The sequence below is a fragment of the Anabas testudineus genome, chromosome 2, assembly GCF_900324465.2.
Source record: "Anabas testudineus chromosome 2, fAnaTes1.2, whole genome shotgun sequence".
NCBI lineage: Eukaryota > Metazoa > Chordata > Actinopteri > Anabantiformes > Anabantidae > Anabas > Anabas testudineus.
The window spans coordinates 31387832-31532010 of NC_046611.1; the positions used below are offsets into that span (position 1 = coordinate 31387832).

Sequence of the window (144179 nt, forward strand, 5' to 3'; positions counted from 1 at the left end):
CTGCTGAATCAATTCCTTTCTACTACTGCTCGAGAAAAAAGACAAGCTTTAAAATTCAACTGCAACTGTTCAGGTGGATGTAACTGCAACTGCAGCAATCATGTGGTTTCAATTGATGTATTTCTTGAATAAGAGTATGGAAAGTAATCAATGCAGATTTAATTCAATATAAATGTTTGACAAACTGATTTACAACATTCAAGGCACTCTTCTTCTGGGATACCCATGTACAGAGGCTCAGTTGTTTGTGGTTGTGGAGATGATCATGAGTGTGTGTGTCTTTCACTCGTAAGTCACTTTAAAGAAGACTGCAGACTTATTGCATTAGCCTAGTCAAGACAAGAGATGATGAGTGCCTGTATGGGGAGCTGGGTAGATTGCTCAGCAAGTTAGAGTTTTGCCAAATGCAACTCTGCATGCCCACGAGAAGGAGGAGATGTGCTCAGTAAAGCTTAGTTGGTAAATGCTTAACCCCAAATATCTGGTAAACTTTGTTGAGACAGTCAGTGAAAATCCTACACTTACACTGATCAGGTTGAAGGTCTGGCTGGAAAGGAATTGTGCCCTGGAGAAATATTTAGCAGCCAAGTGGACATGTCAAAGAGACATGCATACTGAGACAATAGAGTCATCCAGACGAATGGACAGAAAGCGTTAGGGGGTCATCAGCACAGAATGATAGTCCCAGTGAGAAGGTATACATGGAGAAGAGAAAGAGGACTGACAACAGAGCCTGGGACATTCTGATGGAGAAGCAATAATAGCTGGATACTTGCCTCTGTCAAGACATTTACCCAGATGTTAGGACTTTAGCCAACTAAGAGTTATACAAGAAACTTCCAGATCAAAGGGTGAAGACAGGAGGACCTGGACGTTTGTGGTATGAAATGCTGTAGACAGTTCAAGCAGAATTAAAACAAAGCACATTTGCACAGTTTTTCATCTAAAAGGACGCTTAACTGTCAAGAGGGTCATTCTGGTACAATTACCTCTGCTAAAGGCAGATACATGTATGTTGACACGGTATGTATGTGTTTGTCTAGAGGTTGTTGAACTCTTCCTGGTGTCTGTTGTGTGGCTGTTACCATTGCACTATGCAGTTTTAGCATTAGTGATGCTGTGATAACCTTGAACATATTCAGCCGAGCACACATTCATCAAAATAATCTATGGGAGTTCAGTGTCCAGAATGTGCTGGCTGATCTAAAACACAAGTGCATTTCTGTGGTAAAGCATATACTGTATAAAGGCAAATCCCACTGAATAGCTCCATATAGGCCAAGAAATAAATAAAAAAAAATGTCAGAAGATATTTCCTGAAAAGAGACTTGTTGCTGATATAATCAAGCACACATGTTGCGCATATTGTACCAGATACCAAAAACTACCAGATGTATAACTATCACACAGAGCTCTAACATTTGGGTCAGATGTTCTGTTTTTGATGATCAGTGGACAGGTTGGGATCACTGAGTAGAGGACATAGTTCACCCACGCACCTGGTCTTCTGTATGATTCTTTGGCTCATCTTTTGTGGCCAGCATACATTTTTATTATAGGCCGGCCCATTGGGCCCAGACTGCACTAACAGATGGAAAAAAACAAAAACCTTTCAAACTGGGAAAGAAAAATCACATTTTCTTGTTGGTGAGATAAGAGGCAAGAAGTTTTGACAAATCTTTAGCTTCTTTTTACCAAATGGCTATTTATGCAACCATCCTCGCTGATCATAAAAGTAAAAATAATAGGATGAATTATTTACAGTCAGAACATGAAGTGACTCTACAAACATGATTTAATGATAAAAGCATGCACAAATCCTGGAGGTGCTTGTTAGTGAGATGAGTAAATAGGTCAATAAGATAAAATTGTCCTGTTCATGTGGGCAAATCACTGAATATGTGCTCTGTCTTATTGTCCACACATGCACAACACTAAAATACTGTACACCTGGTCGAGTTATCTATTTTTCTATTTGTTCTAATGTGTCATATACTATACACACCTACAGTAACATGTGGGGAAGATTCTTGTTAGCTCTATTAGGTATTTATCTCTGCTAGCAGTGTTTGCTAATATTATAGGTTCATAGAAGGAAAAATTAAAAAACAGCTAAATGCAGCCACAATTGCATTAAGCACTGTACTGTAGTAATGAAGACATCTAAATGTCCAATCATCAAAAGTAATATTACAGTAATGGTATTTAACATTTCAGCCCATGTGTACCCTGTGAATTAAGTTATTCCATGATTTGGCCATATGGACACACCTGTGCATATAGTCCACAACACCTAAGAAATAAGGGGGTCTTTTTTTTTAAAAAGTACAATATTTTCACTGTTGTATCTGTCTGCCAAGCAAGACAAACTGTTTGCCCAGAGCAAAACCTCAAATTCATTTAAATTCTGTATTTCCACAGACTACAGACACAACATCTGCTCCAGCAAAGAAGAGCAGAACTGAGCGGAGCGGTCCATGGAAACATTGGTTTTGCCCCAAGGCAGACAGCTCTCATTTACAGGCAAAATGGAAACATTTAAGAGATTACAAAAATGTGTTTAACCCACTGCTGGATCACAGGTGAATATGACAGGATTTTGTGTTTGAGCCTACAGTTCGGCAACTCTATGTGACTAAGTCAGGAAGTAATAAAGAACCTTTGATCATGAAAACTAGATTGAAATGTGAAAAGTTTTATTAACTATCTCTAGACCAAAACTCACCAATCAAAGTACTAAAATCTGAATATTTTTGTCTGAAAACTAAGACTAAATGAAAAAGAGTGTCAAAATGAACAGTGCTTCTAATTTAGCATTACCATACTGCACACAATACTATAACCTCATGACACCTGACTTATGTGCAGTTCCAGTTTTATCTTTCTCTTTCTGGTTGCTTCGACAAAGAGCTATTGCCAAATTGCTGCAAGTACAGCTCTCTTGTGTGGCTTTTAAATGGATGAATAGCCCAATTTCCTCAGTGTGTCCTCCTGTTCACTGCAAGGGGCCTCTGAATAGATGGCATTCTTCAGTGTCTCATTGAACCAATCACTCATATGAAGAATAAGCAGTTTGAAGCCAGGGGTATCCTTGGGCGGCACAATTAACCTAGTGAGTCTGCAGTTATAAGCAAGGATACGTACATAGAAGCCTCAACACCCCGTTTTTTAGCTTAATGAGGCTTTTGCTTGGGGAAGGTGTCATTGGTCACCGGACACCATCAAGAAGAGGAATGAAGCATCAACAATGTGAAATCATCAGGTTTGAATTAGAGCATATGTGGTAACTGAACATTTGAAATGCTGCTTTACTCAAGTTAATGTGAATATGAGGCAGGTAGAGGACGAGAGAAAGAAAGCCACCAGGAGAGTGAGAAGAGGTGTTGATGGCAGGTCAACGACAACCTTATCAGGGGTATGGCAGAGATAAGTCAAAGGCTGTTGACAGGACTGAGCGCCCTACCCTGCTTCTCACCCCTCCCACTTAGATTTACAGCTGAGTTGCCCTTGAGACACACAGAGGACTTGAGTTTGAGTTTGTTCTGTAACATCTATGCATCTAGGCCCAACAAGACGGAAAGAAATTCTAAAACTTGGACTTTCAACCGAGTTGTAGCTCAGTGCATGTACTAAACTAAATTGTAAAGTGTCTCAGTTGACCTCCCTCTGAGACACAGAGTGGCGTTTCCTACCCAGTGAGTGCCATGCTTGTTGAATCAAATTCTACTCAATTACTTTCTCCTATAAGTGCATCATGACCCCGATGAAAATATACAGTACTGCGGGGCTCGCAGGACTGGAGAAAGATGGGACTCATTCTGACAATCTCTAGCAGAGTGTCTGAGCTTGATAACACCCATAACCCCCCAGTGTGTCCAATTTTTCAAGGTTTCACAGGGTTCAGACATAAAAACACTCCCCCAAGGCAATCATACCAGCGTGATTTTTATGCGTCTGTATACTCTGACTCTATAAAATCCTCATGTCCTCTGATAACTGGCATTGCTGGACAAGCAGCAATGTGTTAAGTTTTTATTGATGATGATTAGGTGTTTTTCTTTTCATCTAGCCAGTTTCATAGCTCCTGCCTGCAGCAAGCGATACAAACAATAGGGGATTAATGTCTTCTTATAGTGTTGGCTTCATAAGTCTTTTCTGCATATTAAGATTATGTTTATTATTATTGCTCTCATAGGTGCACTGTCCTTATAAAAGTTTCGACAATTCAGCGATGCACAAGCAGCAGTGATGGCTGCAATACAGGATTTTGGCAAGTTCTGAATGTTCACAATGAACAGTTTGCCTTAAGGGGTGATAAAAATAATTGAAACTTTGGAATTCTTTCAGCTCTTACTAATCCAATATTTTCCAACAAACGCTATTTAACAACTATTGCCGGCTACTGCCAGCAGTTTGCTGGTTCATTGGATTTAATGTCTAAGTCATGATTTTGTTGGAAGAGCTCTTCTGGTATCTTGAAACTATAAAGCAAATTGGCAGACATCCTCTCAAAAATGCACTTTTAAAAGTTTGCTTATGGCGTCAAAAAACAACGCTGACAGAAAATAACCGACTAAAAAGAAGACAGACAAATACATCTCTCCTTCTGCTTTATCAAATCTCGTCATAACTCCTCACCCAGGTACAGTAACACTGTTTAGTAGGATACGTGAGCTGATCGAGGTCAGTCCGTTCCTTTGTCTCTTTGTTGTTGCTGTAACTTTGTTGGAGTTTTGTCTGTTTGTAGTTGTCTTGTCTCTAGTTTTTGTTTTAAACTTTGTTGTTGCTCTGTGTCTCTTTGTGACTCCTTGTAGTTCATCTGTATCTGCTTGTAACTCTTTTTTTGTCTCTTTGTGGTTGTTTTTTGTTTTTGCAGTTGGTATAAAATAGTACTTCTTGTATCTTTTTTAGGTTGTTTCAAGTACCTTTGATGTTTTGTGTGTTTGTGTCTTTCCCTGGGCATTTTATCATTTTATAGTCTATTTTAAGTTGTTAAATCAATCTTCCTCTTTAAACACACTGGTAGCTTGGGACACAGCATTTGGACTCGGATGGATACGTTTCTAGTAACATTCTGTAGATAGTGATAGTGAAGCTTGAAATTCAATGTTAGATTCTTGGCCCTTCTTCTTGTTGAATGTTGATCCTATGTCCCTTGGTAGCTATAGCAAGAAGCTGTCTGTCACTGTTCCAGAAGCACTACCAAAAGACCATTGCTGATAATTGTATGTGTCAGAACGTTAAGTATTTTCTTCTCTTGAATTATGGTTGTTATTGCTTGAAAATGATCCTTCTTTGTAAGCAATACGCATCTGCAGCAATAAAAATAGCTTAGTGTTTTGGCCGCTATCTAAAGATCTAGGTCAGACATCCAGTATGTTAACTTGCCAGCAGGCTCAGTCTTGGGAGACATTGTTGTATACTAGGGATTTTCCACAATTTCTTCTTCCACTTTATCTTCATTCAGTAGACTGTTGATTCAGCAATAAATAGAACAGAATTCAGGCCAAGACTTTTTATAAAACATTTAATTGTGACCTGTCCAAACCAGGTGCTTTGCCAGAGGGTATTAACTGAATGAACTCCTAGATGTCCTTCTTGGTAAAACAAAATTTGGCCGAGCCGGTTGTTTGTATTGTCACACCTGTGTGAGACCAATTTCATGAATATCATGTAAACCTCTCTTGATCCTCTTTCACTCCAGGTTATTAAAGAAGTGAAACATGCTATTAATGATCAGAGGACCTGTCAGATGTGTTAACAGGGACTAGGCCTGCTTTCAAATCTGTGACAGCCTTATTCTGGAAAAGATAAATAGAATGCATCATTGCCCAAAATTCCCATCTTAACTTAACAATTAGTGGCACCATCATAATTCAGCTAACTAGCTAACTATTAACCATAAGCAGTGGTCCAGTCCACTTTAATATTTATTTTGTGAGCTTAAAGTAATCTTTCTATCTTTCAAGCCTTGGAAACTGAACAATCACTGGCTAGAAATGAGAAGCTGAAGGCAAGAGTCATTTGATTTAAAACATACTATGAATTTCTAGTTGTGGTGGTAGATTATGTGTGTGTATATTTTTTCTTTGGGGCGTGACTCTTCTTGTATCCACCGAACATGAATCTGTACTTGTGATAATCTATAGTTTGACTGTTATAACTTTTAATAATGACATGATTTGTATTGTTTTTTTACTGCACTCATATTCGACAGTGCAGATTGCACCTCTTCTTCTTACCAATATTTTCTCTAGATGAAATACATATTGCAGATCAAATACTCACAAGGACCTGGGGAAATGTTTTATTTCCCCAAGACTTGACAGAGTTCTGCTCCTTCAAGGTCAGGTGTTCGGACTTTCTTTAAGCTTGTATTTCAAGAAGAAAAAGTTGTAGAACTACTACTACTAGCTTTCTCCAAGAATGTGAGATGTGCAGCTGATGTCTGTACACAGTGTGAAGGAGGGTATGTTTTGAAAATGACCTGTAATCCAATCCAAGCTCCCCACTTCCTCCCTGATGGGATTCCCTCACTGGCCTATGCTACTTTCATTTTTGACACCATGCTGAAGCACATTTCACCTCCCCAGCATGAGACCTTCTCTACAGGATCATCCAGTCTATGAAATGCTGATGTTGCTGAGCCAGGTGCCTTTGTTCAAAGGACAGCATGCATTTTCAGCTAGAGCAGAGGCCTGTGGTGTGCAAACCACAAGCTTTTACAATAACAAGCTTCACTGTCTGAGCTGCCCAGGACCCTGAGCGTCCAAGGCCGGTACTCTCATTTTACTGTACCACTGTGTTTACATTTTCAGATCAATTCACAAATAAACAGAAATTCAAATGAGGCCCTGAAATTATAGTGAAATGGAAGTGGCACCGTGGGCACTGCATTATAACTGTATCATTTGCCCTTTCGTGTGACGGAATAAACTCAAACTTATGAATTATTATGCAGCATATGCTGTACTGGACAGCACTTATCTTAGTGACATAGAATGAAGCTAAACAAACACTGTAAAAACAGATCAGTTCTGACAGACAATATTTAATTCAAGTATTAAATCATTTAGTAATCAAATCTTCATATTTATGAACGCAGTGTGCATTTCTACAGCATGAAATCATTATTTTGACTGATAAATGTAACACACGAGACAACACGCTGTATAACCTTGTGCAGAGAGGAAACAGGTGAGCGACAATACACAGCATGAGGATGTAAGTAAAGGTTTAGAATGAGGCTAAATAAGTAGTTTTAACATGAAGTCTGGTAAGCATTTTCTAGGAGCAGAATTTACAAGCCACCAAACAACAAAAGCATTAAAGTCAAGGAAGTGTTTGCCAGAGTTCGTGGGCAGCAGGCATCATGAGAATGAACCTGATCTGTAGTCATGATTATATTAGGGCGAACAACTAATCAATCACCAGAGGCAAAGTCCAAACAGCACAGAGGAGCAAACAAGGCAAGGTCCAGGAAGAGGCAATGAGAAGGCTGTCCTGAAAACAGGCAAAAAAGTCCCACTGACAACCTAGAAGAGAGTGCATGTGGCTGGCTGGCTTATATATTGTGGCTGGTTATGGGCTCCAACAGTTGGCCACAATGTGAATCAGTGTAATGTGTGTATATTTACAATAAGTATCATTAACTTTTATTGTCAGCTTTAAATGTATTTGGTAACTTCCTTTTAAAGTCAGCTCTGTGCCAGCTCTCTGCTTCACACTGTTGGACACAGATTATAGCCAACGGTGTTCATTGATGGTTTTTTTCCCCTCTCTCTCGTTGCCCTGCAGCTAATTTTTGGTCAAAAAACTGGGTCCACAGCTCAAGCTTCCTTCGCCTGTAACGGCTCCATCTGGGCACCAAATGACGAGTGGGTGTAGAGAGGGAAAGGAAAAGAGAAGGGTGCAAAGTGACCAGAGCCCCTCCCCAGTGTCAGCTCTGTAACAGAGACAGATTGCAGTGGGAGGGACATGTCCCATTTCTGCATGTGAGTAACACTGAAAGCAGATGACAACATGATCTCCATTAAAGACACTGTCAGGGATGAAAGGATGGACGGAGCTAGAAACAGACAACACAACTGCAAATCGAATCTTCTGTTCTGTCCAATTACAATAAAGGCAAACTTCACTACACTTTAAGTTGAAACAATAAGCAGATGTTCTAAATGAAGCAACTACTGACTGGAGAACAAGGAGCAACTCCCATGGTTGGAGCTTAAAGTATCAAGTATCCTTGATCACAAAATCCACAGCTGCTAGAGGTGCTGGTTCTAAAACAATCCAGGTTCGCAAACAGCCAGTTTTTTGTTGTTGTTGATGAAAAACCTACAGCATTTGATCATAGTTCTCTTTTTCAAAGGGGACTATTTAGTTTTAGTTTTGTCTTCATCTTGAAAAACTGGTCAGCGTGTGTTTTTTGCCGTAGTTTTCATCTCAGACAAATTGAATGTATGTATAGCTGCTAAATATCTATTTAAAGAAATAGAAATGTTAACAAAGGGGTAAAAATATAGATGTTTTTGTTCTGTATAATTTGGCTGAGATGAAACATTATTATTCTAGTTAACAAAAAACAAAAATTCAGTGTCTGGTTTGATGGACTAACTTCTGCAACTGTGTCAGTATGAGGAACATTTGGCCTTTGCCTCAGTTATCATTACACTTGACTTGAGGACAAGACAGCCCCTGCAGTTTTTCACTTGAGATTTGTCTTCCACTGCCCAGAGGGAGGCATTTTAGAGACACTGCTGGGATGATTGTGATGAGACCTAGCTTCTATCAAGAATACACCCACTTGTCACTCAGTCCTTCAATTTACCCAGGTTGGTGACACTAGAGCTGGAAAACGTTATTATGCAAGTGATCCATGGAGAGTCTGGTGGGTGTTATGTGAGTTTTTAACTATGTCCAACCCAGACTTTTAGTGCACAGAGCAGAATGTTGAAAAATAGCTGAGCTGAGTCAGAAAAGGACAATCCTCATCAGGGTATCGTGGAACCACTCTATTCAGAGAAAACTAAAATGAATGTGAAGTTGTTAGTGTTGCACCAATGTGCTGCTCAAGTTATTATTTATTTACAGTTACATTTTGTAAGGTCTTCTGTTGTGATTTGGCACTAAATAAATAAACTGAATTAAACCAAACATAATGAATTCAAATTTTCTCTACTATGAGTCTCATCAGTATTGATACTCAAAACAAAACAATGTATTAGTAGTACCGGTACTTAAATAGATTGGCCCACCCCTATCAGGTGCTTCATGTCAAGAGCACTGAAATCCCAGCTGGTATAGGCACCAGTCAGTCCTCTTCCTACTTGGTTTTCCATCTATAAAATATGTTATCACTATTTTACACGTTTTCTAGATGGAACATTTTAGTACTCATCTGCACAGATAGTACACCAGTCAAAGTACTGACATTAGTGATATGGAACATTATGCATTAAAGAGCACTGAGCTGCTTCCATCCATCATATCAGTGACTGTGTCCAGCTCACTGTGTTCGAATGTTTGTGAGTTCTCCCAGTCAGCCATCACAGTGCCACCCATGTGAGCCAGTAACACCAGCAGAGTGATTATGTGAAACCTGCTTGGAACATCTGTCGTGCAGCTGGCTACAGACACAAAATCGTCAAAGACCCAGTTAGATAATCCTATTCCACCTGGCTGTCCAATGGATGGTTATTAGCCTATGATTACAACCCTCACACAATCTATATCATAGCTTTAGATAAAGCTTTAAGCACCTGCTCACACTGGGTCAAATGGATAATAATGCAGATGTCAGTGTAAGTTAACAAGCTGATGCCAGCGGCTGTTTGCCTGAGCAGCGGGCCACTGACGGAGGACAACGCACAATGGGGACAACTGAGCATCATTACTGTCACATATCACTGTTTGCTTCTGCAATGGGGATTAATGAAGACGATGAACTGAGCAGGACTCATAAATCAATAAAGCCAACACACAGACAACATACAACTAATAGGTGAACAGAAGCAAAACAAGATGCAACACCTTCTGAAGAACATTGTCACCATCCACACACACAAACATATACAGTACATAATCAGATTCTCTGCAGTGTGTCTGTCATTTGTATATTGTCATGTCTCATCGCCCGCCCTTATTATTTTGTGTCTGTATAAGCTACTAAATGTCAAACTGTGGCTCTCTATCTGCATGCAGACACCTATCAGCTCATTGGGTGATAATGTAATATTTGCAAATATCTTCAGTTGTATGTTTCAGACAATCCTGACCTTTCAAACGAACAGATCTTATCGTGAATACGCTTTGGATAGATTTGTTTGAACCTGTGCTGCTGTCTTGCTGAATACAAACAACAGCGCTGAATTTATTTACTGTGGCATTTAGATGTGAACCACTGTTCATCCGAGCAGCTCATGGGTGTCAACCTGCACTGTACGCTGGAGACAGCACAAACAGACAGTCTGCCAGTCTGTCACCATCCCTGGTCACATAATAAAACATTTACTTTATGGAATTTATTGTCTGTGCATTAACTCATTCTTATTCAATCCTTTAAACACTTTCACTCTCTCAGTGATTTAAAAAAACATCAAGACTTTAAATATGGACACAGACGTTAACAGACTTGAGTTATAGCACATTTGCATGAGTGAGTACTTGCACTTTTACTCAAGTATTTGTGTTCTTTTACTGCCTTGTATTTCTCCAGAGTGCAATTACTGGCCCTATCGACCTGCCCAGTGTTTTTGCTGCTTGTTGTTGTTGTCTTTATTGTCTGATGTTCTTTTCTGTCTCCTCTTTCCACTCACCCCAACCGGTCAAGGCAGATGGCCGCTGAGCCTGGTTCTGCTGGAGGTTTCTTTTTCCTCCCCACTTTTGCGTAGTGCTGCTCAAGTGGGGTTGTTGGGTTATCTGTATAATTCTGTATACAGTAATATTTTGTAAGGTCTTAAACAACAAGTGCCTTGAGATGACTTCTATTGTGATTTGGCGCTATACAAATCAAATTGAATTGAATCTCATAGCAAGAAGCTGATGTATTCAGAATGAGCCTCTGCAAAGTAATGAGTATACTATAATGAGCATTTGAAGAAGATGTTTTCCTGATGTATATGTATTAATGTTAATGGATGACTCTGACATTTCAAGTATTTTTTCTTCTTATTCCCACACCATTAAGTCAATTTAAAAAAAAAGAGCACTGGTATATTTTAACAGTGGACCCCAAGCTCCCTGCTGGTTTTACTCTCTTTTTAGAATCTGAGAGATCAATTAGTCCATGAAAATTCTTATTAAATAAAGGACTTAATATGTCTCCCTACCCAAACACTTCTCCGGCTTCTGCCCAGTGACAATTATCAGGAAAGGGTTTTTGCACAATGCAGTAATACTTCCAACATGAGCTCATTTGACCATCCACACACTGGCAAAAGATGTTCATTAATTCAGTCCACATGAGCCTCCACACATGTTGGACATAACGTGACTCATTTCTGCTTTCTTTTTAAATGATGTTATAGGTAAATACAGATTGGTGTCCTCATCTTTACTACATTAGCTCTGTACATTTAAGGGATTCAAGCTGTGTGGCACTTTATACCACTAACTGGATGTGACTTGCAATGAAAGGCCAACAAACAGTAAATACCATGGGATGTGACCTGTTATGTCCTCTATGTGGGGTCCAGGACACACAAACACGCTGTACATCATCCTCATTCTAGTTGGCAGTTTGGTTTATGAGTCAGGGTCAAAAGCAGCAGGTGAACTTCCTGTGAAGCCATTACGTGTGTGTGTATAATGGACAAGGGTGGGAGGGGGCTGCCAGGAAATGACACATTGTCTAGGTAGTGATTCTGCCAGGTTGCTCTCTGACAACATAAACACACACGCACACACATGAACACTTTGTTCATCTGTGCATGTATCTGTAAGGCTCCCATATGCTTGTACCTATTTTACTTTCAGTATATCCTCTCCATATGGACCCCATGATCTCATGCTGATCTAAGCTGAACAAGTCTATGAAGGTGCACCTTTCAAAATGAATCCTAAACATTTTTACTGGTAGGACATTTGACAGAGTCATGGACAGTAGGCAACATAGACATGATCCTACTCCCTGAAAACATTAAATATGCCATCCTTTGAGCAAGTTTGGGTTATCTAGGTCAGTCTAATACATGAGTCTTCCTTCATAATTATCAGGATTTTAATTTAAGATAAGGTTTGTGCTGATGAAGGTAAACACATTAAACAGTCAGGGGAAGCAGGGGCCTCTGGCAGTGGTAGTCTGGGTGTACAAAATGGCAGGCACCATGTTGGCGTTCTCCGCTCTGGTACAATGACCCATGGCAAAGCACAAAAATGCAATGTAACTAGAGCTCAGACCAAAAGGAGAACTAAAACTAAAAGTCAGTAAACAAGAGTAAAACAAAAGTAAAATCACTGCCTAATGGGTCAGCAAAAACTCACAGAGGCCGAGGTACAATGTCCAATTTCCAGGGGCTGATCCGCAGTCCAAGTTTGAGGTCCAAAGATTAAGGGCTGTCCAAGGTGGTCAAAAGTGTACAAGGATACATGGCTGTGTAGCACGGCTGGAAAGCTGTAAAGACTGACAGTCTGGCAGGGGGAAAGGTGAACAGGGTGTTACTTAGAAAGCGAACAACTAGACACATACTATTTAAACTTTATGATCATTTTGGAAGCGTAATGCTGAATAAATGTAAAATAAAAACTAAAGAGTACGACAGTACTGTGAACCTTGCATGAGACTTGTACTCCAGAAGCTCTTTGCTTACAAATAGTACAGAGAGGGGTGACAGGAACACACTGGATAAGAGTTACCTAGAATGTTATTATATCTATTTTTTCTGTTTGATCATTAAAACATGCTTAAAAAAGTTTAAGGGATGGGAATGTAAAACTGTAAATGTATTGTAACCCAGGCTCTATGAGTACATGCGTAGCAGTAGCATTAGAAACTAGATAGTTTCTTTGAACTGTGTTTACTTGGTATATTTCTTTGTTTACTGTAGAAAAACTTAGGTTTGGTTTAGTGTCATTTGTGGAACGCTTTATGCACCTGAAGTGTAGAAATACGCTTCAAACCCACATGCTGGCAGTCTAGACATTTAGATTGATTGAAATGGAAGCAATGTGGCTGTGTGACATGGTTGATGGTAATTTATGTCAAATATATACAGTAATATTAAAAATAAGAAGGAAGGGTTTAATTTCTCATAGCAAGAAGCTGATGGAGCTTCACGGCCTAAACTAGACTGAAAGCACAGGACTGCTTTGAGGCTTTTTGCTACAGTCAGTAGTCCACCATCATACGTTGGTTCATGTCAGTTTAATGTCTGAGCAGCAGGTGGACACTTTTAGGGAAATATTTCCAGGGCTGCACTGGTTGGTGTTAACAAGCACAGTAAGACCAGCTCATTTCTTTTTACTGCTCCCACTAGTGTTTCCCCTTGCACCATTAGAAAGTGGGCGGTGGTATTAGTAGGGAGTATATTGTATCTGTGTCACAGTGACACATAGTACCAAGCCCTCTGTGCTCTTCACCAGTGTTCCCAATTCACCTAGCTTATTAGCAAGCTGCATTTCCCTTAATAATCAAAGCCTGGAAGTCTTTGACTTTATATCAGCAGTGTAGCCTCCTTATGGACCATTTTTTTAACTGCTATAGCAATTTTGTGTTTGAAAGCCCACGGCTTTTTTTGATTACAATTAACATTTTTAAAGGTCCCTAATGTCATAACACCTTTGTTTTAATGCAATCATTCATCTGAGAAGCATCTGCAGGATAATGGGTTTCACGTGGTGCATTTTCAGCTCACGATTATTCTTGGCCAATGGCTAATTGAGCTCATTACATTTTTTTTACATCTACATTTTAGATGTGTAGCTAACACTTGTGTGTGGAGGTGCTTGGATGCACTGGATAATTTCAAAATCACTAAGGTAGTTCGTAGTACTTTTTTTGTTTTAGACAAGCAAAAGATTCTGATATAGAAAAACAGCCTGTTTAATAACTTTATAACTCAATTAAATGTAGTTAATATTTATTTTAGATTGTTTTATAAGCTTCCCTCAGTCCTTTGTTCTCTGCTGGTTCGTCACGTTGTGTTGTGTGTCATGTTGCATAGTGTCCTCAGCAACTCTGGTTCGTCCGTCAGGTTCCTCGTTTGTTTGTTGGACTGTTTCCCCACATGTGAGTTTTGTTTGCCTGCGACTGCAGTGATTTTCTGTTGTCACTTTGTATTTTTGGTTTTAGCGTTTGCTCCTGTGTTGCCTTGCCCTCGACAGTAGTTTTCTTTTGTTACTTTATATTTTTTAGTCTGTCGGTTTTGTGCCGTGTAGTCCTGTGTTAACTTAGTCAGTTATTTGTGTGTTTAGTTATTTTATATTTTTTACCTGCATTCCTGCGTTGTTTTAGGTTGCTACTTGGTCTGTCTGTTCCTGGTTTCTTATCCACCGTGGTTTTGGGTCTTTTGTGTTGATACTTTGTTAGTGTTTGTTTAGTTTCCCCGTGTCCCTTCCTCTTGTTGTTAATAAATAGTTCCTTTTGTACGTACCTGTTTACTCCGTGTCAGTCCGTCCCCTCACAATTAGATGAAAAGAGGTAACATGAAATAACAATAGGCTGTTCAGAAACCATGAGCACAGTAAATCATCAACAGTTGATCATAGGTAGGACATTCTGTATTTCCCTCAGGTGTTATTAAATATGTGATTTTACACTAATGCTAATACTCAGTGTTGAGTCCAGTGATGCTGTACGACTTAGAGACAGTAGCACTGAAGAAAAAAAAGGAGGCAGAGCTGGAGGTAGCAGAGCTGAAGATGTTGAAGTTCTCTTTGGGAGTGAGGAGGACGGGCAGGGTCAGGAATGAACACATCAGAGGAGAGATTGTGAACATACCTTTTTGCCCTTCCTTAAGTTAAACTGACAAACTTTCTCTCTGTAACATCTCACACGGCTTCACGCCACATGAACCTGGCCGACAATTCAGGGGCAATTTTTAAAAGGTCATATTAGACCCCAAGTGACCTGGAGCCTGGTCTGCTGTAGTATTCATCCTTCAAACTACAGGCTAATCTGTGTCGATTGCTGGGTTACTGCAGTCACGCTTATAGTAAGAATAAATGTGCTAGCCGTGACAGGTGTGGGCTACCCCACTTCAGTCGGGTACAGTCTGCTTTAAAATGTTCCTGCGTCAAACGGTGCTTTGCCCAAAGCCAAGAACCAATTTAGTGATTGGTGTGTGAGAGAAACGCTTCAGGGAGCCATAATCAATCATAATTGCTCAAAGTAGAGTGGTAAGTGCAGCGCTCGTCTGTCTGCTGTGGCTTTCCTCTTCACCGCTGAACCTGCACCATTCAGAATTGATTCAGCAGCGTGCTGGTGGAGACGGATAGCGGACAGCAGCCTTAATGCTGATGGTAGCTGCTTCCACACTGAGAGTGTTCCCACCTTCAGTCAGCTCCATAAAAAGATTTAAGCTACAAGTCTTGCATCATATTACTCACACAGCCCCTGTATGTTTTCACTACCAGCTTCTTATTTCCTCATCACACACACAGATGTTTGATGCTAAAGAACATGTTGCAGATATCATTAGACCCTGAGTGCTAAATTCACAAAACATTCAATGGTGCTGCTGACAATATTTCTAGATGATCTTCATTTGTATAAACAGCATCAGAATGGGGAAACTGGTAATTTCTGATGGTCTCCTACCAGCTGGATGTGCCCTGAATCTTGAACCACTAATTTGAATCAGTTGGATACAAATTGCCCTTGTACATGCTGACGGACACAGTGAATTGTAGTGAAACAAGATCACATCATCTACAAAAGCAGATTTCCAAACTTGACACTCACGTCTCCCTTGCTGCACTATGAAAATGACAAACAGGATAGATGACAAGGGGAAACCCTAGTGCTGGCAAATACCAGCTGGAGACGTGTTTGACTTCCCGCTGAGAATACAATTCTCACTTTATTTAAAAAGTGCACAAACTTTTCGAACAACACCATACTAGTGTCGTGTTTCCTCTCCAAGTTTCTCCCACTGAAGTTATTAACAGCTCTGTTATGGCATCAGGCTGCTTTTTTCCCACAAGCGCAAGATTGAAAAAAGAAACTGTTGGCTACGTTGAGCCAGGGAGAGAAGGAGAGAGAAAGAGACTTTGCCAACAGCACCAATTGGCCTACTTCCAATTTTGCGGCAAGGATTAGTTTCAGTTTTATGGCCAGTGGGTGGGTGCATGGTCAGAATGTTCACCCCATACAGGGAAAGGGTGGAAATGTTTTGGTGCAGAGCAGAGATTCTGGTTCTCGGTGCCAAGGGTACCACAACCAATCACACAGGAAAGTCTTCCCAAAGTCATTTGTCTGAGGTTGTGTGAATTAGTGAAGCTTACAGTTTCAGGTCTTACAGTGTGAGAATCATGAGGAGATACGGCACAATAACTGCAATAACCTTCGACAAGGTAAAGACAGTATGATAGATTGGCTGATACCAATATATGTTGCCAAGAATTTGACAGGTGGCAAATGTACATTCATATAATACTTAAGTATACAGTTTATAACTATGCCATAACCCCCATCCAGACCATGCTAATGTTTCAAAGATGATGTTTTGTGACTGGAATGGTAAAAAATGGATTTTATTTCAATTCATGACCAAAAACAGTAAAATCACATTTGGGCAGTGACGTATTGTATTTTACAGTATTATATTTTATTGCACTGCATCCCAAGAGTTACAATTTTGCTATTTCCCAAATCAAAATGTACCTGTTGCATTATACTGCAACTGATGCTTTGGTAATTGGAGTTATGCTTGTAGAGAGAGATTCAGGAGGTGCAGAGTCTGGTATGTTTCCTTTCTGTTTGCTTAGATGCCTCCATTTAATTCTGTACACTCCACTATGAATAAATGTGGTGGGCGATCAAAGTGAAATGACTCACAGTCCATAATCTTTCTATAATCTGCAGTAGCAGATAATTTGCCTTTTCAAGTCCAGAGCAACTGGATAGGTAATTCAGTGAGCTACTTATGGTGTTTATTTGTGGTTACATTCAGACAGACGTACTTGAATTATACATGACAGAATGTGTTTTGAAAGATATGTACACTGGGGAGAACAGATTTCCCCTGCACCAAGTGTTTCATAACAACATGTACTGTATGTTGTCTGTGACCACTCTGCTCCACCCAGCCCAACCTCTCCCTGCTCCGCTCTGCTCTGCTACACTCTGCCGCGCTCTGCCCAGCTCTTCAGATCATAGCTGATATTAAATAAGAACAAAGAAGAATGATTTGAAACTTACTAATCAAGCAGGAATTATTGAAAGTGTCTGAGTGGCCGAAGGCAAAGACTCGCTCTTAGAAGTTTTGTTTAAATGAGTATGGATGACATTAACCTTTGACCAGTGCCCCTCACATTAACATGCATTGTGAAACATAAAAAACAGGTTGCAACAATCATAGCATAACTGCTGTCCTTTCTAATCCTAACTCTGTCTATAGGGGTTTATGCTTTCACCAACATGCTTTCATCCACTGTCCTCCCCACACACTGCCAAATCAAACTGACCCATTCATACATCAGTTCTCAACAAACTAACCTGAGCTACATTGAGTTGTGGGTTTCGAGTTCAAACGAATGTGTGAACTTTGCTACATTTTTCTCTCACCATACAGATAACAGGAGCCATGCAAAGTGAATCTGGTTTCTTGCCGCTGTGAAGCTGACTACACGCTTAGGCTTATTATGTAAATATCCAGACTGTGCCTGGCGATGGCAACGTGTGGGCTGTAATCAGGTTATTTTTATACTGAGCCAACTCATTTCTGCTGTTTGTCTGTGTATCCAAAGTTTTAAAAAAGCCAGTGCCCAGCTCTGGTGAAGCTACATGGCAAGGACTTTGGCTGGGTTACTAGAGATCAGCTCTCTGCTCTATATCAAAACTTCCTAGAAGGAGGTGGAACCACGTCATCGAAGGGCTGTGATCAGAGCTGGAGATCCAGATGTGTTGATTTCCTGTGCCATTTAGTCCTGGGAGCTCAGCCAAGGTATGATTCAAAATAGTAAAATGAAAGGTTTTTACCATAGTGCACACAAAGTGTGATATTCTGTTTGGTACAACATATGTAGGATCATGCGTATGAAAACTTCTGTAAAGTTCTCTTTCAAATGTGAATGAGTCAAAACATTTAATAATTTATTGACCTGAACAATTAAATGTACACTGAAGAAGAACCAAGAGAAAGAAAAACATCACATGTCACATGAAGAACTGTACCTGTAGTCATTTTTGAGATGGAACTAAAACAGTGGCGTGATATAAACACAAAGTCAACACTTTGTGGTTTTGGATGAATTTCCATGTGAAAGAAAGCTACAGATTGTGGGTGAAAAATTCCACAAAATGATTTTGGGTTCAGACCCAAGTGAAGTGGTCCAACTATGAAAAAGGCTCTTGTTGGAATAGAGCAGTTATTGCTTACTGGAGTAGTTTTTCCTTTGAATTGGCTGCAGCTGGCCATACGATAACACAGCAATCAATCCGAGAGGGCAGCTTTTCACTGAGCTTCCAATTCGACCTCGCAGCTTCATCTGGAGAGAGAATGTGATCTGACCCAGCCTCAGGGTGACTATTAGTAGTCAGGTTTGTTTGGAGAAAATCTGGAGAAATAAAGCAAGCCTGCTCCTTGTTGCTTATTTAGTTGAACTAATTGCTATAAGACAAAAAATGATGTGCACAGCAATTACTAAATCCCAGATCAAATGTATTGTAGGAACCTGGACATATTTATTCTTTGAATTACCGACCAGTGCTCCACTGCAGATCATTGGTCTTTTCATCTTATCTTTTCTTTAGTCTTCGGCTCGGTGAGAAAGGGAGACAGACGGGAGGCTTTGGATTCATGCTGCCAGGAGATCCAGGAGGTCTGACTGGGAGCAGATGCAGCAGTTATGAGACACAGGCGTGTTTGGAAAGGGAGGCTTTGAGGATCCTGGCAGAGCTCTGCGCTGGTGGGTGGACCAGTTGGATAGGGCCAGAACCTTTCAGAAAGGCTATTCAGGATTATCGAGCACAAATGAGAGAGAGGAAATCATTAAGAAGAGCAGAAGAGAAGAGAGAATGAAGGAAGGAAAGAGGAAGTGGCGAGAAAATGAGTCAACCAGCCAACAAACTTATAAATGAGCACAAGCAGGACGGAGAAAGCAAGTCAAACTTCCACGCTGGCAAAATTAGAGCGAATCCAGAGGATGAAGAGAAGGGACACGACTTTTAAACCTGGTTCATGCAGTGTATTCAAATATTCCACCATAAGCAATTCAAATCACAACATGACATGACTAATGTGAAAGGAAAACAAATCTGCTTTTGGAGATAAATCATATGAGTAAGAAGATTTTACAAACATTACTGTCAAATGCATGTTCAAGTTTGATTATCATTTAGGCCAACACTCATCATCAGTATGACATTAATTCACATTATAATAAAATGAATGTTTTTAAATATATTTTCATAAAGTCCGATGGGTTGTCATTACAGCACTGTGTTTTACCTTCGGAATGGCAGTAAATCATCACACACTGTGTAATTTCAGCAGTGAGAGGAAATGAGAACTTGCCACACCCCTTTCAATCACTGAATTCTGGGCACTGCAAAGGTGATTTTAGTCTTCCTATTCTCATCACTTGTGAAGTGAATAACCCTTCCCTGTGTTTTCACAAATCTCTGCCTCAGCTGTGCTATGGGTACATCAACAACTAATGGCTGTGCATTTTAAATTGTACCACACAGTGTGAACTAACGTCTACGTGGGTCAGCAGACCTCCACATCCTTTATATTTACAGTACAACCCACAATGAGCTGTCCAGTATCAGGACTTGCCACTTTCTGTGTCCAGTTTCTTTAAGTGAAGTCTAACTAACGTTTCACATTTAAGAACAAATTCCTGCCAATTACAAAAAATACGGATTTTTGTGTTTCCATGTTGAGTAGAGATTCTCTGTCGAGCCACTGGCAGAAAGCATTTGATGACTTTTTATCTGGTATTGATTTCTCTCCTGCTTTTAACTTAAATTGAATCTCACATTCTGACTGACAAACTACTGCAGGTTTTTTATCTTCATGTTTTGTCAGTTGGACTGTGCACTTCTGTACTAGAAGACCTTTGAGAATGAGAGAAGACACTCCTACTAGACTTCCTAGTCATGTTACAAATAAAGTGCTGGTTAGCATTACTAGAATATTTAATGTGAAACCTTCTTCAGTTGTCTAAAGCTGTTCAACAGTTGTTATCTATTGTTCTCATAGGTAGGTGCCAGTAAATGTCTGTGTCACATGCCACCAGCCTCTGCAACATAATCTGCCACTATGTATTGGCACAAAAAATATATGCTCATGCTTATGTTTAGGAACATAAATGAGTAGGTTAGTGTTAGAGAAAGGTTGTGGTGTGGGTTAAATACAGAAACAACAATGACTGCAGTGACATCACTGAGTAGCAATATCAAATGGAAAACCACTTCCTGTGTTTTGTCTCTCAATAATCCACCCTGATCTCTTCCCTACAAGGAGTTTGTCAACTTTATATTACGTCACCACATGCCACTCTAGGGCCTGTAATATTTGCTATAGCTGTTAGATGTCACAATTTTCCCACATGCCTCACTCATAATAACTATCCCAGTAGGTCATCTACTAGTGGGCAGGATAACAACTGATAAGTGCATTCAGTGGCTTGATGTTGTTCATGTCATTTAAAAATGGAGCATACTGCAGATCTGTCCCCTGAATTTTATTATTAATTCATAATATATATAATAATCTTACTCAGAAAACTTTTATTAAAGATTTTCCAAATTCAGTAATGAACACAATACTTGCTGATTCACCTGATCAGTGTGAATTGCTCAGCAGATGGTGGTGAGGTGTGTGTCTGTGTGTGTGTCTTTCTATGATTGTGTGGACACACTATGCATTCTGATTGATTAAGTTTATTTAAAAAAATGCAAACCAATTGATTTAATTAAATATAAGGTGCCCCAAGGGCAGGTGGAATTATAAAGGTCATTGGTCCTGGCCTATCAGCTGTATGGTGTCTGTGAGGTGACAGGTTTGAATTACATCAAGGATCTTGGACTCTGCTTCTTGCTTGCAAGTCTTTTTGTGCAGACCAGAGCTAGTGTATCACTACCTCCCACATCATTGTTGCAACTTGATAGTTTTAAGTTAGCTGCTGTCAAAACAACACATAAAGTGGTTTCTTTACCCTGAAATGTAATCTTGGATCTTAACTTGATCATAATTTGTATGAAATACATATTGTTAATAATTGACTGTAGTAACAAATTAGTAAATTGAGTTAGTACACCTTTTAGAATTTACAGAGCAATATCATCACTGAGAGAACAATTTTAAGTTACAGTTAGGGGAAGGTGCTAGGAAATGCATTATGTTAATGAGTAAATGAATGTCCTTACAGATAGCTGTACATGTACATACAGCTGTGTGTGTGTGTGTGTGTGTGTGTGTGTGTGTTGCTCAAAGCTCATCAGTGGGTTAATGGCGCAGCACACCTGACACATAATTGCCCTTCATTCATCGGCCTTAGTGTAAAATGCAAAATCATCTGGCTCATTAGATCTGACTCATAATACAACAAGATTAGACAAATGCATTTTCTTTATGTGTGGTTTGTGTGTAGGAAAGTTAACTTGATGTGTAGTTCTTTTACCAGGCAACAGCACTTCAAGCATACTGTGTATCCACTGTTAATGTGTGACACAAGGCATTGTAAACCATGTAAAGAAGATCAAATGTGTTCCTGTAAAATGCGGAGAGGACCTTGAAACACATCACTTTCTCTATGGTAACTACAATCACAACCTTGATGACATCATCATCATCATCATCATCATAGTGTCCTACTGGAAGTCAGGCTGAGACAAAGAAGTGGGATCGCTGTTCTCTGAAGCTGAGCCTATCATCGCCCTCTGGTGGAGCTGAAGGATTCATAAATAAAACAACATACTGTAAGTACAGTAAATAAACCCCCCCCCACACACACACACACACACACAGGCCACACACAATGATGTGGCAAGTGGTTGTGTGCAATGAATCTGTAATAAACACATACAAAATAAAAATAAATCATATGTTTTCTTTAAAGACCTCAGTGATATAAAGGAGCAACCTGCTGAACTATGTGAGGAAAAGAACAAACTATTCTTTTATTCAGGCTGTTTCACAGCACAGCTTCACCCACATGTGATCCTGATGTAGGTCACACACACACACACACACACACACACACACTCACACACACACACACACTCACACTCACACTGCTTCACATGCCCACGACCGGCAGCTCCGCGCTTTGATGGAGCATTTCCTTAAACATGAAAAGTGCTTTTTGTTGCATGTCCTGTAAGCAGTGGCTCGGGTTCTGTCTTGGAGTTTCTTTATTTGTTGGATGAAGCCACAGCAGAGTGAGGAGGAGGAGGAGGAGGAGGAGGAGGAGGAGGAGGAGGAGGAGGATGGGAGCGCTCGCTGCGCACATGCGCACTCGGTGGGAAACACGATAGAAAACGGGCAGCTATGCCGCGCGGTGCGGAAAACGGGCTGGACGCGTCCGCTTGGAACAACGGCCGGTGTACCGGAGGACAGACCCCGGGGACTGCGGAACCGGGAGGCTGCTGACAGGCGCTGACAGCTCGCGTTTCTTTTTTCTGTTTTCCCGGGGATAACCTCCTCCTGAAGAGCCTCTCCGCCTCGCGCATCCCTTTCCTCTTCCTCTGCGCGAGAGCCAGCGACACATGAGCTATGCTGCTGCTGCTAAACGTGTAGGAGCTCCCCGCCGACCCTCCGCGCCTCCCCGCCGACCCTCCGACCGTACAGCCAGCTGTCCACCATGGTTTTCCACGGGAGCTGTTTCCGTCGCTGCTGTGTGGGGACACTATGTTTGCAGCTGGTGCTGTGGATTTTATGCGCCGTGAACGGAGAGGAGCAGCCGTTCAGCGTGGAGGTAAGAACCGGGACCGTTATTTGTTGACATGGCAGGATTTCAACAAAGGAACCAGAAACGTGCTTTTTCCTCCTCTGGCTGCTTTTTATCTCCTCTTATTTCGCGTGAATATCGTCTTTCGGACAAACACTGTTATTGTTCCAACCGCCACAACAGGCTCTTTGTGAGATGCCCAGCTGGGTAGTAGTCCCGTCCTTATCTCCTGCTGTTTTAAATGGAGTGCTGTGTGCATCACATGGGATTTGTTCATATCTGGCCGTGTCCGTGTTTATGTTCAGTCACAATAGCTGCAGCTTAATTGCACCGTAATGTCATTTGTTGTGAAATGTTAACAATACACTGTGGTTTCAATCCAGTCCACTCTTTCCCTGTTATCTCCACACATAAAACGGTGTCATCCAATACTAGGTCAACAACACAACGCAAAAAAAAAAAAAAAAGCTTCCTCAAGAGGTCAAATATTTAGAGATGGTCTGCGGCGAGATGTTTGTGGACATGAGATCCTCCTCTTGAGAGATTCTGATAGTATCACATGTTTGATTTGGGGGAAACCAAAGCAGCACATACTCTGAGTCCTGCAGAAAGGTAACAGTGTAGGCAGTTAGTGGAAGAAAAAACATTTTAAACTGATGTGATATCACAACTTAATTGACTCTTTAAGCTACAAGTGCCAATAAACTTCTAAACTCAACCAGCCTCTAAGATAATCTTTGTTCTTTCTGTCTTTCTTGCATTTTTCTGCAGAACTAACACAGGAGTAAAATTTGTTTTTTTTTTCCAAAGGCAGTTCTTTCTGTGCCTCCTTTGTTTCCCAAGCAAATCACTTTTGATTGGCCGAAGTTGAATGCATAAAGCTATCATAACGTGTAACACCGCACCCTTGCTTGTCTCTCCCACACTTGGCTGCACACACACACACACACACAAACACAGGCAACACACAGGAACATCCTGGCATGTCTGCTGACAGTCATTCACGTCCTACATCCACAAATCCACATGATTTGCAAGCTTGGCATGCTCCACTGTTCCCTTTGGAAAAGCACAAAGGCAGCAGATATAGTCCAGATGCTACAGGTTAGTCAGTCAAAACGAGTTCACATGACAGAAAGAGGAATAAAGTTAGCGAAATATGAAGAGGTTTGTTCTTTGTTATCCCAAGGTGAACAACTTAATTTGTACTGGAATATATTCAGTAAGATCTAACCTCGTTTTCTATTGCACAATGTAAATAAAAGCCTAGTACCTGTTCTGTCATCACCATGGTACGTAGAGCTTATTTTATGTTCCCGAGTTGATTTCATATTACTTTCTCCCACATCTTCCGCCTTCACTTACAAGTTCTAATCTCGTCTGTTTTTCATTGTCTGTTTGTTCTTACAAATCTAAATCTTACAACTGTAATAAGCCCAGCTGAGTTTCACACGGTGTAAATGCAAAAATGCAGTTCTTCTCATCCATGTAAAGGGTGGGAGTGTGTTTTTCTTAGGACTGGCATCACGGGGCCAATGTCGCCACTGACACGCGTTTCTGTTGTGTTGTGATTTCAGAACCATGATCTGACTCCTACACCTTAGCTAGCCTACTGCCACCCTGTTGCATACATCCCACATCTCCCATAGTTGAAGCTACAGCTCCCTGCCTATAAATTAAATACAGGAAATCTAGTAATTTGATATTTTTAGTTGTAAAAGAACCTATCACTGTCCTGTGCAGAGACTTTATACTAAGAAAGTAAAAATGTGTCCAGAGCAGTGTGAACTGACTTTGAACAGCTGCTCTGGTGCACATCATTCAGGAACAGTACAGAGTGTCAGTCATCAATGTTTTCTCCATAGATTTGGAGAACCGTTAATACCCCTTACCTGCAAGCATGCATTACTAGCTCATTATTATATATATATATATCTTGAAATCTCCATCGCCAATAATGAAATAGAAAAGCACCAAGCTTTTGGCTTCTAACGAAACAAAACACACCAGCTCCAACTGGACTTTTGAGTGTCTTTCAGCACGTGAAAGAACCCTCACCAACACAGCCCCCATGTGTTTTTTTTTCCTGCAGGTTAATTCTTTTCACACAGCCTGGAATACACTTAATGCTTCAAACTTTTTTTATTTTCTGAGTTTTACATGTGAGACCTCAGTGATTGTGTTTTAGGCACAGAGCGCTTCCCTAATGCTGATGTCCTGAACGCCTCCAGTGTGGGCACACGCAGAGCTGGTCATGCTGCATCTATGTAGGCAAGGTCTAGGTCTTTTGGCTTTAAACTATGTGGTGAGCTGGATGGATAGAGACATTGAGTAGAACAAGTCAGAGCTGTGTTTTAGAAATAAAGGCATAGAAACAAATGTCTACACTTTTCTGTGTACGTGTTTATGATGGCAGCCTCCTGCTTTGACCGTCATGTGTTTACACAGTGTCCTGCCAGGAGACAATAAGTCTGAATAATTGTTTATAATAGTTATAGTGATAGTAATACAGTGTTTCAACGTTTTCAACATGTCAACAGTGGGCTTTTCACTGTAATGCAAGACATTTTTTATGGCCCCTAATTAATCATAGTTGTTGCCCTAGTTTTCCCAGGAGTGGTAGAACTCTGTTACAGAGTGGTGACAACTGTTGAGGATGAAACTTTGAAGGTCAGTTCATCAAACCGGCTGTAAACTGATCAGTTATTTCAGTGGATGCAAATGTACTAGACTGGACTGCTGCCACGTAATCTAAACTGTGCCTTAGCAGTAATTGCAATGTTATCATTGACCAGTTGGTTGGACGACTGATGTCTGTATGTCTGAAAAACAGCTCCTGGTTTGGAAAATGTCTAGAAACTGCTTACTGGACTTGCGTGTTTGTCTCCCTGCAGTAATAATGAAGAGTGAGATGAATGGTTGCACTAAGTATAGTGGTGTGAAATGGAAGGTCACCCTATTGTAATCACTGGTCAGACTATGGTCAGAAAATGTCTGGATCTGACTTCTTGGAGGAACTCACCAAAATCCAGCTGTCCACTTTCCCCCTCTTGTTGTTTGGATGACATTTCTACAGACATGCAGCCTGTCACCAGGCGATAACACAGTAATTATTACTAACTCGTAACACCTCACTTTAACACTATAGATCTGCCACTCTGTGCTTACTGCTAAAATATTTCCTGAAAGCTCTTCAGCTTCTCTCTATCCGACTGTCTCTCCTGAAGAAGTCATTTTCTCTGCAAATTAGATGTCTTTAACAATGACTCTGCCACAAGCTAATTACGTTTATCTGCTCGTAAGTGTTTTTTTCTCTTTCAATCTGTGTAGATCTTATATGAAAAATAAATGAAGTCTGTGTAACAATGAAGTCATTTTGTAAGTCCAAACAATCTATGTGGGCAGTACCAACAGTCGAGCTGCCAAGGTATTTTTATCATTAGTTCTTATATAGTACAGTGATTTTTGTGATAATAAATGTTTATATATATATATCTTGAATGCTTTTGTTTACAGTGGTGTCCAAAAAAACACAGCCCGGTTCCACAGCATCCTCATTGTATCACTCGCAGCTGTGCTCTGTTTACCTTCTCTCAGCTGGGATTTGGGATATTTTTTTCTCACCACAGTAGCTTTCCCGAGGAACATATCAACACCGACGTGACAGTAGCAAAGCCTCCTGAGTGCGGCACTGCCGTGGTTACACTCGGAGCGAGGCATCAGGTGCAGTGCTGCACTCTGAGTTACATTAAGTGTTTGAATCATGCCACTGTGCTCACCAGAGACAAAGTCAAGTTGCTTAGTGGGAGGTAATCTGCTTTACAACAAAGAGAATGCAAAGTTTCTCAGGTGCTCTCTGTCTGTTATCACTTCCTGACTCAGATGGATGAATGGTAGCATTTGGCTAGATGCCAATGACTGTGAGTTGAAATTATTAACTCCAAATATTTTACATCTATTCCCTCTGTTCGTCTGTCATTGAGGTATCTCTGTGAAAAGCCGTGGACAGATGGAACCTCAGCCACAAAACGACAGCTGCGAATAATGATTATTTTCATTATCCAGTAATCTGCAGATTAATGTTTCTCTTAATCAGTGTTTGATCAGAAAATTTCCCAGAGCCCAACATGATGTCTTCAAATAACATTTTGTATTAGACCAACAGTCCAAAAACCCCAAAGATATTCACTTACTACAACACAAGAAAGCGTAAGATCCTCACATTGAGGAAGCTGGAACTAAATGAGCCATCAATAATCAAAATAGGGCTGATTATTTTTCTTTCAGTCCATAAAAATATTAATTTTGTTGCAAATTAATTGCAGTTGAGTTTGAGATATTCATATTGACATCACTGTCTCCTGACATGTGGTATTGTAAAATAGTGTACATGTAATATGAAGGTCACAATAATTATATCATCGTATGATATATTGATATGACTTCAGTAATTTTTGCCAACCTCAATATGCCCATCGTGTTTGTTGAGAATGATTGTCAGTTGTGTTGCTGTCCTACCTTCCCGTCTCTGTGGGTTGTATGAGTGAATGCACCAAAATGTGCACAACAAAACCACAACTTGTTATGTATAATGTGTGACAGCCTGGGCCTCTCTATCTCTGGAAACAATGTGCAAACAATGACGCAATCCAGCAGGTGGAGAACTTGTTGAACACATATGGATACAAACAATATAAGAATAAAAAGTTGGCAGTAGCGGGATTCTATTATTGAACATTCGCCCTTCTCAAGAAGAACGGCGAAGCTGTTGGCTCTCAGTCCAGAGTTTGATGCACAAAAATGATGTGTTTTGTCTTTGTGTTTGGTCTTTACATAAAAAAGTGACAGAAGGCCTAGTGTAGGCAGTGTTTCTGTGTGTGGTGTGGAGGCATTTAGGGACCATACAAAGCGTAGGCCCTTAGTGCTTCAGAACGTTCCCATCATTGGTGTAAAATTTTAATAATATTGTCTGTGACAATTTATTATCTGACAAAAGTAGAAATTACAGACACATCTGTCTGTTGTTTCATCCATACACAGAAATTGATTAGGTCTGAATGAGGCATTTACTGAACTTTTTGTTTGCATTTGTCTGTTTTTCAGGCCAATAAATAAAAAATATATACTATTCATTTCATCCATAAGTTCAATAAGTTGAACATCATTGTAGAGTGAATATTAGGATATAGTGTATGTCTGTAGGAGTTTTCAGCTCTGTGCTAATGACAGTCACCGTCCTGTCCAATGCAAACTACTCGGTGCTGTTGTCACTATGTGGGGAATAGTAGCTCTTCAGCCCTGCCACAGCTCAGGTTACCAGTTGGCGTGCTCAGCCTCTGAGTGGCATCTGACTAATGGGAGGCAACTGGTGTGAATATGAATGTGTGTAAATAGTTGAGCGCATTTTTATTCTCACTTCTGAGTCTTCTTGCATGAGTTCATTTAAGGCTGTGTGTGTGTTGTTACTGCAGTTATGTATGCCACCAGACCAAAAACTAGGCTTAAATTTAACTGCATACAAAGCCATGTTAAAACAACCTGAAAGACCTTATTTGCTATTTTTGGTGATAAGCACTGACTGGCATGGTGTTTTTGCCTCGCATTTCCCAGAAATCACTTTGGCAGTCAGACAGTGTACATGGTTCATTGGCTTGAATTTTCTCTTCATGAAGTTTGAGTATTCCTTTTCTTTCCCTGCTGGTTATAAGAACTGAAAATTACTAGTTTAAATTTATCCAGGATGGCCTCATGTTGAGAATGCATCGCATCCTTTCATAGGCTTTCCCCCAGAATTTGATAATAATGTACCTTATTGATTCCCTTAGGAATATTTGCCTACTAGATCCTCATGGTTGTTAGTCTTAGGTCTTTTAGTCATGTAATATGTGAAGATATGATTCCTTCATAACTATTTACACCCTTATCTTAATTGTTTTAGATGCAGCCATGTTTTCCTCCTACATTTATTGAATATGGGAACTTACCTTTGGTGTCTTTAAAAGTGTTTGCCCTCATTTCTCACTTTCATCATATGGCTTGCAAGTGCACATGCTTGCATGCGTGCACAGCTTTCTTGACGTCATTTGGCTTCGGTAAGATACCAGATTTCAGAGCCACTGGGGTGTCTGTGTCAGTCTGTTCACCCAATTCTAGAGAAATACAAGAACACCTTCACTGGCATAAATGAGTCACAATCACAGACACACAGACACGTGATTTTCCTTCGTAGCCTGTTTGTTATTGTCATGTATTGTTGTAAACCATTCTCCCTGACAGTCAGCCGACTGTCTTTCTCTGAGGTGTATCTGTAGTCACAGCTTACCGGGCTGTTAAATCTTTAATGTGACTGACAATGGCAACATTAGATGATGCCATGTGAGGCTTTCAATGAAGCTGTTGACAGTTTCTGTAGGTGTGCATCTTTACACAGCAGCTTTTGTGAGTCATGGCAGCTGTTACAATCTGCTTGTGTTTGTATTGACCAGCGATAGCACCTTTATGGAGGTTCTGTCCTTTAGGATTTGTGTCATATCGCCAAGGGACGTTGATGTCCAGACATGTTTTTGTGTCATATTTCAGCATCTTAAGTCCAAACGCTTTGCAAATAAACAAATAAGATCACCCAGAAAAGAGCAGCACCGTTCTGATCAGTATGTATGATCAGACTGTGACATTTTTGTGACATTTTTGTCCTAATGGGGCCACTGAGGTGGTGAACATGGCATGCATAAAGAATGTGTGTGTGTATGTGTGTAGGTGCCGAGGATGAAATATGTGGGATTGCTTTATTGTGTCTCTGCAAACATCACATTGCATCTCATGACATCTACTCATGTTTTGGTTTCATTTAAAGCATAATCTGACGCAAATTCAGATTTTACAGGATGAATTTAAGTACAGTTTTGAATTGTCTGTGCATTTGTGTGTGGGTTTGTGGTTTCTGGTGTGGGCAGGAGGGCTGCGGTTGCCTTGACAACCCTGGCACACTTGTCTGTGGTTCAGCGTGTAACCAATGAATAATTCAGGGTGGTCTGAGGCGGCAGGCTTTCCCTGGAGGCCAGGATCATGTTCCCACAAGTCACCTGGACTGAGCGCTCTGGTCTTTCTCAGCTGATCCACTTTTTACACTCATCACCTGTCATCATTCCTGTGTTTTGTTATACAATCACTAAAATCTGTGCTGGGTTGCATGGCATATTCAGTGTTTGTGTCAAAGTCATTTTACAGTCTTCATTGAATACTTAGGAATGTACACAGTGAAAATGTTAACCCACTGTGACCCCTGAAAACGGTGTGCTTACCGTGATACAATGATAAGATTTCTTTTTCAACTGTTGTCTTATTTAGTTGACCTGTTATTTGCAGTATATATAGTACTTGGGGCAAGGGCAAGGTTTTCTGCTACTGATGTTCTGTCCTAGCAGGGAGCTAATTGTATTCACTCAGCATCCCTTGGTGTAAATCATTCACTGATTGGATGAGTAGAATGAAAACCAGCAGGCTTTTAGTGTCTGTGTCCAATATTGACAGAAACTTGTCAGGCAGGGGAACTTGTTGGCCTTGTTCAGCCGCCTTATAGTATTTCTGTCCTGCTCCCACTTTACAACTCCTTTTCCACTGCAGAAACTTACAGATCTGTAACCTGGAGCTTCCTATATCCTGAACTTATAAGGCAAAGCTGGTCAGTTTTGCTTTGCTTTTAGTTTGCATTTTTCCATTATGTATGGGTAGTAATTTTCTGAAGTGAAAAAGGTCTGTATCTTTCACACAAAGTAACCCATCTGCCTAACTTAACTTATACATTTGATATTTGTGAATATTAAGAGGTGGTATAAGGCTCTTTGCTGCCACATTTACGCATTTAACAAATAAATGTGAAACGTTATCCTGGTTCCACACTGTTGATACATTGAACTACTGAATTATGAGATGAAGTTTGTAGACATGCTTCAAATCAATAGTTAGTAGTTACCAAAGAACATAACTAAAATATGTTTTATCTGAAGAAGGATAATAATACTTACCTATGAATACTCTATATAGGTGCGTATGTGTTGAGAGAGAGAGACAGAAAAGGCCTAGCAAGCTGCAAGAAAAATGTGTTACTAATGTTGCCCACTCATCTTGTATATTTCCATACAGTATGTAGAAATCTTTTTATATTTTACTTACATAACAGCAACAACAATACACAGTGTATATTATAGGCTTGGACTGAAACATAAAAGTGAGAAAAAAGGTGTGAGTTACAGTGTGTTCTCCACAGGCTATTCTAAGTGATTATAATGATTCAAATGAATTCAGTTTAAGATATGACCTCTCCCCTGACGCTACTTTGAATTTTTGGTTTTGCCTTACATTTTCAGCTAAGTCATTCAAACATCCTCATCTTCTGACTAAAACAAACTGCAATGTCCTCTTCTCTTCACTGACAGTAAACATGTGATCTGAAGCACATGCTCCTATCGGCTGATCAGTCATAAACACCCATTCACTGTGTTGCCATGCTGACAAGGCTTCCTGAGGCATAGCTCATCCATAATACAGTGGTTTTGCCGCCTCGCAGGTTGGCCTTTTGATGGCACCCATCGGCTAATTAGCCCATCTACAGCTTGTCAGGCAGTGGGCTGAGCCAGCTGGTTGAGAGGTGGTTCGGGGACATCAACGCTGCAAGTTCACCTCAGTTCAGTGCTTGTGAGGCATATGGATGAAGGCAAGGTCTCTGAGTTACTCCACAACTTGCCTACATTGGGTAAGGAAGGAGCGGGTTGCTTTTCTGATGTGCCATGTCTCTGGATGACCTCCAAAACCTGACTCTAAATTGTAACAGATTCTAAAAATTAGAGTGAAATTAGCAGATCTGAGTTCACCACATATACACGCAGCAGAGCAGAGAAACCATGGAGAGCACAATTGGAAGTATAACCATCGTTAGTGGTGTCTCTGTGTTGGGAGCACAGGCTGAGTTTACCTGAGGTGACTGTGCTGAGTCTGCACCTGAAGTCTCTTACAGCGTGTAGCTGGACAAGATTGTCAGCACAAAATGTATTTTTCTGTATATACAATTTTCTAAATAGATTGAAGAAGCCTTTTAGAGTAGCTATGAATGAAGATTTTAATCCACAAGCTGTATTTTTTCATAGTATGACAAAGGTAAAAAAAAACACACTCAGTGAAAAAGTGTGCAGCAAGGCATAAGAGAAATCTACTTCAAAGTGGAGTGAAATCAAGTGTGGAGAAACCAAAGTAGGCATGTCAGAAATGTAAGCCTTCATTGAGGGGTGCTGCTGGACTCCTTATCTTTACACTTCAAGAGTGCCTTGATTTCTGGAGAACTTTAACCTCATTATGGCTCTCAACACTTTCAGGAAGCACTTACCATTTGTCTAACTGCATTAATATCATATTGCACAAGAGACACTTGTTTGTTCATGTGTGTTCCTACTTGCTTGATTTAAATCGGTTGAATCCTAAAGTGGTGTAAAATGAATGAAATAGGATGTTCCAATGGCATTTTAGCTAGTTTAGTACAAATTGAGTTTACACTGGTACATACTGACTCTAGGAAATGGCGTCTTCATGCTGTAAGTTCCCCAGTTGCATTTTTCATGTTACTAAACTATTTCCAATTGGCATAAGTTATTGGCAGTAGTGAACTATCTGTTATTGAATGTGTAGTTTAACTACATTTTGAAGTAGCTTTTTAGTAGTTGAGCCACATTCATATTCGCTTTTATTTATAATATTCTTATTCACCTCCTCATGCTAGAGACTCCTTTCCACCAGTGGGACTTACTAATGATAGTTTTTGGGTTGTTTTGAGGTTGGTTTGGGTTTGAGTGTTACATCTGAGTGGGTAAAAGCTCAAATACACTAATATATTTTGTACTTTAAGCCACAGAACTATAGAATTGCTTGTAATGGCTTATTGTCAACAAATCATGTTGTTCTGTTCTCACACAGTTAAGATCTGACACTCTGCTAGTAATAACTAAGAGTTGTTTTTGTCTGAGCTTTTTTGGCACTTTGTGGTACTGCACACTACAGTAGCCCAACAAACCACTTATAATGAAGCACTAGATGAGGTATGGCCACCGTTATGTGGCATTATTATTATTGCACTAACAAGGAATCCAAATTACAGCTCTATTGAACAGTATCGGCCATGCTTACAAGCTCCCTCGTTATCCATTTGTGGAGAGGACAGGGAAGAATTTCTGTCTTATTGAGTAAGGAGCCTCCTGCTAAGGAATCCTTACATCGACAGAACACCGGGAACCATAGATCATGACGAGAAAGAGTGAATCAATGAGAAAGAGAAGTGGGTAGCAGGCAGAGAGGACAAAGAAAGCAGAGAGCGATAAGGACAAATAGTGAAAGAAAAAAGCAAAAAGCTCAATCTTTGTATTTTTCATCCCTTACAGTAAAAAGTCTTTAATGTATATAATGTAAAATGTTATAATGTATAATTCAATGTGCAATAATCGACAAAACAGCTTTATTACAAATAGAAAGTGTTGTGTTTGAAAGAAACGGACATTTAGCGTTTTCCTTTTTCAGTCAGGTCAAAATGTGAGCAGCTTTATTGTCATCCAGAGAGAAACTGACACTTAGTCGTGTTCATGAGATCATGGACAGAAAAGCAGATTTGGTGACATTCCCTACATAAGCTTTAAAGTTCAGTTAAAGATGACATTGAGGTTTTTGGCCTGTAAGCTCAGTGTAAGTCCTGGAGAATTCAATTTTGTGGCCAGTTTCTGTCCTTGAGCCATGGGAAACATACATTTCAGCTTTGTTGTGGATGAGCTGTGAAATGTAAAAATTAAAAAATTTAAAAATAAGTTATGGTATCTAGCATCCATCTGAGGAGAGGAGAGACAGTGAGCATAATGATTCAGTTGTTTGTAGAAAGTTTCATTCAGACTACTGGCTGCACTTTTCTGCTATGATATGATTTTTTCACTGTCTTGCTGTCTCCCTGAAGTGCTGTATATGTACAGAATCAATGTGAAATGTCCTGCCTCCATCTCTGATTCTCATCCTCTTGTGAGACAATGAACAATTCCCCACCTGCTGCACGCGCGCACACAGACACCATCCAATATCCTGCCAAACATATAACATCCGTCTCTGCTTTCTCCTCCCCTGTCCCCTCTTTTTTGAAGACTCAAATTCAGCTGTGTATCTGATCATGGCTGCATTGTGTGGGAGCATAAACACATCACACCATATCACTTAGTACTTACTGCCACCACCTTTTAAAAAGACCACACAGTTTTGTTTTCTTTGCAGCTTCTCAGTCACATAATATTCTTGAGTCTTGTGTTGAGTTGAAATGTCTACCAGCACAATCAAGTTGTATTCTCAGAGAAAAACAGTATCATCTATTTTTGTTTGGCTAAATATGCAGTGCCACGTCTAAACTACTTGGCTCTCTTTTTTTTCCTCTTTTCGCCACCAAAAGCAGCGGGGAATTCACCGGGACAGTGGTTATAGGACAGAGCCAAACGTGGTTAGAGTAAAAAGGCTCCAGTGTCAGAGAGGAGACGCAAGGGAGGGACACGGGAGAGGACAGACATGATTACAGGACAAGAAAATGGAAAGTAGACATTAAGAGAGGAAGGCTAGACAGAGAGAAGGGAAGCATTCAGAGAGAGCAAGTCAAGATTTTTAACCAGTTATCTCACAGTGTGTGAGATAACTGGTTAGTGGCTTTTGAATGAATTATAAGTTTACAGATTGTTAAGCACACCTGGAATTGAAAATATAATGTAAACGCTGCTAGAGCTACGATTGGATTTCCAGTAATAAGAGTGAAGTTTCAAAAGGTTAAACACAAGTTCAACTCTGATTTGGAAAGATAAAAATAAGATCAGAAGATTAAATGTAAGATTTCAACATTTGCAGTAACCGCTTTAATGTTTGCAGTGTTACAAAGATTTCATTAAAGTTTGTCTGCATGCCTTTGCCTGACTCAAATACACCCTTTCTGCTTTGCATGCTGGTATTTCTGAGATCTGAAACTCTTGGAGATAAAAGGCAGCTCAAAAACAAACCAAAGCAGACTTTGCAGGGTGAAACAGAGGGTCAGTCAATCATCTGTGCTTTTCATATAACATATTTATCATACAGTAGTTTATGCCTTCAGAGCTGTACTTTCAGTTTTCTAAATGCTGAATATTAGATTATACATTGTACTTCAGATTACTGCAGTATGACTAGTTTTGGACGGAGTGATGTTGATTGGTTTGTTCGCGTTACATGGCTGTATTATTATTTCTTCACTTCGGAGAATGACCCAACGTGTGGTGGTCGGTGGGTTGGCTGAGCTGTCATTGTCTGTGCATGTGTAGAGTGTGTGTGTGTGTATGTGTGTGTGTGTGTTAACATTTGTTGGGTTGTTGAGGCAGGGGTGGTGTCGCAAGTGTCTCATTCCAGACAGAATTTTAAATGTCACTAAATTTCAGGATGTGGTCTGTAATTGTGTTGAACATCCAGCAGCACAGTGGTGTAGCCCTATTACAGCTACTCTTAACAGAATTGTAGACTGTGCATATGAGTTGACGACAGATCAAAAATGTGCACACATTGTGTTGTAATTCTGGATCTGGTCTGTTCAGAAAATCTGTATTTGCTGTAAGATATTAAGCTGATGATCTTATTCTTCTTCTTCTCTTTCGGCTTTTCCCATCAGGGGTCACCACAGCTAATCAGCCCTTTTCCATCTCACTCTATCGTGGGCATCTTTTACACTCACACCAGCCAACCTCATGTCCTGTGTTATCACTGGATAGTAGGCTGATGATATTTGGACTAAACCTAACCTTTGTACAGTCACAAAATTAAATAACAAAAATGGTATTGGGAATTACATAATTTAAAAGGCTGCCAACCAGCTAACACTTTTTTTTATTAAGTAATCTATCAAATGTGTTTTTAGTAAGCTGAATAATGCTATGATTTTTTTAAAATAACAACCATAACTTCTTTCAAAAAAACTAGTTAATTTATTAGTAATGTTAACATGTAATCTATGAATGAAGGAACCACTTTAGTGATTTCAGTGTTTAAACAAACAAAAAAAAAAATATCAAGAGTGTAGAGCATCATGTAATTAGGACTCAGTTTAAAGAATTCTGCACAATGTTTGAGCTTTTTTGGATAACGACGTATTTTCAACATGCCTGGGAGTAGTACCTGCCATAGATGGAGATGAATGTACACTGAGGAATTTTACGCAAATGATTGTAGTCACATAACCGATTAAGTCAGCATGTATCCAGAAAGAAAAGGTCCCTCTGCGCCCTGGTGAGATTTGGTCTTTTAACCCTCGCTGTTGAAACTGGGTGGTTTAGAAGAAAAGTGGCTTTTTTTAGAATCTTTTCTGAATGATACAGAACATGATTTTTTTTTTGTTTTTGTTTTTTTGTAAGCTAGTAGTGTTTAGTAACAACTGATTATGTTTTCATTAGTGTGTGTCCATGTCTTTGTACATGTGTGTGTGTTTGATTATGGGGCAGTAGTTTCAGTACCTGAGCAGCCGAATGGAAATCTCACCTATGCACCTTGCTCCCCAGAGGTTTATTCAGAGCATAAAAACTTGACCCATATTATAATGTTATCAGCCACTCACTGAGCGTGAGGGGTGGAGGGGTGAGGGTGGTGGGAGTGAAGCAAAGAGGCTGTGGGTAATTCATGAGATTAATAAAAAGTGAAGGAGGAAAATAGTTTAAGCAAGAACAATGATATGAAGAGACTCATGCAGGAAGGTGTTAAGAAATGTGAGCCATGGCATTTTGGCATCTGCAAGGCTGACAAGAGTAGAAATTGATTGGCTGTATTAAAGAAATCTGATTTCTCCAGTTAAAGAGTCAGATTTCCCTGCCATGAGTAGACATAACCGGGTTTCTAATCAGCCTTTTACAAGTTCACAAGTCGAGGGCTCTGACATACGCACACACACAGCAAAAAAAGAAATGGAAAAAAAGCAATGTCTTCTGTCACTATGCAGTTAAAATCTGTGAGCCATGCTTCCAAAATATGTCTGAGGTGAAGCTGGGCAGCTGGTGTTACATGACAGCCAGGGTAGAAGTTATCAACATGGTTAAATAAACGTAAGAGCAATTTTAAGAAATAAAAGTAGTAGTAGCCTGGTAGTAGTAGCCTGGAAACCTGTTAACCAATTACCTTATCTGGTTTCTCTGTTAAACCTGGTTATTTAAGTGCATGTAAACGCAGCCATTAGGGCTTCGCTGTAGACCATGTTGACACTGCCCCAATTCCAATTATTCATTAATTTTATCTTTTTGAACGTCAGCTGAGAATTACCCTAACCTCAGTTTGACCATTGGATCCCAGAACCAAACATCACAGACGTTTTTTAACCTTCGCTGCATTAACAAGCCTCTTTTTTGTCCCATCTGGCAGCACTGTTTGAATATACATGTACAGCCTGTCCAGTCATTTTCTAAAGAGAGAATTGTTCTTGCTTGGAGCCTGACACGAGACTGTAAGAGAAGCTGTAGACTCACAATAACGGTTTGCCTTTTTATTACATTGTCCTCGCTCGCTCTCACACCGCGCTTCCCTCCCTGTTTGGTGAATTTCACTCTCAGTATGTGTGCTATCCTGAGCAGCAGGCCTCCATAATAACTGAAGTGGCTCCACAACACTATGTACGAGGACAGGGCTCAGATTTCACAGCACAGGTTTGAGGCAGCCTGGCAGCTCTGAGTTCATTGGCCTTGTGAAATACTAGTCCAGGGTTTTTTGCGTGTCGTTTCTCTACAGTTCAAACAACACAATTTAACTTTCTCTTTATGTATTTTCTATTGATTGGCTTCTTGTTGCTAAATGCAGCAGTTGGTGAATCTGTGTACCATTTTATGATGAAGTCAGAGAGAATATAGAGTGGCTGGGACAATCCAAATCCCTAAAGCCTCTTGTGTAGGAAATCCAGCCTGATCCCTTGTCTCCTGTTTAGTCCAAAGATCTAAGATGTGATTCCCTCTGGCAGTAGTTTTACAGGGACCCTGAAAACTGTCTTGCTCCAAAGCCTTTCCCTGGCACAGAGGCCTCTCTCTTGCTACTTGTGGCCTTTTCTTTACACGGCTGTCTTGAAAAAGTTATCTTTATAAATCTGTTATATGCTTATCTTTATCTTATTATTATCTCTCACACTCAAATAAAGTGGTGTCTTGATAACAGTTAAATGGTGTTAGAGGTATACCTTAATCTATTCATGGAAAGCATATCTTGCCTTTAAGTGCTTCTCATGCACAAACACATTACTCTAAATTCATGCTCATGCTGTGGTAACATTGGTTCTGAGCCACTCTCCAGGACCAGGTGTTTGATAAGGTGCCATGCTCCACCAATCAAGCTGGTGACAGCTTTTCCTCTCCAAGTATGTTTCTTGAAGGGATTTGTGTGATATGTTTATGAAAATAAGTTTAGTAGTTTAGTTTTATTTTTCTTGTTAATTTCTGCTCTGCTAATAGTTCTAGCTTTACAATTATGACACTGGTATCCATGAACTTATCTAGATCCAGACAAGGATGAAATTTATCTGGTTTATGAAGTCTCCCTCTCATGTTTGCTATCAAATCTCACCATTCCCTCTCTGTTTCACGTTTTTGTCTGTAGGCATGGCTCCAGAGGTATGGCTACCTCCCACCTGCAGACCCCAGAATGTCAGTGCTGCGTTCTGCCCGAGTCATGCAGTCTGCTATCGCTGCCATGCAGCGCCGCTACGGCCTCAATGTCACAGGGACTCTGGACAGCAACACTATAGAGTGAGTCACGCTCCTTTAAACCAAACCTTTAAAGTTACCACGCTATTAGCTTCTGCAGGTTCTGATGGGAAACATGAGTAAGGGATATAATAAATGCTGAACAGCAAGAAAGCATGAATTTAGCTAAATGCTGTGCATATATCTAAAAGTGAAATGTAGATACAAAGGAGGAAGCACTAGTAAATTTAGCATGGAAACAAATTAGCATGGAGAGCTTTGGTTAGTTTATACTATCAACTCTCAGACTAATAAAATGTTACTATGTCATCAGTATGATGAATCATTGACATATCAAAACATCAACCCAAAAAGATGAGACATGGTCTTTAGATGCAGCAACTAGTATTTTTATTTATGCTAGATGTAGGTGATTTGGTAGGACTCCAAGATAGAATTAAAATTAGCCCACACATACTATGGATAAGACGAGTCTAAAATAGATGTGAGGTAAAACGTGCATTAAACTGTGAATGACTGGTTAAATGTTATTACAGGTATTTATTGAGTTTTCTGTTTGTTTTTTTTTTTCATTGAAAGTGGAGGAAAAGCGAGCCTCAGTTTTAGTCCTTGTTTTGCATTCTAAAGGCAAGCAGAGACATTTATCCAGACACAAAGTTGCCCTGACATGGTTTAAGAGGGGCATTATAATTTGATTAAAGGGCCCTTTTAAAGAGAGAACACCACCGTTGTCAGATCAAAGGCTGCAAAATGCCAAAGTATGAAAACTCAGTGGAGGAGAAGGTAGAGCAGGGACCAGGTTTAGATTCTCCATACTTTATCAGTTAAGGTAATAGGGGAGGATAGAAGTACCTGAACTACTAAAAAAACAACCCATCTTTTATGTGAGTATACATTTTAATAAATGTATAATCAAATGGAGTTCATACAGGGGGTAATAATCAGTATATAGTTGTACTTGAAAGTTAATAAACCCAGTTGAATTTTTCTCTCTTTCTGCATAAATGTTACCTAAACATGAACTGATTTTCATTGGATTTCTAAAGCTAGACAAAGGGAACTCAATTAAGCAACACATTGCAAATTGCCCAATATTAAGTATATGTGTGTGGCAAATCTAATGTTTGTGACCCTAATTTTTAGCAATAACTTCAACTAAACATTTCTTGAAGGGGTTTTTGCCCAACAGCAGAACAGCTTCTGTTCAGAGATTTTGTTGGCTTTCCTGCATAAACTGCCTGCTTCAGGTCCTTTCTTTCCTTAGGATTAAATTCAGGACTCAGTCTTGAGCTTTAGTTCACTGATAGATACTCTTTTGGAAGTGGTGGTTTCCTCTTTGCAGCGTTGCCTGTTGCACAGTGTTCTCCCAATGGTTTCATGACACACCTTTACAAGCCTGTGCTGTCAAGATCAGACATTGATATCATATAAATGCAGATATAGAGAAATTTCAAAAGGGTTCTTAAACCTCCAAGCGCCACTGGATATAAATATACTTACTTGTGGTAAATACTGCTGAAACAACAGTTATATATTCATGTTTTTAAACCAAAAGTAGGCCAGATTTGATTACTGTCTGAACCCTGGGGCATTACCCAGACCCCTGACAACCTGCAGATTACTAAAACTGTGTTGACTGACATTTGTCCCCACAAACAGTGAAATACCATCTGTGCTACAAATAGCAGCAAGTTCAAATTGGCCAGTGAACTGTAACATGTGGTGGCCAGCAGTGTGAATGCAGACTAACAGCTGTCCAACCACAGATCTGAAATGTGATAATCTAACAGTATACCTGCTCTTTCCTGTTTTCCCCCTGCATCTCTTTGTTGATGTAGTGATAACACGATAAGGTGAGGCATCTTTTTTATGTATACATTTATGTATTTACATTCTGCATGTATATTTGTGTGCAGTAGAAAGAGTTTAAATGCTGAAATAATGTTTTCATGTGTTATTATATATGTTAGAATTTCTGTCACTATTCAGAAATGTAATTATTTATTTAGCATATCATCAGTGTATATTGCTGCTACACTGATACAGTGTGACACTCTCTTGTCTCTCCTGTAGGTGGATGAAAAAGCCCAGGTGTGGGGTTCCTGACCAGATAGGGGGTGCGTCCAAATTCAGTGTCCGGAAACGGCGGTATGCTCTCACAGGACAGAAGTGGCAACACAAACATATCACATACAGGTGGGTGCATTTAGACTTGAGTTGAGTTAGTTAACTAAATATTTCGGGAGTTCCACTTTAGCACTTAAAAATAATCCAACAATGCTCAAATCCCCATAAATACCAGAGGATCCCACCAACTCTCACTGACACCCCCATGGAGGGGGCTTTTGTCAAGTTATTAAGACATTCAATCTTTCAATTCATTCAATTCAACAAGATTAACTTGAAGTAGGCCAGCAGCCAGAATCGACACTGTCCATATTATGCTTCTTTGTTTTCATTTAGCCCTTGTTATTTTCTTCTCCATATTTACTTACTTTCTTCATCTTCATTTATTGTAGCATCTGTTCAAACTGTAAAATTCAAGAAGCAATAAGTTAACACTATCTGCCACATTTAAATTGTTAAAATGTAGAAAAAGCTACAAACACAAAGATATAAGCTATTACTTGTTGATTCTGTCTATTCAATAAGTTAGGTCAGGAAGTCAGATTTTGTATTATCGCAGACACAATACTGTGATGGTGTAATCCTTAAGAAGTGGTCTTTTTTCTTACGACTGATCTGCCTTAACAGTAAATGTATATGCAGTATTGAATGTAACCTGCTGCATCAGTGACCTTCATCTGAAGTAGGACTGTATATCACTCATGGCAGTACTGACCAGATTCAAGGCTGTGCATTTTACTTTCTAAAAATGCTACACTGGGATTTGGGTTTGGAGTCGATTCCATGAGCACTTGGTTCATCTGCAACACAAAAAAATAAAAAATTATGAGGCATTATGAGGAGTGGAGGTGTAGAGAGGTGGAAATAAGAAGTGTTTGAGATGGCAGAGCTGCAGAGAGAAAGAGATCAGTTCAGGAGGAAACCCCAGTGGTAGGCAGAGGATGCTCTCTGACAGATTAGGGTTATGTAATCGAATGTCAACCTAACAGTGGTGGTGTGTGTATGTGTGTGTGTGCATGTGTGTGTTGTACATGGATACTTATGCCTGGCTATCAGTCAGTATTTAAATGTACTGTATTTGCATCTCCTACTTTTCTTATTTCTTACTTCTCATTTCTTATTGCTGCAATGGAGTTGCAAATGTTACACATTTTATTAACACTTTATTTTACATGTAGAAACATACCTGATATTTTTCTATAAATCAGCTAATCATGGTTTTGGCTGTATTCCCAGACCTCACTAGTACTAATGCGTACTATGATATAATAACTTAGATATCATAACTAGAAATGTCAGAACCACTAAAGATAGCGTGTTTAATAAAGCATTAGCTTGTTTTCTGTGGCGTCTGACATTAATTTTATATTAGAAAAGACAATGATATTATTAACATCACACTTTTAAAGACATGACACATCAAGTAGGCGTCAATGAACTAAATGCAACTAAGACTGACTACTGTATTGCCTTGCATGGCTTAAAAAGGTGGCATTAGAATGGAACTCTCTATACCAGCAGTTGACTGTAGTCTGTATTTGTAATAAAAAAATTGGAAACAGAAGAAGACCTCGGACTGTAGTAAGACAAACTGTAAACAAAGCAGTTCATGCTTACTATTTTCTCAACACTCTTGCTCACCATAGATACTTCTAATTGAGAATATGTCTAATAAGAAGTTGTAAATGGCACAGGAGTCCACTTCTCTCTCACAGACGAGTTCACCACTGATTTAACGTGCTGAATCTGCTGAAAACCTGCTGACGAAGATCGGGCTAGTGCCAACGTTGTGAACACACCACAAAAATAAGCCAGACAAACACTGCACGGTAGCCTGTTGACCAACCATCAAACACTGAACTGCAGCCATTGGCTTTGTGTATCCCAGTAGATGTGCTGAGCAGTGCTTTGAATAGTGAATCCTTTAACTTTTATGAATGCTTTTTCTTCCAATTATAAGCTGAAAAACAACGCTGACATTTGGAAACTATAACAAATGCATGGTGTGTGGTAGATTCCATGTAGTCACATACAGTACTTGCTTTGGGGAGGTACTAATTAGCTTTGGCATCCCTACTGTTCTCCCCGCATGCAGGTACTATTATGGCACATGAATTAAATCCGGAATCATTATCACCCCCACAGCATGCAGTTTAATATTTGATATGGCCTCCAAGCAGGTTGGAGTTCTTTTTTTTTTCATTTTGCAGCTTCTCCCTGCATGTATTTTACTCTTTATCCATCTTACTCTTAAAACAGGACATGCATACATCAAGCTGGGTAATAGAGTCAAATAAAACCATCCTTTCATTCTCAAGTGGCTACAGTTGTTGGTGCTTTCAGACAGAGCAGGACAAGGACATGTATTCATTGAAGACCCTTAAGTTGTGTACAACAACTTTTCTCAGGAAAAACGTACTTACGTTTGCAGACGCTCTCTTGGTCATATGATAGTAACTTCATAGCATGATTGTTTTCTTGTGTTTATCACACTTGTTTATCTCTAGTCTACAGAACTTCAAAAGACAAAAGGACCATTTTGTGTTGATTTTATAAGTGGTCTCAATCATGCACAAACATTTTTTTTCTTGCTTAACAGCCAACCATCACATTCACAGAACAGAACTTCAGCTAGTATTCAGGATTATTTGTGTCATTTACGGCAGTACCCATCCTATTCATTCATTCATTCATTCATTCACATTTACTGTTGTTCCTCAGAATTTACCTTACATACAATAAATCTGATGGCCATCACCAATAAGCCATCAGTGTGTGCATGTTATTCCTTTCAGCTCATGGCTCTGTTGACGTTTTATGAAGTTTTAACGGATCAATTTCTTGGTGTAAAACTGCTGTTGTCTGATAAACATGCTGAGAGGATTGACTGTTAATGGCATCCCATACATATATTAAGATTTAATGTAATGTACTGTAAGTTCCTTGAGCTTGAGACAACTACTTGGATGAAAATTAACCTGCCATAGTCATTATTTGTTACATTTGCTGCCATTAGCTGCTATAGTCAACATTTGAACATTAACATTGGAGCTAAAAGCTCTCTCTCGTAGTAGCAAACCTACAGTCTCTAAACCTGTAACTCTATAGAGAATTTAGTGTGTGTACCATAACTTTACTAGTCCGTTGTTTACCCAGCAGCTATTTTCAGACAAAAACATTCCAAAAAGTAGCTGTTTAACCTGTACCATTAAAAAGCAAAGACACACAATGTATATAGTGAAACGTTTAGCAGCTAAAGAGACAGTTCCCTCAGTTGGAGTTGGAAATGACAAAAACTGAAGTAAAATGTAGGAGCTAAGATTCATTAGGTGAAGACAAACAACACCAAATGCATTACATTAGATTTCAAAAAGTGTTTAATTCAATAATAATAATAATAATAACCTGAGCTTACAATACAGTGTAAATACAATCCCCTCCCAAAGTACTAGAATGGCAAGGCCAATTAATTTGTTTTCAGTATACCGAAGACATTTAGATTACAAGACCAGATAAAGTAAAATCACTGATTTAATTCTAAACACTTTAAGCATGATAATTTTTTTGCTTTAATGCATAAACAATCTTACTAAACTGTGGATTTAGAACGGAAAACAGTTTTTCATTCATCAGTTCATCATTTCTGGAATGTTTTGGGCAGGGCAAAATGGAAGCCTGATGACGCACTGCAACCACTGAATTGAAGTGAACCCAGAGCACCTGGAGAGTACTGCTTATTTTATCATGACTTTGAAACTGAGTTTTATACACATGCAGGTTTATTTAATCATTCAAATTTGGCTGGGTGGTTAATAACACAGTTCCTCAAAACACATATTCATTACTGCTTTATCCCAACTTAAAGATGAAAAAAAAGAAAATGAGAAAGATGAAAGTTCAGAATTGTAACTTTTATTTGCTGGCATTAATACCTAGATACCATAAACAGCATAGAACAGAGCATCTTTTGTTTCAGATGACGCACAATTTTAACTAAGCAAAATTATAAGAACATTTGACTGACAGGTGCAAGTGTGTATCTAGGTGTGTCTTGTGTGATTCATTTTTCAATCAATAGCTCTATTCTATTCAATTCAGTTTTATTTTTATAGCGCCAAAACACAACAGAAGTCAGTGTTAACAGTGTAATGTTTAAGACCTGACAAAGTATAATTGTATAGAAAGTTACATAGAAAACCCAACAATCCCATTTGAGCAAGCTTTAGGCAACAGTGGAGAGGAAAAACTCTTTTTAGAGGAAGAAACCTCCAGCAGAACCAGGCTCATGGTGGGTGGTCATCTGCCTCGACCAGTTGGGGTGAGCGGAAAGAGAAGAGAGAAAAGAACAGCAGGCAATAAAGACAACAACAAGCAGCAAGAACATTGGGCAGGTCAACTGTACTCTAGAGATATACAGCTCCAAGGCCAAGGATACATTTTGAACCTGGGAAAACAGATAAATGGTAATAAATACTGGGATATGACTACTTGTCATAACCCAATATACAAACAACAATTTGAAATTTACTGAAAAAGAAATAAACTACTGGTGTACAGAGCAGCATATACAGAATGGGTTGACTAAGAAGAACAACCACTGATGACACATTTAAATGTACCTGCATGGCACGTGCGCACTGGCAGATAAGCCAGACTGAAAAACAAATTTCTGATAATATTTTTTTCTGTTATGGGAAAATGACAGAATGACTGTGAAGAAAATGAATGAGGGAGAGGGCGTGACAGAGTACACAAAAGAAACAGGATGCATAGGAGAGACAGAGGGAATTCTTGAATCAACTTGAAAGACCAAAAACAATCGAGAGAAAGTGACAAAACTGGTGCTGTACCCTTTATTTACAATACATCAAGAAAGGATTCACAGCGCTTAACCTTTTCCACATTTTGTTATGTTATAGCCTTATTCCAAAATTAATTCCATTCAATTCAATTCAAGTATAAGTATTCACAGCCTTTGCCATGACACTAAAATTGAGTTCTCATGCATTCTGCTTTCAACCAATCATCCTTGAGATGTTTCTACAACTTTATTGGAGTCCAGCTGTGGAAAATTCATTTTCGAAATTCAAGGCATGCACCTGTATATATAAAGTCCCACAGTTAACAGTGCTTGTCAGAGCACAAACCAAGCCATGAAGTCCCATGGCATCGAATTGTCTGTAGACCTCTGAGACAGCATTGAATTGAGGCACAGATGTACAGAAAAGGGAAGGGTACAGAAAAATTTCTGCAGCATTGAAAGTCCCAATGAGCACAGTGGCCTCTATCTTCTGTAAATGGAAAATGTTTGGAACCACCAGGACTCTTCCTGGAGAGGGCTTCCCAGCCAAACTGAGTGATAGAAGAGAAGGGCCTTAGTCAAGAGCCTGACCGTTACTCTGAAAGAGCTAAAGTGTTTTTTGCTACCAGCACAAAAACACATGGAGTATTGTGTCTCTTAAGTTTGATAATGTGAACTATATGTATCCATCTCTCCTCAGAGAGAAACCAGATTTTAATAGAGCGTGACACTGAGATATTTATGGAGCGAATAAAGTAGAGAGAGGCTTTTCTGATTGCCCAAACCAGACTGGGGCTCTCAGCAGGCAGTGGGCTGTTGATAATCCTTAATTAGAAATTAAATTCCAGAGGCAGGAAATTGTCCCTTCCTCTCCACACCTGCAGCAATTTAAAGCCAGCAGGGGAGGACTCATCTGTTTTCTCTCACCAATCGCTCCATTTAGCTCTGTCGGCGAGCAGGATAAGCGTGAAATGGCAGCATGCAGAGAAAACAGTGATAGTGACAGACATTTTTTTGTGTGTGTGTGAATGTGATCACATAGATTGACATGCACCATTATCATCCTTTTTCTACAGTGTTGGTTACACTAAACTAAGCATATTGTTTTTCGTTCCCCAAAATGTCATATGAAAGAAAAGTTGTACTGTGTTGACCTGATTTGATTCTATTCTTTCACATTTCCTCTGTGTGGACATCCAGCAGGAAAAGCTGCTTTTAGCTGTGTTTGTTTTACCAAATGCTTGAAGAACCCAAGTGTCTTATCAGACCAATTTATAATAGATTGGCTCATCCTGACATTTGCTTACTGTGGCATGATGAAGAAATTACCTGGATGTGTGACACACTTACAAAGACTTCTCTCTGTCTAACTTTTTCTTCTTTTATCTCGTGCAGCATAAAAAATGTGACGCCCAAAGTTGGTGCTGAGGAGACCCACGACGCCATCCGGCGAGCCTTTGATGTTTGGCAAAATGTGACGCCACTGCGCTTTGAGGCCGTGCCCTACAGCGAACTGGAGAGGACAAAGAAAGATGTGGACATCACCATCATCTTTGCTTCAGGTTTCCACGGTGATAGCTCACCGTTTGATGGCGAAGGGGGTTTCCTGGCCCACGCCTACTTTCCAGGGCCGGGGATAGGAGGTGACACACACTTTGACTCAGATGAGCCATGGACACTGGGCAACCCTCACCATGATGGTAAGTGTTGAACAATATTTTTATTAAGTTGGGTATGTTAATGAAAAAATGTCAGCTAACTCACATGGAATGGACCAATATAAAAATATATAGGCAAAATATATGGCAAGAAAAAGTATGTGTGGAATTTTATGGTTTTTGCATTAATTTGTAATTAAATGTGACATCTGATCTGATCTTCATCTAAGTCAAGAGCATTAGCAAATATAATGTGCCTAAAATAATAACAAAATGATTTTTCATGTCTTTATTGACAACAACAATAAAAACCTCATAGTGATTGTGGAAAAAGTATATGAACCCTTGAAATATAACTGGTTGAGTTAACTGGTTTTGGGTCATACATTACATACATTACAGACATTCTCACATTATCCTGAAAATGTTTTTGATACACTTGGGAATTCATCTTACCTTCTATCACTGCAATCTGGCCAGGCCCTGATGCAGCAAAGCAGGCCCAAATCACGATGTTTCCTCCACCATACTTTACAGTTGGGATGATGTTTTCATGATGACATGCTGTGCCTTTTTGTAGTGCTGGTACAAGTGTTGTCCAAATAATTCTATTTAGCTTCGTCAGTCCACAAAACATTTTGCCAATAGCGCTGTGCAGTGTCATCGTGCTCTTTGGCAAACTTCAGGAATGCAGCAATGTTCTTTGTAGTAAGCAGCAGCTTCCTTCGTGGTGTCCTGCCATAGACACCCTGCTTGTTCAATGCTTTACCTACTGTAGACTCATGAACACAGATATTAGCCAGTTCCAATGATGCCTTCAAATCTTTGGCTGTCACTCTGGGTCATTTCTGAACCTCAATAATGAGTGTTTGTTGTGCTGTTCGGGTCTTTTTGACTGGCTTCCCACTTCTTGTAACCACAGTCCCAAAGTGTCTCTTTCACTTTGACTCATCACTTTGTAACCCTTTCCAGCTTTATGTAAATCAACAATTCTTGATCGTAGAGCTTCTGAAAGCTCCTTTTGGCGCACATTTTATGACAAATGAATGCAGAAAACCATGAAATTCCTGGTTCACATACTTTTTATTGCCACTTGCTAATATTACAGTGTTGAAATTTAGCATCTAGGCTCTAAGTAGAGGTCTCCTTGGTCTTCAAAACGCTTGGATCCATTTCAGCATGGACCTGTGTGGAAAATCTTCCTAAATCTGTGGTATCGTAAATGAATACACAAAAACACAGATGTGATCCTAAGGGACCCTTGAGCACAGCTGGATGTGACCTGACTAAACCCTAGGATTATTTGATAGATGGACTTATTTGATATGTGGTCAACCTAAACAGCGAGAGCATGCAAACATCATTGCTCTGATTACACAACCAGTTCATACAGAGTAAAAACTCGACTTCAGAGTAGACAGCATTATCTACACTCAGTGAACCACTCACTTTGAGGCTCTGGTAGCAAGTGTGATGCATTACAGTGTAATGCCTGCAAGATACTGGTTTTGCTCGTCCGTTTACAGTAGACTTTTTATGTTCTGGTGTGATTTAAGTTTGATCTCAGTTGCTCAGTCTCTGTTTCTCTCCCTCTTTCTCTCTGAAAACATTCAAGCCTGCTAGCAGCTATCTCGCTTACAGTAATCATATCACTACTCACTTCAGTGTGAGCTTGTGCCCCAGCTGAGCCCTCAGAGCTCTGCAGCTTGTCAGGCTGTGTGTAAGCCTTCGGCGGGGTCTGTACGTCCTTCTGTTGTGTGGCTTGCATGTTGAGCAACTGTGTCCCTGTTTAGTGTTGAGATGAAGTTCAACAGATAATGTGCTTGTGTGTGCGTGAGTGTATATGTAAATCACTGGCAGCCAGTCGACTAAGCTCTCAGATCAGCCTCTGAACTTTGTACGGCCTTTAGTGTGGTGAAGGGCTTTATGAGAACAGATGGAGAAAAGGACGTAGGGAAGAATAGACTATGAAAGAAAAAGACATAATACAAGTAGAGTTTGGGCAGTGACACACCAAGCAGGCCGTCGAGGCTAGTCCATTGTTGCTTTTCAGCCAATTCTGCTGGTTCAATTAATGGTGGAACCGTAATTAAAAGTGACTGTTGGCTGTTCAGTTTAGCACAGGAAGACAAAATGGACTCGAGCACAATTTACAAATTCTTATGAAACATAATCTTAATTACAAGTAGCTATAAAGCTTTGCTAAGTGTTGCTTGTTGTTGTAATGTATATGTATATATGGAATCCTAGGTCTTCCTCTGCTTTACTTTTCTTGAATGAGCAATACAGACTACTGCCACCTACTGGTGTAGAGAGTTGTTTCTCAGTGCCACGATACAGGCAATGTGAGTCGACACAACAGTCAATCTAAATTACCTCTTGTTCTTTGATGTCAGCTTGGAGTGTCATGGCCTTAAATAAAAGCAAATGGATACTTGTCGCAGTAGAACAACTGATCTCTCATAGTCTTAAGGAGACGTCATTAAATAGAAGGGGCAAGCCTGCCCCATGGTCCAGAAACAACTCAATAGGAGTCATGGCTGTTACTGAGTCATGAATAAGAGCAATGACAGTGCGACTCGAGCGAAAGAGACGAGGACACGCTTCTAAGAACCAAGGACACAAATGAGAGAAACAAGAAGAGTCACTACGAGGAAGACACTAGCAGAAAGCGAGGATAAGAGAGAATGGCAGATCTCTATAGATAAATATTGGAGGTTCAAGAGCTCATAAGAGAGACAGATGGAGAGGGAAGGACTGAGAGAGCAGCATAGTGAGAAGTAAAGAAAACATTTGAAAAGGAAAGGGGAGAGAGGAGAGCAGAGGAGATGAGTGGGAGCTGTTGAGCACCATGTATTAGAAAAGAAGTGAGGAACTTGCTGTCGAAGGCTCAATTTTAAATAGGAGTGGAGGGGCCTTTGTCAGCTGGGATAATAAGTTGTGAACAGCTTTATTTAAGGCTTTTGGGAATATGTTGTTTGATCAAACTGACTCCGGCAGGTTGAGTATTGCAATAGATAACAACTTCCTCAAATAAACCAGGCATACAGTATGCCTGCTGTTTCATCCATGTGATAAACATAAATTAAGACACATATGTCCAGGTGAAGACATTCTGAACATGTGCACACACACACACACACAACCTGCATTATCATCCCTGCTGTCATGCAGTGCAGGAAGGAGAAGCAGCTGTCACCGAAGGCTATGATTCACCCCCTTCAACACACACATTCAGGCACACTCACTTCTACCCCTCAATGCAATATTAATACGGCCCTGCTGCGGCCCACACTGCTGTGAAAACATCCCATAATGCATGCTGTTCTATTACGCACTCTCCAGCTGGCTTTCCAGCCAAATACAGTATGAACGTGCACTGGCTGAGTCCTGAATGCTGGCCATGGTGGGTGAGCAGTTTGGGTTACACTGAGAGGCAGATATGACTTGAAGTATTTTGTGCAGAGATATTGAATATCTTGAAATTTAACAATTCTTAGGCCAAAGACTACTACAGATATCAAGTACTTTGTCTTCCTGCCAGATTGTTTTTTGTCTGTGTGTTTGGCACAGTAGCAAAAACCTCTGAGGCAGCATGTAGATTTTGGCAAGTAAAATCAAGTAAGATAATAGTACTGAGTATTGCTAATGTGACGACTAATAATTTCATTTTGCACAGTTGCAATTGACTTAGCATTGATTGTGTATTTATATATTTCTGAGTCAGTGATTCTTTTTCTTTCAGTGAACACCTTTAAAGACAATTAGACATTTATTTTGCCAAGTTATAGCTCTTTGACAGTAAGATGTGCTGTGTGGCCGGGCCGTGTGGGCGTATGCATTTGGTACACATTATACACTACGCTACACTCTGCTATCTGTAAAACAGGAGGCTTGTCATAATGCAGTGATAGGTTTGATTCCTGCTTTATAGAACCAAAATTGTACTGATTCTCGAATTTTAAGCTCTCCTATTAATATTGCATTATAATACAAATACAAATACAGAATTTAGATTAATACATTATCATGTTAATCTATCATTTATAATATTTTTAGGCATTAGCAAGATAATAAAATATGATCAGGAAGTCTGATTTGACTAGGTTTATAAAGTCTTATTGGATGCCACAACACTACACATATAGTGAATATAACACATAACATATTCAATTCAATTCAATTTTATTTGTATAGCGCTTTTAACAATCGTTATTTTTGCAAAGCAGCTTTACACAAGCAAAGAAACTATGGCATTTTACACGAACAGTGAATTTGTATGAATCATAATATAATAATAACATATAATAAGGCAACATCTCTGCATTATTTGGAAACTAATGGCCACACAAGACAGGACAGCATGTGTGTTGGTTCTTCGTCAGTGCAGGGTATGGGCAAACTCTATGCATAGGTCAATGTGCAGCCCAAATAACTGGAGTCTGCATATAGCACACTGACTCTGCAATCACCAGACAAGTAAAGTAGATCACGTATGTGTACATCTAAGGGCAAGAAGCTGAACAGTTAGTTTGTGGATCTTTCTATGTTGGCATGTGGTTTCATTCAAGTAAATGTGTCTCTGTCCAGAATGCTGCCTTTCTGCTACTCTAAGGAGCGATGCCTTTGATAGTAGATAGTTGATAGTAGTAATCTGCTGTGGAGTTGATAGTTAAACTTATTAATCGCTAGCAGGCTTACTGATGTGTTTGGAAGGTAAAAAGACATTATACATTTAAATTTTAAATTTTAAATATATGTCTGTGGCATTTTGACGAATACCTACATGTTTCCTTTTGATTCCATCTGGGCCTCTTCCACCTTTGCCAGCACTTTCATTCATCTTCTCTATCTCCATGTATCCTTGCTTTGTAGTGAACAACTGGGAATCATGTAATTTGTAGTCACATTGCATAATCTTTTGTCTGGGTTTTCTTTTAATTTTCTCATCTCTTTCCATTCATGTGTTTTAAAAGTTAAAACACACACATGCACACACTGTGCTTCCCGTGCCTGTCATATCTAATCCTCCTACACTGTTGTTGAGAAGGATCAGTCATTACAGTGACCATCACCAGCCCGGCACCCGTTCATGTTGTTTTTGTTTTGGATAATGACGTCACTGGTGCTAACTGGAGGTTTAATCTCTTTCTGCATGGAGACAAACATTTGGATACACATGCTGTAGTTGTCACACACATGTACTCTACATGTTTTTGTCTGCATGTTGCAGTTGCACCACAACTCAGGGTAGAGAATAAAATACACATTTTCCAGCACATGAAGCTGCATTTGCATCAGCAAATGACATTTTAAGAGAGACTTAAATATCGAGTTTACAGCTGCTTAGTGAATGTATGGGATTCTATGTTATTATTGTAGAGAGAGGAGAATGCAAAGTAGGGATGGTTGGAAGTGCAGCAACTGGTCCACCAGACCACCACAACAGTTTTCACAGAGGCTAACGTTAGCTTGTGTAGGCTAACGAAGCGACTGCTGCTAATAACATTACTACATAAGCGACAGTACAGTTCAGGTGTGTGTGCACCTGAGGAATTTCTGTATTATATATTTTCTTTTTGTTGGCTGGGAGCTTTCAAAACATGTGTGACTTAGAATCTGTCCTGTCACTGAACCAGACCTGCAGCTAACAGACAGGTCATGTTCACTTGTGGTGGTTTTGTCTTCTGGAGCTGCGACACCTGATCTGACATGAATATTTGTGTCACGGTTTTGTCCTGGTTTTAGAACCATTATACCTCTAATACAGATAGATTCATTTTCATCAGTATAAAATTAGTGATAATAATTTGATTTATTTTTTTATGCAGTCCTACTAAACCCTCTCCTCTGTGTTGTCTGTGGGAACAAGGACAGTGATTGACAGTGAACTCCATCATCAAACCACACACACCAAACCTCAGAACATTTTATGCATGGCATGTCCTACTTGAAAAGAGATCAGAGCGCCAGCGAGTGAAGAGTGTTTGACACAGACAAAATCCTTTTTTTATGAAGACTAACAGACAGATTTAGCTGTTTTCCAAGCCTCCTCCTCTCTCTTGTTTGCAACAAAGTGTGTGTCAATCTTCAGTGCTGCTTGAAAACAGTGGGGTTTACACTCAATGGAAAGGATTTGTTTAAGCAATATTTATATGAGCAGACATTTACAAAAGTGGATTAGAAATCCAGTTTGGCTAGATGATGTGTGTTTTGTTCCATCTTAATCAAACTTTGTTCATATCAGATTGATCTTTTCAATAAAGTGGGTCACATTTCCACTTGACAGAAAAATTGTACATCCAGAACCTGTCAGCTGGTAAGTGTGATGTATTTAGAGATGCTGTATATCCCTACCAACAGTTAAAAAGATAAATATCCTGGAGGATTTGTGTGTTTGATTTATATATCCATCCTTGAAGTAGGTAATAGCACCACCTCATTATAAAACCTGTTCAATGTCTTTTTCTTTCTTAGTTCAGAAAGTTCATTTTTGACTTGGTGTCTTTAAGCTTACTAATAAAGGACGAGTCAAATATTAAAAAGACACACTCTGACTGATGTCAGTGGATCATATTGTGTTTGTACGTTGCTTTCTTTGTCTCATTCTATGTCACACTGTGGAAATTCACACTTGTATGCGTTATGGATTGCACAGTGATGACTGATTATTCAGGGATAGCAAGAAGATGAAATGTGATTGAATGAAACATCATGAAAAATCTTTAAAAAAATGTGAAATCTGGTTGCAGAGGCAGCGCTAGAGGACATAAACGAGAGGATTGTGGAGGGATTTAGTGCGAACAGTACAAGGTGGAAAGGGAGATGATTAGATTGTCTTTTCATCAGCTACCAATGTACCGCAATGACTTTTGAAAGGGACTGCATCTGCAGAAGTTATTTTTTTGTTTGACAGGTTCCTATTTTTATACAACAGAAAACATGTGATGTGATGTGTGATTTATCACAAGGTCATCATTGTGGGCTGAGGCCGCTGTGTATTTCATTGTAAAAAAATTACAGTGATGCACATAGGAACAGATATAACACATTTTGACTTTCAATCACACCTAGGCTGATAAAATTTTACAAAAAAAAACAAAAACATTGTACCACCACTAAGACATACCACTACTTTACACAAACGCCTAGCCTCACCCGAGGGACAGTGACTTATAAAGCCTGGTATGCCTTCAGTGACCTCCAGCAACATAATGCAGTGTGTGAGTTAGACCTACACACAGGAAATGAGAGATTTCAGGTTTATTAATATTATGTTCTTTGCACTTCCTCCCAAAATGAAACAAAGAGTTTAAACACAACCATCACTAGTATGATGATGTATTGATGGTCATAGAAGAAAAACTTGGCTCCCTAGCATTGATCAGCATAGTGGTCTATTATCAAAGTCCAATCCTGTACCTTGATTGTACAGCCAAAGTGGCTGTCATTTTGTGCATTTTTACCAGCAGACAATGAAAGGAGATCAATCTTCTGTAATCTTTCATGCGTTAGGGAATTGTAAAGAAAGAAAACTGAATAGAAAATCAGAGATAGTAAAGGGGGTAGAGCACAAGAAAGAAAAAAGCAGGTGAGGTTGAGCAGTGGAAGTGCATACGGTGTCAGTGCCACTTTATTTTTAGGTTGCTACTCCCGCTGAGTGATGAGGCGGAAGCGTTGAACTCTCTTTCTACTCTTCTCCTTGTTTCCCTTTTTTCTGTAGTTCCTCCTGTGTCACTTTATAGGTTTGAGTTCATTGGTATTAGTTAAAGCACTGTTAAAAGTAAAATAATGAATTGGGAGCAAGGTAAGAAAAAATGACAAAGATCACACATATCACTCGTCTTCCTACAAAGACAGGTGATATCTTCTTTTACCATCTGAATCAGATGATCAATCAGAAATGATGTGGAATTCACCTAATGATTTTTTCAGATTTGTTTATATTTCCTGCTGACAGTTTCTCTTTGTTGTTCAGACATCACAGTTTATATTTTTCCAAATGTTGGAAAGAGTGCGTTTATACAGTATATTGTTTGGACAAAGTTTTTGGAAGTTTGTCCATCTGTCTTTTGTCAGACTCTAGTCACTCAGTCTGTACATTGTAATGGTCCAGGTACCAGGTTGGTACTCTGCTTCTACGTGTTAGTGTTTGGCTTTGTTGTTCCATTCCTGATGTATTTTTGTTTTTAATTTGGTCTAATTTTCCAGATTAAACGGTCAAGTAAAGTTACATCTAATCTCGTTACTTTCAGGTGCTTTGCAGTGGATGTTTGTATTTTTTTGTTTGCGCATATGTTTGTTTTTTGGCACTTTCTTTTTTCGGTCACGTGAGACTCTGAAATTCTAAAGAAACCTTGGGAAAATCCCTAAAACTAGATATTTTATGGAACATGGTTGTGGCTTAAAATTAGTGGGAAGAGTGCAAGTCATTAACTGACTAATAATCAAGTCTACACCCTACTGAACACCCTTAAAAGTACTACTGATAAAGAGTGTCATCTCAATAAAGATGGATTTTTCATAACTTAGATTAGGTATTTGTAGTTATTTGTATAATGTAAAAAAAATCCAACAACTGGAACACCGACAAGATACAAACTGGTATCTACAGTCTCTAATCTCTAGTCTTAAAGGGTATGTCAGGAATGTTAAATAATTCCTAATTGTTTTGCAGTTGCTGAGCTTGACATTTTGCAGGCTCTGTATTAGGGCTGCATGATTTGGTGAATCATATTGCGATTATTTTATGCTATAGCAGTACGATAATGGAACATGTGTCTACTTGCTTGGTTATCAAGTGAAATGAGTATTTCCCTACTCAACCATACAAAGAAACTAGCATAAACGTATAATACCGTATAAAACTCTAGACAGTTACAGCGATCATTAGGTACTGTACTGTATTATTTTTCATATATATCTGCTCTTTTTTTCTAAAGCTTTCATTGTATGTAAACAGTACAGACTGAATTGTCAGAAATAAAGTTCACACTACTAAACTTCCTCTTTCTGTCTCTCTCAGGAAGTAAATGGGGATAATCAGATGCTTTTTCTTACCACAGGTGCAGACCTTTGTCTTTTTAATGGAAGTTTAAGTATGCATGAGTTGTGGGGACAATCCAACATGGCTAGATTTGGGCAGACAGAAGGAACGGTATTGATGGTTAGCTTACTTTAAGTAGAGTTTGTGTGAGGACACGGGGTAAAACAACACAGAAAACTTACACACAGGCACACACTCTTCAAGACTGCTGGAAGAACACTGCACACTGCAGTTGACATTACATGATGTAACACTGTTATATGATGCCGAGCAGTATAATGTATGGCATGAACCATGAACCGTCTAAATATATTTGATGTAGTAAAATATTATTTAATATATTGCCCAGTGACAGCTAGGAATGGCTCCAGCACTTCTACAAGTCTTGACTGGAAAAGCAGTTAGGATAATGGATGAATGGATGAGATATGATATAAAACATACAGGTTAGTATTTTTAAGTGGCGGCAACGAGTGTACTGTTTTTCTTTTGTCTGTGCTTGCTTCTCAAGCAACATACAGACTGTCATAACCAATGTTTGGTTGAGATTGTTGGGGCTGTACATGGCCTGACAGAAAGAGCTGCAGGCACTATTCAGGCATGCCTGCAGCATTCCTAAATAAAGGTGGTACTACAGAACATTTTTTGTAAGAAAGTGGAAGTGTCTTTTGTCGGATTGACCTAATATGTATATATGCAGCTATTAGAATATAGCTTTGTTTTTGTTATTTGTATTTATTTATTTATTGGTAAACCCAACCTCTAGTGTTCTCTGCCTTTTGAAACTACACCTATAAATTGTATTATTGTTGTGCAATGACAGTGTTTATTAATAAAGGGTGTTTTAAATGCACCAGAGCTAGCCAGGAAGCTATTAACCATCTGCATTTGCTAAACGACTTACCTTAAAAATTGAATATAAAAATAAAACATTTATACAAAATATTCTAAAAACAAAGGAAAAAAAGGAGCAAGCAAATTAATGATAAATCATAAATAATCATAATAATCACTAATTAGACATTTGACATTTCAGAGCACTGATATAGTAAACAATAATGTTAATAGAAATGTGGCCTATAGAAATCAACATTACATTGATTCGATTAATTGAAACATACTAACTGGCATATAAAAGAGCAAACTGTTTCATGGTACGAACCGTTTCCAGACTTTGCAGTACTGGCAGATGGTGACAGAAGAAACACTGAAAAAATGGAGGGGTGATATTGTTTTTATGGCAGGAAGCCAGAGAGTTTATGAGAACTAAATATCTGCTAATATTAGCTGTGGCAGTAGCACGTGTGTGTCAGTCATGTGTTTTATTTAAATTGTTTTTAGATATGTCACCTGTGGGAAAATATTTGTCTCTGGTGGTTACATAACCATGGTAGTTTAATTAAACATAACAACTATGAGTGCCACTTTGGAGAAAGATAGAGGATTTAAATAATTGCTTTTACACTTTGGCAAAGAAAATGAGCTGAAGAGAAAGACAGCAGAGATATCAGCATGCGTTCCTGCCCACCAGGCTGCCACTAGAAATAGACGGCCGCCTACTGACAGCAGCATCAACTTCCACGTGGGTGACGGTACTCTCTTCCGCCCCCACACATGAACACACACGCACACACAAATTGTATACCTGGGGAGGCTTGCCCTCCCACCAGTCAGTCAGATGCTCTCATAACCTCATACCCATAATCCTTAGCAAAGAGTGTAAACAATCCTGCTGAGGGTACATCTCGTTCTGAGAATGCCCACATTTTATAAACCTTCAAGAAACACCTCTTGTGCATCTTCTTTTTCTATTTAAAGGTAGAAGTAGCCAAGTTGGCATCCCTGATATAGATATTTGGAAATTCTAGGCTGCCGTAGCATACCAACATCAATGAAATCTCACTCTTTGTTACAAATTGGACCAGGAAATCAAAGAAATTAACCCTGAATGTGCCTTGTAACCTACTTACAGTACATTAAGACCTCAGGCTAGGAACTCTGAATGCATTCACAAAGGCAGCATCTGTCAATATCTCACTTGTAGTTCAGCATCCTTCAAGAAGCCCTGCAACACAAAGCTGTAGACATTTGTCGCAGCTTCTGCCTCAATTTAGGAACTTACACACCTAACGTTTTTAGATTATTTTTAAAGGGTGGCATTGCTAAAAAACTTTATAAGATCTGTCTTACAGTATACTGTATTGAATTTGGGGGTTTGTAGCAATGTAGAAAATGTTGTGTAGTTTATTGGAACAAGCTGAGTTTTAAACGTTTTTGCCATCATTTCTGTGGTGAAATAACATTGCTGTCTGCAAACATATTATTAATGATTAATGATCACAATGAAAATGTACGCATATCCTCGCCTCCCTCACAGGTGTTGCACAGAGATAAACATGACAAGAATAAAGGATGTCCTTTTTCTTGGCAACATTTTGTTCCTCCTCTCTGCTGGTTTATTTACCTCAAGTCCACTGGAGCAGCCAATATTTGGATCCTTGGCAATGTTCCACACACAGAATTTCTGTTTGTAGCAGGCTCTGTAAATAAATAATTACTCCAGTGTACTCCAGTGTACATATGTTTTTCAGCCATGGTTTTATTCTCTGACAAGCTTGTGAGAATTAAGTGCAATTGATTCAGGTCTTGCTCAACCAATGTCAACAGCCTAGAGCGAAGGGAATAGAGAGCTGTGGCAGGCAGAGGGAGAGAAGTGATAGAAGTATAGATGAGGGACTAAAGCAAGCGAAACAACTGAGATGAGGGTACTGACACTGCACGTTTAGTGTCCGCGGTAGCCACATTAACAGTGGGTTAATCAAAGTTTCCACTGGTCATCAATCAATTTCCTGTTTGATTAATCACTTCAGCTGTAGAGTACTGGTTGATTTCTAGGTGTCTGGGGAAGCAATGAAAATGACATGTACAGGGATGCATTTTCACTCCAACATGATGATGAAAATTCTTGTAATCTGATATGTGAAAACATTGGTGTTCATACTTGTGTTGAAATGCACTCACTGTGTGTGTCTGTTTTGTCCTGGGAGAGTATGTTTGGAAGCAGACAGCATGTGAAAGAGAAGTGAGCAGAATGCAGGCATTGTACTTGGCTACTTTCTTTACAATGGTCACTCTGTCGAGTCCGGCACACAGCTCTGGTTGACAGTCAGCAGTGCTGTGTGTGCCCGGGGCCCTCTGAGCCAGGCAGTGAACCACTGGACTGAGGTCCTCTGGCAGCTCGTCAGTACAGCACAGCACTCCTGGATGCCCAACACTCTTGTTGACTCGCACTCTGCTTCGCTGTCTCTGCTGCCTGTCTCGACTTTCTCACTATAGCCAGCTTCTTTCAGGGTCAAGGTTGTTCAGATTCCTGATGACATACCAGCTCAGAGAAACAACATCCGGTGTCAGTACTGTGAACTTCATCTTGGCTGGTGGATAACAGTTGATTTCCTTTTCCTGGATTCCACAGTTGAACTCAATGCCAGTGTTAAGGGCAGTAAAATACCATACACCAGTCACACTAGTCTATTTTAGCCCATTTGCTGGACCAAGCAGGTGGTCTGTGTCATTTATTTAAAGTTACTGAGGTTCTGCGTGAACAGTATCTTTGACACAAATAATAGTAGTTTTATTGATGTCACTATAAAATAAGAATATCTTATGTACCACCCGTATTTATAAACGTCATGTTTTCATGGACTAGTGATCCACCAACCAGAGACACTGTACTATAGAAACTAACATGCAGACATGATAATTCAACTAATATGGGCAATAGGGAAAAAACTGAAAATAAATTATCTACCAGTATTGCCACAAGCTGAATGAAATGATCCAAGGTATTAAGGAAACAACTCAGTGTAAATATGTAAACACCTACAATGATAAAAGTTTCTACATTGCAAAATCAAGTATTATGTACAGTAGACAGATGATCGCTAAGCTGATGGTTAGTTTAATGTCAAATAATGATTAGTGGAACTGTTTCTAGTTTATGCTGTTTTGTACTTTAATTCTACTACATTTTGGATAAATGTACTTTTTACTCAAGAGCACCTATTCAGCAGCTGAAGTACCTTTCATTCAGATAAAGATCGTAGGTACATTTTAGCTGTATGATTCTCCACTGCTGAACAGCTGCATTCCTTTAACTCTGAGGTAGCAACTTGTTACTGTGTATAGGAGACACAGTCAGGGACAAGATGGAATCACTGACGTGCAAATAAAATGTACACAGCTGCAGCACGAGATAATGGACTGTGAACTTTATTCTGTTGCAGTCTCCCCTGGCATCAGATGTGGATCTTACCGATATCAAGTACTATCATTTCTTACACATGCCTGACAAAGGAAGTGATTGAAATATTCCCACACACAAAGAAAAATAAAGCAGACAATAACTGACAGACATGCAATACCAAGTCCTGCAAATGTCATTGGTACCACGTGTAGATAAATTAATCACATACATCAATATGTGCTGTATTTTCCATTCACATGAATTTTGGCAGAATGACTGAGAGAGACACAGAGATTACCGGTAATTGACTTTAAAGTTAAATGCCTGTTTTAGCTTTTGGCTCTCTGCTACATAATTTGTGTGAAGGTAAAGACCAGAGATCATCCCCACACACACCCCACCCTCAGTTCAGATCTCTGTCATTGTGATGATACAGAATATGTACATAATGAAATTATGAATGCAGTAATTACTCATTTTTAGCCTAGTGTTAATGAACAAACTGGCAGCACCCACACTTCCCCTGGTTATGCTCATATAGATGAGCCCCTAGCTTTCCCTGTCTTATTTGTGCTAATAACCTAGATAAAGATAGATAGATATAGATAGATATAGATGTATCTATATCTATATATCTATATCTGTATCTGATTTGTGAGTCAGTGTGTGTTTATCTGCATGTTTGTAACCCTGTATTCCCATGTCACATATGCCCTCAGCCAGCAGATGGGCTGCAGCAGCAGTGGCATGTGCAGGGAGCCTATAAATTACAGAGAAGGAGCAGGTAGAGCTTTCTGGTTTGTAATCACAACCACTTGTTTACTTTACGGCAAACACTGTGTGGAAAGCATTAGCTGCAACCTTGACCTATACTTGGACACTCAATAGGAATGGAATTGGAATTTTAACAGTAATGGGGTTTTGTGCGTAGTTGTTTAAAATTTAGCTTCTATGATTTAAATATATTGTAGTGCAGGAGATTATACAATAATTTAAGCAAACATTATTGCCAAAATTGGTGGAGGGTAGAGAAGATACTGATGAAAGTACAGGACTTGCTCTCTTCTTTTTCCTCCCTGCACAGCGGTTTGATCCCCTGTATCCAGCTGCTGAAGCATCCTGCTTTATTCTTATGTGTTTGTGGCTGAGATATGGCCTGCTGACAGGAGGCTGGTGTTACAAATGCTTGAGTCAAAGGTTACCCTGGTATAATTCATCACTTCCATGTTTTGTGATTGCAAGTACAGTGGAAGATCGTACAAGATAGCAAATAGTCTTGAGTCTTATCGTTTCCTTGCCTCAGTTTTTCCCCTACTCTTCATCATTCAGTTTTTTTCAGCTTTTCCTCTTGCACTGATCACTCCAACGTCCTTTCTCCTCTCACCTTTTATATCTCTATTTATCTGCTCTTTCAAATCTTTCCTTCCCATCTTTCCATTACCTTTTGTCTCACCTTCATCTCACTTCTTTCGTCCTCTTGTACACTTTCCCCTCGCATTATCTCTTTTGTCTCTTTCATCCTTCGCTGTCTGCCTGCTATCCTCTCCGTCTCTCTCCACACTTCACCATCTACTGTGTAGGCGCTGTATACCTTCCACCTGGTAATTAGCCAGGCAGTACACACTGCCTTGGCTGTGTTTTGGCCTCAGGGCCGACAGGACGTCCCTGTCTACCACAGAGTGACTTACATAAGGAACCAAAATAAAGTAACAACACTGACCACAAATGGCCCCAGAAGCCATAAAGGCTGACTTAAGATTGAGGGATGGAAAAAGACAGAGACAGCCGTTCCTTGTGCTCATGCAGCTGACATGACCAGAACATGTGTAGTAGCTGATATACTTGCTTTTTCTGTGAATGAAGTTTTTTTTCTCATGGCTCTGTTATGTCTGCAGCACCTTGAAAAAATATATTAAAATTTTGTACAGATGTCTTCTTGTACAGAAAGAACTGATTAGATTTTGGTTGTCAAAGGGCAAGGGTCAAATTTACTGCAGCCTCAAATCTGTCATACACTTGAATAGATGTGAATGCATTACAGAAAAGGAATATGCAGCTATACAACCACAGGGTTGTAGTTCTAGTTATAAAATACAGTTCTATGTATGTTTGCATACCACTCACAGTGTATAATTACATAGAGATATTAGTTATCTCAGTTTATAATTGCCTATCAGCTCACTTGCTATTGATATTTAAAGTAGAACAAAGAACCTGTATAAAATACAAATACAACACAATAATGAGTTATGTTACATAGTCAAATAATGTCTTAAAAAGATCAGTGCAGGTGCTCACAGGTGGTTACAAACCTCACTCAGCTGCATCTTTTCTTCTAATTTCTTTCTTCCTGTGGTTGGTTTTATTTGCTATAAACTCTTATCTCCATACACTTGGTCAACATTACAGGCATGCATATATTTCTTCACTTTGACAGTATTTTTCAACTTTCATTCACTTTTTTTTTTAATTTAAATTATTATCATAAAACATAAAGCTTTTTGCTCCAAAACCATCATTGGAGGACTTTACACCAGTCCTATAAAGAGTCTCTGACATTTATACAGGCTAATATTCTCTACAGGAACCCAATTAAGACATTTCTCTGTGGTCGGCCTGTCCATAAATTCTTCAGTATTGTACCATACCTGCTAAGAAGGGATCTGAATCACCAACTGTGCCTGCTGATGCGTTATTCATGTGACAGATTTGCAGCAGATAACTGCCTCACTTTGGTAGGAATCACAATGAATAAGTGATGCTCCTTTTTCATTTCTGTTGAGTCTTGCTGTGATAAGAAAACACAGAAAGGTAATACTGAAGAGAGGTGGAAGCAGGGAGGAGTGCAGAGGGACACCTTTAAAATGCAGAATTTGAGCTTCTGTCTTTAGCATTTGACTGGCACAATCTTAGTTTGCAGTTGAAAAAGTTATTGCCAGTGTTTAATGTCTTTAGATTTGCTAATGTTTGATGCCACAACATAGAGCACTCTGCTTCTCGTAACTTTTATTTATGATAGTGTGGAAAAACCTTCTTCTTTGAAGCACAGTCATGACATTTTGAGGTCTCATTGAAATCAGGTTAATAGCTTCCCACAGACAGCCAGTGTACTATTTTAAATAACACAAGACATAGCAGTCTAACCCTAATTGTATACCCATGTGTTTCTCAACGATGATGGCGAGCTTCTTTATGGATCCAAGTCGACATCCTGGCAAAAGATAAGAGAGAGTGTTGAGGAATGTTTTTTTTTTGTTGTTGTTTTGATTGCTGGTGATGTAAGTTGTTACTTGAATCCGTGGTTTTAAATCCCAAATATCTGTGCCTAATACAGTTGGAATTAGGTTGGGCTTTGGCTTTCAGCCACCGAGGGTTTCTCAGTCAAAAGTTCAACCCGCTGTAGTCATCGGCTTACCACACTAACTACAGAGATCAGGGCTTTCTGTGTACATGTGTGTGTGTGTGTGGGGGGGGGGGGGGGCGCCTTTGCCTATTTACACTGAATTTTAAAAAGCCGTCCTATAGGCACTCCATTGTTAATTTTCCACAGGTTCTGACCCCCTGCTAGTAGCAGTGTGGTGCTTAAAATGACATCTGACATGAAGATGATATACAGTGCCCTTTTTATGCCAGTGGTGGTGTTGTGTGTTCTTTCCAAATAGTTCAATCTTAGTTTCATTAGTCCACAAAACACATCAGTGTGCTCTTTGGCAAACGTAAGACGTGCAGCAATGTATCAAAGTAGCTCTAGTCCACACCCTCAAAATAATTTTCTTCCAGGTACTCTTAAAACATACTTTTCACATACTTTTTCCACCAACAGTATGATGTTTTTTCAGAAAGACATAAAAGATCAGAATTGTTGTTGTGTTATTATTTTAGGCACATTATATTTGTTAATACTTTTTTTAAATGCTGACTCAGATCACATTTTATGACAAATTAATACAGAAAACCATGAAAATCCAAAAGGTTCACATACTTTTGCTTGCCACTCCGTGCACATGCTGTGTGTTTGGATAAATACTGTGTAAATATACAAAGACTATTTTATTGTTTAACCATGAGCAACATGGAAAATTTCCCTGAGAAACTACCAATTTAACCAGCCAGTACAAAACTTGCAGAACTACTTTGGCACTGTCAACCAGAGCAGGTGCGGCCTGACAAGTCGCAAGGTTTCAAAGAAGGAACCTGGGGCTGACCAAGATTTGGACTCAATTTTGTATGCTTGTGACAAACATAAAATGCTGCAAACAAAGTTTCTGTGGAGCAAAACACTCACAGATCTTCTGTCTTTTCTCTCTCTTTCTATTTCAAGGTAATGATTTGTTCCTGGTAGCAGTCCACGAGCTTGGTCACGCGCTGGGCCTTGAACACTCCAACGATCCCACGGCTATAATGGCTCCTTTCTACCAGTACATGGACACAGACAACTTTAAACTGCCCATGGATGACCTGCTGGGTATCCAGAAGATTTACGGTATGGCTTCATTTAAATGCACAGGCTAGCTTTAATAAACACAACATGAACAAGGTGATTTGTTCATGTGTTTATGCGTGAAGCACTGGAAGAAGCTGTTATTGACAGTTAAACATTTTCACTGCATGAATGAATTATCTGTATCAGTTGCTTCCAGTACTGATGCATATCACTGAAACTGAACTGTAAAGTGTTTACATGTCTTGGAACTTAGAATACAAGAACGTTGCATAGTTAAATTTGTCCATGTCTTCACAAAATGTGTGGCTCCAGGATAGTTTTTGTACACTTTGTTTGTGATCCGATTTTGGGCGATCAGATCAAACGTGAACAGTTGAGACACTGCTCACAAGTGTCCATATACACAAGGGGCCAAGAAAACCATGTTTTATTAGATTTAGATTTGTCACTTTTTCCAGCAGTTATTCAAACCAGAACTAGCACAAGATAACTTTATTACCCGAGTTCTACATTTAAGATTACATCAGAGCATTTTTGAGTTGACAAACACTTAGTGCAGTGTTTCGTCTACTCACAAAGCTGACAGCTCTATTGTGGAGCTATAACACCACAGTTTTAAACAAAGCACCAGGATAGTTTCCATTCCTACACTCAGTGTTGAATTAGCAGATCATGGTGGTGAAATAAACCTCAGTCTAGACTTGCTTTTTATGTACTGTTCCCTTGTGGTTGGGTTGTTGTAAAAGAGCCATATTTTTTATATTTATTATTTAAATGTTCATGCTGTACTGTTGTCTCTAAGCAAGAAGAACTCAGGTTTGAATACACGGGCTGGGTGCCTTTCTGTGTATTTGTTCTCCCTGTGTCTGTGTGCGCTCTCTCCACGCACTCAGACTTCATCCCACCATCCAAAGATTCAAATGTGAGGTTAATTGGTAAAACTAAATGGCCCATAGGTGTGAGTGTGTATAGTTGTCTGTCTTTAGATAGTGTGTCAGCCCTGTGATAGACTGGCAACCTGTGCAGGGTGTTCACTACCTCTCAACCAGTGACAGCTGGGTTAGGCTCCAGCACTCCCGCGACCCTTGACAGGACAAGTGCTTAGGATAATGGATGGCTGTTCATGCTGTCATTTCAGTTTGACATATAAGTTAGGAAACAACTTGTTGGTAAGTGACAGCGTTGCTCCTGTCGGGCCTGTAAGTCCAGTCCAGCTCTGCTTAGACAACTCTGGTCTGTCACATGAATATGGCCACACACATACACATAACAACACACACAGAAGAATCTGCCATCTGTTAACATGGTCAAGACATGTCCCTCTGGGAGCCATAGACCTTGGCAAGTGATCAAATCTGTCCTCATCCTGTTTTACTTCTTTTCACCGCTGCCTGGACCCAGAGTTGAGCGGCAGGACAAGTGATCACAGCTCCTCACCCAGAATCTCTCTCTTTTTTTTTATTTCCAGCAGCAGTAGAGTTGTGAAGTGTGAGGAGTTGAACAATCAATCAATCTATGAAATGTTATTTCATGCAGGTTCAAAGTGCTTTACAGACCACTGATCAGCTGATTGGACAGTAAACATGAAGAGAAAAATAGTTTTAGACAAATTAGAAATAAAAGAGATTGAAGGTAGCAAATGCAAACATTTCTGGCTTTTATAGGTAGAACAGAAAGGAGCCCACCCTGCTGGATAAAAAAATGACATCCTCAATAAAAAAGTTTCATTTTATGACAAAGCCAACCTAAGCCTTAAAGTTTAGGTCTGAGACAAGGCTGACATATGTTTATTGGAGTCAGTATGTCCCTTGGGAGTCATTGTCACTCCTCATTTTTTAATCTGATACAAACTGTAGAAGACTAGACAGACTCCTCACACTTCAGTGCTGTGCTAGCCTCCTTTTGTTATTCATGGCAATATGGATGCTAGATTAGGAAGCTAAACAGACACAAAAATGTGAGTTGCACTAGATTAATGACTGTAGAAGTTAAGGTACAATAAGAAAAGGTGTTTTCAAAAAGATGCAAGATTTGTAAAGGTGCTGAAGAGTAAGGTGCATCCCAGTCCCAGCTCTATGTTTTATTTAAGAAAGTGATTATTTAGATTTACATTGATATTACGTATATTGGTATTCTGTTTGTGAATGCATTACCCATTAATCCAGATTATGATTAGGCCTGTATTGATTAGTAGAAATGCATTATTAGCTCAAATAATTTAAACAAATCTAAATCATGTAAATATGTTGTGGGCTATAATTATACCGAGCTCACGGGGCCATGCAGCTTGATAGAAATGATGATAAATAACTCACACCTAACACCTGGCAGAGAAAGAATTTACAGATGTAAGAGAGAAATACAGTGAGGGAAAAAATTATTTGAACCCCAGCTGATTTTGTAAGTTTGCCCACTAACAAAGAAATGATCAGTCTATAATTTCAATGGTAGGTTTATTTGAACAGTGAGACACAACAATGACAAAAAAAATCCAGAAAAATGCGTTTCAAAAAGAGTTATAAATTAATTTGCATTTCCACGAAGGAAAGAAGTATTTGATCCCTTCGAAAAACGTGCTTTAGTACTTGGTGGCAAAACCTTTGTTGGCAATCACAGAGGTCAGCCGTTTCTTGTAGTTGGCCACAAGGTTTGCACACATCTCAGGGGGGATTTTGGCCCACTCCTCTTTGCAGATCCTCTCCAATGTTTGGCAACTCGAACCTTCAGCTCCCTCCACAGATTTTCTATGGGATTAAGGTCTGGAGACTGACTAGGCCACTCCATGACCTTAATATGCTTCTTCTTGAGCCAGTGATTTGTTGCCTTAGCCGTGTGTTTTGGATCATTGTCATGCTGGAGTACCCAACCACGACCCTTTTCAATGCCCTGACTGAGGGAAGGAGGTTCTCACCCAACATTTGACGGTACATGGCCCCATCCATCCTCCCTTTGATGCGGTGCAATTGTCCTGTCCCCTTGGCAGAAAAACACACCCAAAGCATAATGTTTCCACCTCCATATTTGACAGTGGGGACGGTGTTTTTGGAGTCATAGGCAGCCTTCCTCCTCCTCCAAACACAGCGAGTTGAGTTGATGCCAAAGAGCTCGATTTTGGTCTTATCTGACCACAACACTTTCACCCAGTCTTCCTCTGAATCAGTCAGATGTTCAGTGGCAAACTTCAAACGGGCCTGTAGATGGGCTTTCTTGAGCAGGGGGACCTTGCGGGCACAGCAGGATTTCAGTCCTTCACGGCGTAGTGTGTTACCAACTGTTTTTTTGGTGACTATGGTCCCAGCTGCCTTGAGATCATTGACAAGTTCCTCCCGAGTGGTTCTTGGCTGATTCTTCACCGTTCTCATTATCATTGAAACTCCACGAGGTGAGATCTTGCATGGAGCTCCAGACCAAGAGAGATTGGCAGTTAATTTATGTTTCTTCCATTTGCGAATAATTGCACCAACTGTTGTCACCTTCTCACCCAGCTGCTTGGCGATGGTCTTGTAGCCCATTCCAGCCTTGTGTAGGTCCACAATCTTGTCCCTGACATCCTTGGATGCTCTTTGGTCTTGGCCATGGTGAAGAGTTTGGAATCTGGATTGATTGATTGCTTCTGTGGACAGGTCTCTTTTATACAGGTAACGAGCTGAGAGGGCTGCCAATGTCAGCTCGTTACCTGCATAAGATCCACCTGGGAGCTAGAGATCTTGCTGACGGATAGGGGAACAAATACTTATTTCCTTCATGGAAATGCAAATTAATTTATAACTCTTTTTGAAACGCATTTTTCTGGATTTTTTTTGTCATTGTTGTGTCTCACTGTTCAAATAAACCTACCATTGAAATTATAGCCTGATCATTTCTTTGTTAGTGGGCAAACTTACAAAATCAGCTGGGGTTCAAATAATTTTTTCCCTCACTGTATATGTATTTCCAGTGTATGAAGTAAGTTGTTCACAGCTCAAGTCTCAGTCACTGAGACCTACAGTTGAAAACAGATTCTGAAAACAAATAAAATCAAAACATTGGTTCTGTTTTAATTTCAATCAGTGTGTTAGTTATGATGCTGTTTCAGATGAGTGAGCTCGGCTGCAACCAGTCACCAACAGGTTCCACGAAGGATGGTCTTGTGTATCCTTGCTTATATGTCCCCAGACACTGATCACCGGCCCTCTGACTGAAATAACAGGCTTTGGTACATCTTTCTACCTATGTAGCAATAGGGGGTCAACAAACAATGAAGCCAGGCAGATTAGCATGACGCAGAATGTGAACGTGAGTTCTAATTCATGTTTGGGAATTACCCTAAATCAACATGGTCTTGATCCATCTATATAAGTAAGCCCCACTTTTCTGGGTATGACTTTTAGGACTCCAGATGAATTCAAAACCAGCTCCAGAAAGAAATCACTGTGTCACATCATCAACATTATAATCTTGATAATTCGGTTATCCGTGTATGTACACGGCCCTGTTCCCTGGTTTAAAGTGAGCCAATCAGTAATTCAACAGTAGAAGAAAAATCTGATTCTAAAATACCCAAAGTCGGTCTAATGCCATGATTTCTTGTGTGAGTGTTCCCCTGCTTATATAACCGCACACTGCCTCAGTTGGACTAATCTGGGATGGATTTCAGGGGATTTAGTTCAGTCAGTGAAGGGAGTCTGTCTCATGCAGACCCAGTGATCAGAGTTGATCGGCTGATTAGTCAACCAGTGCAATGCTTTATCTTTATGTTTGGTTGCTTTCTGTAGATGAACTCTTAGTTAAATTACTGGTTCCTCATTCAGCATTTTAATCCTCTTTTCATTCGCTTGCTGAGTTCTTTAATCATTGGTGCATATCTCCTGAATGTTTACAGTAACTCTTCAGGCTGATTATCTTTATGTGCTGCCATTACTCATTGATGCTTTTCATGACCTGGGAGGAGGTTGGTTGTCGCATTTGCGTCTTTCATATTGCACTCATCTACCCCTGCATCTGTTGGCCCCAGTCAACACATGGCAACTCATATCCTCGTTTTCACAGTTACAGTGTTATTCATGCATCGTCATGTGTTCAGTTATTCATACACACAACCCACTTGCCTCTGCCTCTCTCCTCTCTCCTTGCTCCATCTCTCGCTCTCCTTCGCTCATGAAATGTTTGAATCTTTACTGGCACCAGAGCATGTGTGGACCTCTGTTTCAGGGGTCCTTTTATTTTTATCTCCACAGTATATACATTTTTAAACTTTTTTTTATTCCTACGCTTTTTTTTTTTTTTTTTTTTACAGTTTAATTCATCTTAGGATATTGTATATATTGTTTTGATGAACTGATTCTCTAAACTTGGCAGACTCTGCTCACTGCGTCTTGCATGAACTCATCTTGCTTTTCTGTCTTCTCTTTTGTGGCTTGTGTTGTCAGTCTTTGGTGCCATATTTTCTATTCACTTCTTCCCTCTTCCTTTTACTATTGTGGTTCCAGTTTCACCATAAATCATTGCCTGAGCATTTGGCTCCCTTGGCTTTGGCTCAGGTGGCTTGGTTTGCTGTAATTGGCACAGTAAAAATGAAATCATTTGTATATGCATGCTTACATCCCTGAGTATGTGGAAGTTTTGCACATGTGAAGTACTCTGTCTTCTTACTACACCCTTAAGGCCACAACTTAGGGCTAGCAAATCTGTGAATTATTTTCTTGTCACAAATTTGCCATTCATTTGTCATGTACTTTGCCTCAGTTAAAGGAGTAACATTTTGAGTCAGACTAGTTGTTTCCGCTGTTTGCAGTTTGAAGCTTGAAGCTTTTTGTTGCTTGTTTATTTGGATCCCCATTAACCACCACCAACCTGCATACTATAACAATGTAAGAATGGTATTTGTCAACATAAAATGTCATCATCTGTGGTTTACAGTATAATTAATGATGGCTACGATCCTCAGACCCTCAGGCAGCACCGCATTAAAAACAGACAGGGTTCTGTAGTGGAAGTCACTGCATGGACTCATGAAAACTTCTACTATGCAAAGAAAAAAGTAAATAGAAACAAGATCCAGAAACACCTTTGCCTTGTCTGGGCCTGAGCTAGTTTAGGATGGACTGAGAAGAAGTGGAAAACTAAGGAGGCTCCAAACTGTTGTGCAGCTGAAATCCTATGTCAAGAAATTTGCTTTTAAAACCAAAGCAAATGTTCTCCTTAATTCTCATACATTTCCCACAGCGTTGTGAAAAGAACTCACTGGTGTATATGTTACTGCACCAACTAAAAAACATTCCTTGCATTACGTTCAAAAATAAGGATAGATTTAAAGATCGTACTGTTTTCAATTAAATGCTCAGATGATTCTTCTAACTGGAGAAATTCCCTGACTGCTCTGTTTTAAAGTTTTCCTCGATATCATAGTAATCCAGTGAGAGTTGTCTGTCTTGTCCATTCATGGGTACACTGCAAACTGTTCTGCTGAGTCAGCAAACAATTAAATGTGGACAGTTTGAAAAAAATGAAAATACATATAAACAATATAGGGCCATGTCTTCATAATCCATGTAGTGACTTTGCTACCTGCTAATTGTAAATGAGGATTTGTACAAAGCTGCTGAAGGAGTGTGCACATTTAGTATATTTGACACACACACTGATCTGCATTCATTGCTGTATGTTCACAGTTACTTGTGCTGAACTGGAACTCTAGTCCAACTTGCATCACCTCTCCTGAGACCTCTAGTCATAAATGTGGTTTGAAGGTTCTGCTAGCAAATGATACATCTGTTTTTCTCTTACTTCCTCCAGGGCCTCCCGATAAGATTCCTCAGCCCACCAAGCCTTTACCAACGGCACCCCCTCCTCGCTCCCATCCTCCTTCAGACCCCCGTAAGCCAGACAGGCAAACACGACCTCCCAGGCTGCCTCCTGGGGACAGACCGTCCCACCCCAATGCTAAACCCAACATCTGCGATGGAGGCTTCAACACCCTGGCCATACTGAGGAAAGAGATGTTTGTCTTCAAGGTAAGTGAAGGATTTTTTCATATCAAAACAAACCTGGGGAATTTTTACATTTTATGTGTTTGGAGGAACTTCTTTCAAACCCTGGAACTGTTCTACTGTGTTAGAACACAGAAATCAGTTTGCGGGCCAAACAGTTCTATAACGTGTTTCCCAACCAATATCTACCTGAAGAGAGCCCTTTCCTGTGTGACATTAGTGGTCATATCATTTCAAAGGATGATAAAGGCAACACAAGAATGTCTCATCCCTTGATTTGGCCTAGGGGAAATGGCCAGTGTAAAAACACCCTGTTGAGAGAAACAGAGAGCTTCAACTGACAGTTGAATATGGCATGGTTTTCATAATCCTGGATGAGAACCTAAATATACAGAAGTTGGGAGTTTTTCTGCTAATCTGATTTATGTTTAGTATAAGTGTAGTGTGGAAAAACGTCACACGGAGGAAATATAAATAAGTTGAGTTGAGCTAAATGTTTTACAGCTTGGTATAAAAGTTAGTTGCATTATTTTAGGAGGGAAAAGTGTGACACTGTGCTAAGAGTCTGTCCACATATGTTGGCTTCTTTTCTGTTATTTTCAAAGTTGTGCCTGTGTGTTGTTTCATTAAAAAGCACTTTCCAGGTCACATTGAGAGAGTTTAGCAAGAATTTTGGCAAAGTGGAGATTTTACTAAGGCGTAAAACACCATGCACAGTGTGACACAGTTTTCTTTTCTGCCAACAAACAGTATTCAGCTTTCAGTTTTCATTTCACTACAGGAGAAAAAAGCAAACTTGTCGCTTCATGCATCATTATCCTTGGTCTTAGCTTGTGAGCACAAGACCTTGGCAACACACAGTAAGGAACAAAGGAAAAACCTTGGGGCAACACAAAGCTGTCCTGTGTTCTCCACAGACAGAGAAGGAGTGTTTCTGATGCTTTATGTGAGTGTGACCATATTTTTCTGAGGATATTAATAGATAGTGTTCAGTGGTTAAGTAAGAGACTTGTGCTGCAGAAAAAACATTTTCTGTCCTTTGCCCCCCCTACCCCCCTTAAACTAATGCATTCTTTAGACTACAGAATAGAAATTGACTTTATTTGATTTATTAACCATAATTAGACTTCGCTCACACTATATCTGTCCTGCAGTGGAAAGAATATCTGCTTATCACACTAGTCTAAATACAAACCCTGTGTCTTTCACATGGTGTCACCCGTCATAAGTCCTGGAACATCAGCCTGGTCTGATGCACTAATGAGAATCATGAGATTTCTACTTAACTCAGAGTTAGGACTGAGACAAAAAAGATCAGCCAAACTTGTGAGAACTTTAGGAAGTGAAGGTTAGTCGGACTTATTACTAAATCTAAATCTGACTTCCCGATTCTTTATGTTTTTATTACATTATAGAGACGATAGATTGTGTGAGGCGTGGAAATTAATTACAAACATGGTCGGTTCTGTATGCCTAGTGTCGATCAGAGCACAGTATGTAAACTACAGGTTCAGCTTAACACACTTACTGAACTACAGCATTGTCAGAACCCAGCAATTTGTCAATGTAAGTGCCCCCTTTGTTTGTTGAGTGAGTCCCCAAGGAACTTTGGTGGCTCCTGTGGAAACAAGAACTGCATGCATCCTACAAGTTGAAAATTACAGTGGAGAGTCGTACACAGTTTCCCAAATAATCCTGTATTTTAAATAAAATGCAGAAAATTAATATTATCTTAATTATTCTGTTAGCAACACGGCAATCAGGTACATGAATGTACTGTTGTTAAGTAGTACAATGCACTATATGTACTGTATGAGTGGAATAGGGTGGAAGAATTCTGTATAATATGACAAGAAAAGTAAAACAAAATGTGAACCTTCCTGTTGACCTTGACTTGAGCGGGCATGAGCACACTGAAGTTGGCTTTTGGCTTCACCACTTCAACGGTTTTGATGAATATTTGTGGGCTTGTATAAGTGGTATTACTGTAGCTCACATTGTTCCAAAGTTAGAGATAGATGGAGGAGAGAGGTGATTTGTTGCAGAACATATGTAAGTGCAGTTGTAAATCCACTGTGTTCACAGCATTAGAAGCAACAGCAACATTGCTGACGATGATTTTCTTCCCCTTCAGCATGGTCCACATCTCAGCCAGTTGATGAAGTGTGGTTAGCAAAGTGAAATCAATAAGGCATGCCGGGTTTGACTTGGATTCACTCTATTATTGTGTTTCACATGAGGAGCAGGTGGCCCTAATATTTCTTGATTCTCTAACACTGTTCTGCCAGTTTTCTCAGAGAAGACTGAGGTATTGTGTTAATGCTTTCTTCTCTTCTGGTAGCTGCTTAACTGTAAAAGAAGTAAAACTAACTAAAATAACATCTGGAAGAATGAATGATGTTTGTGTTAGTCCAGAGCTTGATATGTTTCCTTTGGGTTCCACATATTAAGCTTAAGTCTGGAAACAGAATGATGGGAATGATTGTTGTACCAGTGTGCCTCATTTCTTTGCTTGATCTTTTGAATGACTGTCTGCTTGGTTACTTGGTGCTGTAGGCCCTTTTTGCACCGCTTGGCTATACTCTTCATCCCCTCTTGATTTTGGAAACTTCAAGTCTAGGTGATACCAGGTCACAGTGGAGAACTCAGCATTCTCACAGCCCCTGAGATCCACAGGTGGTCCAGCAATGTAAAGTAGACTACTGAGGAGTTTTACCTGGTCAAAGGCCCTGGGAACACTCAGACCAATTCAGTAAAAGCTGCTTTTCCTGATTCATTGTGAACAAATGTTGACCCACTTGTGATTGTAGACCAGTAGGACCAGTTCAAGCATGTTGAGCTTGAGATGTTGTTTTCTGTTTTCCAATGATAACCACTTAAGCAGCTGCTGCACCTTTGTGCTTTTTCTGTAAGAGAAAACTGTTGAAAACTTGGGGAAATCTTTGCCCTAGAGAGACAGAAATGATTGTTTCCAAAATATTTTAATGCTCCACTTTGGAGATCACAGAGTGCAGCTCATCAGCGTGCTGCTGAGAAAGCTCTTCCATATGCAGTTTTGAGGAATCACGAAAGCAAATGTTTTTATTTTGTTTTTTTTTTCATATTGTGGCAGGGCGTAGAAATGTATCATGATCAGTGCCAGTTGCTGTTGTCTGTAATACTGTAAATCATTAATGACCACACAAAGCATCACGCTTCCAAAAGGCTGGAGGACACATAAAAAAGTGTTCCGCACAGATAGGAGACATGCTGAACAAAAGTACTAGATCCTCCATTTTTCTTAATGCAACTTGATAGTAGTGTACTCTACATGTTGAACACCTGAATGAATACGATTGGATGTTATTTGCTACACTTCTGTGAATGAGCCAATGATTGAATTGGCTCCAGATGTTTGCATTATGCTTTACAAACAAGCCTTCAGTGCTCTGTCAGAACTAACAGTGTGCTCCATTGGTATTTTCCTGGGTCAGCGTATTCCACTGATCAAGTAAAAGAATGACATCAGATGTCAGAGCTGGGGGAGCCACATTTTTAAAACAGATTAAGTTTAATAAGGTAAAGTCCAGCATTAAGCTCAATTATTTTCCCAGCAGTGCTGAGAATTGTGTGATTTATACGTGGCATTAATCTCCCAAGTCAGGCTGGGAGTCATGCTTGTTAAGGCGGCTGTTTTACGGTTGCTCATTTTTCTTTGCAGTAAGGTGACAGAGGGTCAGTTGGGGTTCACAGATCACTGTGTACAGCCACGTAGATCCAGTGTCACCAGTAAATGTCACCATTAAAATTACACAGCTACCACTTTTATGACTGCAGTCACTTCAAGTTCACCTTTCTATGAACTCACAAACCAAATAGTAGCCCCATTGGAGTTACCAAGAGCCCATTTATTTCCCTTCAGGCTTGGAGTGTAGTAAAATATGGATGTAGCATCTCAAACATTACCTGTAGTCAAGTATAATAACCACACTTCCCTCAGCAGGCCAATTGGCCAGCTTTCATCCTGAGACAGTTTCAATAAAGGAAACTGCCACCCTCATGTGTCCCTCCTTCGAAATTCACTCACAAAGGGTCTTGCCCCTCACTGAGAGACATTTCCTTCCTTCCGTCTTGACAGATTTAGAGCAGGGGGTCCTGGGACGCCGGAGGGTCCCTTGCTGTTCAGGATCGACCACTTGACTGCCGATGTTGAAGACACTTTGATTTCGACATCCTTTAATGAGAACACAGTGGTCAAGCGAACAGTGAGATGTCCGCTCTTCTTAGTGTCTGTTGCTGGGAACAGAGAGTGTTCCACAGCACTTTTAAAGCCACCAGCTCCATTTCCAAAACTTCAAAAAAGTAAAATATAGTATTTCCCATAATGACATAAACCTACTTTAAATACTTGTTTTTCTCTCAGGCTGTGAAATAAGGGAACCAAAGAGTATACTGCACATCAGGCATACAGCTTTCATCTTGATACAGTATTTACTGGACCTCCCAAACTCATTCATCACTGTAATGAAACACTGAAGATGATCAATCACAGACATCACAAACATGATCAAGTCTTTAGTTGTTTTCTGGAAAGACCTCATCACACGGCTCACATGTTTAGGCCAGTTGTTCTCTAGAACTTGTTACAGCACTAACCGTCTCACGTTACGTTTCTATTTGTATTTCAGATTACATTTTTTAACCTACTTTCTTTTATTTCTCCCTTTATTAACCTTTTATTAGATGATGTCATATTTTTGAGAAAATGTGTTTGCACTTTCCTGCATATATAGTTGTTTTTTTACTATTAAATCAAACCAGTGCCAGAAAATAAAAAAGCAAATAGAGCAGTGAGTAATTTGCTTTGTTGTCATTGAAGTTTTCATTTGATCGTAATTGAATTGAATTGTAAACCAATTTTTTTCTAAAAACCCTGTGTTTATGTTTATTGGATTGGAAAATGTTGCCACATGGATGAACTGAAAAACTTCCAGATCAGAATAAAAACACCTGCAGGTTGAAAAGTTGAACCGGTTCTTGGAAATTCTGGCATCTCAGGCTTCAATCCTGATCCTCATCCCCCTGAATTATTAACACCTGCATTCTCTGTGCGTCACATTAACTGAGTGAGAGGTCAGCAATGCAGTCATCTTAACACTGTGTCACATTCTCACCTCCTTAGTAAAACACATGGCAGCAGCAGACGCTCACACAGGAATCACGAATCTGGTTGTTGCTGCTGGCGAGGTTTTAATTGAAATGTCAGTGTTAACCCCAACAAAAAATACATATCAATTTTCCTTCATTTCCTCTGTAATGGATGGATTTTGAGCATCTTTAAGTGGTTGTTTTCTGTGGTTATCTTGTCTGTGTTGTTGTTATGTATCCCTGATTTCTCTTTTTTTTCTCTTACTCTTTGTGGTTATTTTGCATTTCGTTCTGGTTAAGTGTGGTTGTTGTTTTGCGTCTCTCTCTGTGGCTATTTAGTGTCTTATCATGGCCATTTTACATCACTAGAGATTTTACATTTGGTATGTTTGTTTAGTAAACCTGCGATGAACTTAAATGTTGTCAGTTATAACAGCAGAACACTCTTTGTAATTTGTTGTTTCATCTATATACAAATACCTATTTATTTAAATATGAATTCAGAAAGGCAAAGTGGTTTGCATCATTTACTGGATCTACTCTGAATCAAAAGGTTGTCAAGTCAGGCCTTTTTCAGAGTTGTTGTACAGTATTAACTATTAACTGAGCCTGAGTCATTTGCAGGTTAGTTTGAATTCGTCTTCATAAAGTTTCCTCATGGGTGCAGACAAGTTTGTTAATGCTGTTGAGCAGTCTAGAATTTACATTCATATAGAGAGCCTGTGGTAAATCAGCCTTATTAGTGTAAATGTATTATCACGCACAGTGGAACAGTATGCATGACAATTAGCGCACTACCTTTCAGGGAACATAATCAACATTTTCAACTTGTGCTAAGACTAAACTTGTGATTATTCTAGATGTTGCTGTTATTACTGAGGCCTGTCTGAAATGTTCTACAAGTCCAGTCTCCTTACTGAAGCTTTATTTTCAAAATGGCAATGGGACAGTAGGGCGGGCGAGCAAACATTTTCTCTTGTATAAAGTTAAAAGGATTCAAATGGGTTGAATTTCACAGTTTGATCTGTTTTCAATTACAGGGCTGGGTTGTGTTCACAAGAAAATGCTGAACAAAAGAAATCTATGGAGGTAGTAGGTATAGCACGAGCGAGGGAGACAGTGAGGAGAAACTAGGATAAGAGACAAGGTGAAATAAAAGGAGAGAGGAGGAAGAATCCAGGGAGAGTAGAGAGTCCCACAGAAATAATTGGATTAGACAGAGAGATAGAGTGCAGTGTAGAGAGTGTTTGATAAATGGGCTGTTTATTTAGCTTTCACTGTGAATGAGGCAGCGTGTGATGATGTGTTGTCTCCCTTCTCTCTGCCTCTGCATCCCTCTCTACGAGGTCAGGCTTTTTGGCCCCAGTGCCCAATGTGTTCAGGAGGTGCAATTGGCCGTTCATTGCCGAAGGGTGGGACCTCTCGCTGGGTCCTAATGGCTTTCACAGCTGGGTCTCCCCCTGGCTCTCTCTGTCATCAAGTTTCATCCAACATCAAAAAGACACACCTTCCACTTGGCTGCACTCACATTTCCCCCCTGAAGGAAATCAGAGACTCTTGGCTTCTCATAAAGCTCCTGGCTATCACTTTGCCCCCATCATTTGATGGCTTTCCCAGTATGTTCTTCAGGTTCTACATGCATAGCAACAATTGCACATGCTTTCCAGGCAACCTGAGAACGTATATGTGAATCTTAAAGGCACCACAGCTGTCAAAGCAGCAGCCGGAGTCGATCATCACTACGAGGCCTTGTTGTCAGAGTTGGCCTTAATTTACCGGTTTTCACTGCCAACTGTGTTACAATATGCAGAATTGATTATAAATTTTTTCCTGGCTCAGAGCAGCATGCTGTTTGGTGTCAATAAACTTTTAAGTAATTAAAAATGCAACATTTAGCAAGCAGTTAAGTATTAACTAAATACTACTAAGTTGTAGTATTTAGCAAGTTTTTAAGCAAACTAATGCTGCTCACCTACTTTGTCATTTATTGATTTTCTAACATACAGACTAGAAATTTAACAAACAAGGAACTAGGAAATCACCTGAACCAGGAAACATCTTCAATTTAAAGAATCTCGTGCAAGTTAAATTACTTAAGATTAGCATTTTGGAAGAATTATTACCTGAAATGTGGCTCCACAGCACCATAACTGCTACACATGGTAAAAATAATATGAATGGTATTACCTGTCTTTATAGAAAGACATAAGTGCACGGCACCTTTCGGTCAGACTTTAATTAACCAGAATATCTCCACACTACTAAAGTTGCCTGACCTTTCTTTTTAACATGATCTTTGTCTTTTGAGCTTTGGGCTGTGTCCCTTTGTTTCGTTTTCCTTGTTGTTGTTGTTGTTTATTTGTTTTGTTTTGTTTTTTTATAACACTGTCACTCGAGTTTTGTTAACATTTTCTCTCATCTTTTTCTTTGTTCTTGCTCCTGCTCCTGACTACTGCTGTTGTAAAACCAACCGTTAAAAGACCAGGATTGTAACTAAGTAGATTTACTAATATGTGTAGTGATAGCACTGCATATCTTTAATAACAAATGAGCGTTATTTGCACTTTATGTTGGACTACTTTTTATTTTTACTCTACTACATTTCAGAGGGAAATATTGTTGTTTGTACTTGACTATATTGCTGTGCCACTTTTTTGCAGACTGCTGAGGGAACTGTGGTTAATATACCTGACAAAAGGTGCAGACACATTATGTAATAATGTAATAATCTCCTGGTAACAGTTTTAGTTTTCTGGTTAACTTCATGCAGCTACCCTCACTGTGCCACAACAAGTGATGAGGTGAAACTGGAAATCATGTGCATGCTTGATTATGCTTTTCTCTGCTTCCTAACAATGATCTCTGTTGTCTCCCAGGACCACTGGTTTTGGCGGGTGAGAGATAACTCAGTGATGCCAGGATACCCCATGCTCATCAGTGTTTTCTGGAGGGGCCTCCCTCCCAAGATAGACGCTGTCTATGAGAACAGCGAGGGCAAGTTTGTCTTTTTCAAAGGTAAGGACGCATGCTCGACCCCCAACATCATGGCTTTGTACAGCTTTGATGCATACCAAGCCCCAGTCCATATGTGTGTCTGTACCATTCTGGTTTACACCAGCTCAATTGTTTTGTTTAATATTCATCTAGACGAAATCCTAACACTGTCGCTGTCATGAATTTATCTATTGTATGCACATGCCTTTTTTTATGTTTTTTTTCTGTTATTTATTACATCTATATTACTTCTATTAGTAGTATTTACTTCTAAAATCAGTACAACAGTCTGACCTGCTGGTCACTGAGCAGCTCCACTACACCAGTTGGGGTTAAGGGTTTTGCTCAAGGTTGAGGCAGGGGCTGCTTTTTCACCACTCCTGCCCAGACTTTTTTCTCTAACCTTTTGTTTCCCACACACACTTTCTATATGTGCCTGTACTCAGAAACAAATAGAGATCTTATATCTAGCTCTGCCTGATTCCAGCATAAATCTGTGGAAGATTAAAGCAGTGTTTTGCTCACTTGGTTGGAAAATCCCCTTAATCCACCAATTCTGACATTTAATAATAACTGGTGTGTGGAGTTTCCAAAACTATTAATATGTTTTAGTTGAAGTGCCTAAACATAATTAGCAAGCATAGTGCCTAGAAATCGCAGTCACAGCACAAGCTTCACTACATACTGTCAGTGTTTGATGATCCCCAAGTTTGATTTCTCTACCTATTTGAAACGATTTGTCTACATATTCAAATCTACACTAAGCTGGCTGCAAAAGACAGAGATTTAAAGCTAATTATGCCTAAAGCCGAAAAGCCACTTAAAAGAAACGGCACACAAACTTACAGTAGCAGTCTTTTCAACATGCGCCCCCGACAGAGAGAGAGAGGCAGTGTTGATGAAAGGAGGCGTAGGTAAGCAAGGAAAGTCTGCTGGGATAAAAACTACAAATCATCACTCAAACCCATTTCTATTTTCAGCTCCAAACAATTCCTGGAAACGCACACTGCTGGTCCCATGTGTGCCACAAGCTCCGTCTTCACCCTGCTCGCTTCCTGGGCTTGGATGGCACACAGATTTAGAAAACTCATCCTAACAGAATGCTGTTTTTATTTGAACACGCTCAGCTGATTTCCCAGAAGGCTTCTGTCTTCCCCCATTTGGAATACAAAATTAGGAAGAAAGTCGGTCAGAAAACAACACGCAGCAGCACTCAAGGTCCTCATCCAAGCAGAAGCTTGAGTATCCTCTAATAGCTCCTGGTCTGATGGATTCTCATCATCATATAAAAGCATAAATGGAGGCTGTGGAATCTAGTTTGCGCTGAAGTTACGGCCGAGACGCTCATTAGCTTAGTGCTGTTAAAGCATCACAGAGCAGGCCAGTAAGATGACACCACTGATATACATTGGACATGGATTCAGTGCATGATTTCTGCAGTTTGTGTTTGACACAGACAGACATTTTAGTTTACATTGAAAACATATACCCATAAACATATACATATACCCCTTAAAAAACGTGGTCCTACTGGACAGACAAACAGACAAATACACTCCTGAGTAGGTACTTCAGTTCACATGATCAACCAACAGGGGCAGTCCTCATCACGCTTGCTGAGTGATAACAGGAGAAGTTTATCTAAGCTGCTATTGTCTACACTTTCAAAAGGTCCTGGAAGCTATAATGTGTTCCTGTTCACAAGGAAACCCTGTTTGTCTTAAGCTTGTGTTTATTTCATTTTCGCTTCTGAAAGGGTTCAGGGTTTAAATTTGAATGTCATTTGTTTGATGTTTTCCAAACTCAAAATTGGACCACCACAGTAGAATTATTTTAATAAGATACAATAAATGTATTAGACTGGTAAACACAGAGTTCCCTGTCTAACTGTTGAGGAGACTAGAAATGTGCTCATGTTGGGGTAACTCTAAGATCCACACACACACAGGACAGATACAGATAACACAGGAAAAATCACAGATGAAATGGCAACAGACACAAGGTTGTCTAGTATGAAATGGATGAGATGTATCTAGTTTACAGTACACGACTGGAATAATTACTGTTACCATGTGGACAGCAGTGTTCAGAAACATAAAACAGCTAATTCTAAAAACGTTCCATCTCCTCCCCCTTCTGTGATGATGAGTCATGTTACCCTCATGTTGGTGGAAAGTCAAAGTTTGACAGTTTGATAAACTGTGTGTTGAAGGTCAGAGTATATTGAGGAAACACATTGACAAATGTAGGTCATACACAAACCCTGAAGGAGTCAGGCAGTGTTCCCTGAGTGTGGAACCCTGATCTGTGTGTGTGTGATTGTACATAATAACTCCTACTCTGTTGGCTGTATATGTTTGTGTGTGGCCTATGCAAAGAGGAGAGGTCTATTTTTGGAACAAATCTTTATCCTATATAACATAAACTCTGGATTAGTCTTCACGGGGCAGCAGATGCCGCAGCGGCCGCTGCAACACAAGAACTCTCTCAGCTGTGAAGCGGGAGTCTGACTAGTACATGGAGATGGAGAAATCCCTTATAATGAAATGATGGAGAGAAAAAACTTTCAAAGATCTCCACTGAGGATGCTTTTTTATCTTCTATGAATGGAGTTGAGCTCATTTTAAGGGACTGGGAGCCTCTCAGGGTGTGGTGTATTTGTATGTATGAATGTGTGTGTGCGAGCGTGTGTGTGTCAGGCCCAGAGGAAGTGTGACCCAAATTGAGTGAAGTACTGCAAGAGAAAGGTGAAATTACAGGAATTTCCTTCCCGAAAAAAGGCCGCTGCAGGTCTAACCCTTCCCACCTGCACATTGAGCCAACACCCTACAGTCCTACTGTTCCTTCCTCCTGCAGATCCATGAATCTCCCTCCCTTCAGCTTGGCAGTGCAATGTAAACACTTCTTTAGGGTTAGATGTCAGATATGTGGCCTTTTATGAAGCAGGAGAATGCGTGCAAATATTACCGTGCAGTGTTCACACCCATTTCCTCTATTTGTTATAGAAAGTATTGCGTGTCATCTTAAAACTGACTCTGCAGACTCATTGTGTTTCTGTAGAGACCGAGGTTGAATCCAGCTCCCGAGATCACTAGATAACTGTAGAACTGTCCCAGATAGCATCACAGTCATAGTCGTTCAGTAGAGAATGTGTGACATAAATCAGCAAGATTGAAAAGTCATATCTGTTATTTTGCCTTTTCTTTCTTTACCATTTTCTTTTTCTCTTGTGTGACACACACCTCGCCCACTGTCTCCCAGTCCATCCTACACCACCACTGGTGACAAAGAAAAGCACTCCCCGAGGTCACACCGTGTAAAAAACTGTTTAACCCAATTACTTCACAGGAAGGAGGTGTTACAGAGAGAGGTGGACAGGAGTAAACACACTGTAAAAGATATCTTTTCTTAATATTTCAACATTATCACAATGTTGCTGAAATATAAATGTTAAAATAGTGTTCAGCTACATGGTCAGCTTTCTGGGGCAAGGCAACTTTCTAACGTGACCCCTGGTCCCTGCTGTTTCCTTTTTATTTCAGTTGAGCAGTCACTGGCTCACTTTCCAAGTACTGAAAAGTACCTGTAGAGTACTAGTAGAGCACCTGTAAGCAAGAGCAGCAGAACCAATAATCATATCTGTGTCTAATTTTAAATAAAGGGAAACATCAATATGAAATACAGTAATACAAGGCAACAGGTTATTGCCTGCTGTTTGTTCCAAGCTTTGTATCTGTCCTTGTAAACCTGCCCTTCTCCTGTGTTTACTCCTGGAGCGTAATCCCTGCTGTAACTTGTCCTTCTTCTAATTTATTTTCTGCCTCTTCTTCCATGTGCAGGAAAGCAGTTCTGGGTGTTTAAGGACACAGTGTTGCAGGCTGGATACCCCAAGGACATCATCGACTTTGGTCACGGCATGCCAGCCCAGAGCATCGAGACGGCTGTGTGGTGGGAGGACGTGGCCAAAACCTACTTCTTTAAAGGGGACAGGTGGGTCCAAACAATGTCCTTTAAAAATGTAATTTATTCATATATGTGGTCAATCATTTGAAAACTGCACCTGTCCTCCCACTGCATATCAAACATTTCTTGTTACAACCAGCCACAACAGACCTATGACAGACCCACAGATACCCATACAGCTCCTGTATCATCATGTCACCCCAGCATTGCTAACATTCAGCAATCTGCGCTGTGCTGTTCTCATAACATTTTTACAGTCTAGTTCACCACTGAAGGAAAACACTGTGGATGTTCTGGTTTCTTATTGTTAACAAAACCCATGAAAAGACTAAAACCAACAAAGAATGTCTCCTGTTAACAATGATTCTCCAAATCCACAGTATGGTTCAAAACTGGATTTTTAAGCCACAGTTCAGTTTGTGTTCTGGTTTTTCATTTAGTTTTCGTCATGGTGCATGACTTTATTAAATCACCAACCATGTGGAACACTAAACACTATTGAGCACAGATTGATTCAAAACATGGATGATGTATAGAGCTCTATAGATCATCTGTAGCTGCCATAGAGACTGAAACTGAAAATAGTGCCCAGAAAGCTTTTTGAATTTATTTAGAAAACAGTGAACCCTACAAAAAAAAACATTTACATGTGAGGTGTTCATGTTAAGGTTTTATAGTATCCATTGGACTGAGAGGGCATTGTATGAGGCTGAGGGCTACATTGGATTGGTTTAAGTGAGTTTCTAGTGAATGACAATAACTCATGCCTGGTCTCATTTGGTGCTTTGATTATTGTGCTGTAGAACACAGCATCACCTCTTGTTGTTTCACCTTGCATGAGACCACTGATTACATTATTGTTAATTTTTTTTTCTACTGTGTTTCTACTGTATTTCCCAGGTCATTGGTGAAAGGCATTTCCCTTAACCTGGCATGTGGTATTAAGATTCTGGATATGAATATAAAAATGCCATCTGTTGTCAATTACAACCCTGTTTACTCCAGCCGTCATAGACATACAGTACACGTTCTGTCTTCCTGTGGCTCATCATTTGTTCCTGTTTAGGTACTGGCGTTACAATGAGGAAATGAGAACCATGGACCCTGGCTATCCCAAGCCCATCACAGTGTGGAGAGGTGTGCCTGAATCACCACAGGGGGCCTTCGTCGATAAAGCCAATGGTACGATTTGTCCTGTCCAATATTCTTATTTGGCAATAACAGCACAGTTTATGTGCCAGACAGCATTGATTTCAGCTGGTCACTGGCACACACTGTGCAGGAGGAAAACCAGGGTAGCATTGATTGAAATTTGCCCCAGTTATTACACTGAGAATTAATGTGTGGCACACTTCCATACATGCAGTATCAAGGGAAATAGTGGGAGGGGGAGTGTTTTTATATTGCACATGAAGATAAAAACAGGCCAGTTTATTTAGTTATGTCTTTTTCTGTTGGTGTTTTATTGTTTCACAAGCAAATTGTTCCATGATCAGTCCATCCCGCTCAGTGTGCTGTAAGACCCAGTTGGAGCAGGCTTGTGGAAAACAGAAAGGACAAGACCACCGCTGGGCACTCATTCCGGTTTAAGCCAGTTTGCCCTCAGCAAGGGCGGAGAGGTGGGATTTAAAGCTGTCAAAGAGCTCACCCATTGGCTACTCATAGTGTGAAGTGAGAAGAAGCTTTTCCTATTGGCTGTATTGTGCCAGGTGGATTTGGGCAGCTCCAGAACTGAAAAAAAGCAGGGCAGGTGGTGCTGATCGCTCTGGCCATCTGTGCCATTGATCTGCTGCCAGATCTGTAGCCGGGTGAGTCTGCCGGTGAGGCCAGGTGGAGTGGACATGAATCAGAGCATGAAGGATGGGTTGATGTCCAGGAGAACAATAGGCGTTTGTGTCCATCACATGTATTTCTACTCTTATATGTGTCAGCCTGCATTTGTTCAGTGGGCTAGCTGCACGCAGAGACAGTGTGTCAAGTGGCGCACTCACAGCAGTGACCCAGATAAGCAGGCATAATTGAGTATGCAGCAGCTGATGATAGTGTGTGTGAGGCAACACGTTTCAGAGGATCGGCCCCAGGGTGATGCTGACCTGGCTCTAACCCACAACAGCTCAGCCTCTCTCACCTTTCAGCCCCCATCCCTTCCCTTTCTTAGGGTAGCCACGGGACTGTATGTTCCTTCATCGGGATCCTTCTGTGCTTAATTTTTTTTTACTGCATTTCAAATGCTAGACAAAAGTTTGGCAAAAGCTCCTGTCCACTTCAGAAAAGTGAAGTTGTTTTCTTCAGCAAACCAGAATACTAAACTCTGGTTGAGAGTTGGCGTTTGGCTGGTGTTTCAGTGCCTACACAAACACATTTTGCTGAAACTGTAACTGGTCTGGTTTTAAGAATCCACGCCTCTCATGGAACACACTTCTTGTATCTCACCCCTATGTTTGTTTTTCCAAATAACTGCTCTTCAGCAACAAGATCACATCTCACTGAAAGTGAGACCATATTCACACATTCACTCCGCGTTTAGTTTGAATGTAGAGTGTATTCAGCAAGGGGCTCCACTAAAACAACGTGGCTTTCTCTGGTTCTCTCGGGTTTGAGGTTTGGTTTGGAGCTGGTTGCTAATTTTGAACCAGTTTTTAGAGTTTCGATAGCTGAAGAACTGGCTGTTAGCCAGCAAGCCTGGTTCCAGAGCAGCACTAACTCTGTGTTGTCCAGTGCGTTAACAGAGCCACCAAAAAGATTTTTTTTAACTGCAGTGTAGTGCAGTTAATACAAGTGTAGTTGATGCTAGTAAGTGAACTACAGTCTAAGTCTAACATTAACACCTTACATTTGGTGTTAGTAAGAATCAAAACACGTTAGATAGATATTCATTGACCATTGCAATTAACACAAACAGCACAGCTGATTTGGACCAGCTGTATGTGGAGGTGTAGGCTCTTAACATTAGAAGGAACATAGGGAACACCATCAGGAAAGGAACTCACATGCATTCATTATTTTTTAATGGGAACTTTGTATTTCTGCTGTTTACCTTGAGATCATCACAACATTGTTGTGTTTTGTCACACAAGCACATACATAACTTCCCTCCTGGTCTTTCCAGATCATATGTCATTGTCTCACCTCTAACATGTGAATGTGGATGCCACTCATGTCTGAACTTGGAGGGAGTTAGTGCTTAGAATAAAAACTTACAATCAGACCAATAGTACATCTAAAGCTTGATAATGAACAGGCTGTATCACATATGTTTTGTCTGTACACAAACTGCAAAGTAAAACTTGTGGTGGCTTTAGAACGAGTTATGTTTTGTAGCTTGTTTCTCTGGGAAGTCACTGCTCACTGCTCATGGCTGCCAAGAATCTGTGTAAAAATACTACTCTCTATAATAATACAATGTGTTAATCAGTAAGGGATTTACAGGTTCTACAGGGCACTTTAAACACCCCCTATCAAAGGATCTTCTCATCTACTCTCAGCAAGAAAGCTAATAAGTATATTTCCCAGAATGTCAAATTACACAAATGAGCTGTGAGAGTTGTATGGAGACACAGTCTCTGGGCATCAAAAACACCAATATACACCAACAATAAGCCGTTATCACAGAGATAGGGATTTTTAATTGAGTTTGCTGCTATCAGATGTCCCCTGACTTTCCTAGAACAGGTGTAGGTTTAACAGACAGAAAACTTACAGTAAGTTGGGCGGTTGGTGTGGTAATAACATTAATATAGAACACCATGTGCAAAGGGACCCCACAGATCCAGCAATTCATTTTAGTTTTGTTTTGTGGAAACCCTTGACTGTCTGATCCCCCCCTTCCCAGATGAATCTTTTAAAGCTTTTCTCCTGTGCCTCTTCACATCCTCACCGAGAAACATCTCCACCTAACAAGTAGCCAGAGAAGCTCTGGCCCATCCCGACATCTGACTGGTAGTTCGGAGCGTTTCCTCCCTCATTTTCCCAGAGAACAGTATGCATGAATAATAAATCACAGGAAGCCAAGTGTAAAAGGGGGCCAGTAAGGAAGAAGAGAGCCTGAGAGTTCAGCCAGGCTGTCAGGCTCAGTGTTACCCAGTGTGTCAGGTATTTTCTCAGAAAGCACTGAAGGGACAGTGGCTTGAAGAAGGCAGCAAAGTTAGGTTTCAACACAAATGGAGACAACCCTTTAATATCCAGTTTTTAACCCCAGTAGTGAAAAAGTCATGTTAAAACTCTCCGATGTTATGTCACCATGCACTCATTGATATATATCCATAGTAGAGCAGGGATCAGGTTGCACAGCGAGTGGGAGCTAAACCCTACGAGGATATTGTATTTCATGTCAACACCTGACCTGATCCCAACGCAGTTCAGAAACTGAGTTGACACACCAGTTTCATCTGATCGTTAAACGAAGCAGACATTTGAGAACTCCAGCCATCTCTTTGTTTGCATGCTGTAGGCATACTTTGAACTGCAGTTATGGATATTTAGCCTGAAGTTTGACCTAACTCGATCAAACCAATCCCAAATATGAATATAAATATTCTACATTTCTGTTCAAACCCAAACCAGACACTCAGCTATTGTTTGGTTCAGGTGTTCACTCTCTAATGCACTGGTAGATTTTCTCTGGATAAGGGGTGTTGTGGAGCTGCGTTCATTGCTTGACAATTGATAATATTTTTTATTTAATTTGTATTTAAAATTGTGACAAATTCTCTGCAGCCCAAGGACAAGTATTTACTGTAGATCTGTATTTAGAGTCTTCCAAATTCATTTCATTTTATAAGTCATTTTAGCATCTGATTAAAGCATCAAAGTCTCTCATTTAAGAAACTGAGAACAGATTTTCTTCTCTGAAAAAGCTTAATTGTCAAAACATATTTAAAAAAATATTATTGCAGCTTCTGTCACCAGGAGCTTCCATTACAATCAAACGCGGAGTGTTCCCAAGTGAACTAACCCTCGCTATTCCTCCAGAGGCGGACACCACCCACTGTGGAAGCACAATCATTCATTAGTGATTGAAGACGATGCACCACAGCAGCTTGTTTTTCAATGACATTTGTTGTGCTGTTGTGTGATATTAGCTGTGGGCTTTGGCTCCTGGATGGCTGCGTTTTCTCTTTTACGGCCTGATATAATTAATCCTGAGGGGGCAGACGACGGAAACAGTGGCTCAGCAGCCGAGCAGCAGACACTGTTCCTCATATTGTTTGAGGTGGCCTTGTTGTACCATGCCAGCAGGTTATTGTCACTTTGATTTCACTTCAGCCTATTTTCCCAAGTTAAAGTTTCTTCAGTGTTTCAATTAGAGAGAAAAAACTCTGAACTTTGCAGGTTAGCTGAACATCCACCCTGACTAACAGCATCAATCAAAGTCAATCAACTCATTATTGTCTGTTGTCTATTGAAATTTTTAGAATCTTGTTTGTCTCACACTTTTCTCCTACAATATACATCTACCCTGTTACAGCACATTTCACTATATAGAATATATATATATATAGAAATATACTCATTTAGATGAAGATCAGATCACATTTTATGACAAATTAATGCAAAAACCATGAAATTTTTAAAGGTTCGCATAAGTTGTCTTGTCACTGTAGACAGTTATTTTTTACTTTACACATAATTTTACATAAAAACATGATCATTTCATAACTATTTCCTTTTTTTGGTTTTTTCCCCCATCTCAGGTTTCACCTACTTCTACAAGGGGAAGGAGTACTGGAAGTTCAACAACCAGTTCCTCCGAGTGGAGCCGGGCTACCCACGCTCCATCCTCAAGGACTTCATGGGCTGTGAGCCCATCGACCCTGCTCGCCCACCGGCTGACGACGGCAACTCGGACGTGGTGATCGAGCTGGACAACGAGGCTAACACGGTAAAAGCCATCGCCATCGTCATCCCCTGTGTGCTGGCACTGTGCCTGCTGGTGCTCGTCTACACTGTGGTGCAGTTCAAGAGGAAGGGTACGCCACGCCACATACTCTACTGCAAACGCTCCATGCAGGAATGGGTCTGAAACGAGCGGCCAGAGAGGAGAGGGGGGGGCAAGGGCGGTAGGAGAGACTGGTACGAACAGGATGACAGCCCCCACTTTCACTGAGAGGAGGACAGTGAACTTGGACATCTGTATTAAGTCAAACAGCCACGCCTCCTCCTTCTGGGGGGTGTGAGAGCTTCGTGCAGAGCTGCAGAAACAGCCTGACAGCCTGTCAGTGACAACCCCAGGACTTCAAGTTTCCCCCAGCCTTTTTAACAAACGGGGAAGCAGAGGGACACTTAGCAGGGGAGGGTCTTTGCCTGAAATGACCTTCAGCCCTAGAACAAGAAAAAAAAAAAAAAAAAAAAAAAGAACACAGGAGGGTCGGCAACACTTTGTATCTCAGAAACTTGACTTCCTGTCCTCTTCCGCTTTTCTTTCTCTGCCCAACTGCTCTTAATTGGAGAGTTTCAGGTGGACACGCTCTCTTTCCACAGGGCACTGCTTTGTCATCTGTCATATCAGGTTGTTGATTAAACAACAGTTTTCTATTTTCTGATCACCCCTCACCCCACCCCTCCCTCCCCCTCCACCACTCCATCCTGCATTGAAAAGATAAACCAGTTAATCACATTTCTTATTTCTACATTATTCTTTTGAGAAAGGAGGTCCTCACTATTCCCTTTAACACGCTCCTGAGGAAGAGACCAAACGAAACCAAATAAAAATCTCTCTCCAAAGAGGATCACTTTTTTATTTTTTTATTTTGCCTTTTCTCTATGTTTTCACATTTGAATTCATCCTTCCTTCCCTTCTCTGGATCCTTGGAGCGATTAAGAGTCGGGGAGCTCTGACTGTTGTGGCAGTCTGTTGGAGACACAGGGGCCAAATTATTCTGCAATATTTTAACTCGCCTTAATTATAGATCACACTACTTGTGCTTGGTTTTGCTGTTCTTGGTGTTTTTTTTGTTTGTTTAGTTTTTATTTTGTATACCGCTGTTTGTATGTAAAAGAAGCTACCTGAGAGCTTCTTTTGATTTCTGGATTTTCTTATGTTACCCTGAGTTCTCAGCACTGGCTTGCTGAGCTGTTCTGGACAGTATGGTCAGCCTGTATTGAGAATAATGTATCGTAAAACAACGTTGGACGGTTCTGGAGTAAAGCCACTATTTTTCTGTGTTAAGATATTTGTTACTTTTATCATTCCCATACGACACAGTCAAGCTCATTCAGAGCTTGATGTTTTTTTTTTCTGGCCCATATTCCCCTCACTTATTGAAGATATGTGCATCCAAAGTTGTCTTTCTGTATGGTCATGCGGTATGTGAATGGACAGACTGTTTTTTGTTTTGTATTGTTTTTTGCTGGCTGGTTTAAGTTCCCAGAATGCTCTTGTCTCCTGACTGACGACCCACAGAGCGAGACACCAAGTCAAGATCAGTGCCTGTGTCAACGTGCATGCAAGCGTTTACTGTAGAACCAGTTCTGCTCAACGGGGCAGAAGTTTTCTCCTGAAAACTCTGTTTGGCATTTACCTCTTTTACATTTTAAGTGTACCCTAAAAAACCCCATCATTCCCTCCCAGCCACCTCCAGGTACAAGTCACTCTATAGTAAGAAAGAAAACGATGTAAGTGGCACGTTGTGGGAGATCTATGGGAGACCTGATGGCTGATTGGAAAAATCAAATTGGCCCTAAACACACCAACCAAGTGTCAGCAGACGTGGTGTCGGCGTCGTGAAGCGTCACAAGCGGTCTATGAATGTGTGTCTGTTTTTACGATCACATACTGGGTTTTCTTTTTTTCCTGTTTTCTGGTCAGAACAAATTGGACATGTCACAATGACTTCTTTGTGTAAGACTTTGGGACAGTGGAGAAACGTGTCCTGACAGAATGAATAAAATGATCAATATATGATTACGAGCTGCCTTTACACTCTCTCAGTCTTTTAACTTGTGTGTCTGTGCTGCTTCTCTTCTCCGCGTCTGATTATGTGTGAGTGTTTGCTTGTATTTGTGCTTTTGGTTGTTTTGCTGTCACTTAACCTTTCAATTTATAGTCTGTCTGTTTTGAACAGTCTCGGGTGGGGGAAGCAGCATGCAGAATTTGTCACGTGATGTCAGCACACTCATGGTAAACAACCAGATGATTACCACTAAAGATACCAGGAGACACAATGCACTAAATCGTCATATCAGAAATATAAATTGTTTTAAAACCATCAGTCTGCACTTGCACTGTTCATCTCTGTTGTCCAGAAACAATAAAAACACGTCATGCCCCCACTGGGTGACATGTTTCTTCATGTCATCCAGACTTTTATTTACTGAGCATCTGTCATCCCATAGAAAGGGAAAGTAAAACAGCAAATCAGCTCCAATTGATATGGCTGGGGGCCACCACCGTCCTCCACCACACTGCCTGCTTTGGGGAGTTCTGGAGGTGGAAAGTCTACAAAACAGCCCTGTGTGACAAAGGTGTCCTGTGATTGTGTGGCGTTCTTCATTTTCCTCTGGCCAGGGGACGTCACACTGACCAAGTCCTTCCTGACAAGTCCGCACTGCAGGGTAGAAAAATAGAAAGCAGCATTTAGGGTGTATGTGTTGATCTGGGCTCTGCGAGCTCAGCAGTTCAGTTCTTTATTGCGTGCTGTTGTATTTTTGGGTAGCATGATAAAAAACGGTGCTTTAGATGTACGATCCCAGCGGTGCCGCGCTGGCATTTGTTGTGGATTGAATGTGAAGCAGGAGCCCACTGCTGTTTATTCTAACTTCACTGGGACACATTTGACATACAGTTACTGGCAACAAGGCGGGTGAGGCCGAGCTAGTTCAGTGCGGTCGCTGAGGATGTGTGCGTGATGAAATTACACTTCATTGGTTGTTATTGTAGGATTCCTCTGCTTTCAGACTTTCTACTCAGCTAGATTTAGATTCTGCACATACAGACTTTATCTGTGTTCTCCTTCACACCTCCCAGGGTGGTGTACACCATGTACACAATACACAGCAGCCCTCTGTTGTGCAATTTTGCAATTTGGGGGTTAAAACTAGGTTTTAGGGTTGGAGTTAGGTTTTTGTTAGAGTAAAGTTTAGGGTGATGCAGTTAGTTGTGATGGTTACGGTAAGACAGTACATGTGATAAACTAAAAATCAATACAGAGTAGGTTACTGTGACCTACACCACAGTAGGGGGCTAGGGAATGCATTATGTCAATGAGTGTCCTCACAATGACTGCCATACGCAAATGTGTGGGTGTTTAGTGAGCATGTCCACCTGACAGCTGGAGCCGGGACCAACCCTGTGGATCCTGCAGCCTCGTCTGCGCCTGCCAGGCTGCAACATTGGTGCTAAACTGACCTCCCCTGGACAGGGCTGTTTCTCTGTGCTGCTATTTTTGGGCCGCCCTCCTCCTCTTCCTCCTCTTCCCTGCTGTCGTTGGCTCAAAACTTGAACGATTACAACACAAACCTAAGTAAAACATTTTCATTTAACCCCTGTCCTTAGGTTGCACTGCTTAATGGCTGCTGTTAGGGTAAGGCGCATATCTCTGGTTATTAGCGCTGTGCAGTGAAGCCGCTGAAAGCAGCTTGGTGAAGGTCAGCAGAGGTCAAGCTGTTGCCTTTGCCCAGATGAAAAAGGTTAAAGCGTATAAAGGAGACACTCACAGAGATTAATGGTTGTTTACTTGTACTGTCTTTTGCTGAGGCTAGTGGCTCATCCATATTCAGAGAGAACATTGTACCATCACTTCTTGCCACTTTCTATTATGTGTTTCTTGGCTCATTACATGAGTCTAATTACATTTAATGTGCTTACTTAACCTGTGTGACATCTCAGCACTTCCTTTTCAGCTCACTCGTTGTCCAAAGTGGACAATGTTTGCTAAACCCCTCAGCTGCACAAAAAGCCTGAGGCACAGCAGGGCCTTCCAGGGTTTGGATTTTCCCACATGCTGAAGTTGTGAGCACGGGGTTTAGTGAGTATTGAGGGTGGTGTCGAAACCAAAACCACAAAAGTAAAAGTATAAGAATTGGATTAAGCAGCATGTCTATGTGCTTTAATGAAAGCTGTAATGTCGGGCTAACAAGCAGTAGTGTGCAAGAAGAACTTTCAAGCAGGGGCATGCAGAGAATGTCTTGGGGGCAGGAGAACAATTATAAAAGCAGGACATCTATCATTAGGGAACCACTTTTCAATATTCTAAATAAATAGACAGTGTGTTTTACATTCATCATAAAAACACAATACAACACACTGCATACACTAAAATGTACGACGCAAACCAGCCAAACAGCAAAATGTTACAATATAAAATGAATCTGATTAAAATTTTTCTTATCATACTGTTAGGAATAACTAGCTCTACACTTTTGTACAAAAACTCCCATCTCTTTATGTCCATGTCTTCAATACAGAACTTGGACTTTGTACGTAGCAGCACTTTTTAGCATGACAATACACATGTAGCAACGAGTTGCTCATTGGCCCATAAACAGATCCTCAGTGCATGCTCACTAACAACCTCCTCCACTCACAAACACAAATTGGTCTTCCTGACTTTCCAAATGATACTGGACCAAGTGATTTAAAGTCTGATCGACACAAATGTATTGGCTGCATTAAGTCCGCTTCTTTTACAGTAGTTCTCTATGGGAGAGATAGAGATTTGTTCACACATGACCACACATTGCTTTTGTCCTTTTTCAAAAATGATGGTTTTCAAATGACAAATCCACCATTGTTATCAGTGTAAACTCTACATGTCTCCTGCGAGAACAGTGTTTAACAGCACTAACACTAACCAAGGGCATTAGAAAACGGCCGACTGACCTGTCCAATCATGTCATTACATCTGGGGAGCCACTGTGATTCTTGCCACTTAAAAAAAACACTGAATGTGTCTCTGCATTATTCTCTGCTGTTTGCTCCACTCTGTCGATCAATAAACACATTTGATAAAGATGTTCCCATGCAGCCTTGTTTTGTTCATGCCCATGTTCATGCATCTACAGGCTTGAGCAACCTCCATTCCCTGCAGGAGCTCACAAACGCTGGAGTTGAACTTAAAATCTCATCTGTACAGCTTGCTTTTCTTTCCAACCTCTCTGAGACGCACTCAGAGCTCCACCCTTAAACCACCTCTTTAATGAACAGTAGACTTAACTGAAGATTGTAACACAGCAACACACAGAGTGAACATTTTTGTTATTTATTTAAGAGCCAATCAATGATATCTTTCTGCAGCAGTACACTGGGTTTCATCTACAAAATAATACCAATTTCTGTGTCTGCTGGCTGTGAGCATGCCGCTCAGACCAGACGTTCTCATAATCATTTCCATCATTGGTTCCAAATGGATTTTTTTCAGCAGTGGTGCACCTTCTTGCTGAGATCTGCTTAGAATAACACCTACATGTATATGAAAACATACCCAGGGCAAATTGTACATTCCAGACACTCAAATGGGAAACATTTCTACACTGCTGTAATAGAATTTGATTTTTTTTTTGTTCTAATTGCTCACATTGTGTTTCATTTTCCCACCACGTTTTGACTGAAGCTTTCTAGTTTGTGATTCTGCAGCTGTCTCCAGCACTGCTGTTATGTCTATGTTCACGTCATTCTTTTTATATGGTATTGGGGCTGATGGACAGATACAGAAACGAAGAGAGAGGCCTCATACAAAACAGACCTGAAAGAAATCCACCAATTTTCGCCTTTTTCCCTGTGGTTGTAGTTTGGGAAGTGAATGTATATTGATGGTACAGTATTGACTCTCTCTGCATTACCTACAGTCTATTAAAATAACATGCACCAATCTGTAAAGTAGATTGTGAGATATTCCACAGTATTCCACTGTGCTGGTAGGGCTAGATGAAAGATCAGATCATTAGGATTCAACCTTAAGCCTCCAGGAATCCTTTCATGGCAATCCATTCTGTAGTTGTTAAGCTATTTTGCTAAAGAACAATATTATGGTAGTGTGAGAGAAAATGTGAATCAATAATCATTATCAGTGTCACTGGTTACTGTCGCATACTATTAGTGACACCAAACTCAGTCTGATTGATCAATTAGTGTTAACATGTCAATGGTAGTCCATAAAACCAAAGTGATGGACAGACACAACAAACCAACACTGCCATCATTATAGTCACGCCTCTAGTTCAGCAGCAACGTTTCAGAAAAGAACCCACTGTTTCTCTGTAATGCTCATGGTGTCAGTAATGTTTACAGGCGCACTCATTAGAAAGGACAGTGTTTAAATAATGAACATGTCTGTGAATGTCTAGACACCACTAGAATTACCTGAGACAGTCTGTGTTTCTGTGAGCTCATCTTTAAATGTTTAAATGAATAGTATTAGAGTCTTCGTGAAGGGATGTAGACTGCTAGTTTAATAGTTAATGGAGTCCCAGAGCTTACACATCTACTGTATTGTACAAGCCCCTGTGAGGCTGGTTTCTCTTTTCTCCTGCGTGGGTCACAAGTTCAGATTTTGTAGGTGTCATGCTGAGAACCCCCCCCCCCCACACACACACACACACACCTGGAGGCTCCATGAATTTCACACTGCGGTCTCAGGTGGCCTCTGCAGCCTGAGACTTGAGCTCACAGAGAAGGGTATCGTGAATGCCGATCAGAGACTGAGCTCAAGGTTAAGGTCAGCAGTAGATGCTTATTGTAGCTGTGGGATGAACATCTTTAAAAATGCCAAAATTATAGCAGCGTCTCAAGAAAACCTGCAGTGATAGAACTTATTGAAACTATTACGTGGGATTCCACTGTGTTCTCAGGTGCATAGAAATGTTAATGTTAAAAAGACACAAGCATGTACCCTCTTATTAGAACAGTGGTATAGAACTTAAATTGCTCTTTTTGTCCCAGGACAAATACCAGTGTGTTGAGTTATGCAAACTCCAGGAGTCACACGGGAAGTGAAAATACCCCGTCGTGGGGTTTTGGAATGTAATTGTCCTCATAAACCCTTTTACAGCTTACATCATGATTACGTCATGGTGTTAGCTGGATGCAAACACGTTCACTTCAGGCCACATCACCTACCGAAAATATTATCTTTCTATGTGGCTGCGTGCTCCAATTGAACATTATTGTACTGAACTGTAAGGAGCTCAGTATTACGTGTTCCAGGTTTCATTTCTGGGTTTATGGTTGTAAAATTTTCTTAATTTGGTTTAGTTTTGTGTCCATCCATTCATTAAAACGGAACCACTAAAATCCTTAAACAGAAATAGTTCTTCCTATAGCACTTTACTTTGTACCTCACTTGTAAGTCGAAGAACTAAAGGTAAATGAAAATGTTCTCTGAAGCTAACATGAAGTGACAGTCCATAAGTTAGGCTATCAGGTGATGAAAACTACTACTCATAGTAAAAAAATAAAATATTTTATTTAAAATATATGAGATGTTTAAAATTATATTTGTAAATTAGCTTTTTCATTTTATGTAATTAATAGTAAAAGTAAAGAATGTTGGAAAACCATTGAGGTATTTATATTCTTACAGTTATGATGTGTACAGTATCAGTACCATTTTGTGCCAACACACTGTCAGTAATGGTCACGGCTGTGCAAGCTGTGGCTGCTGCGCATGGCATCTCAAAGCGTGCCAGGCCGCAGTCCCAGGTGACTTGTTGTCCGTGACCTTCGCCTCCACCGTCCTCTGTCTCTCTGCGGGACTCTCATTAGTGAAGCAAACACATTATCCACACTGACTTCCATATAGACGGGAGGTAGAAAGGGATGGAGAGCAGGAGGTAATGATCCACAGTGTCCAGGTAAAATTAGCTCCATTAATCACACCATTGATTGGTCAGCTGCAGGATGCAGCGCTCGCTTCCCCGTCTCTTCCACTTCAGAGTCTAACGTGGCACCACGGTTAACTATAAATGATATGTTTTGATTGTGGGAATGTCTTTGTTTATCTGGAGGCTCTATTCTCGTGCTTTGTGTGTTTTCCACTCTATGGAGGAACAGTCGATATCTGTCTCCTTCTAGATTAAGAAGAATTGAGTTTGATGACGTCCTCGGTCCCGAGCTCATTCAGAGAAGTCCGATTCTAACTTTTAGATCTCACACTCTATCACCGCCTTTGTTCCTTCTATCCCCTCCTCCCCATAGATTTTCTGCAGCTCCTTTGACCCAGACATTATGACCCGGTTTCAGTTTTTAGCAGCCAGATTCCAGAGGGGGAGGCAGAAAGCCTTCTCTTTGATTGATATCCACCTTTCAGGAAGACGTCTGAGATTTCAAAATGGATAGGCCTACAGAGGCCATTACTATGCATCAAGGATCAAAGCCACATTCCTGGAAACATGATAGAAATGCTATTGTTATTTTCCAACCTGTGAGAGGCTGCACAGAGCTGTGGGTCTTAGGAATTCCACTCACCCTATAAATCAATTAACCTGGATCCAAACAGCTTGTGCCAACGACTTCTCTTCATGTTTGTTTGCTCATTGCCAACAACAAGCTGGAACACAGGATTGTCAGTGTCTTTAGAGACACATTTGATTTTTCATTTTGACCTTTACAGATGTGGATAAATGACTAAAGGTACCTGTTCATTTTTTCCTGCGCTTGATTTCACAGCTTCCTTTGACAGTGATGGAGTTTGATCAGCAGGAGACGTGGGATACGGTCTCTTCATGCTGATCTCTACCATTTCTCAGGACCTCAGCAACAAATTTGCTAAATCAACACAGCCCAGACAGTCTCCCCCCTTTATCCCCTCGCCCTCTCTCTCCCTCCCTGTTTTTGGTGATTATTTTCAGAGAGTGGAACCCCAGGCTCAGGAAGTGTTACGCATTTCAAGCAGTCCAGAGAGGCTGGCTGCATGGCTGCACTAGCAACTCGTCTAGTTTACTTTCCCGTGCTTTGTCTTAAGTCTCAGTGTGAGCTCTGGACTTTATTTCGGTGCTACTGCCATGATGGACCCTGTTTGTTTCCTGAAACTATTTTCTTTCCTTTGCTCAGCAGAATTTTCAAATCTCAGGCAATTAGGATGAGATCTCTGGGGTTTTAATAGCCTCAGTTAAACACATCTGCATCTTTAATTCGAACTAAAAACAGGTTCCTCTCACAAGGAGACGGATTAAGTCTAAGGAAGTGAGGGTTCAAATAAAATGACAGCAGGATGTATTGAGCCTAATGACTGTGGGAGAGACAGGGAGCTCAGTGAAGCCATGAACCTGATGTGAGTGGCTCTTTACAGAGGACACGAGGGCCCTGCAAAGCAAAGTTATGTATGTTCTGCCATATATTCACAAAGGAAGTGACTCGGGGCGATGAGAGCTTCAACCGTGTGCCGTTCTACTTGCAGGATGTATGTTCAGTGGCCCGAATAGGCTGAAATATGTTTCTGCATGTGTTTTTATATGACGTGTATGTGAGTGGATCTGTGTTATGTCTCTGCATGGATGTGCTCAGGATGACTCATGTTTGTTTGTGTGTGTGTGTGAACACGCACACACACACACAGACACACACACACACACACACACACACACACACACACACACCCACACACTCACACACACACAACTTACTCGTGGCCTTCAGGCTGTATGTGAAAGATGGACGGTCCAGATCATCTAAATCAGGCCGACTCACAGACCACACATCACATGTGGTGTCAACAATAGCATGAACAAACCCTTAGAGAGCTGAAACTGGGGAAAACAGGGAATACTTCAGTGTGTCTCTAATCATATTTGGGCCTGCGTACAATGGAGCAGAAATGGGGAGAGGCTATGTAAGAGGTTTATACAACCTCAACTTATGTAGATGATGTGGTCAGTGTTGATAAGCTGCCTATTAATGTGGATACTGTACAGTGTGAGAGGTGATCAGTGCTGAACATTTCTGCCCTTCTCACTCACACGCCACACAGTGAGCAGATGTTTTTGAACAACTGCTGCAGATGGATCAAGCGTTTGCAATATTTGCTATATCTAATGAGGACAACCAGGTGACTAGTAACAAATGTTATTTTAAACACAGCATGCAGGTTATTTATCGTTGAAGAAAAATTCAAGAGAAAATGCTTGTGGATTTTATGTCATTGTGTTGAGTCATTGTTACTAGAAGGTAGAAAGTCAGACTGACCACCGGCCTGACCGAGCAAATAAGAGTGCGTTTTTTTTTTTTCTTTTCTGTTTTTCTAGCTTCATGGTTGTGAGCAGCCATGTTGTCTCACAGCTGGAACCACCTGAGTTTAAGTCAGCCTATATACCACGGTTATTATAAATGAAGTATCAGCAGGATATATATATCTTGTTGTACTGTTGGAGGCCATGCTAATGAAAAGAACTCACACGTGGATGACTTCCAAATAGTAACGCTAAATAAAATCAAGGATAAGCATAATAATAACTGGAGCAGCCATATTCACATGTGGTGGATCTGCCACAGAGGACTATATCTAACGCTAACGTTTCTTCCTGAAAATCTAAAAGAAAAGGACGGAGTGCACTAACTGAGTGTACCAAAATGACCAAAAAGTGGATTTTGCATTATATGTTTATATGTAAACTCCCTTGTTAGGGACACATTTTTCTGTCTTAGTCCAATGAACTTGAGAGCGTGGTGGTTAAACCAAACCTGGACTGCGAAATTCAGGTCTTAACCAAAGCATTGATTTGAAAAATCATAACAGCCCTAAAAAGGAGGACATGACAGGGGAAGCAGATAATAAGAAAAAGAATGAACCCTTCTGGCATAAGTAGTGCACCTGACATGACTTGAGTCAGTTTAAGACTTGATAATGGAATTTTCATTATTAATGATTCAGGGCAGGGAAGTAGAACTGGCACCACAGATGGACCTTTGTAAGGGAAACATTTAAGTATTTAAGTAAACAGTCTTTCTCTGAACCTCTACTGTAAGCTGGCTACAACCCTGCGTTGTCACCTGTACAGTGAGGCGACAGAAAATGCCTCTTTACAGCGTGGAGCCGAGCCATGGAAATGTGCTGCTCAGCAGACACAGTGTATTTATAGTAAGTGCCTGTGTTAGTGGTGAGCTGTGGCTCCCTGACAGAGTTACTTAGTGTGAGCCCACAGGGGTTTGCTATCTATCCGTTTTACAGGGAAGTCATTATAGAAGTGGATTATACACAACAATCTCATTTCTAAACCTCTTAGGAACACAGCCTGCAATGTTTGGATTAAAATACTTGGGCACTGCTTACTCCAAATATGACATTACATTTTCACTCAATCTAAAATACTCTGCACAGTCTAAATTTGAACTCTGAGGTTTGTATTCACCAACAAATAAGATTCCTCCAGGGGACACAATCAGCTGTGTTGGTTCACCCTGGACTGTGAAGTGCAGCTGCAGACCTGACTTCTTATTGATAACGGAGGGCATCTCAAGTTCGGATCTGATTTAATCTCTTTAAATCCAACGACACACAGACACTCTGACCTCCCAGATTTCTAAAACGATTAGCCAACTGTCTGTGTGTTTGGGAACCGGTGTCAATATTGTGTGTATTGTGTTTAAACTCAAATCCAAATTTATTTTGATATTTACAGTATACAACAAAAATGTGAACAACCCCGGCTAATCTAAACGTAAGGTAGTTAAAAGTCTTCTCCATTGACAATAACTGAAGAAATGAATAAAGAATAAAGAATGAAGAAATCCCCTACCAAAGACAAACTTACTTTTGTCAATGAACTTGTTGAACTGAGACTGAACTGTAGCAGAACCTCTAGTTTTACATGAAACTAAAACTGATCCATTCTAATAAATCCTGCAATAATTAATAGTCCTCACTGAAACTGAAACCGGTCATTGTTGCTTATTGATCCTCTGTTCGTCTCATTCTGTTGAGATATGATTCACTACTGTACAGGTACTTCTGGCTGACGGACGGAGGGAGGGAGGGGCTGATTTCAGTCCACTACAACTTGTTTAATTTAGGTGTGTATTTTAAATTAGGCTGAACTGTCACTTTTTGCTTTATGACGGTCTTTGTAGTTAGTAGTTAGCCAGTAAGCTGTGGTTATTGCCGTGGATAGCTGAAGATACCATTATTCGGAGAGTTCATGCTCGTGTAACAGGTGTTTTGAGAAACTACTTTTATTGGATTTTTCGCTCACTTTTATCGTGTGTACAGTAACTACATGCAATCAGAAACTTAACAAAGTTTCCGCTCACCTGGGCTGCCTCTATTCTCCTGTCTGCTGTATGTGAAGGAGCTGAGCTCTGAGCACACACGGTGAGAAGAGGCTGCAGCATTAACATCAGTCGGCCAGTAGTCATACTGATGTGTAAACAGTAATCAACTTTCTGATGATACTTATTGTAGCTCTGCTAGATTTCTTACACTTTTACGCAAAACTCTGTAAAAGCAATCAGGCAGCTTCCTGTTTTTAGCCAGCGCTGATCATCGCTGGTAAAGTGTCAAACAGCACGTCACTAATGTTAATGTCATGATGTAAATTGATTTGAGGTCAACGTGAAATGTGCTGATGTTTGATGTGAGTGCTTTCTAAGGTGTCAACACAACACCACACAAGGAAACATTTTTTAGGAAACATGATATTGCACAAGGTCAAACTGAGTTTTGTAGCACTGTATATTAAATGAGGCAGACACTGTAATGATTCAGTACAATTTTAACTCCTTATTCTTTGCTGGAGGAAAGGGGCACATTAATATCTACATCTGTCAGCCATCTGTAGCTCGGTGTTATTCTTTTTCACTTCTTACCTCCTTTCATTGTAAACTCACAAAAAGTAAATCCATATTTTGGGAACATTAAGGAAGCTAGTCCATCTGAGTCTGACAATAGTATTCTCTAGAAACCACACAGCAAATTTTGAATGTGAACGCCATTAAATTAACTCAACTTTGTATGAACTGATGCTTTTACACACTTTGACCCACTGCACCAGCAGCTGAGATTTCATGATTACACATCACAGAAAGCGCGGTGGTATTTTTTTAATGTTGGAGCAGATAGGTGTTACCTAGAGAGGTTGGTACAAAACATGTTCTGATCTTCCTCTAAAAGCAAAATAAGTTTAAATGACTCGTATGACGTATTATTTCACTTTGTCACAAGTGCTGTCTCTTGCTCATTGACATCAATATTAATTTCTGTTGTGGACGTTGTCGGCTAGAGAAAGAAACACCAAAGCTTTGTTTATTACTTAAATTTTATTTGTTCACTTATATGGCCAGTTACTTTAATATTTGTTTTTATTTGTTAACTCAATACTCGTTCAGCACCCGCTTGTTCAAAACTGTTTGCTGTAAACAAAACATACCGGCACTGGATGAAGACAAAGAGAAAAGCTATTGAAAAGATCACTTTTCTGCAGATTTATTGTGGTTTTAGCTTCAGCATTGTACTAAAATCTAACCTAATGCCCCTCTACTCTTCAAGCTAAATAATTGCAAAAGTGAGGCATTATCCATGAACTTAAAACAATGTTACATGGTAAAAATACTTAATTAATAACTATATATTTAACTAAGTTTTTTTTATTATTGGAGGTTGTATATTTACACAAAAGCCATAATTAATCTTTGTAATTGATGCCTCTACTGTGTATTTTCTTTAGCCTTGCCGCTTCATGAAATATTTTTGAGCATTGTAATAAAGATTTGCCTTTGTCTGAATCAGACCATTTCTCCATTTGAGTGTTCCCTAAAGCTTTAGGCTCTAAGTGTTCAGAAAAAGTGTCCTTCTACATAAAAGGGGCTAATTAAAAATTGTGCTAATTCTAACACTGGCTGTCGATCTTATCTTTGACGATCTGTTCATTGCGTCAAAGCAATTAAGGAAACTGGAAGGCATAATTTGGCTTTTGTTCACCAGTCTGTTTAATTAATGTGATGAACAGTTCTGTAGAACCAGGATATAAATGCTATTTAACACAGAACTCATTGGATAAAGGCTAAATGCGAATGCTTTCTCCTTTATTTCAAACACTACAAACTGCTCCTCTGTATGTAGTCCAGTAAGCCGTTGTCATTTCTGAATTAGTTGTAAATACAGTTGAAACCAAAAGTTTGCCTACACTGTATAAAAAGACACATCACCTTTTTTCTCACTGACATTAAATCAGACTAAACTTTTTGGCCCATTCTTCCTGACAAAACTCGTTTAACTTAGTCAGGTTTGTAAGCAGCCTTCCTTGCACACTCCTTTTTAGCTCTGCTCACAAATTTTCTATAGCATTGAGATCAGGCCTTTGTGATGGCCACTCCAAAACATTGACTTTGTTGTTCTTTAGCCACTTAGTAACTAATTTAGCAGTATGCTTAGGATGATTATCCATTTGGAAACCCATTTGCCAAGCTTTAACTTCCTGGCTAATGCCTTGAGAGGTTGCTAAAATACTTCTACATAATGTTCTTCCCTCATGATGCCATCTGCTTTGTGAAGTACTCCAGGCCCTCCTGCTGCAAAACACCTCCACAGCATGATGGTGCCACCCCTGTACGTCACAGTTGGGATGGTGTTCTCAGGCTTGCCAGTTTCCTCTTTTCCCTCTTAATGTAACAATGGTTATTATGGCCAAACAGTTCAATTTTAGTTTCATCAGACCACAGAACATGTCCAAAATGAATTGTCCCTGTGTGCATTTGCTAACTGTAATCTGGCTTTTTATGTGGCTTTTGGAGTAAAGGCTTCTTCCTTGCTGAGTGGCCGTTCAGACCAAGTCAGTACAGGACCTATTTAACTGTGGATGATGACACTCTTACTAGTTTCAGACACCATCTTCACCATCTTTGATTTCCCCATGTCAAAAAAGGAAGCAGCATTTTTGAAGTGTGTCATAAAATACATACATGAGGTGTGCCTCAGATGTTGTTAGTTGACCTATTAGAAGCTTCCAAAACCATGACATCATCACCTGTATTTTCCCAACTTGTTTAACGGCATAGTAATCGTAGTATATGTAAACTTCTGACTTTATCATTTTGGTAACAGGAAAGGTTTAGTCTAATTTAATGTCAGACAGTGAGAAAAAAAAAGGTTATGTTTTGTTTCATACAGTGCATGTAAACTTCTGGTTTCAGCTGTAAATGAGAACACCATTTTCCTAAAAAGACCTAAAAAGTTTTATATTGTGTGTTCATGACACACATAATGTGACAGAACCAGATTTGTCTTAAGTAAGCATATCATTTTTTTTTTCAATTTAAGTAGTAATATCAGAAATACACTATATGTGATTTTTGCACTACATTTTCACCCTCATGGTTATATCTCTGTGGCCTGACACTTTGTGGTCACTATGGACCTAGTGGATAGTGAGATGGAACAAGACGGACATTGGATTTCTCTAGAAATATCGATCCAACCTCACCCATTTGGAGTGATTTCCATATTATACAGCAAGTTGTGAGGAATCCTCTTTTTGCCTTTGTGGTTTCATGTTGTAGTGATTTTCTCTCTATGATTTTTGAACTTGCATGCATGCAGCCAACTGTAATGTAACCATGGTGTTTGTATGTGTTAAGTGATGGATTTGACAGTAAATATTATGTTCTCTTTGACAGATTACCCCAAAATATGTGAAATAGCAGTAAATTATCCCGACATACAGTGCATCCAGAAAATATTCACAGCGGTTAACTTTTTCCCCATTTTGTTATGTTACAGCTTAATTAATCACATGTACACAAGTATTCACAGCCTTTGCAATGACACTCAGAATTTAACTCTGGTGCATGCTGTTTCAACTGATCATCCATGAAATGTTTCTACAACTTGTTTGAAGTCCACTTGTGGGAAATTCAGTTGATTGGACATGAAACCAGGCACTGCTCACCACCTGCCCAATGACATCCCTACACTTAAGCATGGTGGAAGCAGCATCATGCTTTGTGGATGTTTTTCAGCAGCAGATACTGGGAGACAGAATTGAGGAAAAGATGAATGCTTGATGATCCTGGGCAACAGTTAATCTTTCAACAGAACAACAACCCTAAGCACACAACCAAGACAACAAAAGAATGGCTACAGAACAACTCTGTGAATGTCCTGGAGTGGCCCAGCCAGAACCCAGACTTGAACCTGGTTGAACATCTCTGGAGAGATTGGAAAATGGCAGTGCACAGATGCTCCCCATCCAACCTGAGCTTGAGAGGTACTGCAAAAAAAGAATGGAAAATGTTTTGTAGAATTTTGGGATGTACCTATCATGCCTAGTGTCTACCGTATAAGCCTGTGGGGACAGTGCTGTGATCTGGGGTTGCTGCAGTTGGTCAGGTCTAGGTCCAGCAACATTATGTGCCCGAAGAATGAGGTGAGTTGACTATCTGAATATACTGAATGACCAGGTTGTTTCCTCAATGGATTTTTCTTCCCTGATGGCACGAATATATTCTAAGATGTCAATGCCAGGATTCATGGGGCTCAAATTGTGAAAGGGTGTTTCAAGGAGCATGAGACATCATTTTCACAGATTGGCTAGTACAGAATCCAGACCTTAACCACATTGGGAATCTTTGGGATGTGCTGGAGAAAACTTGCAGAGATGTCTTACTCTCCCACCGTCAATACAAGATCTTGGTGAAAAATTAATGCAACTCCGGACATTAATAAATGTGACATTGCAGAAGCTTTTTGAAATGATGCCATGGTGAATGCGTGCTGTAATCAAAGCTAAAGTACTCTAGTAGAAGAAAGCCTTTATTTACCATATGTCACATTTTACAATGAAATGATGTCCTCTGCATTTAACCCATCCCCCTGGGGGGAGCAGTGGGCAGCCACATACAACGCCCGGGGAGCTAGCGTGGAGTGTCTTATCTGTGACGGGGTTTGAACCCCAAACCTTCTGCAGGCCCTCTGAGGCCAATGATCTACCCATTGAGCCACCAGGCCTCTAATATTAAACACAATATTAGAGTGTGTGACTTTTTTTTGGGATGGGCAGTGTATTGTATAATATTAATCTGATTGAGCAAACAAACAAACTACATGTTGTAGTTAAAAAATTCAAAGTAATCAATTCGCACAAACCATAAACTGTAGGCCAGCAGCTATTTACAGTGTGCTGACCCCAACAGTTCTGCCTGGATAGTCTGTGCCCGACAAGCATTAGACCTGCTCATCCTACCAGGACAAGCTCAGCAACACCACAGACACCAGAAAGCTGTTCTCAACTTTCAAGTCTCTACTCTATCCACCCCCACCTCCACCACCCGCCTGTCTCACAGCTGACGACTTTGCCTCCTTTTTTACCAACAAGGTGGCAGCCATCAGCTCCCAGTTCACTCCTCCTGACAATGACATTCTGCTTACTAAACCTGACGATGCATCTCACTTCACTTTTTCAACACTGTCAGAGGACGATGTATCCACTCTCCTCCTCTCCAATCACCCGACCACCTGCTCCCTGGATCCAATCCTCTCTACTCTTCTTCAAGCTATCGCACCAACACTAATACCAGCCATTACACAGATCATCAACACCTCTCTCACAACAGGCACCTTTCCCACCTTGTTCAAGGAGGCCCAGATTACTCCACTGTTGAAGAAGCCTTCTCTGGATCCCTCCCTTGTGGAGGGCTACAGACCAGTCTCTCTTCTTTCATTCCTGGCCAAGACTCTGGAACGTGCAGCCTTCAATCAACTCTTTGATTTTCTTTCTTGGAACAACCTCCTCGATGTCAATCAGTCTGGCTTCAAGAGTGGTCACTCCACAGAAACGGCACTTCGGACTCTTGTGGAGTCCCTACGGGTGGCTAAAGCTGCAGGTAACTCTTCTGTCCTTATTCTATTAGATCTATCTGCAGCCTTTGACACTGTGAACCATCAGATTCTCATGACTGCACTCTCAGACTTGGGCATCTCTGGATCAGCTCTAGCCTGGCTTCGGTCATACTTGTCCGAACAAACCTTCAAGGTATCCTGGCAGGGGCGTGTCTCTGACTCTCATAACCTCTCCACCAGTGTACCGCAGGGCTCAGTCCTCTTCAACAGTGGCAATGCGACAGTCTAGAGATGATTGTGAGCTGAATGAAGAAGTGATCCGACAAATGCAGAGGAGTGACAGAAATGTCATCCACAGTGCAGTTCTGGATCAGAATGAGGTCACGGTTGTTGCCAGCTTTGTGGGTTGGAGGATTGGAGACTAATCTCAGGTCAAATGTGCTCAGAAGAGCGAGCACGTCAGGCGCCTGTGGTTTGTCCAGGTGGATCTTGAGGTCTCCTAAGACGATGAGAGGAGTGCCATCTTCAGGGAATTGGGACAATAGCATATCCAGCTCGTCGCAGAACTCCCCCAGCTGGCCCGGCAGTTGGTAGATCACAATGATGTGGGCTGTGAATTGGTGCTGTAATCCTAAAGGCATAATAGTCCAATGAAGACAGATTGCTGAAGGGTGCCATCGTGAAAAACTTCCAGGTGTTGGCTACAAGGAGACCAGTCCCACCCCCCTGATGTGATGGGCGAGGACTGTGGGAAAAAGCAAAGCTGGTGGAGAGCGCAGTGTAATCCAGGTCTCCGTAAGTGCAAGCAGCTGAACGGTTGAGTGTGTAGAAAAAGCTGGAATGAAGTCAGCTTTGTTCACCTTCGACTGGCAAATGCATCGGAAAACGCCATGTCCTGCGTAAACACACTGATTCAGAAGGAGCGATGTTAACAGTTCTTCTATTCTGTTAGTCAAGAGCCTCAGCAGCCTGTGCTGGAGCTGTGCTACAAATTTCCCCATTCTCTGCTAAACGCGCAAACATTTTTGGCTGGTGGGTGTTACCTGGATTGGTTAGGTTTGTTTAGCTTAGGGTTAGAGTTAGCAAATCAGTGGGGGGGGGGGGGGGGGGGGGGGGGGGGGGGCAGAGTGGGGGCAGATGCAGGTGTGGACCCACCTTGATGAGATGACTGACAGATTGCATTTCCACCTGAGTTTTGAAACCAAATGAGCATGGTGATGCATGGTGAAGTTAAAGTAAATGCGTTAGGCTGGTGGGTACTGTTTTGGTGTCGTATTTGAATAAAGAGACCAAAAATCTTGGCAGTATGAAATTCTACTGATTTAACTTTTATTTAAAACATCAAATCAAAGAAACTGAGAATTGAATTGGCACTTCTATATTATAGTGACTTGTCAGTTGCAAAAAGCATTTTCAAATTGCATATTGTATGCAAATGCAAGATGAATTTCTAATTGAATAAAGACACCAAAAATCCATGGCAATATGAAATTCAATTGATTTAGCTTTTATTTAAACTTTTCATTAAGGAAATAGAGAATTAAATTGCCACTCTTGGCAATTAATTGCCAATTGCAAAATGCATTTTCAAATTCTGGAGGTACTGGAGACACTTGACATGAGAAAGTTCAGTGTCAACAAAATACTCAAAAACCTAGTCAACAAATGAGAACACACCCATTTTAGATCAGAGGATTTGAATAATCGCATTCATGTCTAAACAGTACCGTGTATGAAGTAGTAAAGTAGTTGTTTGCCTGATCTACTACTTCTTCAGCACTCTGCTTTAAAGCCCCAAACACGTGATACAGTTATACTTTATAATTGTTACTATATAAGGCTCACTTCCAGATGCCCATTAAATGATGTTGTGTATTTTATCAGTGACAGCTTTAGCCACATTCCTTCTGTGTGTGTGAAATCCTACCTACTTAAACTGACTGCTTAAAGAGAGACACTGTGAGTTGCCAGTTATTTTATACATTTATCGCTGTAGGCATTTTTCCACTCTCATTAGTTAGTGGGGCAGATATACTGTAAAGAAAGGTGAAAGAGAGGCTGTAGTAAGATGAAGGCAAATGGATTAATGGTTTAATAGCAGTTCAGCCGCTAGAGCTCGTCCATACTCATGTCCCTGAGGTTCTGTTAAGAATGAGAAGAAAAGAACATCAAAACAAGACCGCCCTGCACTGTCGTGTAGGGTATGCACACTGACAAATGAATATGAAATTATCTTTGGATTCACTGGCACCAGAGTCTGGACCTGCCTCATGCATGATAAATGATACATAAATACATACATAGGCAGACATGGTTGCTTCACCGGGGAAGACAAGCAATGCAGATGACTTCTTTTTATCAAAATGTGAACATACAGCTCACATACACACACACATCCAATGAGCAATAGATGGAATTATCATCCTCTTCTACTGTCCTTGGTCCACCAAACCTCACCCAGGGGGGTCAACAACAATCTAAATTTCAATTAAAGTGGAAAATGCACTGATACAGACAGAAAGACTGTTGATGCCTCTTCGTCGGCTGCTTGGGGAAAAAAGCATTTGGGGCAATTATTTCATTATCTCAAATCCGCTCACAGCAGGCCGGGTCAGAGCCTCGGCCAAGATTAACTCAGCCACAATTATTATTACAATTAGTAAGCGGACAGCACCAGCTGAAGTGTTTGGCCCTGGGACAAACACTGAATGTCAGCTTAAGACTGTTATTAGAAAGCTAAAGGTGAAGAGAAGATTAAGAATGTGAAGAGGGATGGGGCAGGTTGGGGAGACGTTTTTTAAATGTCTGTTTGCCATGTTGCTCACAGGCTATGGCATGGAGTTTGTGCTTCAATGCGAAGCATGATGTTGGAGGGTTAATTTAATAAGTTGAAGAAAAAAGGGGAAAACGAAGCATCTCCCCAAAACATGTTCACATGAATGACATTTAGGTAGTTGAACTGCATTAACCTTCCCTGCTGCAGTAATGCATGGGAGGTTGATCTAAGCAAAGAGTGACAATAAAAAGAAAAAGGGTCAAAATAAGGCAAGTTTCACTGGGTTGAACTTGAACCCCAACTTGAAGAAGCTTTGGTTCCTCAGGAAAATAAATCACACAGCCAAGCATGTACTCAATGAGTATTGTTATGTGACTACATACTGAATTGGGAAATTCCAGGCATGCACAAGGATTTTAATTATGTTGGTGGTGGTGTAGGACAGATAACAACGAGTTTGATTAATTGACTGCTCATGGTTATGGTTTAATGGTTTAATGTTGTTGATACTCTGGCTGTTGACCATTTTCTGAGCTCCGTTCGAGGAGCATGTCCACACCTGACGGTCTTTCTGAGGTTGTATTTTTACTCTGTCTGTTTGAGGTGGCATTTTACTGTCACATGGTTCTGTGACAAAAATTATAAACCCAAAAAGAGGGGCTGACAGGGAAAGAGTGCTGTGAAAAAGTAAATATGCCACATCTTTTTTTGCAAATTTCTCAAACTTAAAGTGCCCCTGTTATTTTTCCTTTTTGAGGCTTAAAAAACAGGTCCCTAAAGTCCCCTGAATGTGCCTGTACACTGTCATCACACTGTCACTAGACCATGAATGAAGTTTAGAAAAAAATGGATGCTTTTTGAGTTACAAAGACACAACAGCAGGATCTTGGGGGTAGCAGGAGACAGTGCTGACCACGTTATAACACTGTCAGATAAGTATGCTACTTTACCACCATCCAGTCCACCCATACCATGCCATAAACGTAGCTTTAAATGTTTCACATGATATCTCTAGGGCATCCTGAATGTCCCGATGTGTAATTAGCTTTTAGTTTTTGATATTGTCTCTTTACACTTGTAGACAATATGAAATGCCAATGTAACAAATGTATCCATTAATACAACAGATGAGTGGACGGACATTTAGAGACATCGCATTGACTTCTGTCATACAAAAAAGTGTATTTGGCAAGTGATTAGTTACTAACATATGTCTATCGAGCAATATTTGGTTTACACTATTGAAACCTATCAAGAAACAAATTTCAGCAGGCGAGAAGTAGTCTGCAAACGAGCTGATTTAATTTGGTGTGTATGCTGTGACATAAATCCCCACTGAGCAACTCAAGGTCTTCACACACATTCATTCATGCTCTTACATAGATATGTGGTAACACTACCTAGCAGCGCAGCCATGATGCTATAAGTGTGGACTAGCATCAACCAGAGGGTTTTTAGTGAGAGGATAATAATTGAAGATCTGAAGAGGTCATCCTCCCCACTAATTGTCTCCAGCTTAGAAGTGGGCCCCAGTCGGCAGTTTCTTGGTCGGCTCCTATCGATAGTTGATATTAATGTTGCAGTGAGGTGGCAGAGATGCCATTCAGAGACAGCAGCTTAACTACTTTTTGATTTGTTTCACAGCAGGGAAGGAAACTGAACGAGGTCTCCAGCACCGGTGTGTGTGTTTCCAGCACCAGGAAGACATAATGATAATCATCATCATAACATTAACGTCTAGGAGGGATGATGTTGCAGCGACGTTAGGAAGAGCAAATGGGAACATAATGACAGTGGGTCTGTTTGCTGGGAGGTGTCATTGATTTGGTGTACTGCTTTGACAAAGGAAGAGGAAGATGAATACAGAACATACAGTGAAATTCTTATAGGGGCGCCATGAAACCCTTGAGTCATTCATCTTTCTCCAAACAGCAGGCAGTTTCCCCCAGTGGATTCATTTTGTTGAGATACATTTATCAGCAGTTACTATTGATTAGAGGAAAACAGCAAACAAGCTTGAAGTTTCACTTATGCATCAGTGAGATCTAAAACAGTGTAGCAGCAATGATGAAAGACAATGCTGTAGTAAAACAAGTGTACTCTGATATTAATCTTTCACTTTATATTGTCTTGGTGCAGGTAAAACACAAAAACAGTGAAAGTGTCAAAGTCACTATTCTAAGCAGAGAGCAGCTTCCTCAGTGTCACATCAATACTTAACTGAAGGTTTCTAAGGAGGCAGTGCATCATCGTAATTCTTCGTGGAACCTTTGTGGAAGTGCGATCAGGCACCAAAACTGACCATCAGCAGATCAATACATATATAGATCAATAAAAAGTAGTAAACTTCATTACATGTAGAGGATCAGCTAAATAAATAAAACAGGACTCTCAGTTGGGGTTTTTGCTCATATTGAGTTAACTTATAACTAAACTAACATTATGCTGTTATGAATGAGCACTAATGTTAGCTGTAGCTAACAAACCGAAGTTTTGCTTTATTAAATGTGTTTTCAAACATTAATTTATGTGTTGAAACCAGGTCTGGATGAAGGATGATGACTTACTAATTGTTTTTGCAAATGGACCGTGGTTAACAGTTCCACTTCTGTTAAACAGCAACACAGCCACTTACCAAAACCACCCACACAGTAGATGGCACAGTGTGAAACAGGACTAATTGATTTGAAGTTTCTCTGGAATAGTAAAAACATCCTCAAAGACAAGCAGACTGTGGTTTGACTGTTCAGGAACACTGTGGTCGAGTGAGACACAGTTTAAAAGCCAGCTGTGTGTAAATTTCCAGTGATCACGCTGTAACAAACTGAAATGCACCCAAATCATTAACTGTTTTTGAACTTTTGTGAAACCAGAGCTTTTTTTGCTATATACATTGTTGACATTTTTAAAGCTGCCAAAAAGTGAGGAGTAGTTTACCTGTGGATTGTATATGGTACGGTTGCATGATAAAGCCTCAAAATTATATTAAATATATTTATAAGAAATTTGCAGTAGTGATATTATGAAGATAGAACAAAATTACTGAACATCATTGCATAAATAGAGGCAGTAGTATTTATTAGTTGAAATAAAATGAAGGGCATTTTCCATTCTTGTTTTTCCAGAGAGAGACGTCCTGGAACGTGTTTATGTGGACTAACCAGGTTACTCAGAGAAAGCATCCTTTTGAGTATTCATGAACATTTACATGCACTTAGAAATCTGGTTACTGGAAATCTGGATACACGATCAACTTGACATCTTCATCTCAGACTTATTTTGGAAACATAGCATTTTCTGTCACTATTTTAACTGTAATAGTGTCAGAAAATGCTGCTTTCTGATTTTTCTTCTTTTGTTGCTCTTTTCGTGTAGCTGCAGAGGAAAAGAGGGTGGAGACACACACAGCTGATACAGATCCATCTAAATAACAGAAAAAGAAATGCATGGTGGAAAGAGACCTGTTTGAATGTCTACGAGGCACTTGTGTTTTCAGTTGGAATTTTGGCAGACTTCGATTTAAAAAGGAGAAAGTAGTGCTTTGTAATGATCTCTCTTATATTCAGCTGTCTGCAGCTTCCTGTTCATCAATAGAAATCTATCTGGGGAAAACTTCCATTCTGTTCAAGTACTGCTTTTTAGTTACTAAATTGAATGACATGCTGCTTTAGCTCTCACACATCGGGCTTGTGTTGTTGTTGTGCGCCATAGGAAATATAAATGTGTCATTCATTGCTGCGTTGTTGCCTCATAAGCCAGTGTCACTAATGACAGTATTGTGACGAGCCTCAGAGTGAACAACTCTTTTTATTTTTATAAATCAGAACAGAGTGACAACAGGTCTCAGTGCAGTCTTTAGTCACCCCCGGAACCACTAAATCTCCCGCCTGTTTCTCCCGGGTTCCCTCTTCCCCACCCCCGGAAGCACACCTGACATCACACAACTATATACACTACAAAATAAAAGAACCAATTAGAAGAACCACATAACACATAACAGGAACTGGAACAGTCAAACACCAACAGAACAATATGCCCCACCTCTGGGTCGCTACAGTATGATACGACACGCTGTCGCAAACCTTTAAAACTCTTACCCTGATTTTGATGAACAGTGCAGAAATATTTCTTGTGCATTAATGATCAAAATACAGATACTGTACATAAAAAAATTATATATATTGGTCAAATACAGATTTTCTATCTAACTCAAAAATGGAAGTAGCCTAGTTATACCAGTTATGATAAACAGTTTATTTGATCTATTGGTGCAAATGCACTACCTCTCTTGACATTCTGCAAGTCGTTGCTTGCTTCTTTCTTTCCATCTTAATTATCTGTCAAAGCCGTCAGCTGTGATATCACATTATAGAGAAGTCATGCAGTGTTGCAACGCTGCTGGAAATCAGCGCTGAGATAATCAAGCTCATTGGAAGTGGATGCAGCAGGTCGGCAGGCGATCACCTCCTGATCAGGAAGCTTTTTGTCTGAGTCGGCTCTAAGTGGGAGAAGTCATTATCAGACTTTATAGTACAGGGCTCTTAACAAAAATGAGTGTCTAGAATTTGTCTTGGTTTTTCTACGTTAGTAGAACATTAAATGATTAAAATCATTCAAAGCGACCATTGCTTTATTTCTTTGCTTGTTAAAGTTAAAGAGCAAGACTCACATCTTTTGTTTCCATTTTCAAGTGCATGCAAACTCAAACACAAACCTAAAGCCCTGCACAGTGTAAAATTGTACAAATGTAAGATTACAGTATGTTGTGTTACAAGAAATAACCATGTGCCAACATTGACTGTTGACAGTAATGCGACCATTGCCACTGAAAACAAACAAACAAACAATGGTAGCAAACATCACCTCACTGAGTTGGGTTGAACTACTTGTTGCAGCTGTGGTGAGGTCATTCGCTCAGGGTCTGACTCTGCTGTGCATTTTCTTAATGTAAGGAGATGCCATTGCTGTTGTGTGACTAACAGTCAGTAACCCTAACTTAAGGGACTTAATTAGCTTAATAATGAACAGGGCTAGTGGCTCTTGAACAAAATTAGATTCTTGGTAACTCAAGTGAAGGAGTCAGTCTGGAACTCTGAAAGATAATGAATCTTTGTCTTGACAGGGAAGGCCATATTGCTAATTTCAAGTGTTTAACTGGGTCTAGAACAGCTGTACATTGAATTATTTTAAATTCTGTTAGAAACAAACCTGGGCACGGTCAGAAATGCAACATTTTAAAAATGTTGGAGAGGAAAATAGAGATGGCAACAAAAATGCTCTGCCAAGAGAACTAATGGACCTGATGTTTAAGTGTTGTGAGAGCTTGTCATCATGGTTGTGCTGCGACCCCAGGGTTAGTGGTTTGATTCCGCTTACTACTAGCTAATGTCATACAGCAATAGTCTTCTTAGTAAGCAGCAGCTTTCTTCATGGTGTCCTGCCATAGACACCCTGCTTGTTCAATGTTGGAAACAACTGATGAGTGTTCGTTGTGCTCTTGGTGTCATTTTGACTGGACGCCCACTTCTTAGGTAGAGTAACTACAGTGTCTCTGTTTGTAGATTGTTTGCCTAACTGTGGCTGTGGCGCAATAGGTAGAGCAGTTGTCTGCCCATCATAGGATTGGTGGTTTGATTCCCGGCTGCCTTGTCACATGACAAAGACATGTGGAAGCATCCACACAACATGATGCTGCCACCACGGTGTTTCACAATGGGGATGGTATGTTTGTGGTGATGTTTGGTGGGTGCCAAAAATAGTATCTTGTCTGACTAAAGAACCCTCTTCCACTTGACCATGGAGTCTTTCACATGCCTATTGGCGAACTCAAGTCATGATTTAACATTAGTTTTTCTTCAATAGTGACTTTCTTCTTGCCACTCTGCCATAAAGTTTTCATTGGTGAAGAACCCGGTCAACAGTTGTTATATGTATAGTCTCTCCTATCTCAGTAGCTGAAGCTTGTAACTCCCTCAGAGTAGTCATTGGAGAGTTATTGGCCACTCTCACTAGTCTCCTTCTTGTACGGTCACTCAGTTTGTGTGGATGGCCTGTTCTAGGCAGATTTAGACATGTGCCACATTCCTTCCATTTCTTGATGAGGGATTTCACTGAACTCAGGGAAATGTTCAGTGCCTTGAAGATTTTTTTGTATCTATTCCCTGACTTAGTGTGTTCTTTTTGTTCTTTTCTTATGGTGTAATGGTAGCCAGGAATACTGATTAACCAGAACTGAACCTCCTGAAACAAGTGTCTTTATACTGCAGTCACTTGAGACCAGTCACTCAGGTTATCCCTATTCACTAATTGTGGGACTACAAGCACCAAATATCTCGACCTCTGTTGGATTAGATCAGTCATTTTAAAGGGGGTGAAAATTAATGCTAACACTGATTTCACCTTACATATTTTTATTTGATTGACATTACTTTGTAGAAACCTGTTTTTCTGAATTCATTTTTGTCAAAGTCGCCAACTATTATTGACCATAATAGTTCACAGGTGATTTATAACTCACCTGTGAACTGTAAATCAAACGTTTGGCAGTACTACAGGTTTACACCATAGCAGCAAGAGAGGTAAGCAATGTATTAATTGCTCCACTAGTTTACTCCATTAGTTGTTGTTTTCCTTTTGTAAGCAAATATGAAAGACCTGTTTGTGAAAAGGTAATTTATTTTATCCTTATTCTGCTGCTCACTGAAGTTATCAGGTAATAACTTGTTTCCTGCTGCTTTAAAATTGTTAATCGCACAGATCTTCATTTTGCACTTAATATTTTTTGTTGATTTTGTACATCCTTAATTTTATGAACCAGGTGTATTAAAAGTGGACTGTCCCGTAAACCGTTAACAGACAGAGAACACTTGCACATATGACTGAGGGTGTTCCTGTAGGAAGGTGCTTTTGAGTTCACCTACTTCTGAAAAGACTCAAAGCTTTGAACCCACATTTTACCATTCAATGATGCAAACTAAATATGGCTGATTTAGAATAAACCCACTCTCCAAAGGTCACGCTTCAGAGTATAGACTGAAAAGTGCTCTAAGGACAACCTTGAAGTAGATTTTCTTGCTAACAATGTGCTTATTGGACCATGTGACACATCACTGATCTTTTTGAATTAATCACTCTCTTGTTGTTTAAGTTCTGAGATGACAGCATCACTGACTCCCTGTAGAGCCTTACTGCTAATTATTTATAAGTCGCAGCAATATGGATTTGAAGTGCTAATTAGATGACACCAACTGCTTTGGCCCCTCTCCCACTTCAGTAGCAAGTAGTAGCTAGTAAGGGTAAAGAGTGCCATTGGCTGACACGTGTCATGGACTCAGCTGCCAATGAGGCTCATATTGATTCAGTGTGGTTGTGTGAGGTATAATACATTTACGGGGGTAATGATAGGTTTCTGTTGGCTATTACTGATAAACAGTCATGTTCTCTGACTACAGCCAGTCAATTGCTTATGAGCCAGTGTTGCCCATCATCCACCCACAATTTCTCAACATCAGTACATTCTTATATTTAAAATACTGCTTTAAGTAATTGTTCCTTTACGTTCTCACTCCATTTAGCCTTCCCCCCACCCCCTTCCCTTTCTCCCCAAATGGTGCCATCAGTCCTTATTGAGGACATTGTCCAGGCTCATCACACAAAGTGCTCCTGGCTGCAGCTGAATGCATCTCTGTGGGCTAGCAGTGAGCGCCAAAGGACAGGCCTGAGGATACATTTGCCATGACACTAATGCACTGACTCAGCACTCAGTGCTCAATACTGTGACCTGCATAAGCCCCCAAGGAGTCCAGACACACATACATGCATGCATAGATACATACAGGAACCTTAGTTTTTAGAAAGACAAGCGTGTGCATCTAGAAGCAACTGCACATTAAAATTTTGTTTGAATAGGTGTCTGGAAATAAATTCCTAAATTTTGAGGAAGATACACATGCATCCAGACATGCACAAAGTCAGGCATGCATTGAGATGCCCCAGGTCCCGACACTGTCTATTCTTGTGTTTGCATAAAAATACAGATGACAGCCCATATTCAATAGAGCGTCTGCAATACAAAAAACACCATCGACCTTGTGACCTTCTGTTGTCTGCCAAGATACAATTTTCTGCCTTTCAACAGCATCTTGTGTTTGCCTCTCCCACACATCAACGTAAATTGCCTCCTTGCTGAAATATACAGTGTGAGATAGAGGGATTCTTAGAAACACAGACACACACTTGGAGGATTTTGTGCGGATACAAGGATTGCTGCAGCTGTCGTCCAAACTATGATAAATGGCAAAGAGACAGGTTAAGATGGTTTTGTCTTTGTTTGCGTGTCCATCAATTATTCCCCTGAAGAGAATGGTGATAATGCCTGTAATGTTGCAATCTCCATCAGCTTCATGAGCAAAACATTTACAGGCAAAGATGCCAAGATACACACAATTACTGTTTGGGCCATATGCTGTGAGTCCCACATTCTCTCATACCTTGTCCTGGCACTCAGTTGGCCTCCTCTATACAGTTCACTGTCTTTTCTTTCTTCTTGTCCACCAGCGTTTGATGTCAAGGCCACCTAAATGAATGTCTCCCCTCATACTCATATATACCATTTTCCAAAGCCAGCATAGCAGGAAAATGTCATGGTGTGTACCACACTGAACATGGACCACAGAAAGCTTAGGAGAGAGTTTCTAGTCTCAGGAGACTAGAAAAAAAAAATAGACAAACATATTAAAGGTAAGTTCCTGTGGCCACAGTTCCACATAATATTCAGAAGTTGAATGTCCACGGGACTGTAGCCAACCTCCCTGGACGTGGCCGCAAAAGGACACTGAAGACAAATTGCAAAGATGAATAATAAAATAAATAATAAATCATTTAAAATTGATAAGCCGCAGAGCTTCTAGGAAAATGTCCTTTGGAAAGCTGAGACAAACTGGAACCTTTTGGAAAGCCACAGATGCAAAAATAAGGCATACATGGAGGAAGCTTGGTTATGTTCTGGGACTGCTTTGCTGCATTTGGCACAGGGTGTTTTGAGACTGTGAAATCTCAAGACTGTCTAGGCATTTTGGAACAAAACACGCTGTTGTCAGAAATCTTGGTCTCAGTCGCAGGTCATGTCACAGGTCATGTGTCCTCCAACAGGATAATGACTCAAAACACAGCCAAAAATGGCCAAAATGGCTAAGAACAAATCATTGGAAGTGGCCTTCTGTCACTGTCTGTCTACGCAGTCTGGCGTAGGCACCCTTCAAATCTGAGATAGCTGGAACAATTTGCTTATGAGGAGCCAAAATACTTGCAGAAATACTTTGAAATTACTCGATTGCAGTGATTGCCTTAAAATGTTGTGCAACAAAGTTTGGGGACCATCATTTAGTTTTAGGGGAACCATAATTTTTGGGGAAGACTGCTCACTTGACAGTTACCTTCCACAAGGATTGTAAACCACTGACTGTTTGCAGAGAGCAACATCGAAGCAAAGGTTACTGGAAGGGAAAAAAGAAAAGTTGCACAAGCTTAAAAAGTAAACTTAAAAAGACAAGTCAAGTACAGGTGATTTAACTCACAATCAACACTCAGTCCACTCCACAAGGAGTTAGCTCACATACAGGATTTTGAGGGAAACATTAAACTAAGGTGAGTACTTTTTGCAGTGCAATAAAGTGAACAAACTTGTAAACAACAGTGAACAAGGCAGCACACAGGAGGAAATTGTCCCAGCTGACCTCTTGCTTGAAGCCAAAGAGACAGTAAAAACTCATCTGTGTTTGTGTGTTTGGCAGTAGACAGACCCTGTGTACACAGCCATTGAGATCTAATATTTTCCACAGGAGATTAATCTGTTTTTCTTTTTGTGGGTTCTCAGATGAACCGAAAAACATCTCTGCTAAACTAATGGAGCAGATGGTATGTACGTTGTTAACGATAACTCCCAAACCCGGGGTTGGGAAAGTGATGTTATTTGGCCTCAGGATTGAGTGGGGGAGTTAAGTTTATGGAGAACTGAACACAGTGCTCGAACGCCTTCATTGTGCCCAACTTGGAATTTAAAAATGTTGCACCTGTTAGGAGACTGCTAACTTTATTAGAAAAACATAAAAAACTCCACTGAAGCCACAGCCACTGTTGATTAGATCAGACCCCTTTTGGGATGGAATGCTTGCTTACTGCTGGTGAAAAGATTTGTGATTTGTGTTTTGCTATTAAGTTTTCATTTGTCACTAACAGTACTCCAAATGACTTCCTTTTAATGAGTATGCCTACATCAGAATATATTTAGGGCACTTACTGTGGGATGAATTTACAACATCTTTATGATGCACACATTTCTTGTGTTTAATCTGATAAAATATCACAATTTACTTTACTATAGTACTAATTTTACTACTTGTACTGTTACTAAAATGTACCTTTTGCTACCGAATGTAATACATTGCTATCACATTATAGGATGTGTAACATTCTAAGTTAAATAAGTTTGAACCTCAAGCAGGTCAAAAACCTTTCTGCAACCAAATTATTTGGCATCACACACCATAAAGATAATTTCAGTTTTATAAGGGAACCATTATATTGAATGGTGTCCAATAATTATAATTATGAGAACATCATTTTTTTGTAACCTCATCAGTTGCCACAGAATATGAGATTCAAACACTGGTGATTCCCCAGTGATGTCAGTTAATATAGTTAGACTAAAGAAGTTAGTGCTGAGAATGAGGCAGGCAAATTTACTGCATAAACACTAGTACCTTGTCATCACAGTGCCATGTAGAGGAGGATGAAATTGTTTTGCCCATGGGCATTCAGCCCATAATGCATTGGTTGTAGAGGCCTTGTTACCTTTACCCAGCCCTGTAATGAGTCAGTGGTTTCTAGCTGGTAGGGAACAGGGAAACTGAGAGGAATGTGATTGAAAGTCAATGAAATAGAATGAGTACTATTGATCTTTGTGGCAGATACACAGTGGGGGAGCAGACACAGGCTGGCACATGACCCCATTTAACTATAATGTGTAAAGCCCCAGTTATTGAATCAACCTCCCACATACAAGTCAGTATGCCAAACTGTCCTGCAAATCAAATAACTTCTGCTTGACAGCAAAGTTTAGTGGAAGGATGGTGGAGGGTTTTTGAAAGCTCATCACATGTAGTTCACAAAAAAGTGCTCCGCATTAATCCTCGCCAGTGCAGAGCAAAGAGAGTTCCATTAATCTCTCACTGCTGTTGAGCAGGAGAAAAAAATGAGGAAACATTATTACTACCTTTCTCTCAACAGAAAATTACTGTTTTGATTTCTGTCATGGTTCAGTAGTTTAATTTGAAGAGTTTGTTGCTGTAATCAGACCCTCTTAACAGTGCACTGAACCTGCGTTTACACACACCACAATTTTCCCAATTTATTTTCATCAGGATCCGTAATCTTCACTTTGGTTTATACAGGCATGCACTGCCAAACTACTGTTAAGATACACTCCCAAACTAAACTGGTCAAGCAATGCAGACATTTCTTCAACAACGGACAGAGCTTCCTTTGGAAGCTGTGTTCCTTTAATGATTGCAACAGGTTCATGAGGTTGTTTGTCTGTAGTAGCAAGTACACTGTCCTTTGCAGGGGTATTAAGCCTGATGTTGCCCTCAGTTTGAACAAGTTTGTGATGAAGACTAAGTCTGTTGTCGCATTGGAACTTAACAGTGCAGAGACTATGAGGAGTTTGAGAGGAGGACAAGATCAGTGCCATTCCTGACAATCCCCTCACCCCCTATGTGATAAACTGGGTCCTGACCTGTTCTCCTGCCATTTAAGTTTATCAAGAATTAAACATGGCAACAGTATGCTGCATGTTTTTCTCTATAACATGAAAGTCATAACTATAATAGCAACAATGAAATCTTAATGTTAAGGTGTTATTTATTAGTTGTTTAACACCTAGCAAGACCAAAAGTCTCCAGCCGTGTTAGTAGCTGTACTCAACATGCTAAAACAACATTCACCTTTCTGGTTTAGTTAGTTAGCCTGGCAATGTTTAATACTAGACAATGTTAAAGTACTGATGAGCAGTTAGTTTTTTGTTTAACGAGTGTTCTGCAGATGTAAATTACTGAACAAATAAAAATGTTGACTCGATGATGGTTTAAAAAAAAAAAAAAGGTTAAAGCATTACCAAACAAAGCTCCATTAGGTTGATGTGAATGTACAAAATCTCATATGAATCCATCAAATAATTGTTGAGAGCTTTCAGTCTGGACCAAAGTGGACCTACTAACTCACTCACCCTTCATATAGCCATACTTCTTTGACAGAATGGTGTGATTTGTCTCAGCGTCCTTTTTTTATTATCAGATTTAGTCTCAAATATTGTTAATGTCTAATTTCCTGAGTGCCATCCACTTAAAATCAGTCAGAAGGACACAGAAACAAAATTAAAACATTTGTAACTGTGACAAAACAGTAGGAACCCATTACCAGTTAGATGCTGATGGGGAAAGTGCTCCCATAAAAACCTTACTTTACATCTCAAAAAATAGAAAATAGAAATCAGGACGGTGCTGAAAATTAAATCTGAAAATGAAAAGTAAAAAATATCTCTCTGAAAGTTTCCAGGCTGAAAATAAAACTTCTGTCAACAGGATTATTATAAGTGCATAAAACAGGTGGCTGAGTTATTGTGCAGAGCTATGGTAGATGTTTGTCAGAGGCTCACAGTCTGTCTGGCCTGCATGTAGGTCACGGTTGGCTGTCTTCAATGACATGTCTGCTCCTCTAAAAGCCTGGCCCCAAAGTCCAAAGAGTCGTCTCTGGTTACCTGGAGGGCCTCCCCTGTCCTCGGAGCTCATATCAAATGAAGGAAGGGGTCATTTCAGACATCCAGTGGGATGACAGAGGGGAGCTGCTCAGAGCCTGTTCTCTGTACTTTGGATACATCTCAGTAGTTAGAGGAAGTGCTCTTTCCATTAATCTATTTTTTTGTTGTTCCAACTCATGTAGTGAAGAAAATGAGAATCACAGACCTTATTCTGTTGAGCTGGAGCCAGCAGAACAAGATGATTTGACAAATGGCCTTCATAAAGATTATGATGATTTGAAATGACCAGGTGTTGACAGTTCTCTGCCTTTAAAGAAATGATGAGGTGACATGAGGAGATATTAAAATGAGACACAGGAGTGTAAGAGGCTGATGTAGGGTAAGATAATGAAAAATATTCTCATGTTGTCTAGTTTAGTCTGTGGGCACAATGGTACTTTTGTTAGGTGCAAATAGATTCCTTGTTTGACTGCACCCATTTCATCATTCATCATGTGTTGGCTGAAAAATGAAACTTAAATCATTCATTTATATTTTAGACATTATTATCTATTATATTTGTTGTTGTTGTTGTGGATATATCTCAGCTTGGGAGTCTGATAACCCTGCCCTTGTGTACCAGTGTAATCCAGTAACTTAAATCGGAGTGGAATACATGTTTTCTAAGCCTGACTATACTGTAACACTATGAAACACTTGTTGAGAATGTGAGAATAATATAGTAAAACAAATTAATTTCCTTACACACAACATGAAGAGTATACAGCTGTGGCCAAAGGTTTTGAGAGTGACACAAATAATGATTTTTATTTAAGTTTGCTGCCTCACTGTTTACATCTTTTTGTCAGATGTTATAGTATAGTATAATTACAAGCTTTTCAGAAGTGTCAAAAGCTTTTATTGACAAGACTGAGGCAGCGGACTGTGAAAATTCACAGTCATTCTCAAAGCTTTGGCCCAAGCTGTAAATGGCTTATTGAACTTGCAATATTTGTGATTTATTTATTTTAGTGGAAACTGCACTACCACTCTTGTATACTGCTAAAAAAGATTTGTTTAATCAGAGTATAGCATCAAGTCAATTAAATCTCTTAGATATTGATCTGGTCAAGTAAGAGGGTGTTTGAGGTAATGATATTAACAAAAGGTGAACTAGATGGGCAACAATGAGATGACACCCAAAACAGGAATGGTTTTACATTTTTTCCCTCCTCATCTTTTCTGGCTTTTTTTTAATTTTAGTTTTTTATTAGTTTTGCATTTAGGGTCAGTGTCACTACTGTAGGATTAGGGTCAGACTGTCCTGAAGCTCAGTGATATTCTGGTCTAGATCAGGGAGGAGATACTCCAGGACACCATCCATTGGTCTACATCCCCTCCCGTCCACTGCGCTTGACCAGTGAACAATGTCTGGTGGTACCAGCACCACACAGTCAATACCAAGGAAAACTCTTCAGCTCAGTGATCCCACGATGGTGGAATGAGCTGCCAAACTCTGCATGCTCAGCCACCTCACTTGCAATATTTATAAAACTGCTGAAAACAGAACTCTTCCTTTGCACTTTAAAAACACCCAACACTTTTCTGCTCTTTCGTTCTCACATCCCTTGAAACAGAAACACTTTTTTGTTAGCACTTTGCTTTGATGTTGTTTCTTCTTGACTTGTCTATTTCTTGCAGTCTCTGAAAGAATAGAAATCTGTGTGGTCTAACAGTCTAACCGTGAATTGTCCAGAAAGTCTTAGCCACTCTTCAGGTGTGTCACCAGGTCAGGAGAATGCCTAACTGTCATCATGCTGCTATGAAAATATGGAGTTCTGTCTTGTATGGTATTAGCTGGCAGAATTTCACACTTAATGCCTTCTTAAAAACACACCTTTTTTCCTTTCATCCACTTTTGCTGCAGGAGCTCACTTTGCTCCCAGGCACCTTGTGAGATGATTTCCACGGAGTAAAAGTAGGCCTTGTTTTCTCCACAGTATATTCTTGAATTCTTAGGGATTTATAAGCACGGCTTCTTGACTGCAGGCCTGCTTTTCTAAAGTTAAGGCTATCACAAGCTGATTGTGGAGCTAGTTGTGAACTTATACTTTGAGGATGAAGACATCCCAAGGGCAAAACAAACTCCTTCCCTGCGGCCACAACACACCTCAACAGATGGATGATTTAGTGTGAAAGGAAAACATTTTTTCCTGTTCCTCATTTTTGCCTCGTCTCTATTGCTCATATCTTCTGTATCGTTTACTTAACCACATGCTGCTCTTTTTCTGAGATTTTGTCTTTATTGGGCTTTTTGTCTTGTTTTTCTCCCTGTCTGTCCTTTGTTCTCTCTCTTGCTCAGCTTATTAGGACCATCACTACAGGGTCATCAGAACATGCTAATATATCCAGATGCCTCATATAGCAGACATGCATTTCTGAAGAATTGGCTTTTAGGACGACCATGTGCGACAGGCTGAGATAAACATTGTCAGGCACGTTGTAATATTGCCACAAGTGCACCAGCTGGTGTGCATTTAATAGCCCATCCAGTGCCGATATGCACTTCAATCCTCAATGCTGTCAGGACTATTGACATGATGAAAAAGTGGGCAGCAAAGGCAAAAGCCTACAGGAATCCTACAGAGCATGCATTTAAATAAATCAGCACATACAGATAAGTCATATCAGACAGACATTATCTAACATTATAGTTTCCTAAACATAAAAACTGCTTCAAGACAACGTTGCACAACAGTGAGCTAACAACTGACCTTAGTTACATTGTAAAAATGGCGACTGTCATCCTACAACCATGCAGAGTGAAGCCTTGCATGCCTGGATATATTCTGTCCTTCCTGTCTCCCTGATGAAACAGGAGCACTTCTCTCAGGATGGTGGCATCCTGCAAACAGTGGTGTAATGTTGTGGAACAAACTCCTTCTAGGCTCAGAGTTGCATCCCTTTTGTCTGCTCAATCTACCAGTCAAAGTCTGACAACAAGATTTATGAGTGAAATAAAGGCAACCATCGTCTCTGCGTAAACACGGGAAGTCAAAGGAAGAGGAATATCATTTTTATTTCGTTATTTTTAAGAGGCAAAACACAAAGTACAAAAGCAGCGGCTGAGATCTAAAATGTTTTTCAATCCAAGCATCCAGAATTCCTCCAAAATATCAGAGCTGGCTTTAAGGAGGTCCTGAGACTCAGCAAAAGACAGGACAGAACAGTTGGCAATACAGTGTGTCAGAGATAACTATTTAACAGCACACCATTCAGTATAATAGGTTAGCATATAGATGGAATTTTCCCCACCTGGAGCTATACCAGGGACTTTTATTTCTTACCACATGTGAAGTTGGTTTGCTCCAAAAAGTGTCAATAGCTATAGGATCTTCATACTTTAATACACACTGTAACACATCATGAGACTTCATGGGGGACAAAATGTAGTGTGTTTTAGGGAGAAAGGAGGACATAGAAAATAACAAGAAGCGGTGGAGTAAGTAAACCTTCTTCCCACACTCCATTTATTCATGGGATTTTCTTTACTTTGTAATTAATTAAAACAGTATCATGTATCAATTAATTAACTAGTATTTACCTATTTAGCATAATCAAATTGAACAGTTCCTGTGCTCTTCCTACAAAGTAACTAGGCATCATTGTGTTTGTCTTCACTGACAGCACAGCTAAGACTGTGAGAAATAGGCTGGACTACACGGTTGTTTAGTGGTTCTCTAGTGATTGCATGAATCAATGCTTTTTAATAAACACCACACAGAGTACTGTGCATTACAGTACAACGGGTACTACACACTAGTGCTGGCATGGTATTTAGTTGTATGTACTAGAAGGTAACTTTTGTTCCCACAACAGACAAGCTTGACTGCTAGTTCTGCAGTTAGGGAGAACAGATTTTGACTTGTTGTGTACAATGATGGAAAAATTGTTTCCAGCTTTAGAAATCCAAACCACTTCCAAAATTCCTGATATTGTGTTTCCATCGTTTGTGCAGATGTTGACACAAATCGACTATGTAACCCTAATCCAGGGTTATTTTGTAGTCCTATATACAGTGGCAAGAGTTTGTGAACCTTTACGAATTTCCCTTTTTTTTTCATAATATGTGATCTGGTCATGAGTATTGATAATTATATTATGTGTCTAAAGTAACAACGCAGAACAAAATCTGATCTTTTATGTCTTTATTGAAAACAATCATAAAAACCTCATAGTGATAGTGAAAAAAGTATGTGAACACTTGGAATTAACAACTAGCATTTCTATTGGATTGAGGTTTGGGCGTGACTTGGCCACTTAAAAAGGCAGATTTTGTTTTTCTGAAGCCATTCTATGGTGTGTTTTGGGTCATTGTCCAGTTGCATCACATATAGACATTCTCACATTATCCTAAATAATATTTTGATAGACTTGGAGAATTTAGCTTCTCCTCAATCACTGCATGCTGGTCAGGGCTTGATGCAGCAAAGCAGGCCCAAATCATGTTTCCTCCACCATACTTATTATGGTGGAGGAATTCTTTTTGTGCTGAGCTAACTTATAAAAGCTTTAGTGGCTTTTGTCATTTGAAGTAGCTCTTTCTTAAATTATGCTTACATCTAAGTCCAAATAGCTTTTTTGAGGTCATTATTTAAAGGGTTACATACATTTCCACTTGCACTGTGAGGTTTTTATGGGTGATCTTAATAGAGACATGAAATACTAAAAAAAATAAAAAATTTTTGTTATTACTCTTGGGCAGATGACATTTTATGACAAATTAATCCAGAAAGTCACAAAATTTCGAAAGGTTCACATAGTTTTTCACTATATAGATACCATTTTTCTTTTTTCATAATTATGAAATTCATTTTATTGTTTTTTTTTAAAGTAAATATTTTCATTTGAGCTCAATGGAAAATTTATCATAACATGAATAATACATACAGTAATTGTAATTGTACAGTCCTTTATTTTCTGTGTCATGCTCCCTGAATCACACTTTCACAATTTGAGCCCCATGAATCCTGGTATTGTCATCTTGGAATATGCCCCCCATCAGGGAAGAAAGTCCATTGATGGAATAACCTGGTCATTCAGTATATTCAGGTAGTCAGCTGACCTCATTCTTTGGACACATAACGTTGCTGAACCTAGACCTGACCAACTGCAGCAACCCCAGATCATAGCACTGCCCCCACAGGGTTGTACAGTAGGCGCTAGACATGATGGGTGCATCACTTCACCAGCCTCTCTTCTTACCCTGATGCGCCAATCTCTCTAGAACAGGGTAAATCTGAACTCATCAGACCACATGACCTTCTTTCATTGGACAGTTTTAGTAGTTTCATCAATCTCCTTAGATGTTTTCTTTCTTTCTTGCTGGATTTGCATGCAAATAATTTGACCCTTCTTAAACAGATTAACATCTCCATAACCACAGGACGGGTCTTCCAACATGGTTGTTTAGGTAATGAACTTGTTGCCAGCTAAAAATGAATCATCCATGCAGTGATTATGCAATGGGAGGCTCTTACTTATTTGCTTAGTTAAATCAAGGTGGTGACTTTTTTGTGATGGGCAGTATATGTGACATAATACTGATTTATGAAATTATATATACAAACAAACATGGTGATTTTGGGCTCCTCGGGAACACCCTGTGTTGCCTAACTGGTAATCCAGTTTTTTTCTAACCATAAATTGGAACTTTCTTAGTGGGAGCGCATGGTGCATGGCAGAGTCAAATTAAGTAAAATAAAGGAACTTGAATGTAGAGTGTGTTGTCTTGGTGTCATCATAGGTTATAGTTACATTTGCTTGTTTGTGTAACTGGACCTGGCTGGCTGGATGATCAAATATAAAAAAAAATCCTCAATTCTTCACAGTGGCTGAGACAGTCTCGCCCATGGGAGAGCAGAAATGGGTCAGTGATATTATTTTGCTTGGCCCATTATTTGGTGAAGTGCTTAAAGTTTCCCCGAGGTCTAAGTTAAGATTTTCTATTATGATTTCCCTATTTGCTAATTACAAAATGAATAATTTGTAGCCAGTCCAGCACTCTGGATATCACACTGGGAGAACAAATTGATGGAGAGAAGTGTATGAGTTAAAACATAAGGGAGAGGGGAATAAAGAATTAAACAGAATAAAAAATTAGTCTTGGTGACAGGAGTGCATGGGGATGACAGGGTAATTGATGTAATGTCATAGCAGCAGGCTAAAATAGACCATACAAATGGGCCATTCCTTAGACTGCAGACGATATTAAGACAAGGGAATGCATACCTTTCTAATTAAACCTTTGTGAGAGTGACTCTATGCGGGAGCTTGTGATGTGCACACCATTTAGTTTGCCACTAAAATGCAAATCATGTGAGATGTCCAATGAGTCTGGGTCACAGGAGGCTTGGACAACACATCTCCACATTATCAAAAATCAAGTATTCAAAAGATGCTGTGCGCTGCAGCTTTAAAGAGAGATGTTTTGTTCCCCATAAACTTAAGAAATGATCTGTGTAAGTAGTAGTTTAGTAGTAGTAGTAGGAGTAGTTTAAATACAGTTTGGTCCATATATAAATGGGAATGATTGATGAGTTTTTACCATTTATGTGTCCCCACTACATTGCATGAAACACTCAAGATTTAAGCAACATCAAGAATGTCACCTGCAATTCAAGGGGTTTGACAAAAGTGTGGAATTAACCATTCAGGAATTACAGCCTTTTTCATAAGTCATTAAAAAAATGGAAAACTGTCTTACATATCACAGCAGCACTAGCACTATGTACCACCTTCATACCATCTTCCTGAAGAGATAACACACATGCTTTGTTCTGGATGATGGATACTGAACTGCTAGAAAAGGCTAAACGCCCTGTAAGTAAGTGTTGTCTATTCTAGTTTTTATTCAATTAGAGTTAGTAGGTAGATCTTTAATCTTAGAGATCATTTCTTTAAATATGATTTGTCCTTTTAGTGTTAAAGTCAATATTAAAACCATAAAGCCATCTGCCTGCTATCTTAGAATTCCCACTGTACGAGTAAACATTTGACTGACTGTGCCAGTGTGTTACAACCATGTTATACTGTTTTCTCTGTCCTGTTTGTTTTCTTACATACTGCCTTCTGCTACTGCCGTAACATTCAAACTTGGATTCATCAGTAAACAGGACTTTATCCCAATGTCTTTGCACCACCCCAAATATTTAGCTTTCAACACAGTCAACTGTGAAATCACTAATAGATCACTATTAAGCAGCCTGAGGATATTTTTGCTGATTGATTACTGATTTTATTATTAAGTTAATGCTTTATCTGTAAGGGAGTTGCCTTTACAGTATATTATATATTATGCATATATTCTTTTATGTATAATTCTGGCATCTTCCAATGGTGTGGTCACTTTTGGTCTGCATGATCGAATTAGATTTTTTTAACAAGGCTGTATGTTTTATCATATATTTTGGTTTGCAGATGTGACATTGTAAATGTTATACATGATAGTGATGTAGTATGCACTGAAACTGGGACGACGGTTCACTTTTTTGCGCGACATTGACCTGAAACATACTACTAAGGCAGACCAATCTACCTGTACCTATCACTTACCTTTAGCCTATAGCATGATGCTGCTGATGCTGTTCAATTTTTTAAATACTGTTTCACACCCTTGTCCCTTTAGATATTTTTGACACCATTGTTCACACTGTGTAGTTTTTTCTTCCTGTTATTTCATTTTTTTCATCTATGTAGTCGAGTGGCTGTGCTTGTGTGTTTTCTTCTAGTGTTTGGGAGGTGGCTTTTTGTCTGCGACAGCTGTGCAGCGTATGGTGATGGGATTAATGGAAACTGTCCAAAAGAATCAATTTAAAAACTGCTGCAGTGTGGTGGCATTAAATGGGTGTCTGTTTCATATAGCTGAATATAACAAAATGAAACAGATTTTCTATTTGTTTATTTCATGACCACAGCTATCAGTGGTACTTCTTGCTACCTGCTGTATGATGCCGCCAAATAAAATAGTAAACTGAGAAACAAGTTGATGTGCAGCACTAGGTGGAATCTTACCAAGAGTCTCATTGTGTGACTTAGGCTGCTAAAATCAGAATATTGTGTAAAAAAAGCATCACATAGCATAACATTATAAGTGACCAAGAGATTGCACAGAAATTGAATGTTGCCTTTGCTTCTTGTATTTATTTAAAGCTTTATATAGATGATTGTCACATCACATGTACTCTGGATAGTCACTCTGTATTTATGTGCCTGTTTGGCATGAGCAGCATAGCCAGAGCAGGTTATAGCAAGATTAATGAATAATGCCTGAGAACCAGGACAATGCCAGCTCAATCTGACTAGTGTTTCGCAAAATGGTTGCACTTAGATTCCTACAGGACCTTATTAATAATTAATAGTACATTTATTTATAGAGCCCTTTTTAAACATGTGTTATTAACAATGATTGGACCATGGAGGGAGCTGGTGAAATGCCCCACTGATGAGGAGTTACTCCTGCTCCCCCCATGATGACAACTGGTGACAGGTCTTGGGAATCTCCAGGTGGAATACACTGAATGGCATGCTGCATATTAGCAGCAAGCATTCAGCTGCCGAGGCAGTTGGGGTGCAATCTATAATTCCTGAAGAGTGAGGGTCGATCCCAGAATGGATTCAAGTTGGCAATACATATAAGATGAAGAGACTTGCTGGTAGATTGGAGCCCGGTATGAAGACTGAGGATTCTGCTCAGAAAGTTCTGAGGTGCGATTACTGAGGTTGTGTTTATGTTCAGAGTACGCTGTGCACCTAAGATGAGGGCTGTGGCAGAGCATCTAGTGATCCGATGGAGCTGAGGCCTAGGCTGCATCAGTTGGGTGATTCAGGGCGACAGAGGTCAGAGCCGCTTATCGGTTGGAAAGGCTTAACCTGTGACATGAAGGCTCCTGGTCCTGGCCTCCTGCCAAGGGTCACAACTTTGGGCTAGGATGGCTGATGGTTAGGTGTCGAGAAGTGGGAAGGTCGCGGACATGGATCCAAGGATCCCATGGAGCCGTGTCCTGGAGGAGGTTTGACACAAGGATCTACTGTACAATAATGAAGAACTATGATTTAGAACAGCACCTCTGTCTGTATAGGCTGTGTTAAAGTTACAAAGTCACACAATATGGGTGACAAAAAAAACAAGAGGATTTATTAACACAGTTCAGCTCTCTTTTCTATGTGTGTATGCCTCAGAGCACACCATGTCTTCACCTGTTTTGTAGATTGGTGCTTAAATGACAGATAAGTTGAGCAAAGGACAGCAGAAGTAGATAAGATGACATAGAGGACAGATATTCTCAAGGTTTGAGGGTGATCCAGCAGATGAAGCTGACAGAGCCTCAGGAGGACAGGCAGACCATTGAGAAAATGAGGAGGGATGTCATGCTGATGAGCAGTGACATGGAGAAGAGACCTGTGAGATCCAAAGGCTTCAGACTGACAGGAAGAGTCGCAAGAGCAAAGAAACACAAGAGAATAGTGGTCTATTATTAAGGTCAAAGCCTTTGCAGAATTTTACTTTACTAAATACTTAGATTGTTTCTTTATTACCCTAACGCTAAACATATGGAATATCACAAGTTACTCTCTTTACAGGTTCACTAACAATTTCAATAGCTACTTTAACTTTTTTCTATCTCACATTTACCATCAAACATCTTTATTATTACCAAGATTGTTGGGCAAATATTTGGTGGACTGGTAAAGACAAACTTACTGAGCTGAACTTTTTGGAAGGTGTACAGCCCGTTATATCTGGAGAAAAACCAACACAGCATTTAATACAAAGAATATCATACCAACAGTTAAACATGGTAGTAATGTGATGACCATGTTCATGCTGGAAAACCCTTCAATGTGGCTGAATTTAAACAATTCTGAAAAGAAGAGTGAGTCAAAAATTAGTTGTTGCCGTAATTTAAAAAATGCACTTTGCGTTTACCCTGGTCAGCCTAGTGCAATATTAAAATGTATTTGATGATCTGAAACATTGAAGTATGACACATATGCATATTCCAATTTTTTTTTTTGAAAAAAGGGGGCAAATACAGTTTCACAGCAGAATCGAGCTCTGCTGTGAAGGAGAGCAATGTGAGCAGGTGACCCAACTGTGCGAGAATTTGTTGGTCTTGTAAGGACATCAGAGTCTGTTTACATTAGCTGTTTTTAACCCGTCCTACAATGTGTGTGTGCTTTAGCTCTATTTTGTCCTAGCACATTTGATCAGAGCATGAACAAGATAAAAAATTTTAAACTGGCTGATTTGGCCTGATAACATCCTGATCAACTTTTTTTGATACTAGGTATTGTTAAGTGTGTTTGATAATTTTTCATAACGTCTCCATTACAGGCAGATTTTATTACATTTTATTCTATGCGACAGTTAGCTGGGGAGGCATAAAGATGTAAATCGAAAAACATAAATAAAATAAAACAGAATCAGAACAATTATCATAACAAAAACAACCACTAATACTATTAAAAATTATGTTTGCACCGATAATGATAACGGTGCAAACATACAACACATACCAACCAGTTCAAGCATCGCCAAACACAACACATCCCACTATCATGTTAGTGGTGCAGCAACACCGCAGCAGCAACCATGATCACCAGTCATGATTCATGCATGTGACACATGTGTGCGGGTGCGTGAACATGCCCCTTGAGTGCTGCGAGTCACTCTGGCCTAAGTGACAAGAGTGGAACATGGCCGCCATCCCGCGAATGGCAGGAAGAGAGCCAGCCCCAGCCCAGGCTCTGGAGGTCATAGCAACATATATTTTACTGTATCTGAATGTAATGAAAGTTAGCAAGAAAAAAGTACACTTGCAAATGTTCGACTAGGAGCACACTCCAAGTGAAAGTACACTTTAATATGTCTAAGTAAAAGTGCTAAAATACATCCATTAAACTTTACTTAAAGTACAAAAGTACTCCATTAAGAAAGCAGAAATGTAGACCTGTTTGACAAATCCCTAAAGATAAAAACGTATGTGTTGTCACCTACAGACTACATAAAAACAATAGTAAGTCAAGTTAGGGTAGCATGAAGTAGCATAAAAAGAAAATAGTCCAGTAAAGCACACAAATCTAAAATATATACTTTAAGTAAGTACACTACTTGAGTAAATGTACTTAGCATCTCTATAGGTTGGCCTGTACATTTATAATGTAAGTTGCCACAGTTACATCTTCTTAGTTACGTTATACCCATTGACATTTTTGTCACTTTTACTAAAATTCTCATTATTTTATCAAAAGATTGATACATCACTGATCATAGATCACTGTCTTTGGAAAACTATTAAAAACAGTGATCCACAATGTTTATTTTATTATGAAAATTATAATCGATGTTGTCGATCTGTAAATTCTTTCACAGGATAAAAACATCACTTTCACAGTGCAGGCCACTAAGTGTGTATGCATGCATAGTTTATGTTGTAATTAATCACCTTTAATTTTTTGTTTTTCATTAATGTTAAAAATGAAGAGCTCAGCTTCAACTTGTGGATCCATATGCAATACTGAGGACTGTTGCAGCTGCACCATCTCCTGTACTTGAGGGTCAATTTCTTACTATCGTCTAGTCTTAAATGTAAAGAGGGTGTCTGCCTCCTAATAAATTTAATTAATAAATTTATTTATAGAGCACTTTTCTAAACATATGTTACAAAGTGCTTCACAAGACAGACAAGAAACACATGTAGCCCAACAAGATCAACTTGAGCAAGCACTAGGCAAACAGTGGAGAGGAAAAACTCCCCTTGGGGGAAGAAACCTCCAGCAGAACCAGGCTCAAGTTAAACGGCCATCTGCCTCGACCGGATGGGGAGCAGGAAACAGCTATACAAACAAAACAATAATACAAACAACTACCACATCGGTCCTTGGGGAGACCAGTTCCAACGTAAAGACATTGTAATCTAATGGAGAGTCTTCCCAAGGACCGATTTGTTTTAGCTTACAGAAGATCGCAAAAGGCTCGCCGGTAGAGGTATGTTTTAAGGAGAGTTTTAAAAGATGTTACTGAGTCAGCTGATCTTATATGCTCGGGTAAGCTGTTCCAGAGTTTAGGGGCTCTAACTGAAAAGGCTCTGTCACCTCTAGTAGTCATTCTGACATTGGGGACATACAGAAGATTTCTACCAGAGGATCTCAGGCTACGTGCAGGCTCATAAGGCTTTAAAAGCTGGGATAAATAGCTGGGGGAAAGGCCATGCAGAGCTTTAAAAGTTATTAATAAAATCTTAAAATCAATCCTAAAAAATACTGGCAGCCAGTGTAAGGAAGCTAATACAGGAGTGATGTGATCATATTTTCTTTTTCTAGTTAAGAGTCTTGCAGCTGAATTCTGAACAATCTGGAGCCGATTAATAGATTTCTGGCTGAGACAGGTGAACAGACTGTTGCAATAGTCAAGGCGTGAGGAAATAAATGCGTGTAAGATTACTTCAGTGTCATGAAAAGAAAGAATTGAACGTATTTTGGAGATATTTCTAAGATGATAAAAACATGCCTGGACAAGCTTTTTGACATGATGCTCGAAGTTAAGTTTACTATCAAACCAAACACCAAGACTTTTTGCAGTGGGCTTAGAATTAGCTAAGAGAGAATCTGTGCAGGGCAGAATGTGTCTGGCTACACGCTGTGGACTGATGACAACTATTTCTGTTTTGTCAGAATTCAGCTGCAGGAAATTTTGAGCCATCCAGTTTTTTATCTCATTTATACACTCATGTAAGGAACTCAGTCCCCCGTGGTCTGATATCTTAAAGGGACAGTACAGCTGAGTGTCATCAGCATAGCAATGAAAAGAAACACCATGTTTGCGAATAATATGTCCCAAAGGGAGCATATACAAAGAGAACAAGATTGGCCCCAGCACTGAACCTTGTGGGACTCCGTACTTTACAGGAGAAAAAGACGACTTGTAGTTATTAACTGTAACACAAAACGATCTGTTGGACAGGTATGAGGAGAACCAGTCCAGTGCAGTGCCTTCTATTCCAGCCCAGTGCTTTAGCCGGTCTAACAAAATTTGGTGGTCTACTGTATCAAAAGCAGCACTAAGATCGAGGAGGACAAGAATAGAGCACAAACCAGCATCAGAAGCCAACAGAATGTCATTGGTTACCTTCAGTAGGGCGGTCTCTGTGCTGTGGTGTTTGCGAAAACCAGATTGCAATTCGTCAAAGATGTTATAGTTTTCTGCGGCTAGAAATAAGTGTTTAGACACGTACTTTTCTAAAATCTTTGATATGAAGGGTAGTTTGGAGATTGGTCTGTAGTTTTCGCGGGATGAGGGATCTAGACCAGGTTTTTTCAAAAGAGGTTGCACAGATGCAATTTTAAAATAATCTGGCACAATCCCAGTGGACAGAGAAGTATTGAAAATATTCAGGAGAGAGGGAGCAAGCGAATCAATGATCGAGATTAAGAACTTAGTTGGGATGACATCAACTGGGCTGGAAGATGGTTTCATTTTAGAGACAGTTTGTAGTAGCTCAAATACGGACATGGGAGGAAACTGGCTTAAAGTGCATTCTCTAAAAGGGTGTGCAACTATGACTGGTGAGGAAAAAAAATTTATTAATTAATTATTATTAATTAATTAATTAAAATTATTAAATTAACATAAACCAGGGACAAGTGCTGAAAAGCCACATGTATGTATTTTCCACCAGAACGAGTGCATATTGCAGCTTACATTTTTTCTAAAAGTATATTTAACATTAGGCTTGCAGAGATATGCCAGTTATACAATATACATGGTACAATTCTCTGAAAAAGAAATAAAATAAGCAGTGTGAGATTACTTTGCACTTGCTCTTTCTGGTACTTGGAACCTCAAGCAAATGTGGGGTTGTCCACAATGACAGAAATCTCCTAAACCTGAACTGGGAGCTGGCTCCACAGGAGAGGAGCTTGGTCGTTTAAGGCTCTGCCTCCCATTATACATTTGGGAACTCTAGAAACCACAAGTAGACTTGCACTCCGAGAATGAGTAATAATAATATTTCACTTGTCAGTATTTTGAACTCACAAAATGTACGACATTACTCCAACCGTCATCTTTAGTCTAATTTAAAGTGCTATTAAAACAAATATGATGACGTGGCTATGTTGCTTCTAGTTAACAGTTAAATTTGCTGCACATAATCGACTGTTTGGGTTTGGTTTTATGGCTCAGGTCGGGTTTAGACAGAACAATGTGGCCCTATCCATACTGTAATCACTTAAATTACTTTGTATCATATTCAGTTTAAAAAAAGTTTGGTTTTTTTTCTGATAGACTAGGATTTCGAGGATGTTGTTGTTATGTTGTAGGATGTTTTAATGTTAATAATATTGATATTCTTTCCCATATTCCTACAATTAAAACACCAGATTAATCCCCAATAACTTGGGCCAACTGCAAACAACAAATCCCTTAACTTTTACCTTTATTCTACCCAAAACCAGAGAGGCAGTGAGGCATTTAACTTCTGTCTGGAGGAAACCACTGCACCTGTTTGTATTTGATGGTTTGGATGATGAAGGCAGATTGTGTTTGTGACCATATGGTTGTATTTTTCAGCTGAGCCAATGGCCTGAAGGCTTTCTCTGTTATTATCGTTATCATGAATATTTTCTAACTCTGCAAAGTTTCTGATTTGAAGGGTCACTTGATCATCTCTCCATCGGTGTGTATCTCCAACTTTTATATTCTGAGGCTCAAGATCTTAGGCAAATTTATGAGTTATTCATGGGTTAGTTCTGCACCCAAAACAAAGGATACAGGTTTCAGGTTTCTCTCTGGTAGTATGATAGCTGCTTATCTTCTGCCTGTAAGATGCTTGGCCATCAGCAAACTGTCCTGCTGACGATGTTCCCTTGAATTTAAATAATAAAAAAACACAAAGAGCACACAGAGTTCAAGACAGGACTCACAGAAATGACATTTAGGAAAACTAATATGTTAGATGACCACCTTGCGGTCGCATATTTTACAAGGTAGATTTCTGTCATTGTGGACAACCCCACATTTGCTTGAGGTTCCAAGTACCAGAAAGAGCAAGTGCAAAGTAATCTCACACTGCTTATTTTATTTCTTTTTCAGAGAATTGTACCATGTATATTGTATAACTGGCATATCTCTGCAAGCCTAATGTTAAATATACTTTTAGAAAAAATGTAAGCTGCAATATGCACTCGTTCTGGTGGAAAATACATACATGTGGCTTTTCAGCACTTGTCCCTGGTTTATGTTAAGCTACGCTAGACAGCTGATGCTAATTCATATCTCTTGGCAAGATGTTAATTTCTAAAGATTGAGTAGTAGATATATATTTGTACTTCAACTAAATTGTTGTATGATGTTTTACAGTCTGTAACCCTAGCTAAGTCTTGATCTGTTCTACATTGTAGTGAAGTCTATTTTAATGGCAGGCAACTGTGATTCGCTGGTGCATATTTGCAAATTCCCTTACTTCACCTTAGACCTAGACTAATAACATCACATGCATCATAAAAAATAACAATAGACTAACATCTTTTTTTTTTTGTTATTTTTTTCCTTGAGCCAAACCTTCAGTGGTACACAAGTGAGATACACTAAAGTGAAGATCAATCTCATGCACACACAGGTGCTGCTCAACACTTTCCACCTGCCGCACCATGTCTGCCAAATTAATCTCAGTGAGGAGATGAGTTTGGGATGAATTCATCTCCACTGGATGAGAGAGCAGCTCCCATACAGTATCTTGGGCCTGCTGGGAACCTGAGAGCCGTATTCTTATTTCCCTCGAGGCAGCAATCGGTGAAACCCAGACTAAGGCATGGCAGCACTAAATGGAGTGGAGATAGGAGAGCGTTATCTGCAGAGACTGCTAAGAGTGCACACACACTCACACACAGAGGTTCACGTCCTTAATGTGACCCACTTCTCCTTATGTGACCTGGTAGTATGATAGCTTCTTCTGTCTGTCTGCGAGACTCTGGGCTGTCTGAGGTGAACTATCCTGCTGAAGATGTTCACTCGAATATAAATCATCAAACAAACAGAATGAAAGAGCACACGGTGTTCAAGACAATCAGATGCAAAGAAATGTAAAAATGTAACGCTGAAATGGGAGTTGGCAATATGTATCTATCTTTTTTCCTTCCTTAATATGTTTTTAGATATTACACTGGGGTAGGTGGTACAAACTTAAAGATGGTAGAATCTGCATTTAAAAACATGGCTATTATCTGGCTAAAATGTGTTGCATTCACTCTTTTTGCTAGCAGACCGTTGATGTCATTTGTTATGTTAAGAATCTGAGGAGAATAATAAATGCATTTGTCAGTGTAATAAAACAGACCACAGTTTTAGCCATTGTGATGTTATGCCTCAGCAAACATAAGAAACAACGCAGCCATGTCTGGATATGCTCAACTACTTTTGTAATGCTACAGCTGTAAAACAGCACACCACCATACGGAAGATATCAAACATCCAAAGCAAGGTTTGATTTTCTAAGAATTATCTCCAAGCATAATTTTCTTTTGCTCTTTACCCTTAAGTAAGACAGAAAACTTTGATCACACAATCATCTTTTAATTGTTTCACTCTGACTTCTTCAAATCTCCTAGATCATTTTCTAATTTTGAACCATAAAACAAATTGTTTTCTTGACCCTGTTCACTAGGACACATGTCCATGTATGATGTTTTGATGCAGACATTCATTACTCACTGATGTAGACATTCATTACATAAAAACTGTAACTGGGAAAACATTTCATTTAGATATACATCTGAGCACAGACTAAACACAAGCTAATGATTTATCATCTAAATATTACACAGCTGGACTCTTGTCCTGTATGGGAAGTTTTGGTGTGGTGTAATGCTGCATAAATCAACAATGTACCCTGCACAGTGTAACCCACATGAAAATTAGATCCACCAGACATTACTGATAGCCATCTTATCGAAAATCTGATGTATAAGTTTGGTGCCAAACAAAGCAAAAGCCAAAGAAAAGGTCAAACTTGCCTATTTGTTTTGTCTTCCCAGTTAAAGTCATTTAAGCTGTATTCGTGTCTACGAAACAAAAACACAAGTAATGCGGTTTCAGACCATCACATGATGAATGGAGTTTGGGCTCGCAAGGTTGCACTTGCAATTAGGAAGGAGTACAAACTTCAAGATCCAAGCACTGTTTATCCATCCTGGTCTCTGATGGGCCAGTGGAGACAATGGGAAACAATGGTCGGTGTTGGTAGGGTGGCATAACACATCCATGACTGGCCCAGAGGCCCTCAGACTCTCTTTACTGTACTGTATGTTATCTACTTAGGTCTCTGAAAGTTAGTCGGTCAACACTGCGATGATGGATTACCTATAAGTGCTGAAAGTCCAGCAGGGTCTCATGTTTCCTCCTATGTCCTGTGTTTATTATTACACACTGTGTGGAGTCATCTGTCAGCAAACCTGCCTCAGGCCATGTTGCATATAGTGAGTCTGCACCAGTGCTGCTTGACTAATCAACCACATCAAGTATTATGTTTATTATCAACATTTAATGTATATTGTGTAGAGTGTATTTGGACAAATGTAGCTGCTACTCCAGCCTCATTACTGATATTCAAAAAAACTGCTGAAGATAGATTTCTTCCATAACATCCTATGTACTTTGACCAAAAGAAAAATAAACTTCCATCATTCTGTGTCTGGCACTCAAAACTGAAACATTTATTTTCATGGTGCTTTGTTTTCAGTGTCCTCTCTCTAGTGTGGTGAATATTTTGATTGCACCTCGCCTGTAAGTCATTTTATAAACAGCTCTGTGCTACAGGGATGTGATCAGTGAAAATCTAAGATTTAATGCCATTAATGCAGTGAGCTTGTTTAGCCTTTATTGTGTGCTTTTGCAATCATGTCCTGCATAGATCTCTTTACCATTAAAAGTGATGCAGTTTTTTGTGTGTTGCTGGAGCCACAGTAGCAGTTCTTTTGGCTTGTATTTCAACAATGGCTGAATAAAAATAATTTACTTAAGTATGTATAAGCACTCACTTTTGCTACTCCAGTTGTTCTGAAGATAAATAAAGGCTTGTTGACACCAACATTTACAGTTATGAGACAGGAACCAATGTGATAAATACATGTTTTGAATAAACTGTGAAAAGCTATTTTCCCTTAAGCAAACAGGAGAAAATAGCAGTCACTATTAAATAATTAATTTAACAAAATGATTAATTTCACCGTGCCTCTACTGATTTCACCAGGTAGTCATACCTAAATAAAAATGAGCTAAAATATTTTTGTAAATTTGAGGAGCAGTGAGCATCATCCATAGACTTGTCTTATCTAGGAAAGGACTTTGAAAATTCACCAGGAGCACTAAAGACTTCATTTATCAAACAAAGATGAACACAAACACTAAAAGTTGTGTATCTTCCTTAACCAAACAGCAGCGGCAGTGAGATTCTCCAAAGTCTGCAGGCAGAATCATGCAGAGATAATGTCTACAAGCTAACAAGTTTGCTGCTGGCATTTAAAATAAATTCAAAAATAGCAGGTCCCTAGTGCGTGTGCCTGGGACACTGTGTGCAAATTTTTTTGTTCATACACCCATTTCACCCTTCAGCATAATTTCTCAATGGTTGTTAGCAGTTTTAACTACAGTATAGTTAAAATGTAAAACGGTAATATAAAATATTTAGAATTATACTAATTATACTGATTTACCATGAAACCAAAAGTTCTTTCATTCCTGACTGTTTTATATAATTGTTTTTCTGATAGTAAAAAATTTAATCTTTATTGGACAGTAAACAATGACCAAAGGCTTGGTTTTGCTCTACTACACTCAGCAGTAGTCGTATGGCAAAGGACTGCATTGTCCGTGGCAATTCTCAGGCAACTGAACTTGCTTGAGGTTCTCAAAGATCTTTTCACGTCAGCTGAAAGCCATCAATTCCAACTGACTCCAGGGAAGTCCCAAGTATTTAACCTCTGTGGACTCGCTAAGTCTTTAACACCTTTAGAGTCATTGAGGTCAGATGTGGGTTGACGTGAACAACTATTAAACTGCTTAAGATTGAATTTCAAGACAGCATTTTTAGCGCGTAACAGGTGATGTACTGAGCGTACTGCTGCAATCATTTCAGAAAAAAATATTTTAAAAAACTTCCTTTGTGGAAAAATTGTAACAGACCTTTGCCCTCATGGGTCTCTGCTTGGTTAGCAACAAGGTAATTTTGCAGCACATTATACCTTTGCTCCCCTCTGTAGCGGCCACAAACACAAAGCAGGTGTTGAGTGAAACTGATTTTCTGAGCCAGTGTTGCTGTGGAGTGCAGTATCATTCAGAGGACAACAATAACATGCAAAGTGGAACCACTCATTCCCCTGATGGTAAGCTGAAAAGTGAAACAGTAGCTCTATTGTTTGGTTTTCTGTATGTTCAGGAAGTGGTGAAATGAAATAAAGCTAATTAGACAACATCAGTCTCTTTTCTTCCTTTGTTGTCAGCTGTTACAAAGTATGACCTAGCCATGTGTTTATTAATGTGTGTCAGTGAACACATCATGTTAGATGATTTGTGGGTATAAACCCTGTTTTTTTTTTTTTAATGTTTTGGGTTTTTTTTTTTACATGGCCGGATGTTTATGTGGATATATTTATGCTATAGGTACTCATACACCTGCCTGTGTGTGTGTGTGTGTGTGCGTTTGTGTTCTTTCCATTATAAATAATGACTGAAGGCAAATTGGCCTTGGAGGCAGAGCAACGATCACAACCCAGCAGCTTGTGCAGATGGGAGGTCACAGGAAGTGTGTGTTATATTTAAGGACTTGTCAGCTCGTTTCCTAGTGACACCTCCTGCGGCAGTGGTGTCACCACACCTAATGAATCCTATGGCCTCCTGGGCCATTTTCACAGAGTTCAGTCCAAATAGCGGAAATGACTTGGCTCTGACCCTTCTCTCCTGTACTTCACCGGGGCAAACAAGACTGCATAGATTCAGCAAACCTTTCAAGTGCTGAGAAGAGAAAATGTGAATTTACTCACATTGGAATTATTGTTTCTGCAACAGTTTGTGACTTTGTGGATGTCATGGAGCACTTTTGCACTCAAGAACTGCCATCTTATTTAATGAGCGCTGTCAACTCATTTTCAGTTAAAAAATGTCTCTGTAAGCAATTTTTTCAAACAGAAGAGCATTTAGTAGCTAAAGAGTGAGATATTCCCCTGACGAGCTAATAGAAACCAAAAACAGATAAAAAAAAATAGTCAGTTATATCTATCTGATAAACAGCATATGATTGATTTATACTAATTTGATGCTTGCATCAGACAAATATAATAGCAAACTTTTTAAATAACACACTAGGACACTGGAACTGTCCCCTTGCATTGATTGCTGTACAGATTTGTTGTTTAACTTACCGCCCAAGTTAAATTTTTTTGACAAGGTAATCTAAAATAAAGGTTATGTTAGTTGATTAGTTGTTCTTTGGCCATTAGTATTCTTTTGGAATCAGCAGTATGTTTCTTTGCTTCAGATTTCATGAGCTAATATGTTGATGATATATTGAGTTTTTTTTTTTTTATCATTTTATAGGAAGAAAATTGTCTTAATATTTAGCATACATATAATTGCACTGCTGAGTTGTGTTTGTGATTAGCATGCACATTTTATTTATC

The 144179-nt window shown here is 39.9% G+C and overlaps 1 protein-coding gene across 2 annotated transcripts; it reads left to right on the forward strand.

Annotated features, from left to right (window-relative positions):
• Nucleotides 1-22638: 22638 nt before the first annotated feature.
• Nucleotides 22639-92084, forward strand: LOC113164290 (matrix metalloproteinase-16). Of its 2 annotated transcripts, XM_026363527.1 has the most exons (11): nucleotides 22639-23082; nucleotides 38701-38849; nucleotides 40646-40660; nucleotides 40881-41003; nucleotides 47131-47435; nucleotides 65004-65165; nucleotides 71901-72118; nucleotides 80098-80236; nucleotides 84055-84205; nucleotides 85245-85360; nucleotides 89872-92084. In XM_026363527.1, the coding sequence occupies exons 1-11, from the start codon at nucleotides 22969-22971 to the stop codon at nucleotides 90198-90200; spliced, it is 1821 nt and encodes a 606-aa protein (XP_026219312.1). In that variant the 5' UTR covers nucleotides 22639-22968; the 3' UTR covers nucleotides 90201-92084. The 2 variants fall into 2 exon arrangements, with proteins under 2 accessions (XP_026219312.1, XP_026219313.1); XM_026363528.1 differs by lacking the exon at nucleotides 40646-40660 and having other exon boundaries at nucleotides 89872-90200.
• Nucleotides 92085-144179: the final 52095 nt, after the last annotated feature.

Excerpts from the sequence above, each read along its gene's own strand:
- LOC113164290 (XM_026363527.1), top strand. The coding sequence starts at position 22,969 with ATGGTTTTCCACGGGAGCTGTTTCCGTCGCTGCTGTGTGGGGACACTA. Across the intron at positions 47,436-65,003 it reads GGGCAACCCTCACCATGATG|GTAATGATTTGTTCCTGGTA; the intron begins GTAAGTGTTGAA and ends TTCTATTTCAAG. Across the intron at positions 72,119-80,097 it reads AAGAGATGTTTGTCTTCAAG|GACCACTGGTTTTGGCGGGT; the intron begins GTAAGTGAAGGA and ends GTTGTCTCCCAG.